The sequence below is a fragment of the Toxoplasma gondii genome, chromosome V (assembly GCF_000006565.2).
Source record: "Toxoplasma gondii ME49 chromosome V, whole genome shotgun sequence".
Lineage (NCBI taxonomy): Eukaryota > Apicomplexa > Conoidasida > Eucoccidiorida > Sarcocystidae > Toxoplasma > Toxoplasma gondii.
Genome location: NC_031472.1, coordinates 300,720 through 435,048, shown reverse-complemented (window position 1 = coordinate 435,048; position 134,329 = coordinate 300,720). Strand labels below are relative to the sequence as shown.

At 53.2% G+C, this 134,329-nt stretch overlaps 18 protein-coding genes and 1 non-coding gene across 19 annotated transcripts in view; 8 read left to right on the top strand and 11 right to left on the bottom strand.

The window, feature by feature from the left end:
* The window catches only part of TGME49_220520 (hypothetical protein), a gene marked incomplete at both ends in the record, with an annotated part of 7,665 nt that extends 5,431 nt beyond the window's left edge, over window positions 1-2,234 (bottom strand). The window contains one exon of the mRNA XM_018779890.1: window positions 1-2,234. This exon is cut by the window's left edge and continues 2,032 nt beyond it. Coding sequence (XP_018637842.1) covers window positions 1-2,234 — 2,234 coding nt within the window.
* A 2,519-nt stretch (window positions 2,235-4,753) lies between these two features.
* On the bottom strand, window positions 4,754-9,363 carry TGME49_220510 (hypothetical protein). Its single transcript, XM_002371534.2, has one exon. It carries the CDS (start codon window positions 8,333-8,335, stop codon window positions 6,452-6,454), a length of 1,884 nt encoding a protein of 627 aa, XP_002371575.2. The 5' UTR covers window positions 8,336-9,363; the 3' UTR covers window positions 4,754-6,451.
* Window positions 9,364-10,819: 1,456 nt separating this feature from the next.
* Window positions 10,820-15,984, bottom strand: TGME49_220500 (UBX domain-containing protein). The gene is made up of 6 exons (XM_002371533.2): window positions 15,316-15,984; window positions 14,162-14,299; window positions 13,502-13,630; window positions 12,877-12,973; window positions 12,339-12,562; window positions 10,820-11,708 (listed from the first exon to the last, which is right to left on the bottom strand). The coding sequence occupies exons 1-6, from the start codon at window positions 15,759-15,761 to the stop codon at window positions 11,579-11,581; spliced, it is 1,164 nt and encodes a 387-aa protein (XP_002371574.1). The 5' UTR covers window positions 15,762-15,984; the 3' UTR covers window positions 10,820-11,578.
* Window positions 15,985-16,161: 177 nt separating this feature from the next.
* TGME49_220490 (pre-rRNA-processing protein PNO1, putative) lies at window positions 16,162-21,171 on the bottom strand. The gene has a single exon (XM_018779889.1). The coding sequence runs from the start codon at window positions 20,201-20,203 to the stop codon at window positions 19,316-19,318; it is 888 nt and encodes a 295-aa protein (XP_018637841.1). The 5' UTR covers window positions 20,204-21,171; the 3' UTR covers window positions 16,162-19,315.
* Window positions 21,172-22,025: 854 nt separating this feature from the next.
* TGME49_220480 (hypothetical protein) lies at window positions 22,026-27,257 on the top strand (the record flags this gene model as incomplete). The annotated part of the gene is made up of 4 exons (XM_018779888.1): window positions 22,026-22,088; window positions 22,818-24,620; window positions 25,053-25,122; window positions 26,359-27,257. The coding sequence occupies 4 exons, from the start codon at window positions 22,026-22,028 to the stop codon at window positions 26,859-26,861; spliced, it is 2,439 nt and encodes an 812-aa protein (XP_018637840.1). The 3' UTR covers window positions 26,862-27,257.
* A 1,605-nt stretch (window positions 27,258-28,862) lies between these two features.
* Window positions 28,863-35,997, top strand: TGME49_220470 (hypothetical protein). The gene is made up of 2 exons (XM_002371530.2): window positions 28,863-33,399; window positions 34,034-35,997. Exons 1-2 carry the CDS (start codon window positions 29,667-29,669, stop codon window positions 34,333-34,335), a joined length of 4,035 nt encoding a protein of 1,344 aa, XP_002371571.1. The 5' UTR covers window positions 28,863-29,666; the 3' UTR covers window positions 34,336-35,997.
* A 412-nt stretch (window positions 35,998-36,409) lies between these two features.
* Window positions 36,410-44,042, top strand: TGME49_220460 (SNF7 family protein). The gene is made up of 9 exons (XM_018779887.1): window positions 36,410-37,409; window positions 37,907-38,048; window positions 38,455-38,585; window positions 39,235-39,390; window positions 40,046-40,138; window positions 40,532-40,576; window positions 41,078-41,149; window positions 41,715-41,922; window positions 42,686-44,042. The coding sequence occupies exons 2-9, from the start codon at window positions 38,015-38,017 to the stop codon at window positions 42,742-42,744; spliced, it is 798 nt and encodes a 265-aa protein (XP_018637839.1). The 5' UTR covers window positions 36,410-37,409; window positions 37,907-38,014; the 3' UTR covers window positions 42,745-44,042.
* Window positions 44,043-46,533: 2,491 nt separating this feature from the next.
* On the top strand, window positions 46,534-48,711 carry TGME49_220450 (ribonuclease HI protein; the record flags this gene model as incomplete). The annotated part of the gene is made up of 2 exons (XM_002371528.1): window positions 46,534-46,792; window positions 46,997-48,711. 2 exons carry the CDS (start codon window positions 46,534-46,536, stop codon window positions 48,709-48,711), a joined length of 1,974 nt encoding a protein of 657 aa, XP_002371569.1.
* A 2,699-nt stretch (window positions 48,712-51,410) lies between these two features.
* TGME49_220440 (cyclin-dependent kinase regulatory subunit protein) lies at window positions 51,411-58,679 on the top strand. The gene is made up of 4 exons (XM_002371527.2): window positions 51,411-54,154; window positions 55,065-55,148; window positions 55,969-56,051; window positions 56,678-58,679. Exons 1-4 carry the CDS (start codon window positions 52,765-52,767, stop codon window positions 57,665-57,667), a joined length of 2,547 nt encoding a protein of 848 aa, XP_002371568.1. The 5' UTR covers window positions 51,411-52,764; the 3' UTR covers window positions 57,668-58,679.
* A 1,270-nt stretch (window positions 58,680-59,949) lies between these two features.
* Window positions 59,950-66,393, top strand: TGME49_220430 (hypothetical protein). The gene is made up of 2 exons (XM_018779886.1): window positions 59,950-66,175; window positions 66,259-66,393. Exon 1 carries the CDS (start codon window positions 60,800-60,802, stop codon window positions 65,654-65,656), a length of 4,857 nt encoding a protein of 1,618 aa, XP_018637838.1. The 5' UTR covers window positions 59,950-60,799; the 3' UTR covers window positions 65,657-66,175; window positions 66,259-66,393.
* A 405-nt stretch (window positions 66,394-66,798) lies between these two features.
* TGME49_220420 (3'5'-cyclic nucleotide phosphodiesterase domain-containing protein) lies at window positions 66,799-78,908 on the bottom strand. Its single transcript, XM_018779885.1, has 18 exons — window positions 77,619-78,908; window positions 77,372-77,489; window positions 77,033-77,096; window positions 76,345-76,536; window positions 75,732-75,935; window positions 74,849-74,958; window positions 74,263-74,358; window positions 73,559-73,829; window positions 72,970-73,192; window positions 71,956-72,279; window positions 71,525-71,605; window positions 71,101-71,193; window positions 70,595-70,721; window positions 69,985-70,089; window positions 69,197-69,465; window positions 68,287-68,356; window positions 67,801-67,956; window positions 66,799-67,408 (listed from the first exon to the last, which is right to left on the bottom strand). Exons 1-18 carry the CDS (start codon window positions 78,125-78,127, stop codon window positions 67,298-67,300), a joined length of 3,123 nt encoding a protein of 1,040 aa, XP_018637837.1. The 5' UTR covers window positions 78,128-78,908; the 3' UTR covers window positions 66,799-67,297.
* On the bottom strand, window positions 75,364-75,436 carry TGME49_220425. The gene has a single exon. It is a non-coding gene; the product is annotated as a tRNA-Arg (tRNA).
* Window positions 78,909-81,003: 2,095 nt separating the features above from the next.
* ADF (actin depolymerizing factor ADF) lies at window positions 81,004-82,317 on the top strand (the record flags this gene model as incomplete). Its single annotated transcript, XM_002371524.2, has 2 exons — window positions 81,004-81,199; window positions 82,157-82,317. 2 exons carry the CDS (start codon window positions 81,004-81,006, stop codon window positions 82,315-82,317), a joined length of 357 nt encoding a protein of 118 aa, XP_002371565.1.
* A 2,501-nt stretch (window positions 82,318-84,818) lies between these two features.
* Window positions 84,819-89,596, bottom strand: TGME49_220390 (hypothetical protein). Its single transcript, XM_002371523.2, has 4 exons — window positions 88,227-89,596; window positions 87,121-87,178; window positions 86,466-86,627; window positions 84,819-85,836 (listed from the first exon to the last, which is right to left on the bottom strand). Exons 1-4 carry the CDS (start codon window positions 88,382-88,384, stop codon window positions 85,390-85,392), a joined length of 825 nt encoding a protein of 274 aa, XP_002371564.2. The 5' UTR covers window positions 88,385-89,596; the 3' UTR covers window positions 84,819-85,389.
* A 201-nt stretch (window positions 89,597-89,797) lies between these two features.
* On the top strand, window positions 89,798-95,934 carry TGME49_220380 (hypothetical protein). Its single transcript, XM_002371522.2, has 2 exons — window positions 89,798-94,057; window positions 94,697-95,934. The coding sequence occupies exons 1-2, from the start codon at window positions 91,236-91,238 to the stop codon at window positions 95,031-95,033; spliced, it is 3,159 nt and encodes a 1,052-aa protein (XP_002371563.2). The 5' UTR covers window positions 89,798-91,235; the 3' UTR covers window positions 95,034-95,934.
* TGME49_220370 (hypothetical protein) lies at window positions 95,286-102,780 on the bottom strand. The gene has a single exon (XM_002371521.2). It carries the CDS (start codon window positions 100,291-100,293, stop codon window positions 96,670-96,672), a length of 3,624 nt encoding a protein of 1,207 aa, XP_002371562.1. The 5' UTR covers window positions 100,294-102,780; the 3' UTR covers window positions 95,286-96,669.
* Window positions 102,781-103,715: 935 nt separating this feature from the next.
* Window positions 103,716-115,748, bottom strand: TGME49_220360 (FAD binding domain-containing protein). Its single transcript, XM_018779884.1, has 11 exons — window positions 113,660-115,748; window positions 112,698-113,015; window positions 111,395-112,089; window positions 111,034-111,098; window positions 109,882-110,558; window positions 109,169-109,330; window positions 108,449-108,611; window positions 107,788-107,905; window positions 107,302-107,389; window positions 106,312-106,477; window positions 103,716-105,645 (listed from the first exon to the last, which is right to left on the bottom strand). The coding sequence occupies exons 1-11, from the start codon at window positions 114,233-114,235 to the stop codon at window positions 104,501-104,503; spliced, it is 4,173 nt and encodes a 1,390-aa protein (XP_018637836.1). The 5' UTR covers window positions 114,236-115,748; the 3' UTR covers window positions 103,716-104,500.
* A 1,089-nt stretch (window positions 115,749-116,837) lies between these two features.
* On the bottom strand, window positions 116,838-124,334 carry TGME49_220350 (tRNA ligases class II (D, K and N) domain-containing protein). The gene is made up of 5 exons (XM_002371519.2): window positions 121,186-124,334; window positions 120,603-120,680; window positions 119,413-119,901; window positions 118,105-118,653; window positions 116,838-117,697 (listed from the first exon to the last, which is right to left on the bottom strand). Exons 1-5 carry the CDS (start codon window positions 123,439-123,441, stop codon window positions 117,557-117,559), a joined length of 3,513 nt encoding a protein of 1,170 aa, XP_002371560.1. The 5' UTR covers window positions 123,442-124,334; the 3' UTR covers window positions 116,838-117,556.
* Window positions 124,335-125,159: 825 nt separating this feature from the next.
* TGME49_220340 (hypothetical protein) lies at window positions 125,160-132,858 on the bottom strand (the record flags this gene model as incomplete). Its single annotated transcript, XM_002371518.2, has 5 exons — window positions 131,448-132,858; window positions 129,970-130,787; window positions 129,273-129,427; window positions 126,294-128,608; window positions 125,160-126,121 (listed from the first exon to the last, which is right to left on the bottom strand). Exons 1-5 carry the CDS (start codon window positions 132,400-132,402, stop codon window positions 125,160-125,162), a joined length of 5,205 nt encoding a protein of 1,734 aa, XP_002371559.1. The 5' UTR covers window positions 132,403-132,858.
* Window positions 132,859-134,329: the final 1,471 nt, after the last annotated feature.

Here is a 134,329-nt window from a genome sequence, read left to right as displayed (position 1 = left end):
GACACAACTGACGCACCCAAACAAGACGGAAGCACTCTTTGTGAGGCCGTGTGTCCCTCTCCAGTTTGATCGAGCCCCGTGTGGGGTGCCGTAGGACACAGTGCAGACGAAAAATCCACAGACGGCGACAGCTGGAACGAAGCTGGAAAGGACAGCAGCGAGGAACCCAGAGCCGACGATAGAAGCTGCTGAGCCTGCTGCTGTTTCAGCTGCATCTGAAGACGCATCTCCGCTAAAAAAGAACCCGCAAGAGGATGGGAAGCTATCGGCGAAGGCCCACCGGTTCCACGCAGCAGAGGAAGATCCACTATCCTCGATTTCAGGTCTCCGCTGCCTGCCCTCTCAGACCAAGGGCCTCCAGGTATATCTCTTCTTTCCGAAAGGGACTCAGGGCCATGAAGTGTCTGGTGAGCAGCCAGCGAAGCCGACTCCCATCCCGCACTGGGCATCTGCGGCTGTGGAGACGGCACTGCCTGCACGGGTTTGCGAACCACTGGCAAGACACCTTTGCTGTCTGCTTGAAAAGATGCAGTGAGGCTTCTGCCCGTCGTAACTCCAGCATCGAGAGTGATAAACGTGTCTGATCGGTTTCCGAGCGCCTGGGTCCTAGCCCCGGGCGACGCAGCCCTTCGCTCAGTCTCCGAGACGCCGACGGCAGGCGGAAGGGAGACAGTTTGGGACGCCACGGACGCAGCGGCAAGTGCAGTGAGGCTGGGAAGGACAGAGGGGAAAGTCGGATCCCGTGTGGAAATGGGAGTTGGATTTTCGTGCTTGGTATCATGGCTGCGTAACTGACGCTGGGGACGACCGTCCCGCCGTGGGGCTTGCGGCTGACGATGACCTGAAGGCAAACGAGGACTCAGGATCTCGCCTCCCTCCCGAGGGTTCTTGCGTTTGCTTTCCTTTTCTTTCTCTCCGTTCTGACTACAGCCTGGCTTCGCACCCAGCTCGGCTTTTCCACGCTTCTCCCTCTTCCCCTTGCTCTCTTCGTCGGCTCGCGAAACTCCAGTAGATTGCCGCCGGGGTCGGGCCGACGCTGAACAAGACGAGTACGACGAGGAACCAGCCAGTGTGTGTCGACCGTTTCGAGAGGCATTTGAGTCATGTAAATGTGGTACTTTGCATGTGTTGCCTTTTCTGTTTTGTGCACGTTCCGCAGAAGAAGACTGTTCTGTGGTAATCGAAGAAGGTCTCGTTCTCAACTTCCGCGGAAGCGCTTCAAGCGACCTCGCTCCTGCGCCGTCCTTCTTCTCAGTCGTAGCAAGGGGTCTCGGACAAATCGTGGAGCCGGGAAGAGACTTCTTCCTGTCCTTCGCCTTCTTTCTCGCTTGGTCCTGCAACCGGGAGACAGACGAGCGGAGAGAAGAACGACGGGGAGCGCTGGGAGACGCCTCGCCACTAGGTGCCACCTTTGCCGCGCGACTCCCCTGGTCGCTAGCTCGAGGCGAGAGCGAGATGAGACGGCGAGCACGAAAGAGCTTATGCGGACTCGGTTTGTCTCCGCAGCTCGATCGCGACTGGGCCCTCGGCGTGCACAGGGCGGGAAGCAGCGGGTAGGAGAACGAGAGAGCCGGAGATACCCCAGCGGAGACACAAGACAGCGACACAGAGGCAGACGCGCGCAACAGGCGACCCGACGCAGAGCGGCGAATTGGTTCTCCAGGCGTATTCTCCCTTCCTCCTATTTTGGTAGTTTTCATCGAAGCGGTTGACTTTCCATCCGAGGTTCTCGCCTGCAGACGGCTGGCAGACAGCCGAGTCACCGCTGACAGAGACCCCGAAGGAAGTGAGTGACTGCGAAATTCTGATTCCTCGGTCTCTTGCTTTCCTCCGCTCTCGTCGGTATTTGCCCGTTGCCCTCGTGTTCGCCGAACCTCCCTTGCAAGTCTGTGAAGATTCCTCCGAGGAACGTCTGCCTCCACGTTTTCTCCTTGCCTCGCCTCCGCGACTCCCTGACAACCCGGTCTCCCACGCGACTCTTCCCTGCCCTCGCTGCCTGCGTCTCGCTGCCCTTCTACTGTCCGTGCGAGTTTCGAAAGTCGACGAGAACGAATCGTCTCTTCGCCCCAACCCGCAGAGAAGCAGCGAGTTCCTCGTCGAGGGGGTTCGCGGGAGGCAAAGGTTTGGCGACCAGTTTCGCGGCTTCCATATTCCCGTGCACGACACTTCTTCGGCTTCTTGTCAGGGGGAGCAAGAGGCAGTCGACTATGCGTTGCGCATGCGTCGTCCTTCATCCTCTTCTGAAACAGACATCGAACCCAGCGGAACCCAGGACTTGTCTCGGTTGCCAAGCACCTGGTACGAAACAATAGAGAAAGACAGTGAGGTGAGACAGTTGAACGTGGAGAAAAAACGGTGAAAGTCTTAAACGAAGACAGACGGCGCAGAAGGCTAAGGTGCCTTCAACCTGCTACGACTGTATATTATGTACGTCAGGAATCAGGGAGAGAGGAGCTTCGTAATAACTGTAGAACCCCGAAGCTGGGAACACCTGTGCCGCAATAATACAGTCGGTACCAGGTCGAAAATAGGTAGTTGATGGTGAACTACTGGCTGAACAGACCGTTCAATTGATTATGTTGGCCTTAGTCCCGAAAAACTACAGTTCTGTGCAAATCGGTCCCTCTCCTCAGACACTACATACAGAGCGCCACACCCTCCTCTCCAGATGGAAGAGTTCGTCACGAGCTTGGTAGTCCAAGCGAGAAGCTTGCCAGGTGGAGAGGCCCAGAAAAAGGGGATGAAGGGAAAAGTAGGCGGTAAGTGAGAATGGGAAAACACCGACGGAAATGCGTCGCCAAGCACAGGCGCCAATGAAAAAAATCGATGGAGAAGGAAGGACATGGCACACATGCGTCGCTGCGAGCCGAGTAAAGGCAAAGGCTGTCGAAGAGAGATACGCGCTGAGAAAAAAAAGTTGAGGGTCACTCTCCAATCTTTGCCGGCGAGGATCTCGTGCCGCTAGTTGCGTAAAAACGGCTTTAGACTACTCCACAACTGCTCTCACCCTCGAGGTAGAAAGTTAGAAAGACGACAGCCGAATTCTAAAAGAGGCTCTCCCCTTTGCTCTGCAAAATTCCCAACAAAACCACTACCCTGAGACAACGTCTCTCTTTAGTCCCGGTTTGCTGAGCACGGATGCACAGTCGACCTCGGTCCCGTAGAAGGTGTAGATATCGTTGGGTTTTTCCCCAGCGACGTGGGAGCAGTTCTCAGGAAACGCACTCGAAGAATCAAAGTGGAGTTGCCGCGCTGGACACGCCTAGGAACGCACGTGACGAAAAAAGTGTCGCACTGGAACTGTGACAGAGACGGAGTGAGCGGCCGGCTGTGGAGTAGCATGAAGTGTCAATTTCTAGGAAGGGTTCAGAAAGTCCGCACCTTTTTTCAAGTGTGTCAGTTCCTCATGCGTCTACGAGTTGCCATCTAAAGCCAGGAAGCGAGGAAATCACCGTTCACAAGTGACAACGTGTGCCGGGCAACCTGCCTGCGAGCGAAGAAATAGGGGGCCATTTGGCAGCAGCGGCATTCAACCCCAATCGCAGCTTCGATATCGAGACATTTTTGGGATCCAGCTTCCCAGCTGACGCAGCAACTTCCACGCGAGATAGATCTGCGAGAAGAGTCTCGAATCTCGGCAGTATGCAATTTCCTTGTCGGTAACGCCGCTCCGTGCGTGGACGGACTATGCAACAACGTGGGGAGTGGGCTGTTGAGGATTCGGGTTCGGCTACTATCTAGCCTGCTGTCGCGAAAAATCAAGCTCCCTGTCAGTAACACGGGAAGAAAGGTTTGAGATCCGTGAAAATAACCTTATAGCACCTCGAGCTACTCAAATGACTCTATTCAAACCAGTGGAACAGGCATTTCTCAGTAAAATCTGGTGCAGCGGGGAATGCGAGGTGTGTCGAATCGAACGTGTGTTCGACCGAGTCCAGCGCTAGCGGCTCGGTCCACTTGCGGGAGGCAACACAGGGGGCCTCTAAAGAGAGGCAGCGAAAGTCAGAAATGACAAAGTAGTGAAGGGATTTCCAGGAGACACATGGGGAAAATGGAGATATGTGGAACTGGACGATGCGGAAGAAGAGGCACGAAAGAATACCTGCTTAACAAAACATTCAGACTCAAAAAGGCCACACTCTTTAACCAAAACAGGGGACCCGATATTGGGCAGCCACCACAAGATGCCGCCGTGAGAACAAAGTCGCGTTCCTAGTGCGTGTATGAGACAGGAAGGGTTTCGTACTTTTAGATTTGGACTTAGGAGAAAATTCAAGAACAGAGAGACACAACGCCCACGAGCGCCATGTTTGTTGGATTGTCTGACTGGGGAAGCCAGAGGGTGTCGAATAGTCGTTCTACTTTCCTGTTACACGGATCTAAAAACGTGTAACCCTGTATGTGGCAAGCTAGTTGTATCTGGGTTGAGTTGCAAAAGGAACAAAACGAACGGCCCATCCAAATGGGTTACCGACGAAAAACGCCAGACAGAAGGGCGAGGAACGGAGTTGAAAACAGCGTGAAATGTTTCATTCGTCCCGTTTCAGTGTTTCGGGAACCGTGTCGCAAGTTGTGCGGACCGCGCGGCCGGTGCTTCATCCACCTGCTACTTGTTCCACGAAAGCATGAAGGTCTCCGGGTCGGGAGAAACGCTGGGGCCACTGAAAAAGAAAAAAACAGTCAAGATGACAACGTGAGGTCTGGAACAGAACTAACGCATACAAGTCATGAAAATATAGATACATGTGGTGTGTCAGTGCGCCCAGCGTAAGCCGAGGAACTCAGCAAGCAACTACGGGAAAGTATATGGAGGACAAACGCCCGACATTCCTCCCTCGTACTTTTATTAAAAACAGGAAACAAGAGGGAAGGTTCCGCTTCATCCGTGCTCGTCGTTATTTATGAGGTACCGACTCCGCTTCTTCGTTGAGCTGTCTCTTCCCCTCGATGTGTCCAGCGAGTAAAGCTAGCACGTATATCGTATTTTCTCACTCGTGTATGTGCATGTTCGTCTCAAAACGGTTTCGTGAGGACTATCCGTGGAAGCCTCCTGGCGCCGTAGGATGCGATGTAGGTGATTTCCCTTAAAAAGAATAGGGGAATGTACGTTTGAAAGGCGGTAAAGGTGCCAAACTGGTGATACAAAGGGGTAAGGCGGCGAGATGTCCCTTTCAACGTCAACATATGGACGGTAATAAACTGCAAAATACGTTTTGTTTCGAAGCCTCAATGCAATGAGACAGAAGAGCGAAATGCATGCGACGGAAAGCAAGAAATGGTACACACACGAAGTCACAGTCCCGCAACGCTCCCAAAGCACTTCCCGCGTCTACCTTTTTCTTTTGTTTGCCCACCCCGTTATTGACTGCATAGAATAGAAAAACACTCTTGTCCAGCCTGAACTCGCTCGGAATCGTAAAGCGAAACTTAATCCACTGGCACAAAAGATGCCAGGCAAACAGCTTTCCTCAGAAAATGAGGAATACAAAATTTCGCTTCACACTCTCGCCGCAGCAGGTCGATACCGTGCCACGCAACCTACCTATCTTTGCATATATATGTAAATCCAGAAACCTTCGTACATATATATATATATATATATATATGCAGCCAAGGTCATAGATAGATACATGTCTACACGCTGAGGTTCGCGTGCACATGGCCTATGTGATCCTGGCAAGATGCGATCTCTATCATTGCCCAGGGTGTGGGTCCGAGATTTAACGGCATAACAGACACTAACATGCAGAGATACGTATGGAAAGTGCGCCTCGCAGCCAACAGGTAAGTACCCTGAGGAAGGGCGTTGCGAACACCGCATGCAACCGCTACCGGAATAAAAAACAGTGAATGACACACTCCACAGACGAGGATTAACAGGCATTTGGCGGGGGGCAAGCGGTCCATAAAGCACTGACAAACAGAGATTTGGAGATGGCAGAGACAAACGGCCACAACGCGACAGGCGTTACCACGTGTCCGACGAGACGCCCTCTTCCACTCTATGCCTTGTTTCTCAACTCGAAGCCCAAAAGAAGACAACCGCCGCCCCTACGATCTCGGAAGCAGTGCCGTCGGCGAGAGACAAAAAAGAGGAAGTCGATCCACCGAGTGCACAAAAAACACGTTTGTCTGTCGTTGTGGAGACCACCTTAACGCTTTGTTTAGTGACAGACATTCCGAACACAAAATACGTTGTCCGTTCTGCATTATGTCTCAAGCGATTGCTCAACAGGCGGCGAAACTGTTAAGAAAAAGAATGCAATACACAGTGTTGAATCTTCCGCACGGATGCTAATGGACTCGGAAACAACTGAAATAATCTCACCAGAAATCGTGTGGTCTCGTTTTTGAATGTGAAGCCTACGGAACGATCCGTTCTCGACTAGGTGACGAGTCGGCGTGTCGGTAGCTGCATCGTTCTCGCATTCGGCCTTCGCTATTCTGTCTGTCACCAAAACCAACTACTCGATACCTCTTCTTTCGGTGCCTCCTCGTTCGACGTCTCCTTCGGTGTCTCTTCTTCCGGTGTGTCTTCTTTCGGTGTCTCTTCTTTCGGTGTCTCGTCATTCTGTGTGTCTTCTTTCTTTCCATCTTCTGCGTTTTCTGATTTTTTAGATTCTGCTTGTATCGATTCACCTTCAACCTGCGGCGCTTCTCCCTGCTGTGCCATTTCATCAATGTTTTCAGACGAGGGTACTTGACGGAACACACCTTCGATTGTTGCTTTAATGCCAGATCTCGCTGGCTCTTCTTGGCCTTCCTGTTTTCCGTTATCTTTCTTCCCTGCTCCCTCCGCCACCCCACCGGGCTTCACCGTCTCCTCAATCTCCTTCTCTGCCTCGTTCTTCTCTATCTTTTCCTTCACTTCTTTCTCTTGCTCCATCCTTTCTGTCGCGTCCCTCTCCTTTTCGTCCTTCTCTGCGTTCTCTCTCTCCTCGCTTCCTTTCCCTGATTTTCCTTTCTCTGCCGGGTTGAGATCTCCGTCCGACGTTGTTTCTTGTGCCTCTCCATGATTTCCAGGGTGGGAGCTCGCTGGCTTGGAGCTGCTACTGGCCGCCCGGCTGGCGCCGTTGCTGCTTGCGCTAAAATCCTTCGCACTGCCGCTTTCCGGGATTCCTTTGTCACTGCCTTGAAATCTGCCTTTCCCTCCAAAGTCTCCTTTTTTGTCGCCCTCACCTTCTCTCCCCTTTCCGTCTCCTTTGCCCTTTGTGGCGTCAGCAGCCGGCACCACGCCTTCGTTAGCAAGAAGCGATTTAACCTCTTCCTGCACCTCGGAGAGCCTCGCCATGAGAGACTGCGACTGTTCCTGTGCATGCAAAGCTTCGTTTGCCTCTGCGGGCCTCTGGGCTCCCGACGCCGTCGCGACTGCAGCTCGGGCTCGAGCAGCTCGGACTTCTGTCGCCGAAGGTAGCACGGCTGAGGACGAGGGTGGAGGCCCAGAGGGAAGACGCCGAGCGGGGACCGAGGCCAGTGAGGTTGCGGGCCTTAAGGCTCCAGCGATAGGGGCGCGCGGGCCCCTGGCCGCGACTTGTGGCGCCCGACTTCCGAGGTTTCTTCGTCCTTCCACGACTCCTCGGAGAACGACGTTGGTTCTCAGGGAAGCGGAACGCGAGGTCCCAGCTGTCTCTCTCGTCCGCCCCAGAGCATGCGACTCATCTTGTTCTCTCTGGAGAGCCCGGAGGTGCTCGCGCAAGTCAGGGATTGCGGCGCCGAGGCCCGCGACTTGGTTCGGGCCGACGCGGAGTTCCACGTCTTGCAGTTGGAGCGAAAAGGGCGAGTTCTCATCTTCAAGCAAAGCCAGCACCTCCTCGACACTCGAGACATTCTGCACAACTAGGTTCCCCCGGACTTCAATCGAGTGCGGTGCAGGGGGCGCATGCACCCGACTGAAGACGCCTGGCCTCATAGTGCGAGAGCCCGCGGAGCTGTTCGCTCGAGAGAGCTCCGAGTCTTGCCTAAGGCCCCCTACCCCAACGGCCCTCTCTGCAGATGTTGGAGCGGGTGTGCCTCTCCCGCCGAAAGCCGACAAGCCTTGACGCGTAGAGCCTGGTGGCGAGCGTGTCGAGGAGGCGGTTTGAGAATTCAACGGCCTCCCAGCTTTCGCCACTGAAAGCGAAGATTTTGGCGTCGGAGACGACCCTTCACCCTCTTGCCGAGGCCTCGTCATGTACTCTGAACGCGCTGAGGAGTTCGCGGTGTGAGGCGGCGAAGCGTCACGGGCAGAGGGCACAGAACCCGACGAAGGCTTCTCTTCAGAACCTGCGAGGCTCCTTTGAGGCGAAGCCGCCGCCGAGCTGCTCTCGACCTCCATTGACCGCGGAGTCGTCATCATGCAGACGGGGGGGGGGCGGGCGAGAGGTTGGATTCTGCGTGCGGGATCACGAGATCTGGTAACGCGAGGGGAAAACGAATAGTAGGTCAATGGGGAGGAAAGGCTGAAAATGGTGTAGCACGGAAGAAGGCAAGCAAGATGGCGTTTTTGGACAGATTGGCAAACGACCCGGAGGAAACGCGAGAAGAAGTGGCACTCACGTACAGCTAGGAAGGCTGCGAGAAGCTATCCGGAAAAGGCCGGGTTGAAAGGCCGGAGAACGGCGAAAAAGCCAACAGGGTGGGCGGAAGGAAAACGCTCCTCATACTTGCAGTCACCAAGGACTGCAACAAAGTTAGTCGCTTTGAGAGCGAAAATCGAATTCAGCCGAAAATTTCAGAGAGACGGAGACGGAGAGAAACGCGGGGGTGTGCTCCTCGGTTTCCAGCCTGCGCATCCGGGTCCAGGGGAAGCCTGGCTAGGCCCGTAAGAAGGTCTTGGACTCAACACGACATGAAAACAACATTTCGTTCCCAGCCCAGCTAGTGATTCAAGAAGATCCGAGAAAAAGGTAGGCTAAGGGAAAACAGATCTAAAAATGTGAAGGCTACCTCCACCAACAAACGAAGAACGCGGAGTCCGCGGATTTGCCTAGGCAGTTCCTGGTAGACGATCGAGGTGGAGAGACGACAAAATCTCTTTAGGTAACCACATTCTAGAGCTTGAGGGTTAGTTGTGGCTCTCAACTCGACTCAAAATGGCAGAGAGAAGCGCTGTAAAACCGCAGCAAGGAAGCATTGCAGAAGCACCCGGGCAGGAGCACACGTTCCGCGAGTTGCCGGTCGCGCGTTTGGCGGGTTGACGTCGCTGCATAGACAGATTTAGAGAGTACGGATTTCGGGCAAGCGCCCTTGCACCAGAGGAAAACGAAGCGAACAAAAAAGAGAAATGATACCCAGACGCAAACGATTGTACAGCTGTATAAACTTGGAATTTCGCCGTTTCGACAATGGGTTCTTGCCTCTTCACAGTACCGCTGGACACAGATTTGTGAGGGCTGCCTGAACAGACAGCCTCACACTGTCGCTGATCTCTAGAATAGAGAGATTTCTGACGGAGGCATGCCACAGCCAAGTCTCTAGAAGGCTTTGCTATCCCATTATTCAACCGGAGGAGGGGTTCTCTAGAAAACTCTTGTAGAAATAGAAGGACTGAACTCCGTTGGGGTTAGGGAACGCCGAATGGACGCCATTCTAGTTCGCAACCGCCTGTCACTTGGCCGCAGTTGAGTACACGACGGAACGCGAGCGACTCGCGCTTCTCTCCCTTATATCATCACCAAAGAAAATAACAAGGTTGGAGACCACAGGCACGGTGTTGCCTTCGTAGACAGCTTTCTTGGCGTGTATGAAACGTCTCTTAGGCGACACACGGCTAGGCACCCAGAGATTGCGAGAAAGAACGAAGAAATAAGAATGAAACATCGACGAGGGCTGTCTCCAACGAGAGCTGTCTCAGTTGTCCGCACCACAATGAAAACAGCAGGGAGGACGTGAATTCGAAAGTTACCTCAACTGGGACGGTAGGCGCTACCGTTCCAGAGGAGATACAGTCGGCGATGAACAGCTTTCTCAGCACTCAATGCAGCTGCCTCGTTCTCATGTGTCGCTACGTTCTTCTGAAAAAAAGATCGGTGATGCCTGCACATCTTAGCTCTGGCTCGGCCTCAACAGCGCCACGGCCCGGAACCCGTTTGCTGGAGAAAAGCAAACATAAATGTAGGTGCAACTGCTCCAACCGTGGTGAGGACTGACTTTCATTTCGCTTTGCCAAGTTCCTGTGAGAAAGGGAAGCCTTCATGGAGACATAGACTCCTGAAAGCAACTTTCTACGCATCTACAGACGAACTAGATTCAGGGGTGCATTTAGAAAAAGAGGATTCAGGAATCAGAGAAGTGCGTTGAGTGCTGTAGTAACGTAACAAGCGCGATATTTCCTCCTGTCGCCCGCATAGCCCGTTGCTCTGAAACGACTAAAACTCCCAGAGTTCCAATTTTTCCTTTTCAGCATCTTACTCGTGGGTACCACCGCCCTTTTCTCGCGTTGGCCGCTGGTAGTGTCGTGTCACTTCTCGGGTCCCCGTCGCAGCTCCTTGTGTCAGCCTAGAACCTCAGATCTCCACAGTTCCATCCACCGACGCTAACTGGTGAGTGCTCACCTAACTGGGTTCTTTCTGCGTTGGACGGGTCTATATGCGGTGCATCAGAAATCGCCTCTAAACTTGCTCCCCCGCATAAAGAAACATGCGATGGATTCTCTTCTCTGGCCTTCTCGTGTCGCTCACGGACAGCCTGCGTGTTTCGTCCACTCTAGCGACCGAGGCCTTCTGCCTCTAAGAAGCCCACAAATGGTGGAAGGAGCATCTACGTGATTCGCAGAGACAACAAGGAGACACCTCTCTAACGAGCTGGGCGTTTCATGCCGGTTCCGTATCAACTGGAGGAGAAAGGAACACCTGCGATTTCCTTTGCTCAACGTCAGCCATTCTGTTCTCCTCTTGGCGAGCCAAGAGCGATGAAAGAAGAACTTCTAAAATGCCGCGAGTGTTCTCATGTCCTCGTAGGCCGTCAACCCCCCAACCTGGTTCTAGGCTCCTATCGAAGAGAGAGAACCTCTTCTTGGTCTCGCCATTTGCTTCTTGAAAACGACAGACTCATTGGACACAAGAGATTCCGACGCACAGAAAAAGAGCACGAGCGCGAGCGGTCCAACCTCTCCATACTGGCTCTGCTAAATCTGTGCAAATCTGCGAAAGACAGGAATGTCAACTCAAAAAAACAGGGGACAGAGACGCACCTGTACCCCGTTCTGACAACAGCCACCAGTCTTCTCTCTTTGTCTCAGTCGGTTGGGGAAAGAGGGGGTCACGACCAACAGCAAAGATCAATAGTCAGCTTCCCTCCTTCTTTTCCTCGTCTTCTCTCTTCCTGTCCTTGCGCTGTTCTCCTCTGCATCCGCCTCCTCTTCGATCGCCCCTTTCGTCTTTTCTCTCTCGTGGTCCCCGCGTCGTCGCTTCACTCTCCGGCTCACGTATCAAATTCACCGTTCTCTCCTGCTCCAGCTCCGCTTTGCTTCTCACATCCTCCTTCTCCCTGTTGCAATCGTCATTCCCTCTCAGTTCTGCTCTTCTAGCGGCGCTCTTTCCTCTCTCTGAGTTTGGCGTCTGCGCGGGGAACTCGCCAGTCCTTGTCCGTTCCTTGTCGTCTAGCATATCTTCTGAACAATGGCTGCATTGAGAAGGCCCGCTTCTTTGATGGTCGCCGACGGCGCTGCAGTGATTTCTTTCGGGGGGAAACCCTCAAGAAGACGGACTTCTCCATTTACTGGTGCCACCCTGAGAAAAAGGAAACATTGGTGCCACACATGCGTAGACCTATGAACCCTCTTAGCAGCAGAACAGTCGAAACCACACTGGTCAGACAGCAATGTCTACATGTATCCTTACTCAGTTTACCGACCAACGACTCCACGACAGTCGCATAAAGATCTATCTAACCGCCTAAAACATACTCCGTTGTTGCATATTCTTCGCGGACACTGTGTACATGCATATATATATATATATATATATACAGACGCCTTTGTCATTGTGAAGACAGCATGTTGGCATTTGTGCCTATATATATATATATATATATATATATGTATATATACATAATAATAAACGAAAGTCTGTATACAGATACAAGCATAATAACGCTTCCGTCTTCCAGCTTGCAAGTAAACTACATATTACAGTGGGTGCGCTTAAATTAGTCTTAAACAACCGCTCGTCTCATAGCACAAAGACATCACCATTTTAGATTGGTAGTGTTCATAGGCATGGACAGAAGCCCTTATACAGGCGTCGACATGTAGATGTTGACACGCGTCTTTATATGGTGTAGTTTTGAACAGGAATCTCCTGTTGGTCTTTTTTCTCAGGATACTTGGCCCCGAAAAACAAGCTATCTTTATCGCTTACTGGGAAACGAATTCGCGTAGGTCGGCAATGGTGTGAGTTTCGTTGAATCTCTGAGTTCGTCTCTGCCCATCGTGGAGACGGAACTGGAGCATGGTCGTGGGCTGACTCTCATCGACCGCCACCGCGCCGCGGCTGACATCCACATCGCCCCGCGGTGCTGAAGTGCCTCTCGCCACACCTTCGTCTGCAGACAACCGCTGGCCGTCTCCACTGAACAACACGTACTGAGAATAAAGCAGAAGCAACGGGCGAAGAAAACCCGCGCGCGAGGAGAAGAAATACAGACTCCACGACACAAAAAAGAGGACAGACACTCGGAGGCGGCCTTCGAAGGGGTCGCCGCCCCGCGCCCCGATCCGAACAGCTAGTTGGGCTCCAAAAAGGCAGCGGAGCTAACTGGAGATATAGAGGAGAGCACGGAGGAAAGAATCACTTCGGGGTACAGAACCTGCTCCAGGTGAAAAACCGACAGACGAACACGAACGAAAGAAGGGATCTCTCCCTGCAACGCCCAAGACCCTTCGCGCTCTCTGCTTACCGCCGGAGGAGGCGGCGGATGATAGACTTCCGACTGCTTATTCACCAATTCCACGTGGACGCGCCGGCCGCCCTCCTGCAGCTCCCGAGGAGCAAAGCTGAAGAAACAGCGAGACTCGAAAAAGAAAAGACACTCGAATGCACGCATTCACCACGACACCGAGGAGGAGGGCGCGGAGACGGACCCCAAACTCTAAGAGGTGATGAGGCGACGCGAGATGCGTTGGGAGAGGAACCTGGGGAGTGCACCAGGCGAGTCGACAGCGAAGCAGACGTCGTCTAAGAGGTAGTTCCCAGAGCTTTCCGGACAAAAGGAAACTCCTCTTCCTCAGAACACACTGCTGTTCGGCGGGTCCTTTTTACAGCACAGAGGCCGAGACCGCAGCCGACGTGGACTCCGCTGGATGTCGTAGGACACTGAACTCCAGAACGCTCGCCGAAAGAGAAGAGCAGAAAAAACCTTGAGGTGAAGGGAATCGCGGCTTGTGTGCGCTGACTCCATCCCCGAGAAACGGTAGCTCTCCCAAACAAAGGCCAGGGCGGAACAACCCGTGAAAGGAAACAATTCTCCAGGCTCTTTTGTGCACCTGAGAGGAGCCTCGAGTTGCGAAAAAGGCTGCTCTTACCCCGCCTTCAATTCATCAAGAAATCGAACATTGTCTGGATCCTCCAGCGAGCGAAACTCGCCGTCGTCCACTATGAAACCGTTTCTGTACACCGTGACGCGCCGCGCCCCTGGAGGTGCAGCTCCTCTTCTGTCGAGAAAAAGCAAACGAAACGGAGAAGACGGCCCAGTAGCCAGCGAGAGCGGCAGCGATATCGAAGGAAACCTCCCTCAGAAATGCATTGCACAAAGAGCGAACGCCGGCGGTTCCATACAGGTGGAGATGGCACAAGTTTGTCCTGCGCATGTGCTGCAGAAGAAAATTCAGAACAAGTGACACACCAACAAGGAACCAAGAAAACAGACACAGCAACGAAAACGAAAAAGACACAAAGAACTGCACATGAATATATCCACGCATATAGGGATGCAAACAGATACATATATATATATATATATATATACAAATACATATGTATTTATATGTTAATATATACATGCATATCTGTATGAATACAAAAGTAGAGAGAAACGCGCATGAGCACACCTATATACAGAGATGGAAAAAGAGATATAGGAAGGAAAGAAGTAGGGAGAAAGACACAGATTGGCAGATCGATTTCCGCCCGCACTGGTAACCTAGTCATCGCACTCGCAACATGGTTTTTCTTTCTTGGTTTACACTGCATGCGCAAAGTCTCCAATTGGGGATTCCTCGTCAGAGGGGTTTTCGACCGCGAGGCCGGAGCGTTCTCCTCCTGTGAAACTCGAGGTGTTTTTCTTTTCTCCGTCCTCCCGCCGCTGCAAGTCGCTCAAGGATCTGTCGAGAGAAGAAACGAGAGACGGAAGAGACGCCTGGAAGTGGAGACAGGAGACAGAGACAGCGCGCGAGAGGAGGAGGATCCCCTCCTCTCCAGAGAAGAATGTTTCTCCTCCTTGCAGAGGGGAGGGAGAGAGAAAGATCACCAGTGAAGGAGGAAAACGCGCGGCACGCTCGAAAGAATGGACAGTCCTCCAAAGTGCATTCATCTATACCAGGTTCTGGTGGATGCCCCGTTATCCTGTGTAGCCCCCATGGCTTCTGTTGCCTCACGAGGACAAATAAAAAAAACATAAAAGAAAGGAGCATGCAGCAAGAAGGCAAAGCTACATGAAGCAACGGCAGAAGCAGACTCGTGGATGTCGCTGTGCCGCAGGTCGAGTATGGAGAAGCGTCGGGCATTGGCGCTGTGCTGAGTCAGTTGTGTCGTCGGGAGAAACCGCGACCAAGCTGGAAGGCTTTGCTAGGCCAGAAAAGCGAGGCGTCCTCTCCAGACAAGAAGATGGAAAAAACTCACCTCTGCTGTAGTCAAAGCGAAAAGTACCCTCGGCCAATTGCAACAGACACAGTGAGAGAGAAGAAGAAACGGTTGGAGGGAAAGAAGAGACAGAGAGAAAGAGATGAGAGAAGGGCGGGAGGGGATCGGGCAGGGAGGAGAAGAGCGGAGAGAAGGGGCAGAAGACAGAAGAGATAACAGAGAGAGGAATTCCGAAGAAGCCGAATAACTTTGAAAAAGACGAAAGACAGCGCACAGGGGCAAGCGAACGAGTATCGGCCGAGGGGAAAAGCAGGAACCAGAGACTAACGTAAGACGAGAAGAGGGGAAAGCGAGAGCACGAAACCGAGAGATTCGGAGACGAGAAGAGCGACAAAGAGAGAAAAGGAAAGATGAAAGAGTCTCAAAAGGAATCCTTCTTCTGGTCATCTGCGAAAGCTTGAAGCGTGTCTGTGTTTAAAGAGCTAGACGCTTTTCTCGTTGGACTCCTTCCGCGCGTTAGTCTCCCACGGAAACCTACCGGATCGACATTTTTTCGTTTCTGAAAAAGGATTGTTGTTCCACAGAGCCGTGTGCATACACACTTTGTGCGTACACCGGGGAGGCCAGAAAAGCAACGAAAGAGACGGAAGGAAACGGGAGTTCCAAAATACGGAGAAGGTGGAGACCAGGCGCGCCCCGTCTAAAAAACGAAGCAGACAAACAAACGAAAAAGGAAGAAAATGTGACCGGAGACGCCGTCGGCGTCGACGCGAAGAAAGAAGGGCGAACGTTGAGACACAGATAAAAAAAATAGGGAAAGCGTATGGAGAGAAACCGACTAAACCGAACGGCGGGGAAAAGGCGAGATTTCTGGTCTTCCAAAGTTCGCGAAACAGAAAAGCCGCGAGACAAACACAAAGACTGGAATTTTCTGTGGCGGAAATCAGCGCACCTCTCGAAAGCGGGTGAGAAAAGCGGTCGCATCAAGCGAAAACAGCCCGTCCGTCGCGTTTGTTACAACGAGAAACAGTTGGCTAGACAACTGAAGTGCCGAGAAAAAAAATCCAATTCAGGTCACTCTGCTGAGAAAGCACTCTTCGCAAAACTCAAGAAGACACCCGCTGAACGCGGCCAGGAAAAGAAGAGAACACCTCAACAGCCGACGACGAGACTCAAAAAAGGGCAGCGACCAGAAAGGAAAATTGTCGTAGTGGTGTTTTAGAATGCTAGAAGCCGGTTTTCGTTGGAAAAACAGCGTTTACAGGTGCGAAAAGTAGTTCCACATAAGGAGACGGACGCTCTTTCCTGAACAGGCAAAGCGACGAGAAACCACGACCTTCATGCCCTACACGCATGAAAAGAACGGTAGAATCCATCTTTTTGAGATGAAACCTTCTCTTTGAATCTGCAAACACCACATCATTACAGATATGAGTAGGTCTAGATAGGTAAGTAAACGCGTTTATGTGTCATTTTTCGGGCTTGCTCGACTGTTCGCCTTTAACTCGAGCCGCATCCATGTGTCAGCATTTCGGCCGAACTATACGCTTCCTGTCTGCTGTGGTTTCCACCCTTCTGAACGAGAAAGAACCTTTCACTTTCAGGGAAACGATAGCACTCCTGGAGTCTGTGTGCATCACTTCACACAGCACACCGCTGTCCCCATCGTCGGAAGAGCAGACCGTTTCGCTTCTTCGTCGATTTTGTCTTTCGCGTTCAGAAGCCGCAGTCCACCCGTTTCCCCGTCGGGAATCAGAAACTGTGCTAGTCCTTTTGAACCAGTTGTCTTCCCTTGCGCTGCGCTCAAGAAATCTTCTGAAAGAGACAAAGTAGCATCGATGTCGCCTCTCACCGTCGGCGCTGCCGTCGGACTAGTCAGGCACCCCCCCCCCAAAAAAAAAGAATTTAGTTTCACGCCTTTTGTACCGCTTGCCTGAAAGAAACGGATTGAGGTGACTCCTGCCGCTGTGCCTTGACTGTGTTACCACGGGGAATCAAAACAGAAAATCGATCTATCTGCCTACAGATTGGCTGTGTTCTCAGCGCTTGCCGGTGGTCGGCGCCGCACGAGTCAGAACAGCCTCAAGGTTGAGCTGTGCTCTGCAGCTTGAAGCACATCGCGCGATAAGTCTTCAACATCTGCATTCGCGCTCACAAAGAGTCTCGAAAGTCTTGTCAAACAGGTTTATTTCTTCTCATGCATACGTTTTAGCGGCCACAAAGACTGTGTTTCTTGAACAAGCTCCTATTGTCACCTTTTCTGCCCACCGCAGAACTCTCGCAGTAACTTCTGCCGGCAAGCTGTCGCTTTCGCGGCGCCACAATGCGGGAGCTTAGTTGTTTCTTCAGAGGGATGTTTTAGGAAAAACACAAGCCGAAAACGGAGCTGTTTCAGGGGACGAACACGGTTTCCTTCGCATCCAGCGATTCGCGTTCACTGGATCGGCGTTCCGAGGGATGTTCAGTGCTTCTTCCCGTGTTTCTCACAAGGGGAAACATACTGAACCTCGACCGCTTTGGCCACACACAGACTGTAACTGAAGCTTCGAAAGTTTGCGCGAAATAAGAGTGCATCTCACGCCACCTGGCAAAGCGCTGTTTTCCCCGTTCGTCCCTTGCAGGCGCCGTATTTCCTGATCTCGGATTTCGTTCTAACGTGGAACGTATGATCCGTTGATTTGTTTTTCGCGGAAACATATGAGGCTCCACTTTTTGGGTAACGGATTCTAGAAACTGGGAACTCGGTTCGCGAAGGTGCTCCAACAGCTAAAGGGAGACTTTGCCGAACTTGCTTCTCAGCCGCATGTTCACATCAACCACCGCGCTTTCTGGATATCGGCACCAAGTCCAAGGCTGCGGGTGCTGCATACTAGGGATCCGGGCAAGTCTTTTTTCAACAAGAATTCATGCAAACTCTGAGTGAGGCCTATGTATTCTCCGAAGAAGGGAGTTGCGTTTCCAGTGAAAGGGATATTCCCCTGAAAACTTCGCGACGCTGGACGCCAGTGAGCATCACGGACCTGACGGAGTTACGAACGCTGAGAGCAGTCTTCTGTCCGGCACATCAACTCCACTGCTGAAAAATGTGCGACAGTTCTTCGTTGCCCCAACAGATAGGATACATTCAAGGAGCTGTAGCCGAACGCCTGGCAGTGCCTGCCTCCTCAGTTCAAGTTGAGGACCTTTGCTTTGCACACTGACACTCCGGAGCGCAGGGGGCGCTGACCAAGGTCGAGCGAGAACGTTCGAGGACTTTCCAGATCGATTTAACGGCTAGAGACAAAAGGCGAGACACAGCGGGGAAGCATTGCCCGACCTTCCTTCTCGTCACGCCTCACGTTCCTTTGCAAAAGACACCGAGACACCCGCTCGAGGGAGACATGGCCAAAAGGAAGCCAACAGACAAACGACGTAGCAGAGGGACGCGCATCTGCGTTCAGAACAACGCCAGGCACGGCAGGGGCGCAAGTTACAGTTCCGAGCGAGCGCTTTTTTTCGCAGGATGAAACGATTTCTCACGAGATCGCACTCCGACGGGGAATGCCCTTCACGGCCTGGCCTCGTGCAGTCCACTCGTCACGGAAGGCAGTGGTGAACGTTTTATAAACGCATGAACATCAATCGTTGAAACTCGGAGGTCAGGGACGCTCAGTCTTCTTTGTCAGCACCAACACAAAGAGTGACAGCCGTCGGACAGGAAACCTATTTCACATGTCACCTGAATCTCGGAAACAGTTTCTTTCGATCGGCGGTTCATCCACTTGACAGACAGGGAGGTCATTCACTCTTCTTCCTCTTCTGCCTCCTCTTCTGCCTCCTCTTCTGCCTCCTCTTCGTTCTCTCCTTCTCCAGACTCTTCCGCGCCTCTGTCGTGTCTTCCAGTGCGTGACTCTTCTTCTTCTTGTGCTGCGGATCACCTCTCATCTCCCGTCTGCTTCCTGCTGTCCCTCTTGCTCCGCCTCAGACACAAGCGCTCCTTGCTCTCAGTCGCCGTTTCTACATCTGTGCGCTCCACGCGTTTCGTCTGTCCCTCTCTCTTCCCTTTTCTCGAACTTGCAATGCGAGTGCTCACGCCTCTCCTCTCTGAGTTCCCTCATCTCCTCGTCTTGTCCTTGCAAGTCTCTCTCTTTCTCCGGCACCAGCCTCCCGCAACTCGCCGCAATTTACCTTCATTGACGCATGCAGCGACAACTTCTTCATTTGCCTCTTCGTCCTGCGAACTTCCCCGGAGCCGCTTTTGCCTGTGGAGTCGAACGCATACACGCAGTGCCCGACATCGCATTTCCCCCTACTCGCATGCCCCCCTTCCCCGTCTCTCCGTCCATGTTCTTCTCCGTTTTCTCTTTTCTTCGCTGCTTGTCCTGCTCTCAGGCCTTCTGCGCAGACGTCGCGTCCATCTCTCTCCCCTCACGCGAGGCCCCTCTCTTCGCTCCTCTTCTCCGCGGCTGTTCTCGCTGCGCTCTTCGGCCTGCTTCTTCTCCCCGTCCGTTCCCTCGTCATATGCTTTCTGCGCCGGTCGCGCTCGGCGGGAGAGAGGCTCAGAGTCTCTCTGCGAGGCGTCGCGTGACTGTCCGCAGGTGGTTGTACACTTTCCCTGGGGGCGCGCCCAAGACGAGAGAGCAGATCGAGTGTCTCGCGAGCTTGATGTTCTCGAAGGACCCTAAGATATGTATGCGGCTGTCTGCGAAGACGAGGCGCGTGCGAGTAGCGTTTTCGATCGCGTACTTGGTCTTCCCTTCGCGTCCATTCAGCCGCGCAATGCACCGGCTGAGGTGATCGCCGTTCAAGCGCTTCACATCTTTGATTTCGAACGACTCGATGAACAAGTCGTCCAGCCGCAGCAGCGCAATCGCGTCCCTCACCTCGAAGCCGAGGAGAAACGCCCGGACGAAGTCGCTGCCTTTCTGAAGCAGCGAGCTGTTCGCCTGCACGCTGTCTCTCACCGACGCCTCGGCCTTCTGCGCCGCGACGCCGACGCGCGTCCGGAGCTCAACGCAGCGACGCCTCAAGTTCATCCGGACTTGCAGCTTCAGATGCGTCACCAGCGGCTCCAGGATCTCTGTCCACTGCTTCCGCAGGGGCGACATGCGGTGCGGCGGCACCAAGAGTCTTCGCACCTCGAACCGAACTGTCGGGGACTGCTTCTTCGCAGCCGCGGACGACGTCGTCCGCGGCTGCGAAGAAGAGGGGAGCGAACGGTCAGAAGCCGCACTGGCCGCCGGCGGAGACTCCTCCTCCTCGACGCCGGCGCCCAGAGTCAGGTCGTCAGCGGCAGGCTGCAAAACGTCCAGAGAAGGCGCAGCGACGCTGTCACCTCTCGAGTCGTACGGCGCCGAACCTGTCTCTTGGAAGTCTTTCCGGCTGCGCCCCCGACGCCGGACTGGGACGAAGCCTTGGTCTTCGTCGCCCATGCAAGAATCCATCATCGGAGACTTGGAGAGGAAAAAGGTGGAACAAAGGGGAGACGAGACGGTGAAAAGAGGCAGTGAGTCTGCCGAGAGGGAAAAGGAGACCTGGGAACCAGCAAGCGAGAGAGACGAGGCGAGGGGAAGATCTCCAGAAATCACGGCGCGAGCGAGAAGCGGGAAGCAGACCGGAGACAAGAACGGAACAAGGAACACACGAAAAAGAAGGGCAGCCAAACACCGAGGTCCAGAAAAGAACAGGTCCGACAGCCCCTTTGAACTGCTGGATTCTTTTCGTGTGAAACCTGCTCAAAGAGGAACGGCTCTTGGATCACAGAGAATATAAGCGAATATACGCATATGTATCTACGGATGTGTATGGATCGCGTGCGACGAGAAACAACAGAATCAACGGGAGCGACGAATCTGCTTTGAGGGCTCTTGTGGTCTCGAAAAAAAAACAGAAAGGCGAGGGGAGAGGAAAGAAGTTGTTCAGCTCCGCCACCCCACCGGACTTTGTCCAGTCGATCCTCGCAGTGTAGGTGGTGAACGCGAGATCGTTTTGGTCTATATTCTCCTCTAACGAGCAAACACAGTGGACGCAGTGGACGTATGTAGTCGCGAATATACATAAATGTATAAGTAAATATATAAGACTTAATGCAAGCTTTCGTAGAACAGGATGGTCAGGGTCGAGTTCGAGAGGAGTCGACTCGAGTGGCGTCGAGAGGGGGCGTGGAAGCGGCTCTCAGAGGCGAGAGGGATTCCTGCGGAGGAAAAGAGAGATCCTTCAGAGGCTGCAGAAGAGGGGAAGACGAAAACGATACTGCAATGCAGAAAAAGATGCAAATCGCTCGTGTTTTTCCGCGCGACTCCGTGGGGCAACGGGACTCACAGCTCGACTGAAAGAAACTGCGCATGCGTGTGAGACTGTTCGCAAGAGCGCCCCGCGTTTCCGCGAGACTGCGAAACGAAGAGACAGAACGGCGACCGAAGACACGCAAAAACGCTGAAAAAGTGTCTTGTTCGTGTCTCTTTCAACTGGGCGCTCCTTTTCTTCTCCCTCCGTCTTCTCTTGCGCGTTAACTTGACCCTCTGTTTTTCACTCGCCTTCTCGCCGCTCCGCAGGTGACTCGCGCCTCTCTCGACGGGAGCGAAACCGGCGCTTTTCAAAGAAGAAGCGCCGCCTACGCCCACTCCGCGAGGTTCTTCTGTCCTGTTCGCGGGAAATCTTAGCGTGTGGACGTTGAGAAGCAGCAGGAGAGACAGGTGACAAGGACTGAGGCTCATGGTTCCCTCGGTGTCGCGTCTCCGCTTCTCTGGAGATGCAAGAAGACCACCATCGAAAAAGGGGCGATCCGAGAACTCGAAACATTTCGTGGAGCGCATTGTTGACGACTCAAAAACAAACGACTTGCTGTCGGATCTGAATCTTCTTTTCTCGCGTTTTATGCGGCGAGAAACGGAATCCCTTCCGAACCTGCGGTGTACACTTCGACCCGTTTCTCTGCTCGACATGGTTTCTCTGGACGGACTCCAATGTCGGTCGCAGCGATCAAGCGCCGCCAACTGACAGGGGCTGTGACGGAGAGATCTTCGGATACACTCGAACTCCATCTGTGCATGTTTTTCTCGCTTCGTGTGCCTCAATCATTTCCTCGCTCCTCCAGCTGCTTTGCTCAGGGGATGGCGCCAGGGACTCGCGCTCTCGCTTGTTCCGCGACTGGAGACAGAGTCAGAAAGGTCTTTGAGGGAGGACAAGCGGATGCGCAACTCCTTCGAGTGTCCACACTGACGGGAGTCCCGATAAATTGCGGACAGCTGATAAACGAGGACAGCCAGCATGTATCCGCGCGTCTCCTTTCGAGCTTGCCGTGCTCAGGCGGGCGCCATCGTCACAACCACGGTGAGAAGGGAGATTCACTGTTTCCCGCGTGAGTATTGTCTCTCTTATTTACCACCCACTGGAGCGCCTTTTACGTCTGCTTCGCCTCCGTCTTCGTTTCCGTCTCCCTTTCTCTCGACATCTTCGACGTCGCTGCCCTCGCGGCCTCGACCTTCGTCTGTTTCCTCGTCTCCATCTTCTCGCTCCGCCTCCTCTTCGTCTGGTTCTTCTCCCTCTTCGTTCCCTTCATCTCCGTGTGTCGTTCCGTCGCCGTCCGCGTTGTCTCCATGTCCCCTCTGTGACGCGCATTTCAGTTATCCTTTCCGCACATCGTTCCTCTCCCCCCCTGGTTCCTCTGCGTCTTCTCCTGCCCTGCTTGCCGGACGCCCGTTGTCTGCTCTCGGCAACTCGCCTTCCTCCTCTGTTCGTCCTCGTCTCAACCTCTTCTCTCCCTCGCTCTCCTCCTCCGCGCGCTGCGCCTCCCAAGGACTTCCCCGGTGCTCGACGAAGTCTGCTGCGCTGGCAGTGAGGGCAGTCGACCGTCTCGCTTTTCTCTCAGCTTCCGGGCGCCCGCTGTCTGCTCTGCCTTGGCGTCACGCTACGCTGCATTTACGAGACCATTTAGAAGGTCTGGAGCTGCCGCTGCATGCACCCGTAATTGGCAAGGCCTTTCTGCTTCTCGGCCGTCACCGGCCTCTCCGGCACAGTTCTGTTCTTCTTCGTCTTGCCCTGCATCACGTCCTCCAACAGCCTCATGCAGCAGCTGAGATTTACGCTGCACCCAGTGAGGAAGCTGTCGAACGCATTGTCCACGCCACAGCCTCTCAGCTTCTCCTGTGCTTTTCTTCCTCTTCTTCCTCTTCTTCCTCTTCTTCCTCTTCTTCCTCTCCTCCGTTGGCCTCTTCTGAGCCAGCAGAGTGTTTCCGTGACTCGGCTTGCCGTCTCTCTGCTCGTGCTGTCGGAGTTGCCGGAGCGGCGGGTGAGCCGACTGAAAGAGCGACGGAGGCCAGCGAGAGAGGCGCGCCGCTGGCCGGCGGTGGCCGCTCAATCTTCTTCGACGCGTCGGCGAGGGAGTTCTTTTCGGACGAGGACCAGCTCTGCATTCTTCTCGGCTACCACCACGCAGCTTCGTTGCGTCCGATTCTCGACTCTCTCTCGCCTTTTCTGTTTCGGCTGCTTCTCTTCTCCGGTCCACGCGAGCCTCTTCTCCCTGCTGGCCATCCGTCCGCATGCAGCCGCTCGGCCCTGTCGCTCTCGCCGTGGGTTGTGGAGCTGTGCAGGCAGCCGGGGACTCTCCAGAGAGTCCTGCAGGGTCTCTCAAGAGACGCCCACGTGGACCAAGCGAGAAGTTTGTTGGAGGAAGAAACGCGCCTTCTCGACATGCTCGCCTCTGCTCTGTCGACCGCGGAACTCCACCAGTCACAGGCGCCTCGCCGCGCCCCTGTCTCTGAGGCGCCGGCGCGCCCGAGGCGACAGAGGCAGTGTCCAGGAGACACTTCGGGAGGGTGTGCGGAGGCGGGGAGGACGCGAGAGAGAAGCCGAGCATCCGAAGGAGACATTGAGGAGCAAGCGACGGGGAGAGGCCCCTGTGAAAGGCGGACAAGCGAAGCCTCTGGGAGCTACACGCGAGTTGAAAAGGGTGAAGATGCATCTCTCTCGGCTCTGGATCAGGTCGCGTGGCGTCTGCTCGATCACTGCTGCGAGCGGTTCCTGCTTCTCGAGAGAGGCCAGGGAGGACAAGGGAGAAGCCACCGGCAAAGTTCTTGTCTGCCTCTGCTTTCGACAGCAGGCATGCGGATTTTACTGCACTTGGTGAGGGCGGCTGAAGCGCGACCCCTTCGTGTCAGAGTGAGAAACGAAGAGCCCGTCGAAGACGACCTCGTCGATGAGTTGAACCGGGTCCCGACGCAACGAAGAACAGACAGCGACAGAGGTCACCTGCGCGGCGACTGTGTCTCTGTTTCCTCGTCTCCAGGGAACCCCGTAGCGTCTGTCGAAGGCTGGCAACGTTCCTCCGACGTCCGAGGAGTTGCGAAACGAGGCGAAGAGAAGCCACGAGAACAGAGTTTTCGTGAAGCTCCGGCCGAGATGTGGACTGTTGCGTCACTCTGTCGACTTCGGCAAACGGCGTCGCGCCTCCAGAGGATGCTTCTTCGATCTCCGCTCTCTGAATTTTCGCACGCAGACGCGCTGGTTGCCCTCCCCGCCGCGGCAGTCTTCCTGGACCAAGTTCAGGACTCCGTCGCGTCTCTTCTTCAGCGGGCACAAAGCGCGGAAGGAGGGACTCTCCAGGGCGAGACCGCGTCCGAACAGCAGGTGGAGCCTGAGGCTGCAGAGTGCCGGCGAGGCCTCACGCAGAGTGGAGACAGTTTGTCGGGAGCCGCGGCGCCTTCGTGGGGTGAGGGCGAGCCGCGATCCGAGGACCTCGGAGAGCAAACGAAGGAACGGCGGGCGCTTGGACGCGCTCTCAAGGCTCGTGTCTTCCAAGAGGTCGATCGCCGAGAGGCAGAAGCCACCCTATTGGCCGACGACGTCGTAGATTGCTTGAATGCGGTGAGCCTTGTGGGAGGGAGAAAAGCAGCACAAGGCTTTCAGAGGACGTCTGCAAAAGAGAGAAACAGGTGCGACGGCGTTTGAGCAGAGAGAATGCGAGAGAGAAACCTTCAGAGAGTGTATAACGAAGGGCGGGAGGCAGCACACTGGAGACAGAGAGAGCAAATGGAGGATGATCTGTGACTGAGATGACAAGGGCCGAAGAGGAGCACACTCAGCCGAGGAAGGCGGGTGAAAGAAGAAGAGAAAAGGAAAGTGGAAGAGGTTCATAGAAAGGCCAGGGGGAGCTGGCAGCAAAGATGGTTGAAACAGGATTTCTCCGACAACGTCCGGTCTCATTTTCAGTCTGAGAAGACAGTCGAAAAAGAAGATATCGGGAACAGCATTTTCGCGTTTCGATTTGTTGTTGCCCTCGCTCTCACCATCTTTCAGATCGTCAGAGTTCGCTCGGCGCGGCTCTCAACGGTGGCGCTGCTGCTGCGAACGCTCTGCAATCGAACAGGTAAACGTTTCTTTCAACACTGTATTGATCGTCTGCTCTCTGTCTCGACTGCTTTCCAGACTCTCCCTCTGTCTCTGTGTTTTTCTCTTTTATCTCTAGCGTGGTCGTCTGTTTCTCTCTCCCTTGATCTCCCTTTTCTGTGTGTCTCTCTGTGTCTGTGTATCTCTGTCTCCCGCGATTTCAACATTTTCTGTCTGGCGCTCTTGTTCGCGTCTTGGGAGTCACCCCTCAAAGCTTTCGCGCACGACGATGATTGCCTGACTTGGACACACCGACCTCTGGGCCGTCCCAACACCCACACCCGTCTTCAGAGGTCCTAAGCCCAGGGGACGTATGGCCTCTGTTTTGTCGACGGCGCATTACCGTTCCCAACTGAATACTGTTCAGTAAAGGGTCTGTGAGACGACACAGAGGGGATGGTGCACTCGCAGAGTCAAAGTGAAACTCCCACTGCTGCCTGCCCTGATGTCCCCCGCGGGCGACCTCCGGGAGTAGCGAGGAGTTTAAAGGAGAGAGAGCAGGACTAACTAGTGGCCCAAAAAAGATCTCGTGACGGACGAAACGAGTGACAAAAACAAGAAGTAGAGAGAGAGCTCTAGATGGCAAACTAGACGAGGAAGCGGAGAGGCGAGAGAGAGCGGTAGCGGGATTGAGTGGAAGAGAGGGAGGGACGGAGAGGTAGACGAAGGAACTATGAGATGGAGAGGTAATGCGAAAGCAGAGCAAGAAATGGATTGCCACTGCTGCGCGCTCTCTCGTGATCATGTCTGTTTGGGTTGCTGTCCAGAGATCCGCTCCTTCTGTTGCCACAGTGTCGTGTTGTCGTTTCTTCCTGCCCTGTCGGGCTGAAAGAAGTCGATCCTTTGTTTGTTTGGTCATCTGTTGGGCAGGCGAGAGGGAAGCGAGAGAAACCTCTCGGTTTTCAGCGCTTCTCGAGGCGTCTTGTCATTTTTTTCTCACTCTGTTTCCAAAACATTCAATCCGAAGGGGTGCCATGCGCCGCGTGAAACGCGAAGACGTCATTCGCAAACCAGGGGCGCTTCTGTGGTCTCGAACACTGCTGGGTTGTGCGCGATGCTCAGTGGAAGCGACACAGGAAGTTTAGCCGGTTCCCGTGTCAAATAAAACGTGATTTGTCTCCTCCAGTGGGCAGGACTCTCTCTCTCTCTCGGCTGTTTCTGCGTCGTCTTGCGCCTTTACAACATGTGTGTTTAATACTCCTGTGCTTCTCTTCAGACGACTTTTCCCCGGAGCAAAGGGAAGATCTTTCCGTGGGTCTGCGGCTTCTGCACGCCTCCCTGCAGCGCCAGTCGCCGTCCCCGCGAGCGCGACCCCGAGGGTCCTCGGCACCCTCGTCGCTCGTGAGGCTCCAGAGCCGAGAGGTCCGCATCCGCGAGGAAGGTGCTCAGAGGCAGAGTGGCGGTGGGGGCGAGATGCAAGACAGAGGCAAGCGCGCAGAAACGACGCACAAGGCGAGCAAATTGGTGCTGTCTGGCCAGCAGGAAGATTCACAAGAAATTGTTTTTTTCTCTTGCAGGGATGCACGCAACATGCGTGCGCAGGTTTCCGGGGCAGAATGGGGAAACGGAAGTGGGATCGAGGTGCGGGCAGGAGACGCAGCGACGGAAAGAGAAGATGATTACAAGCAAGTGATTGCATTTCTTGAAAGGATACAGGAACACAAAATCTTGGAGAGGAAACATCGTTCCCTCATTTCCTGGAGTAATCGCAGGTGGTAGTCGAGCTGGTGGCGCAACCGGTCGCGAGACATGCAAAAACCCTAGAGTAACCGTTTATGGGCAAAGCATTTGCACACGCCTGCTCGCCGATATCCTTGCTAAAGGTTCAAGCGCCTGTGAAAAAGAACGCGACTGCCAGTGACGAAATCGCTCGTTTGCATTAGAAAAAGACGCGATTCACCCCATCTATCGACGTACACGTTCCCGCCCGCCCCCCCGCCGGTTTAGCGTACCCTCGGCGTTTGTTGTGGCGGAAAGTTGGGTCACTTTTCAATAGTAGCGTTGGCATTCCGCGAACGTGTGGTTGTAACTTCTCTACAGCTTCTTGGTCCCGGCAGACGACACTAACAATCGCATCTCTGTGTTTTGCATGTGTCTTTTCAAATGGTTGCTTCCTTCATCCTTCAAACGGAAAAGCAGAATACAACCGCGTCGCTGGTGAATGCGTTTTTTCCAATCTGTCACACAGGTGGTCGCAAAGGCTGGAACACTCACTTAAATGATAGACATAGGGCGAAACGGGGAGTTCAGTGCAGAAAAAACGAGAAGTCCCAAGTCGCTGGAAGCGATCCGTCAGTCCTTCGTATAATATCAGAGTACTAGAGGCCCTACCATCTGTATCGCATAACGGGGTATCAGACCGAACCTGCGATAGATCAATATAGTTTGGATGACTGTAGATTGGAGATCAGAATCGTTGAAGACGCCTCGATCTTTTTGAGTTTTCGCGCGCGAGCCATCCATTAGATCATAAGAAAATGAGGAGTAGGTCGTGTTGTGGGTACCAAGAGCTGTCAAGAATGCCGACAGACTCAAAACATGCGATAGAAAGCAGGCAAAGCTGGAGGAGCAGAAGCTGCACACAAGGCTGCTAGAAGTCAGCTTCATTTTTTTCGCTGCTTTAATGCCACAGTCATCTGATTCATCTAAAGCTTGTCTATACAGCAAGCGCAAACGGGACGTAACGCCCGCAGTTTTATCTCCCGCTGTGGCCTTTTGAAAATTCTGACATGGTCTTGAAACCTGTGTTGCCGCAGTACCCAGGAAAACTGAACGGAAATCACAGTCGAGTGCCACTGAGTAATGGAAATGTTTTCGGTTTCCACAGTCGAAGTTAGCACAAGACTTCCTCTCCACGTATCCGTAACTTCTTCATTAATTCCACGTAACTAGGTGTCATCCCTGCTTTAGAGAAACTGGTTTGATTACCTGTAGCGTGCGTACACGAGACCCTACGGCGGGTGCAAGTCACTTCCTAAGTTACGCGCCCTCTCTCACTGTTTCATCCGATATACAGCCGAAAAAAGAGAACAGCTGACTTGCGTGTGTCGTTGCTTGCTGTGTACTCTTTTCTTTGATCTCTGCAAAGACAATCAAACCCGCTTTTCAACTCGCACCCAGTATCCGCGAGTGTCCGCCCTGTCATGCCTTTTTCATTTTCTTAAAAAACGCTACAGTCTTTTCTATCGATGCCTTTCGAGTGTCATTCCCCCTCCCTCCCGTTCCCCTGCCTAATGTCTCACTCCGTACCATTTCTGTTTTCGTTGTCTGATAAAGGTATCTTCCAATTCATCCGTTCAACTCTCTGTCCTTTGGCAGGGGCTCGTCCTAACTGTGAGTCCAATGAATCGTAAGAAACGGATTTCGAGGATAAAAAAGGAGAACTACACTGCGCGTATCCTGGATTACTCGTAGTAAACACAAACTTTTAGACATAACTGAAGGTGTGAACGGAAGCAGTTAACTTTTGCAACACAATCGTGTGCAGCAACGTAGAGTAACCTTGCCTCACTGAGGCTGCCAGTACGATCAAGCGACACGCACGCCGGAGGAGGGGTTGTTTCTTTTTTTGATGTTCTCCGCGTATTACCCGGCCATGAACTCGCATGTGTTTTGTCGCTCTGCAACTGCGACTCGGTATCCAGCTGTGCAATTCACGAACGGCCTCGCTTAGCGTTTTCTTCCGACGCGCCTTTCGAGCAGACCGCGTCGAGATCCTAAGCGACCTCCGGATTTGCTTCTCACGTCAAGCGGCTATACAGTGATCTAGCCGTTGCGGAAAAGAGTTTTTTCAGATCCTCTGCAGCCTGTTCAGTGTACTAAACAAGGGAGTTCCCTTCGGAAGTGTAGCTCGTTTCTTGAATTGGAGACGCAGCAGGACTTGCACGGAGCTCTCTGGGTTTCTCGGGTCTAGTCTCGTTTTTTTCTTCGCTAAAAACAAAGCCGTTGCTTGCGAGTTTTGCAAGATTTTCCAGGAGGCTTCGAGAACCAGGGAAACTCGGGATCTTTGTCGCTGCGCTTGGATCCGGTGTGCCTTGTTCGCCAACTCCGTCCGTCGTGGCGCTACCGTGTACACATGCAAGAAGTCGAAAGTCTCTCTTTCACTTCCGGCTTCTTGCTTCCTGAGACACCGCTTTTCTGCTGTTCGTTTTCTCCCGTGAACTTCGCACCTGCTGGCGTGTCTCTGCCGCTTCTTTTTCGAGTACCATGGGCATCTCGCTCTTCTCGGGACGTGGCTGGCCGTGGCGCGCCTCCGCGCAGTGGCTTTTCTCGTGAGTGTCAGGCCGAAAAAAAACGTCCTCCCCGTCCAATTTGGAGTTTTTCTCACCTGCACAAAATGCCGCTGCGCCATAGAGAGGAACCGCTCGCGGGAAAGTTATTCGAACCCACATGTCCCTCACCTGTCGATCCACCTCCGACTACGTCGGTGCTCCAGACCCTGAAACTCGTAGAAGGTCCTCGTCCTGCTGGACTCGTCCTTTTCATGTCTAAGTCTTCAAGTTCCACTTGTTCGTTTCTCGCAGAATGATCAGTCCGCCTCTCCACCAGGAACAGCCGCTAGGCTTTGGCCCGCTTGCGCGCGCGACAGACGCTGTGAGTCCTCGCGCGGGCATGTCGACTAACGCTCCGTCTCTCTCCACTTCATCTCTCCCTGCTGTGTCTTCTGACTTCTTCGCGTTCCCTCCCTTGCCCTGCGCCCTCTCCATGACACGTTCTTCCGTCTCCACTCCTTGCCTCATCACAGCCTCGCCCTCTCGATCTTCGGCGCCCCGGTCCTCCTCAGCCATTCCAGCGATGGGCCCCGCAGGAGACTTTGTCAGGATGCAGAAAACCCAGAAGGACCTCGAGTATTCTGGGAGTCGAAAGCCTCGCAGCTCTCTCGAGTCTCGGAGCACCCTCACTTTGCTGCTGCAACCTAGGGACTCCATGGACGGGCGTCAGTTATCTCGTTCAGATGATGAGAAACGAGCTTTTCCGGAGGCGAATTGTCCTCCACCTCTCCTTTCTGTGGCGGTTTCTGAGCGTCTGAGTGGTGTCCGTCGTGGCGACATGTCGCCCGTAGATACCGAAAGAGATCTCGGCCTGTCCCCCGAGATTTGTGAAGCCCCCCTCTTCGGTGCTCTGAGTCACCCTCACTCGAATCCGACTCACTTCTCCAGCGTGCATTCGTCGGCAGTTGGAGCCGGTGCTCCGCAGCAGCAGCCGCTGCACCCAGAAATGTCTCCGTGCATGCCATCCAGGACTTCACAGACGCCCTTGCACCCTTCAGGGTCGAGAGACGCGCTGGGGGTCAACGATGTAGCCTCGAGGCCTTCAAAGGCGGGTCTGGTCTGGAGCTCTACCGAGGGCCGTTCCAGCCGTGTCTCCAGTGGTGCTGTCTTGTCCTGCACTGCTGTCCCTCCAGGCTCACTCAAATCGGAGTCTTGGCTGAGAACTTTATCTCCGGGGGGTTTGGACGAACAGGCAAGTCTCGAGACGTCTGCGTCTTCAGCAAGGGTCGAGAAAGAGTTTCGGGGACTCTGGGACGTCCCAGAAGCGGGCCAGGTGACCCCAGGGGCCACAGGGATGAGTCCCTCGCGGGCCTCTCCAGGCAAAGCAGAGAACTCTCCAGGGGGTCGGCGCGCTACGCCTGGGCCGACGTTTGAGGCGGAACAGGAGTCGCCCTGGGCGCACCTTGTCCGCGACTCGAACCAGCCGTTTGCCCCTGTGATCGGCCACTATGTCGAGGGTTTCACCAGTAGCAGCTCTGGGAGCAGCACGTCGATCTCGCCCTCGCCTTCGCGGAGCCCGGTGCGCCGCAGAGTCGGCCGCAGGGCCCCAGGAGACCCCGTCGTCGGCGACGATCCCGAGGTCTCCTGGTACCCGGCGCGGGCCAGGAAGCCCCGGAGGCCCAGCTCGGGGACTGAGAGCAGCTCGACGGGTGAGGAGCTGGCGCCTGAAAGCGGACCGTTCGGAGTCGACGCCGGGAACCAGTTCGTGCAGCTTTCGCGGGCGTTGTTGGGCGGAGACGGCAGATCCACTTCAGAAAGTTCAGACGCCGACAGCGAAGTCGAGTCTCAGAGGCTGGAGCAGCAGCAGCTGCTCCAAGAGCTGCGTCTCAGGACCCTCGGCGTCGGCGCCGAACGGAGAACCCGAGGGCGGGCGTCGGCCAATAGACGGGCAACGGGGACGGCTGGGACCGACGACGAAGCTTCTGCGACAGGCCCAATTTGGAGATCTGCCAGGATGGCTGAAACGAATTTGGGAGACAAGGAGTGGGGGAGCCGAGGCGACGGCAGAGACGCGAGTTCGCTAGAACGGGAAGGAAGGAGAACAGGGTCCTTAGCTGTCTCCGATGCTTCCTCGATGTCTCCTCGAAGCGCAGGCGCCTGCAGACGCCTCAGAGATGCGTCAGGTGCCGAGTACGAGGGGCCAGCGGCGGCGTCGCGCATTCGCCGCGGTCGGAGCATGCACCGCAAATCGCGAGGCAGGCAGGCGAAGGAGGGGGCTCCCGTGGGGCCGCAGAGTTCTCTTGGACTCCAGTTCTTCACAGAGGGCTCGCTGTTCCACGCGCTGCTCTTTGGAGACCCGATGTTCAATGCCGAGGGCCTCCGAACCGATGACAGCGATGTCTCCTCAGGCCCGGAGCCCAGTCCGTCCCCGGTGGTGGTCCCTGTGGAGAGACCCAGGGCAAACAAGCAGGCGCCACAGAGGACTCGCACCCTATGCAATGGGGCGCCTCCCGATCTGTTGGAGGGCGTGAACAGACGTCGCCAAGACAGCTCGCGGGGCGAGGCCTGTGCCGACGAAGGAGAGACAGGTGTATCCGAGGGAGTGGAAGGCGGTCCCTGGGCTCCGCCTCGCCGTTCTGCACATGCCCACCGAGTCTGGAATGGAATCACTTCCACTTCTCCGGTGACTGTGGGGTCGGGGACAGAGACCCCGGATGCCCCCGATCCTCGCCCTTCTCGGCGGGGCGGTGGCGCCCCGGCGCCCCGAGGGCAGAGACAGCTCGTTCGAGTTCCAGGACGAGTTCTGGGGCCCGGCCTCAGGGCGTCGAGGTCCGTTACGGAGACAGAAGACGACGACCCAGATGGGGTGCATGCGGCAGGACGAAAAGGGAAGCGCGAGGGGTTAAATGTCTTTGCGTTAGGTAGCAGCCCATCTTCTGGAGGTGAGAATTCCAGAGGGGACAACATGAAGTTCATGACATTTTTCAGTCAGTTCACGGGCCAGGGGAATGTCTCTGCGGATGACCAAAGTCCGAAGTCCGAGTGGAGCAGCAGCCGAGAGAGCAGCGTGAGCGCCAGAGCGCGTGGCGGCAGCGAGGACAGCTTCAAGCTGTCTCCGAAGGCCCTCATCGTCTCCGAAGAGCTCGACGGAGAACTGTCAAGGGGTGTCGGAGTCAACAGGTCCCAGACACACCTGTGGGGTCAGGGGCCTCGGCATGCGGGCAAATCCGGATCTGCGAGTGTCGCGGAGTCCACCAGGACAGCCGAAGCGGCGTGGATTGGACGCGGGTATTCGGCGCATTGCAAGCAGGCGTCCACTTGTGCGACAAAAGGGAGACAAGACTTGCTCGACGGAGCGGTCGTGTCTCTCAGTCCGCGGGCACGCGGGGCTTGCCTTGAGCCGGGGCTTCTCGCATATCCAAGGAAAGAGGAAAGTAGTGCCTTGCCAAGCCAGAGACCGTCACTGGCGGGGACGACGGCGTCAGGTGTCTCCTCGAAGCGGCGCCTTTCCGACGGACTCGACTGGGAACTTACCAACCTGTCTCGTCGCTCGTCGCAGACCTTTGAACACTCCACAGGTGGGACAACTCCGATTCAGAATCTGCAGAGGCCTCAAGCAGGGAAGCACGGCTGTCTCCCCTCGGGAAACGACTGCGGCGCCGCACTCCCCGTGGGCGCATGCGACGCGACTCATGCGGATGGGGTTCGATGTGTCTCGGATGCAAAGGCGACGGCAGACCCGCGGGGCGGGGCGCGAACTGCAGAGGGGAAGGAAGTTAATGGAGTGGGAGGCGTTGGTTTGTCCCGACTCAGGGAAGCAGCGCAGCACCCGCTGGGTGTTCGAGAAGAGCGACGAGACACGTTCCCTAGGTTTGCAGCGACAAATGCGGAGTCTACGAAAAGCCGAACGGGAGAAGTTTGCGAGGAGGGGCGACACACGCGGCCAGAGACGGGAAGCCCCTCTCATGGCTCATTGATAGGTTCCTGGGGTGGAGGAGGCACACGAAGGTCGCCAGGAACGTCTTCTGAAAACGCGGGTCAAACAGGTAAGGGAGGTGGACAGTGAACGGCGGTGCGCTCTGAGTGGATGCCGAGAAACTGAGAAAGAGAAGTTGCAATTGCTTGTTATAGTGTTTTCGCTCGCGTGATCTGTAGCAAGTTCACATTAGAAATTGCCCAGTGTGAAGACTGAAAGTAGTGCAGCTCCTGTGTTTTCATGTCAATCAAGTAGCAGGCATACTTGGCGTAGATGGTGAGTATGTTCGTGTATCTGCTTCCAGACTAACAAACATTGCGTGATGTGCCTGAACTTGACAGGTCGATTCGAGGGCTGTCCCGCTGATAAAGGGGCAGTATTTTCAGGGTATGAAGTACAAAGAGATACCAAGATTACTCGTGGCAGTATTAGGATTTCTACCCCGTCCACTGTTGCAGTGCGTGGAAACGTCATCAAAATTCAGATTCACCGAGAGCTGACGGAATCGCTTTCTGGTACTTGTGTTCCGGGCAGGGTCTGGAAGACGGAGCAGATTGCTGGCACGATTCGCAACCGCCACAGAGTCTGCACATTTTGCGTACTCTCCTCTCGATTCCAGGACTTTGTTTCCAGGACTCTCGATTCCCTGCATACTTTTGTGGAGACGATTTCTCGGTTTCTTTTTGTCGCTTTGCATTTTGCAGAAACTTCCGTTTCGGTGGTGCCTTTCTCGGATTTTCCCTCTGAGGCAAGTGGTACCTCTCAGGTTGGATCGCGACACCTTGTTGGCAACAGTCGAGGTCACGACGAGGTGCAGCAGAGGACTCTGAGAAAAGCGAATGATGTGACTTTAGGACAGGAGCTCTGCGATCCTGGAGACTTCCAAGGGAAGCCAAAAGAAAGGAGTGTCCGTGAAGAGCGTGGCGGACTCGTGGACAGGGCGGAGTCTTCAGGATCGTTCATCTCGCCTCTGTCTAGTCTCTACAGCGCGTGGGGATTCTCTTGAAGAAGCGGTTGCCGAGTCGGCATAGAAACGCGGTTTACGTGATAGGCCATCATGGGCTAGTGAGACCACTGAATATGTGTCAGCAGGACGGGTACGGGTTTTTTCGAGGCGCAGAAAGGCCGGTTCGTTTTCCAGAAATTTCGATGGCTGGCCTGCGGTTCCCCGGTGTACGTCCAGGGTGTTGCGTGGAACTGATTTTGCAGCGAAACCTTCGATCTGGCGGGGGAACTCGCCACGTTTTTCTGCATGTAGGCCGATCCATGTCAGGGAGGAGCCCAAACTCGGCTTTCAAAGTGGCGTTTTGTCGACTTTTTTCGTCGATTTTCACGAGAGATGTGATGGTAGCAGGCACAAACACAGGTTGTCAGAAGCGAAGGCCGTTTCTAATCGAGAGGCAACAGGTTGAGTTTTGGAAAGAAGTCGTTCCGGGAACACGATAAGTGAGTATCGTTTCGGAAGCAATCTCGAATACAGGCGTGGTTTTCGTTCACGCGGCAGAAACAAAAGTGTCAGTTTTGCGTGCTGTGTCATCACAGAGGTACTGTAGTTATGTGGAGCGCTTGCGCGCAGCCGTTGCTGCGACAGTGTCTCGTTTGTGGGTGCACCGTTTTTTTTGTTTCCAAATAAGCATTTTTGAGGTTGCGTGTGCCCAGGAAGTTGCGCTAGCTTGCAACGAGGTGTGACAGCAAACAAGAAGTTTTTCTGGTGGTGGAATAGCCACTTGAGTCTCTCTGAGGGTACAATTGTGAGCGACGAAACGCAACTGTAGGCGCTGCGCCCTGTGCACGTCGACTCAGCAGCCTGAAAAGAGAGAGGCTGGAGCAGCGGGACAGCAGGTCGAATGCCCTATTTCATGGCAACCTTGCATACGTGTATCAAAGTCTTTCCTTTTAGAGGCCAGGCAAACGGTTCCACCGCAGGAAAACTGTTCATTATTGGAGCAGGTGTGCGTCGTTGGTGGCTGAAACCGAGCTTTGGAGCTTCTTTGTGAAGTAATTCTTGCGTTGATTGAAAATAGAGTTCAAGAGACGTGTGTGAACAGGATCTCATGGCAGTGACGCAGACACCACTGACGTATGGGCAGGGAGGCGTTCTGCAGGAATTCGACGCGAGCGAAAAGTAGGCATGCCGTGAATTCTGTCTCGCGTGATGAACCGCGCTGAGATGGCGGTTGCTGGTTCGAATCGAGAGTCGCTTCCCACTTGTTTCTCCAGCCACACCGGCATTCGTAGATTCGGAGAGCAATGCGCAGACTCGATTGTGTCGCTCCAGTGATGGCCCGGCATATGACGCGTGTATTAACATGAGAAACCGAAACACACGAAAACGTGCTTGCGAAGGTCGCCGTTGCACGCGAATGGCATCCAGTTACTAGGCAGGTGCCAAGCCAACAAGAGTCCCATCAGTCGAGTATGGATGAATCTGCAAATGGGGGCAGAAAGTAGAGAGGAACACGAAAAGCAGGTCCGTGAATATCAGCGTGTCACGCAACTGCAGACGTGTACCAGCAGCCACTTCTTCAAGAAACCGGAAAACTGGGAAGTGATGAAGCAAGAGCTCTACCCGAGGTGAAGTGGCCACCGGTTGGGGGGGAAGGTGTAACCGGACAAAACAAAGCTGTAGCTTAAACAAAAGAAAGTCTCTGACCTAATCATTTAACGGTAAGTCCTGTCGTGTTTTTTTTTCCAGGGAGCTTGTTTTCCGCGCTGCGAAACACGGTCAAGAGATACCAGTTAGCGTAATGAAACTGGGGGAAAGTGGCCAAAGTAACGGGCTTGCATGACCGGTTGCACAGTTGGTTTTAGACGTATTTTTTCTGCAAACATGCTAATAGAATTGTGAGCTCTGTTTTACAATGGGCTCGTTACACTTCATAGTTTATCCCCCGGACCCTGGATACAACTTCAGGGATAATACACAATCAACTTCTGTATGGCTGCAGTCCACCACAGCCACAGTGTAATGATAACCATCTAATACCTCTTTGCGAGTGTTTAAAGCACAGGCTGTTCTAGTGCCAATACTAAGACGTCTTCCTAACATGATTCAAACGACTTTTTTTTCCTGGGTTTTCCTCTGTATGATCGGCTCTGTGTAACGCCCTACACGGGCTGCACACTACGCTGTCCAGGAAAGAGCTGTTTCGTAGGCTCGAGTTTTCTCCCATTTGTCTCAATTCGTCTTTGAAACGCAGAACCGTTTCTTCTATTTCTTCGTGGAAATGTACTTCAGCTGACTTTTTATGCCGGGTTTTCGCACTTTCTTCCTCATTGTCCATTCCCAGGCTTGTCTTCACAGTCTGTGCCGTACTGTCGCGCTCTTCTGTTTGTTTCCTGTTGTTCACCTTCGACACAACAGCGAGTGAGTTTTTTGGACACAGAAAGGTGTGCTCTGTACCACACAGTTTCAGAATGTACCCAGGGGTTTGATGGATTCTGATGTTTTTTACCCTTACTGTTGATTTCATGTCTGCGAGGTGCAATCCAGCATTTGACTTTGCTTTTTCGAGTTACCAAAATCGCGCTTTTGTTGTTGTCGTTTCGCCGCTGCTGCGCGTCGACCCTTAACCGGGTGACTGCTCCGGCGTCTTCCCATAATTCGTTTGTTTCTCATCACCCAGAGTCCTGGCTAAACGGTCTGACACTGTCTGCCTCATGAACCCATAGTTTTTAAACGGCTACAGCGTTCGCGCCGACGTTTACACTTTTCTCCTTCTTACAAGTGGCTACCCCCAGGCCATACCCTCGGCGCTCAAATCTGTTTCGGAATCTGTCCTTTGGAAGAAAGTCTCTGAGACGTTGTCTGTCGATCCTGTGGGGATTTCGCTAGCGGAGTGTTCTTCTGACCCCATATCTCTGGAGAAAGGCCATCGATGATTTGAATACGTTCTCATCGACTCGCAGCGAAATCTGCTTTTCACTCCATTCTATGATTGGAAAGTACGAAAATAGACAACCGTGTGGTTAGTCGGTTTTCTGGTTTTCTTCATTTACAACCCTAAATCCCTGAGAGGATCATACCTGCACAATCATCGCTGATGCACTTGCTTCTTTACCCAGCTCCATCCTGCATAAGTAGGTCGTCGCTACCTTCTCAAGCCCGGCATCTATCTCAGTTTTGATGACTCCACCTCATAACTGGAGTCATATTCAGTATACTAAGTACTGTAATGTCTCTGTTTATTCGATCCTAGTTTTTGATGTAAAGATCAGAGGACGTTTTTCATGACACGTGTGAGCAGAGCCTTCAAATGTCTCTGTCCTGTCTCATCTTCCTACCTGTTCCGCTTCTTTTGCTTCTGTTGTCACCCTCTCGTCTTCAGTAAATCTGGATTTGCAGCCTATTTGTATGTACCTCTGCACGCTTAGAAAAACCACGAATCGACGGTCGTGCGCATTGCCTGCAAAAGGTATGGTGTGTGCGTGTCTACGCGCTCGACTCTGTTTTTCTGCGTGCATCAAGATTCTTCGGTAGCTTCTTTCCCCCTTCTTTCTTTAACGATCGCCTAAGCCCTGAGGACAAACCATGTTATTTCTGAACTTCCGTTTTGCTCGTTTTTATGTTCTTCCAGAAGGGGAGAGGAGGCAGATCGGGTGGAACAACAGGCTCGCGTTTCCAGTTTGTCGGGGAGTCTCGATTTCTCGTTTGAATAAGCGATTCCCCTTTCCTTAGGTACAGCATGGGAGCTGCGGATTCGAAAGGAAAACTCGATGGTGAGTTTCTCCCCCTTATTGTCACTCGACTTTCTTCGCTTTTCCCCTAGCTCTGTTCTTGTCGATTTCAAAACAGCCAATGCAAGAATGCAGCTTTTCTCCTTTCACTGCTTCCTCTTGAGTCATAGACTTTTCTGCTCGCATGTGCTGAGTGATATGTGTCTCACTAAACAAGCAAATATTCACATGAAATAAAAGAGATGCAAACAAATGTAGACTCCCGTGTTGTGCTGCACATACACCTGGATAGGTGATGCGATGTGGTGGCCGGAAACCCCTGACAAGATGCACGTGGAAACCTCTTGGCCTCTGCGTCTCTCCTCTCAAGTTATCTGATATTCTAATGTCTCGATCTTCTTCTCCTTCTGCGTCCTTTCCGTGTCTTTCGTTTTTTAATGCATGGCAGAGGCTGTGCGAGAGAACAGAAGGTCCATCAGTAGATCTGTACGCGAGCTCGATCGAGAGGCCCTTGCGTTGGATCGTCTCGAGCAGCAGCTGCTCTCTCAAATTCGTAGTCAAGCCATTGCGGACACTGCAGTAAGTCGAGCTGTCCAACGGAAAACAGACAACAAAGCGTTCTACAAGTTGCAAGAATTCAGACACACCATTCACGCACAACAACATATACATTTACTATATATATATATATATATATATATATATATGAGTATGTGTACACAAGAAACCAGGCAGTCTAAACAGACGGACATAACAAACACACCAATGTATCTATGCCTATATGTGTACGGAAAACCGCTGATAGTTTTTAGAGTTGCAAGAACTCCAGCAAACGAACAAATAATCAACACAGCAAAATATGTATAAATAAGCTTAGGGTAGAGTCGTTTTCGGAAAAGGCTTTGCGGGGAAAAGAATTCCTTAAGAGAAAAACGAGAACAGAAAACTAGTCCATCCTGGCACAGATGAAAGCGGCCCTCTTTTTCTTGCCGTGCACCTCATACGATGGCCACAAAAAGCGTAATGGAACGTCGACCCGGTCAATAAACACCTCGAAGATCTAAACCAGCAGTCCGGCTGGAGTCTCCGCTCGCAACAAGAAGCTTAAAAACAATCCTGTCTCGAAGAAATGATCCTGACTGGATGCACAGAAGCTGAGACCAGGAGAAACGTCCAGCGTCCGGCTGAGAAATGCCGACGGCAATTGTTTTTCTGTTACTGTTTGCAGACTCTCCAGCGCGTGCATGCACGTCAAATCGTCCGCGTTCGAAAGCGACGGACGGCCCTTCTCGCGTGTAGGGCTCAGCTGCTTGGAGCGAAGCTTCAGTTGCAGCAAATGCAAAGCATGCAACAGCTTCAACAGCATCTCCAGTCCAGTGCTCAGGTTCGTCGTTTTATCCTGTTGCTCAACTACAGCTCTGAGGAGACGTGGAGCATTTTCACACAGTCTGAAATATATGCATACCTGTATATATATATATATATATATATATATATTGCGTATGTGTATGGATGCGTATATGCAACGTTAATGCATATGATGGTTTGACTCGTGCACCAACTTCAGCAGCATCTTCAGTCCAGTGCGCGGCTTTACAGATACAAATAACAGACCTTGATACACTTTTCCATAAAACAATGCGTACATATACTTGTGTGTGTATATATATATATATATATATATGCCATGTGATGAGTATGAAATGTCGTTTCTGCGAGCTGGTTTGCTACAGCTCGGTCGGAGCGCTGGAGTTGTCGAAACAACTATCCATGTATACATATCCACGTAAATGTATGAAGATTACGCATGCATATATATATATATATACATACATATCTGTAAAGGCTATACATGTATAAATATAATAGCTCCGCATGTATACATACACATATGTGCATATATATATATATATATATATATAATCTGACGTGCACATGTGTTTTTGCATGCATCTGCTCCTGGACGTGTTTGTGTATTTCTTATCTTGGCGGAACGCGTGTGGGGTGGTGTTTCGGTGTGTGTTTTCCTTGGTCCTCAGGTGCTGATGAAAGTGAATAAAACTCTGAATTTGCCGCAGCTGGAGAGCGTGATGAATGATTTCATGCACGAGTCACACCGCCTTGGTCTCCTTGTAAGTTTTGTTTGTTTTTATATCACACTCTTCTTGCTCTGTTTTCCTCTCTTCGATCTGCCTTCTCTCAGTAAACTGACGGTTCGTCTCTACGTCGGTGGTTCAGAGACAAGGTAGTCCTGACCATGCAGGCGTCTGAAGAGTGTGTTCGCTGTCGGTTTGCTCAAAGTTTCACCATGCAGAACTTGACTGTCTGTGTCCCAAATACCTGGAGATCCCTTGCGCAGTCCTCGGTCCTTTAGTGGCTCCGCTTACTTCTTATCGACAGTTCCGCGGTTTCTCGCTGTCTTCGTATCCGGGTCGCATGTCTCGTTGGTCTCAGTGCAGCGCCTTCATCTGTCTGAATTCGGCGTCTCCTCCTTCCGTCCTTTCGTTTCTTCTTTCCGTGTGCAGGAAGAAATGATGACCGATGTGATCGATAACGCGACCGCAGACACGGTGAGCACGGCGCCTTCCGGCTGAGGGGAAAAGAGGCGAAACCTCGACGAGTCCGCCAGAGAATCCAGGCAGTCTGTAACTGAAACAGCATCCAGCGATCTGCATGCGATCGAGGTGCCTGCGCCCAGTCGTGTCATCAGGACATGCCCACAAGCGCAGCCCTCGTTCCTCTCTAAATACGGACAGGCGAATCACAAAGCACAAAGCTTGACTCACAGAGGCGTTTGTATCCCCGTCTCTGAACATACGCATATGTATATATATAGATATATACATTTTTCTCATATTCATTTGATTATTTGTTTAGTCATTTACTGATACATACATGCACACGCGCGGATTTAGCTCGAGAAGTCTGTTTTTCCATTTCCAAACTTCGCGCGTTAAGCGTACTTGGCGTATTGCAATCCAGGAACTTTTCAATTTCTTTTAAACAGTGAGAGTCGATCCAAAATCTCTGCGGACGCTTCCATTTGCTCCAGATGTCAGATTTCTTTGCAGGAGGAAGAAGAAGCGGAAGAAGCAATCGTGAACCAAGTGCTGCAGTGTGCGTCTGCTAATCTCTCTCACAGGGTTCGTCTCTTTTCGAATTCGTGTCCCACTAAAATGGAAAAAGCCGCAGAAGAATCCGAAAATGTATTTCTGAGACGCTTTATCTAAAAGCTCAAAAACTATGGTCGCCTGAGATACTGAGAACTTCCAATGAATCCGTGACATATATACAGCATAAGCGTGTACCTATATATATATATATATATATATACATGTGCGTCGATCGCCATGAGTCGCTTTCCATCAAGAATTCGCGTCACACTTGAATGTGCTTCTTGACCAACAGGACGATCTTCCTCGTGCGTCTGAGCGACCTATAAAACGATGTCTGCTAACGTTTTTTCCTTCGTTTCCGACAGGGTTCATGGCTCGTAATATACTCACATTTTTCTTCCCTGTTTTGAATCTCTCTTCCTCTTTTTAAGTAGCTGCCCGCTTCTCTTTCGTCTTTGATTCACTTTGGTTTGACTTAGTGTTCTGATTTTCAGTCTCTTGGTCGACGCTCGAGGGATTCTCGGTTTTCGGAGTTGGTCTTTTCGCACCTCTGTTTGCTTCGTTGTCTCCCTGTCTCCTTGCTGCTTCGCAGCTGGCTGCAGCGCCCCCGCCCTGTCGCCTGGATGTCCCTGTATCGGTTGGAAGTGTCTCCGGCGCCTGTGAAGCCCAAAGTTTGGAGCCCGAGAGGGTCGCGCCGGAAGCATCAGGCCTGCTCCAAAGACCGCGCTGCGAGCAGCGTGTGGGACTCCCCACTCTCCTCGTTTCTGGCGGCTTTGGAGGCGACACCCGACTGAATCAAGGTATTGTTTGAGCAAGAGGAGGTTTCGCTTTTTCTGCCCTCTTTTGTGTCCTCGATCTTCTCGTTTGTCTCGTCTCCCTGTTCGTCCTTCTTTCCCTCTCTCTCCGTTCTCTTCGTCCGAAGAAGGAAAAGCAGAGGAAGAACGAGAAGACGCCCCTGGATCTATAAAACACTCTAAAGGGTGCAGAAACGTCCTGAACATAAAACGCTTCTGCAGATGATTATGTGCGACGACTGTAGATGAGGACGGTAAACTTTAGGAAGTCGATAGGCGCGCGAAACTTCAGATATGTCGACTCGCTACGAATCCGCGAGAATAGTGTGTTGCCGGAGAGAGGAAGCAGAAGTAATTTGTATCGCTCCGAGCGTTTCACATGCACGTTTAAGCTGCGTCAGTCTCTCGATTTGCATCTGCTTCTTGACGCGCGTCTCTTCGTGTCCAGGCGTGGTACGCTTGAAGGTCGGGGTATCACCTGTCTCCGTCTCTCCATTTATTCACTGATGGTTGTCTCTTCTTCTCTCCCTTCTCCTTTGCGAAGAGGATTGCCAGAAACAGACAACCTGCATGCGCGGTCGGTGGTAGTTTTCCCACGGTAAAGTTTGTGTTCTTCGTCGAAAGAGCCTCTGGTTGCAGGTCTCGAAGCGATGAGCTACAGCTGGCGAAGGTTCGTTTCTACATGTAAACGATCCGTGTTTTCTGCTTCGGAGTGTTTCCTCCAGCTTTTTTCTTCTCGTCGCCATCCTTGTTTTTCTCTTCTCTTCAGGTGCCGTCTGTGAGATGGAGCGCGAGATGGAGAAGCGTCTCTTGTACTTGAGACGCTAGCCGAGAATCTCGTTCGCAGTTGTGCTGCCTGTCTCTTTCTCCACTTTCCCCTGCTGATGTTTCTCCCTTTCTCTTTCTTCCTCTTCCTCGTTCTCTCGCTTCTTCCGTCTTCCCCTCTCTCTGTCTCCTCTTTCTCTGTCTCCCCTGTCTCTGTCACCCCTGTCTCTGTCTCGCTCCTTTGTCGGGTTTCTCCGGGTCGGTATCTCCTGGTGTCTTCTTCATTCTTGTTTCTGCGGACTGTGAAGGTGAGGGCTTGCGCACCAAGAGTCTCATAACTCCTGCGGCGGGAGAAAGGCTCTCGCCATTCGGTGCCGGTGGAAAACACAAACGCGACAGAAGCTGGTTATCACCGGCGAGGCGCGACCTCCTGTCTCAACGAGCTACGCCTTCAGAACGAACGCACCGGTCACCTTGGCAGAAAGTCGCGAATCGTTTTGTCTTGGCGTGGAGACACACGAGGTGGAGGCCCCTGTGCACTTTGCAGCATGCAGGTGCTTCCACTCTACGCAACAAAGAGATGGGTGATATACAGACTTGAATACATACACGTACAGATGTGTGTCTGTGGACATATACATATGTAGAGAAGCGTGGAGAGTGCGAAGGAAGAAGAAAATAGGGATTCTGGAATATTTTTGGTAGGTGTCTTATATCAACATGAGTGCATCCATATACATATATATATATATATATATATATATATCCAGATGAGCGTATACATCAATAGGAATATATATATATATATATACATATATATGGACGTATACACCAGTAGAATTATATGTATACATATATGTGTATATACATACAAATATATATAAATGTAGATGGACATATACATCAAGAGGAATATATATATATATATATATATATGTATATATATACATATATATATATATATATGCCTGTGTACAGATTAGGGAGTTGTCCTTGTAGGAATTTTGTTTGTTTCAGAGGCAATTGGTCTGGGGGATTCCTGGGAATTCTGTTGCCTTCCGATCCACTTGACTTGTCAGGAAAAACGGCCTTTCTAGGTTTTTAATTCGTTTGAACACGCGGCCATGTCTCAGGGATTCGCCAAACCGCTGCACACGCGGGGGAAACGCTGACGAAAACGTTTGCTTCATTCACGTCGCATCAAATTAAGAAGGGACAAGAAACCACCATCAGGCGCGGGGCAAATAGACAGCTGAGATGTTTTTCTGCGTCGGAAATGCTGCACATGTTAGGGAGTGTAAGGCAGGTTACACACCGGAAAGAAGAGCTTAAATCAGCGACACTGATAGAAACGAGGAACGCGCTGAAAAGATTTGCTAGAGAAGAGAGAGCGAAAGACGCTGCAGGGGTCGTCCAGAATGGACCACAAAAACGCAGAAAGGTGAGGACCCCGTTGTTCTCAGGTCCTGAGACACTTGTTCCCTCGTGACAGTACTTTTTTTCACTCGTCCATTTTATCCAGTTCACACCTAAAATGCCGATTGTTTTCTTTAAGAGAAAAGATGAAACAAAGACAAAGGCCGTACACCTCATCACAGGGAGCCTGCTCCATAGGTCCACAAGCGTATTTCCCTGCACACATATGCATACACATAAATACATATATATATATATATATATATATATCTTATTTATATATATATTTCATAAATTGTGTATACATACTAAATACATTAACGGTTTGTCTCAGTGATGAAAATTTACATCCATATCGATACATTATTAGCACATACATACACTGTTTGTAGATGTGTATTATTGATAAATTACTTATTAGGTATCTATTATATATATATCAATAATACATATCTAATGCTATGTCTTTAAATTGATTAGGTACGTAGTATCGATTAGATGAAAAATGTCTGCAGGAACTGTCCCCGGTCGAACGGTAGAAGAAATATACTAAGAGAGGCGAGGGGATGGCGTTACCATTTTGATCGTTTTCCGTTTCTGTTCAGCAAGTGTCTTTTTAAGAACCAGGCAGGAGCCGTTTTGACAGTGCACTCGTTGTGTGCTGTTGCGACTCTGTCCATGTGGAGACTCTGTTTGATACTTCGCACTTTCGAGCTTTCCGTGTTTTAGTTCGATTTGGAGCGACACTCGAGGCTCCTTCGCAGAACTCCGTGGGAGAGAGAAAACTTCGATTTCAACTCGGTCATCCCATCCCCGCCTGAAGCGCAAACAGCCTCCAGGGATGTTTTTTCTTTTTTTCGAGTACAGAGAGCCGGGGAACGTCCTTTCCCACGGAACTCGAAGTGGTTGGTGATCTCTCCGTCGAAGACGAGAAACGTTTTAGGTCTCGTGAAACCTGTGCATGACTTCCCTTTGTTTCGTTTCTATTTTACAAAAGTTTAAGCGACTCTTGAAGGAAGAATTTCATTCACTGAACTGGTTTCTTTCTACGCATGTTTCACGAAGCTTCGATTCTTCACTCCAAAGTTCATCCCGAGCGCGTCCTGACCAGCGCGACCGCGCCGCGTCCTCTGTCTCCCCGCCTGTTTCTTCACTGGCCTGTGAATCGAAAGACTCTCCACACATGCGTTTGACCTGCCTCTCCTTGTGGTCGCTTTTTCTTTCTTTCCATAAGTCTCATATGGGTCGAACGGAAATGTTGGAAACGACGGCTTCTCTTGTCGTCCTGGCGAGGAGTCTCTCGTCTCTGTGTCTCCGCAGTCTCTGTCTCTGTCTCTGTCTCTCCAGGTTCTTGCGTTGTTTGCGTCCGCGTGTGCTGCCGTTCTCCTGAGCTCATGCGCCGTTTCTGCGTCCATCCGTGTTTCTTTTGCTTGAAGAGTTGATTTCAAGAGGCCGTCACAACTCGAGAGTGGAGAAAGCACAGGTTCTGTCTTCGGCAAGCCGTCCACGGCTGCTGTCTCGGTGTGTGTGTGTGTCTTGTTCTCTACACTGTTACGGTTTAGTAAACGCTAAACCCTCTACTTCTTCTCTCTAGTTGATTTCTCTCTCCTCAGCGACATTTCTCTCACGTAATTCGTTTTTCTTTGTGGTTTTTCTCGACACAACCAGGTCCCCGGAAAACACGCATGCATGTGACCTTCTGCCTTCTTTTCTTCTCGCTTCGTTTACTGTCTCGTTTTCTCCTGTTGTTTCTCACCTGTCGGGTTCTCGTCGTCCTTCCTCCTCGTTTCTTTTTTCTCTCTTTTCCTCTCCCCTTCGTTGTCTGGGTGTTTGATTCGCCTTTCCTTCGCAAATAGCATGGTCTGTTTCGGAGGTATCGACGCTCCGGCTTTCGTCTCCCTCCTCTTTTTCGTCGCAGTTCTTCTCTCGCATCTCTCTCTGGCCCTGCGTGTCACTCCAGCAGCGTCAGGGATCTCCAGAGAACCGACTGCTCCTCTCTGCCGCGTTTGCGTTTGCGCTTCTCTTCTCCCCGCCTCGGCTATCGCTGTCTCTCTGTCTCCACCGCTGCGGCGCGCGCGGCTTGTCTCTTCCGTGCTCGAAGAAACCTGCTACGTCCTCGATTTTGGAAAAAGCTCCTGGACCCTCCGGTCAGGCAAGAACGATCTCGTGTCTCTCCCCTTCCTGTCCGGCGCAGTGTCTCGTCTCTCCGCACCCTTGCAAGAGGCAGTCGCAAGTCGTTCTCCTTCTTCTCGTCACTCTTCTTTTCGTCCTTCTTTCTCCTCAGAGACAACAGGGCAGACTGCTTTTCTCAGCTCTTCCGTCTGCTCTGTCTGTCCACGACTGTGCGTACTCCGGGCGCCCTTTGTCTCCTTCCCTCTGTGCGTCCCCACCTCGCTAGGAAGGCCGGACAGAGAGGAAAGAAGAAGAGTGAAGAGAATGCGGGAACGAGGCGAAGGAGACGTGAGAAAAGAGGCAGGTTCCTCGCCTGTTTCCACTTGTTTCTTTGGAATCAGATCCGGACCCACACGCGTCATCACCACCTCGAGAGAAGACGCCCAGAAGTTGTTTTCTTTGTTTCTGAAGGGTGCGCAAGCAGAGGGAAACGAGGACCTCTCGAACCGCACGAGAGGGAACTTCCAAGCCGACCACGACGAAAATGCAAAACGCGCCCGACGCACTGCCGTTCAGTTTAAAAGTGAAACGGCAAGGCATTTCCCACAAGAGGGGCAAAACCTTCTGAATGAGGACGGACGGACGCCTTTGTCTCCGCGAGCGTCTTCTGAGCCTTCGTGGTCCTCCATCTGTTCGGCCTCGTCTCATCCCTCGTCTGCTGCGCCTTGTGGTTCCTCTGCTTCTTCTCGGACCCCGTCGCCTGTCTTTCTGTCTTTCTCGATTTCAGATTCTCGAGTAGAAAACGCGAAGCACGGCGAAGCGCGTCTCTCTGAAAACTCCATAGATTTGTGCCTCTCCTTCCCAGACACAGACGAAAGGGGTGTGAAGAGAACGAGGCGAGAGAGCGAGGCCGCCGCGGGTGCCGAGGCGGGAGACACCCGGAGAGGGAAGGCAGCGCCTGTCGAGGAAGAACGGAGCGCGGAGGCAGAGACATGCCTCGGCGGTAAAAGAGTTCTTTCTCACTCCACAGAAGAAGAGAAAACGGAGACAGAGCCATGCGTTGCCTGTGGAGATTCCTCTTGGGAGATCGTGAGAAAGGCAACACTTCGTGAGGCACTCTCGTGGGTGGAGGCGTCCTTCTCGTCTGAAACTGAGGTGGACGGCGGAGACAAACGGCGGAGAAGAAACGAGAGAGAGGAACGAAGAGCAAGAACGACGCGAGAAAGCTATGCGTGTCTCTCTGAAGAAGGCGGGAAGGCAGGTTCGAGTCGGGGAGAGAGCGGAGACACGTTGCTGAGCAAGGCCGAGGTGGTGAACTCCAGGAACGAAGTCTCAGCCGCTCCAGGAGCAAGTCCTTCCTCCTCGGAGGCAGGCGAAGGTGTGGGGCGTCTGCCGTCTGGGTCTCTGTCGCGGAGAAGGCGGAAAACCCGTGGACCTGAAGATCTCTTGGAGACTTCATCCTCGCCCTCGGACGGACCGAGCAGCGCGGGAGTGCGAGTGGAGACCAAGGAGACGCCCAGGCACGAGGGTGGAAGCAGTTTCTGGAAGACGGAGGACGCCGCCAGCGCCCCAGCTCGCATGCGCGATGACGCGCGAATTCTGTACATCTACACAGACGGGGCGTGTCGCTCGAACGGCCGCGGAAAAGAAGCGAAAGCAGGCGTCGGAGTCTTTTTCGGAGATGGAGACCCCAGGAACGTCTCCCGACGCCTGACGGGTCAGCCGCAAACGAATCAACGCGCCGAACTGCAGGCGATTCTTGACGCCCTTGTGCTGCTGAAGGCTTGGGAGGAGGCGGGCAGGGGGTTCTGGGGGCCAGCTTCGGATGGCTCTCGAGAGACGATGTCGACTGAGGCAGCGGAACTGCCTCCCTGTCGTCCAAGTCCTCTTGCCTCCGACTCCCCGCAGACACTAGCGGCTTCTGAGGACAGAGACACGCCCGCCATGGGACTGTCGAAAACGCAGACGTTTCTTCCCGCGACCCGGGGAACGGGTCGAGGCTCTCTGCACGCAACGAGCGCTTGCGAGGGAGATCGAGGGGGAAGCAGCTCGCGTCCGGGTCTTGGTGGAACAGGGGGCTTGTTTTTTTCTGAAAACGACCCGCTCGAAATGCGCATCTGCAGCGACAGCGTGTACGCAGTCCGCTGCGTGACAGAGTGGGTGACCGCGTGGAAGGCGAACGGATGGCGCACGTCTGCAGGGACTGAAGTTCGAAATCGAGATCTAATTGCAAAGATTCACGAGCTTCTGCAAAGCAGGAAACTCGGGGACGCGCGATTCTCCAGCGAAACCCCGGAGCTGAAGGTAGAAAGAGAGCGCGACTCTGGAATGTCAAGAAAAGAACACAAAGCGCCCATCCAGGGTGGCTGGGGAGGCAGAGGAACCATCGAGTTTGTGTTGATCAAAGGCCACAGTGGAAATTACGGAAATGAAAAAGCCGATCAACTCGCCTGTCTCGGCGCCACGCTACCCTCTGAAGGTGAAGAGGAAATCCGAGGATAGGTCTTTGTCGGGCGTGAGGCATACGCGACAGGAAATCCTGGTCGTAAGATTTTCAACTCCAACGCTTTTACGTGACTTGAGCAGTTCCTTCGGACGGCGGCTTTCCAGACTAGTGGAAAGTCGACAACAAGGCGAAAGAAGTTGGCGGGGACGCGCTCCAAACGGCGTGGTCTAAAGTGGGTCTAGAATGGAGGCTTTGGGGCGTCCATCGGGACTGAGTTGCGAGGATTCTTCTTTGGTTGGAAGAAAGACACAAGAATTTCCAAGTTCGTTGAGGAGTGTGGACACACTAAAACCGGGGTTTTCTCGCAGAGAACGTTTTGATAAATGAGGTCGACCCTCGTGTTTAAGGGGCACTTTGTTCTGGGTTCCGTTCAGCGTTTTCTGGTTTTAAAAGCCATAAAAAAGGCATGGAAAAAGAAAGTCCTTCGTCCGGCTGTAAGAGAACACATCCGCGGGTGTTTGCAGCGTCGGGCAGGCCGTGCCTTTGGAAAGAGGCGCCGTTTAGTTTTTAACAACCAAGGCGAAATGAGTTGTAGCAAGTTCAGTTTCGCTCCTTCGTGCAGTTTCAGATGGAACCGGATTTCGTAGAAAATCGAAATAGCACGGATCACTTCCGCTTTCCCAGAGTTCTCAGCAACAGTCTGGCTTTTCGTCAAGAAGTTCACCGGCACGTCTCGCACCGCTTACTGTTTTTCGTTTGTGAGGAAAGAAATTCTATCGGTTGATCGCAACAAAAGCAACTCTACCGAATCCAGCTTTCACTGCCAGATGCACTGCGGTGAAATGTTTTCCAGCACACGTCCTGAAGCCACAAAAAAAAAGATCCGATCCATAAATCCTGTTTTCGGTGGTGGACGCGGGGCACCCGTACCCAATACACAGAGGTGCCCAAGTCACCTCAGCAACATCAGCAACTCGCTTCTCAGGAAGTACGGGAACATTTTTGTGCAAACAACGTCGTAGATATCTGCGTTCGCGTCTAGAATCTTCTTTGCAAAACCCTCTCCATCTCGATTCGATCCGAGGCATTGATATCAGTTAAGGGGAAGCAGGTTTGATGTTCTTTACCAGCTGATATGGAATCGTTATCCTCTTTGACACATTGAGGAACATCAGAAAAATGGAGGTTGCAGCTAGACCGTGTACTGTAATTTATACCTATATATCCAGCTTCACACGCCTGCGGAAAACGCCTCTGTAGGGCGTGTTACGGCGTTTAGGGCAAAGGCAGCTGTAGAAAAAGTGTAGTTTGTAATCTTGGCAGCAGCAGGTAAACTGCTACATTGTGACGGTCGGAAGGCAGAAGAATGCCCGTGGGTGGTTTCGATTTCCTGTACACACCAAAGTGAAATCATAATGTCGTTTCGGTACACGGCAAGGGGTGTGTTATGACTAGTTTTTGTATGCACTCCCTTCCCCCCTCTTATCTAGTTTATTAAAAAGCTGGGAAACGAAATCGTTTTTAAGAAACACCTAGCCCTGGAGGGTTGTTGGGAAAGTACTCCAACCGTCGCACAAAAGCTAGATCGCCAGGTTTCCCCTTCGGCTCAGGCGTGTCTTTTTGGATCTCGATGGGATCTGTCGTCCAACAGTGCGAACTCTTCTGGTCTGATCCTAAGAACGCCGAGAGCTCAAGGGATACAAGGAACTTGACCAACATTACTAGACTTCTAAAAACGACGAAAGTGCGTCACGAATTTAAATTAGCCGGTTCAGAAAATCAAACCTGATAATAATAATGTTGGTCAGAAATATAGGGTTGAGCTGTAGATGCGCAGGTCGATATAACATCCTTGTGCGGTTTGTACCTACTTGACCGCTCAGTTTAAGTTAAGGACTCCTTGGTTTACACTTTGTACGGGTGCATTCAGAGCATACCGTTATAGTCGATGATCTCGAAGAAAAGAGAGAGAAGATGTTTCACACGAAGTCCATGTCTACACGTGCAGGGATAAAAAGCCATTTCATGATCATCATGCTGAGTTCATTAAGCATACACACTGAGACAGTTTTCAACTGGTTCTTCCTTTTTCCTTTTTTTCCAGTTGACAGGCTTCTCCGCTCTGCCCGGGTTCTCCCGAAAGTTTTCCCTCCCTTTCTTGGCTTTTCCTGAGTGCGACAGTTGCTCTGTCTCTTGCAGAAAACCGAGCCTTACTTGAGTCGACGCTCGAGAGTTGTTTCTCAGATTCTGAATTCATTAGGGCACTGTTTCCTCGCGGTGGATCTAGGTGTGCTGCACTTCACTCTTTCTCAAGCATTCACACTTTCTCGCTGAAGGATGCACTAATCCTACCTTTTCAAACGAAATGCTTTATAAATGAAATGTTCTGTGAAGTGCAGTTGAAAGCATGTGAACTCGCAGGAGCGAATACAAGCGGACGCCGGGGATGGAATTAAAGCGTGAGTTTGTTGCATGAAATGAAAAAGAATCTGAGGGAGTGTTGCTGTATTATTCCTCTATTATTCCTCCTAAAACCATCTTGTTGGCCCTTTTGTTTTTCGTGGAGAAACTCGGTAGCACTTGCAGCTTCTTTTTCCCCAGGAAATTCGATTTACCTGAGACAAAAGCAGCCCTGAAGGCCTCCCGCTGACGAGATGTGTGGGTCTTGTCTTTTTCATGCACATACCCCAGCTGTCCCCCGCCGGGTATTTTGTCTCGCCTCCTCTGTCTTGTTTTTCGCATTTCCTCGCGTCTTCTCGGTATTATGGTGTGTGTGCACCCGAGTGGGATGTGGTGGCGACCTGGTGCGTGTGCATCTGCAAATGTAAAAGGAATTTAGCCGGCTGGCTTCTGTGAAAAAGCCAAGAAGTCGGCAGCGCTTGCACACGCTGTGACCCCCGACTTGATGTTGCGGATCCATGAACAATCCACTGTTTCCTACGTACGGAAAGTCCATTCTATCACGAGACTTTCGGGAGAAACTGAACGTGACTGGCGTTTGCTCCGCCGTTTCTCCGCGAACACAGACGCCTCAGCCCTGTTAGGGAAACCCTCCTACCTTGTCAAGACACAGGCGAATGTGCACGACAGTATTGGGGCAAGCTTCTAGTGCACCGCCCAATGCACCACTTCGTTTCGCGTTTTTCCATTTTCAAAGTCCTCTGTACAGACGACCATTAGGAAGGAAACTTCCAAGTTCTTCGTCTCTCTCCACGAATTCCAGCCGACACGCCAGCTGGAGTATCTCTGTTATAACCCGGCATGGTTGCCGCTTGGAGGGGTTATGTGTCTTCGGTCGTTTTCTACCCGACAAATTCGAGATGTACGTCGAGAAACGCCAACGGAAAGGCCTTTTCGTGTTTCCAGACGAAAAAAGAGACTAAGAGAAACAACTCGAAAGGAAGCGAAGGGGCGGGCGGGCCTTCTTTGCCCCGAATCTGCCGCCGAATTTTCGACTCCAGCCGCATTTTCCGTCTCCGCTCGTGGCTTCCTGGCTGAGCCACGAGGTGTACATACACCTCAACACCAAGCCACGGAACTCCATGAGTTCTGTCAGCACGAACCATGACTTCTGTGGAACACATCTGGAATCTGCGGCGCCACCGATTTTTCTCGGAGGTTTCCGAGACAAGACACGATTCTTCGAGTCCAGCGCACACTATGAAAAAGTCCAGAGTTCCGCGTTTGCGACAAGTCGGCGAAGCGCTTCTTGTCTGACGATTCCGGCACCAGGGGAGACTCCAACACGGCGTCAACAGGAGAGTGGAAGCCTTGAAGGCGGGAACGGGGGAGAACCCGCGACCGAACGCGAGAGCTGCGTAGCTGCGACGGTCCGAAGGCATCATCAAACTGTTAATCTCTTCTTTCCACGATTTATAGTGTACCGGAAGTGATCTATTGTAAGATCTAGGCGAGGTCGAGTCCTTCCCCGCCTCTGTTGGAGTCTTCTCCACCGGACGAGACCAGATCCATGACCCACCAGGCCGCGTAGTCTTCCTGTCAAGGAGACGCATACTTTTTCTCCGTACCCGAGACTCGGATCCGATCAGCACAGGCCTTTAAGATCTGAACAGCAGGTTCGTCTTGCCGGGCCTTCCCGACCAGCGAAGATGGATGTGTCTCTCCGCGATCAAGCGGCGCCGGACGCCCTCGAAGAAGCAGGTCCCGAGCTTTCTTCCCAGTCTCTCTTTCCATCTCCGCAGTCGTCGCTAGCGTGTCTCCTCACCACAGTGCCTCGGTACGCAGCTGCTTCTCTGCTGAAGGAGAATGCGCTGATCTGGGGAAAGGACTCACTCCCCAGAGAGTCACTCCCTACCGTAGAGTCGAGAAACCCTTCCCACCCAGCATGCAACGTTCAGCGGGGGGTGGCTGCCGAGTGGAAGCTTCAGAGAGAAACTGGCACAAGTCTCTGGGCCGCCGACTGCGACGGAGCGACTTCCGCGGCCTGCTCCTCCGACTGGGGGGACGCCAGGTGTACGTACACCGGAGATAAGGCTCGCGCTACGAGTGAAGTCCGGAGGCAGGAAGACACTCACTCCTCGTTTTGTGGACTGCCGGACGAGCGAGATTCCTCGCGAGATGTCGAGGAAGACGAGAAGACACATCCGAAGAGCGATAAAGATCGTGGACGAGCGGCAACACGCAGCGCGATTCACTCTGGGCAGGCGTCTGGGTCGTGTAAAAAAACTGGGGAAGGCGATTTGGTTCCAAAGGTCGCTGCTCAGAGACAGCAGGGGTGGGAGGCTCGGGGGGTCGAGGCCTTGTGTGAGGGGGAGGCTCCGAGACAAATCCATTTTTTTTCGTCAGCAGGCAATCCAGAGTTGTTGCGCGTCCCAGCAGACTCGCGTAGGCTTCCCCATACAGACGGAGGGTGCGACCGAAGCGGGTCTTTCTCCCGAACTGCACTTGGTCCAGAAAAGTGCTCTTTCGCACCCGCATCAGCTCATGAGGGGGAAACAGACACCATGCGACGGTACCTCAAAGCACGGTTGCACGCCGAGCGAAGCCAAGAAGACCCGGGAGCTGTCTCCATTCTGGAGCGCGGCACACAGGAGGAAGAGGCAGTGAACGAACGAATGGGGTGTGTGCGGAACGAGCGCGCAACAGAGACCCACGGAGCCGTCTCCGAGTGTCTAGAGACTGGAGACCCAGCAGCGACAGTGAATGGGGAGTCTGCCAAAGCGGCAGGCTGTGGAGAGACGGAGGACGCGAGTCCCCAGGAAGAAGAGTGCGACAGTGAGGCGGAAGAACAAGAGAGAGAGCGGCGAGTGGCAGCAAACTACAAGCCGCTCTTCGTGCCGGTTGACGAGCGACTGGGGAAGAAAATCAACTGTTCCTTCGTTCGAGGCGATCTGCGCATGTACCCGAAGAAACTGACTCAATTTGGAGAAGTCCATTACTCCCCGCGATACGAAGATGATCGATACGTTTACCGCCACGTTCTCCTCTCCAGCGGGGTTCGAAAGGCAGCCGAGGAAATGGCAAAGCACCACTCAAAAAGTGAGGCTCTTTTCTCGTAGCGCAAGCGAGTCTTCTGGAGAAGTCGACAAGCCTGCCAAAGAACCGGTTGTGTACAGGCAGGTGCACAGCGTTTGGGCGAGGTCTCACGTATGTGCGAAGTCCCGTTTTTTTCTGGATACAGGTGTGCACCGTCTTCTGCGTGAATTGCTGCGTGTGTATGTGCATGCGAAAGCCACTTCACTTCGCCTCTAGGCATGTGTCTGTCGGTGGATATGCGCGTGGAAGAAGGTGAAAGAAGGCGCGAACAAATCGATGTGGGTGGAGCTTTGTGTTCTCGTCTGACACTGAAACGAGTGGCTTCGAAACCCAAGAGAAACGAAGCTACACTAGGAGTCCAGGTCGTTGTCTGCACTCTGAGAAAAAGCTGATAAAAGGCATCGCGTCTCAAAGGTGATGGCCCCCGTGTGACTGTAAGGTTGCAGAGAGAGCCGTCGAAGTCAGCGAGGCAAATGGGGAAACGAGATTCGCTGTCCCCTGTGTTGAGTTGGCACAAATCGAATCGGGACGCATTCAGTGTTCCAGACCCCTCAACTGAGTCCGAATCCCGTGTATCGCCCCTTGTGGCGAGTGCGCGAAATTCATACAGCCACGAGAAACAACCCCGTGTACATAAAAACAGAGACACGGTTATGCTCGCGCTAAGTATATGCATGTATAAGCATATATATATAGATATATTATATTTGATATTTATATATATTTTTATGTTTATTTGTACAGAAGTAGAAATGGATGTGCGTATCTCTGGATGTAACACGGTGGTCAGAAAAAGGGTCTGTGTCGAGAGCGATGCTTTTATAGAAGACCCGAAGTCTGTTGTGAAGAAAGTTCTTGTGGGACTTTGGAACACTTTCTTGAGATGCCGCTCATGTTTGTTGTCTGGCTTCAGCTGGCTTTCTGAGTGAGGAGCAATTCATTTACCAGCTAGGCATCGACCTGTCTCCGGGGTGGCAGCACTTCATGCGCTTCAAAGGTACGGAGGCGGTCTGGAAGAGGAGGGGAACGCGAAAAAGAGATCAAGAAACTCCTTTTCTCGAAAAAAGAAAATCAGTTTCTCGAAGAAAAAGCTTTTCCTCGCTGCTTCGACTGCTTCAGCTGTGGTGTGGAGCCCGTCAAACTGTGCTGAAAAAAGAGTCTTGAGATACAAGCAGGTTCATCCAGCTGTGCATCTATGTTGGCGCGTGATTGGATATCCAAGACACGACCTTCCCGGCTCTGTGGCCCCACTCTGAAACACCATTCTCTTCTTCCCGTCAGGGGGATCTCAAATCACTTTTGAGATTCCTGGCGAGACCTCCGTGCAGTGGGGAAGAGGGAGGAAAGTGCTGGATTTCAAGACCGTGCATTTACCTTTGATGACAAGCTCAAAGAACCTCACGAATGTGAGAGTTTCAGACGGTGTCTTCGGCAGAGCGTTTATTCTGTTCGTGCCTTGTAACAGACCGAGAATCGACCTAGTAAGATGCTTTCGTTGTTTATCTCGCTTCTCCTCGCACTTAACACCTCGTACTTTCACTCATCTGAAAACGGTTTCCTTCTTCTCCGTAAGTTGTCTCAATACCCTTTTGGCAGCAGCAAGTTAATCCATCTTCTCGCCTGATTTCCGTGCTAGGCTGGTGTGCGGGTCTTCTTCAAATGGAGCCTGAGGAAGTGGAGAAGAAAAAAAATAAGTTTCGGGGGGCAGTCGCCTTCGGCGCTTTACAGAGTGCCATTTTAGGAAGGCTCCTCTCCAGTCTCGGAGAATCGCTGCGCTTCCTGCCCGTGTCTTCGTTTTTCTTTTTTCGGTTGTTCAGGCCGTCTCAGAGAACTCATTCTGCGCAGGCCTCCAACGGTCGAGGATGAGAAGCGAGATGGCGCGCCTGGAGAGGGTGACGAAGTAGGCTGACGATGAGAAACAGGAGAAATGGTGAAGGCACTTCAAGGTTCTCAGTGCATCGTTATTTCTTGAAATCGCGGTCTCACGTTCATACACATCAGTTGTCCGCCCGAGTGCACTGCGCGGAGCACGCGGCAGCTGACCTTTTTGCCGGCCTCATCGCATTTCTCTGCGTAGATCTGTAATAAAATAGATTCCGAATGCACAGTCTGTTTTTCACATGCCGAGATACGATCTCCTCGGAGAATCCCGAGGACACTTGTTCGTGTACATACGTAGAAATAAGAAACAAAGGGAGATAGAGTGCTATGTAAACTGACATGTAGATGGATAGCTAGCTAGCTAAAATAAGAAGAAAGAGTGAAGGATAGATGGGCAGATATCTATAGGAAGAAAGAGAGATCGATACATACCTATAGGTAGAAAGAGAGATAGATAGAGATAAAGATAGAGGTGGATGGCTCATGACTATAGACTGGTTTGTGTGCATGTATTCGAATGGGTTTATCAAACATTTTACTTTTTTACGAAACTGCGAAGAGATTCTGGGACCTGACCTAGAGGTACTCTGTTTGACTTTGTTCTGTACCTACTGTATGTCTCTCGTGTTGCGTTTCCATGCACAGATTTCGGTGGACTCCGATGACTCGGACTTCGACGAATCTTCTCGCCTTGTCAAGACTTCCAGGAGTTCGCGGCGCTCTGCAGACGTCGCAGATACCGCAGCACCGCCTACGAGACTGGACGACGAAGAGCAGAAATCGGGGATTGCTCTCTCTGAAGCATCCGCCCGCGAGGCATCATGCCTAGGTCCTGTGTTATCTGTCGAACGTTGCGACTCTGCGGAAGAGCAGCAGCGTCGCGTCCCGGAAAGGCCAACAGAAGATACGCAGGAAAAGCCGTTTCGACAGAGAGCCGGGAAGGCGGTTCTCGAGGCTGCGGCTGGCCCTGGGGGGGTCTCCCGGCTGCAAGAGGAAGCAGACAAAGTGGCGGTCGTGTCTCAGTTGGGAGTCGCGAATTCTGCAAGCGAAGGAAGCAGCAGCGACGGCGCTCAGGTATCTTCTGTACACTCGAGGCGTCAGCCTTCCGCGGAAATTCGGTCGCAGGCCGTCCGAAAAGACGGTCCATGTCCATCTGTTGAAAGCGCACAGGAGGCACCCACTCGCGAAAGGGAGAGCGCGTGCGGCGCATCAGATCCGGGAGAGTGTTGTCGCTCTGAAAGTGAAGACGAGAAAGGAAAACCTCCAGAACAGGTATCCGAAGAAGTTGCGCGACAGAGGTCCTGCGTCCAGAGTCGCGGGAGTGCCGGGCCGCGCGCATGTCGAAAAAGGAAAGGTGCGCCGCAGGTGTGTGGCGTGGAGAAGGTCCCAGCGAAGGCAGGCTCGGGTGTCTGTAAAGCTCAGAGGTGCGAGACCGCCTGCAGCAGACGCAGCTGCGTAGCTGGGAAGCAAGTTTTCGCGGAAAAGGAGGGAGAAAGGAACTCGGGGCAGAGCAGCTGTGCGCGCGGTCGAAGGCGAGTTTATGAACAGAAGAAATCTGGGATTTCGGGGCACGAGAAACATCCCAAGAGACCTCGACGGGCTCGAGTTGCAGGGGAGGGGACCAGTCCGTCGTGAGGGCGTCCCAGCGATAAGAAATGTATCCAGAATCGGTGGCGCGTTGCTTTTGTCGTCACGCCTTTTCAATCCAGGGTCCGCTTCTGAGATTGAGCTGTGACTAGGAGCTTCGCCGTCAAGTCTCTCGACGTTGGATCGGCTGTGCTCGCGAACTCAAACACTGCATTGGTCCCATCTCGGGCTGCGAGATTCGACGAGCACCGGGGACAAAAACAACGGGAAGGGAAGCACGGCTTTTCACTAAGTGGCGTCTGTCTGTATTTGAAACCAATAGACGCAGATAAAGAGCTCACTCGCTGTCGGTTAAGAAGGTTTCAACTGTACTTTGCTAGCACGCGAGAAGCCTGCGTGTCGAGGGCGTCTGAGCCTCGAAAAAGTGTGTCTGGGGTCAGCGTCGCGGGTAACGAAAGGACCGTGTGGAGGGGTCAATCGCAGATCACTGAAACTACAAAGATGTGGATCTCAGATCCTTTGTCTCTTTCTGGGTGCTGCGCGTTGTGTACACTTTCTTTTGAATTTGCGGTCTGAAGCAAAAGAGAGACAAGGGGTGAGTCGCCTTCTTCTCTTGGGGACGCGGGAGTGAGACGCGTTTGTTCTCGGGTGCGGCGCACCCGACGACTCTTACGAAAGTTTTCGGTGAGGAATTGCGTTTTTGTGGGAATCGTTTCGATACTTGTGCATGCGAAAGGACGAGTGAGCAGTCTGTGGAAGAGACCCGGATTTCTCAGGCGCTGCTCTCGGTTGCGAAAGGAACGCACAAATCCCGAGTTGGGAGGTCGAACGGTTGCAAGTGGAATTTTTCCCTAGGGTGATAGAAGTGTCCATGTATGGGTAGAAGTAAAGGCGATCTGCTCTTCTTAAAAATACTGAATTGGTGCCGTTGCTACGGTTACTGTCAGTGTCTGCAATCAAGACATCCAGATGTTTCGATTTCATGTCCTTGTCACTTCGGGGAGAGGACGTTTTCAATGTGATTCCCGCGACAGGCGGACTGCTCGTTTATGCCTTCCTGTCAGAAGAGAGGACAGCCTGACCTTTTTTTGGTAGCGATACCCACGATTCTCTCCTTTGAAGAAACATTGTATCTTGTAAAAGGCAACTGCTTTTGGAAGGTCCTTGCCGCTGTCAATCCAAAGAGGAAACGTGAATTGTGACCTCCTAAAAAGCAAACAGCCGGCTAATTTAGCATTCGAAACCTCAACACTGCAGTGACATCTAGATCTGTCGATGTGCAGCCCTCTCGTTTACGGGGCTCCCTGGACGCGGCGTGGTTTTCTCCGCTGAAACAACTGTCTCATTTCCCGTGAAAATCCGCACAAACGTCGCATTCGTGACACTCTTGTTTCAAGGACCATGTTTCCTCCTTTCACGCTTTTTGCCAGCACTCTTTCAAATGCAGAGAACTACGCGAGAAATGCGCTGTCGACTGCAGTGTGCTCCTCCGAAAGCTGCACAGCGCTGCAAACAGCGTTACCCTGCTTCAGTTGAATCTGTAGCTTTACCTCCGACCAGAATGTCGAGGATTGTTTCACGGAAAGCGTGCAGAAACTAAGCCGGGGAAGAAAAAAAGGCTGTTTGTTGGGAGGCGCGTACTCAACTGTTGTCAGGCGAGGCTTCCTCAGCAGTTATCTTCTGTGACACACCAGGAAGCCTCAAGGTCGAGTTGCCCAAAATATCTGACACTGTTTGCTTCGTGGTGGTATTTGTGACGTACTCCTTCGCACTTCTCGATCAGGTGCCCCCGTTTCGTCTGCAGAATGAAAAGGTCATCTCCTCATTTATTCCCTACGTTGCCTACACAGAGACGTTGTGTACAGGCCTTACTTCTTAGAACATCAGATCGGAAAAGCTACATTCAAACTAGTCACTGAATATGCCTTCCTGGTAGCTTACTACACAGCATGGGAGCGAAGATAAAAACGGTAAGGTTTAACACACAGAATAAACGGAAACTGAAAGGGCGTTGTTTTTCCTGGAATGTTGCTCGCACCTTCTAAATGAAGCACAGGATTTGCAAGAAACGTCCCCATGTTTGCTTGCGTCACTGCCTCTCTTCTGTCTGCCTTGCAACTTTAGTTCGAGCGAGGCGTTTGTCTTTTTTCTGTCGGGTAAAAAGTCGAACAGCCGAGAATGCCCTGCGAGACAAGGTCGGCGTGTGTGTTGGCGTCCAGCTTGTCTGCATGTGCCACGGAACTCACGTCGGCGATTTTTTGACGAAAAAGCCGACGAGCGAATTGAAACATCTCCTCGTATTGGCACAGATCCCCATTCCTGTTTTCTTTCCGTCTTTTAGGTGGTTTTTTCATGGAGAAAATCCCTCTCCTTTGCACATTTTTCGGTCGAAATGTGGTGAGGACCACCTGCGCTCGCCAGGCCATCTTTCCTGCTGCAGGGACGAGGTTCCTCCTATCTGTGTCGTTTCTTTTTGGAGGGACCTCGATACCCCTCTTTACTTTGTTTTTCTTCTTCCCAGCGAAGGGGAGTCTGGTGTCTCCTTATCTGCCCTCTCTGCGCCCACATTCGCCTCCATTCCACCACCAGGTACGCGCTACCCTCTGCGTGAGCTTCGCGGTTATACACCTGTCACACGCATGTGCAGCGGTAAAGAATGAGGTTCTCTCTGAGGAGGATGTTCCGGTTTTCAGCGAACGTTGAAGGCGCTCAAAAAGCCAGCACCCACCGTTCTGCCTGTGGAAGGCGTAGGGTACCGAGCGTTGAGCGGCCAGTGTTCTGTTGAGACACCCGATGTCGAGGACTTCGTTTTCCGGATCCAAGTTCGAGTCTGCTTTCGCGACCGCGTCGTGCTTCCAGTCGAGTTTGTTCTGCTCTGTGAGAAACATCGGGGTGCCCCCAGAAAGTTGCCTCTACTTCGCCGAGAGTTCCGTGGTCCAGCCGTCTCGCATATGCGCGCTGCTGAGCACGCAGCTGTCTACTGGAATCGATTTGGGTGGTCTCTCGTTGGCACCGATGAAGACACATGCAGTCATCGGAAAATACACAGGACTTCGGAACATGCAACGGGACAAGTTACAGACAAATGGTTCCTCACCTGGGCCTGTGGACTCAAGTAGGTGCCACTGGTCGCCACAGTTGTTTGACTGAAATTTACTGTGCATTCTGCTTTCCACCAAAATGGAGGTCGACCATCGACCCTGGTCTCCGCCTCGCAACAGAGACTCTGCGGCGGGGCATGCTTCTCCCCCGTTAGAAGCAACCTCGGCGCGAGGAAACACCTTTCTCCTTCCTGCCTCGGAGCCGAACTTTTCTCCCGCCAAAGATTTGTCCTTCTCTGGCGCGGGTGTGGGCCTCGTTTTCGAGGACAACTCTGTAAGGAACGAGACCGCGCTTCCTGAATCTCCTCCTGGTATGGCGTCTCTCACAGCCTCCAACAGCCCACCATTCTCCTCAGTATCTTCTCATCCTCACAGTGCTTCTGCCTCTCCACCTCCCTCTTCTTCTGCCTCTCCACCTCCCTCTTCATCTTCCTCCTCTCCACATCCGTCGTCTTCTGCCGCAGGTTCTCGCGCTTCTCACGGCGAAAGAAGCGAGTCTGAACCTGCGAGCGGCGTCGACCTTGTCCGTCATCCGGAGAGTATGGATGAGTTGTTGGCGGCAACGCGTATGGCCGCGGACCGAATCGCCTCTGCGCGTCAGACCTCTCCGTTTGCGCCGAGTCTTCCAGGTTTCTCTCTTCGCTTCTTCTCCTTCCTCGTAGCGTTCCTCTCCGTCTTTGCCGTCCATCTCCACATCGCATCTCTCTCTCTCCTCGTCCGCAGAGACGCCGCAGAGCTTACAACGGGGCAGCCGTTTGCTGGAGAGGTCGAACGCGCCGCTGCGCCCGAGGGCTCCGGCGGCGCCACGCACAGCGAGGCGCGAGGGAGTCTCTCTGTGGGTCCCTCTCTGGCATCCGCTTTTGCCGGTCTCGATCTCTCCACTGTGGGGTCAAGCGTCGGAGACATCAGAGGGAACACACCGCGGGTGTCGAGTGGAGATCGCTTCACTCCGGTCGTGCGTCCTGGGGAGTACGGGGAAGCGAGCGTTTCTTCTTTCCAAAACGCCAAAGAAACGCATGCAGATCCACGGATCCTGGAGGAGAAGAAGAAGACGGAACCAGGGTCGCTGGCGTCGCTCTTTTTTTCTCGAGGACAAACGCCCGGGCTTTCGCGTCCTGAAGAGTCCACTTCGTCTTCCTTGAAAGAGGCTGCGTCTGCGCTCTCTGCGTCGCTACAAGAGTCGCCGTCTTCCGAGTTCTTCGTGACTTCGCTCCTCGATATGTCCGCGCTTCTGACGTCTGCCTCGCCCCTCCCCGCCTCATGGCCTGTCGCAGAGGACATCCTCATCGCCTGGCACCTCGTCTGTCAGGCCCTCGGGTGTCTCTTCTTCGGCTGCGCTGCGGACTCCAAGGGGCGACGCTGGGTGCTGTCCAGAGCTCTCAAACTGCTTGCTTTCTCCTCTCTCGCATTCACTGTCTCTGCTCTTCTCACGGCGCGCATCTTTCACAAGGAACCTGCAGGACATCTCTCAAATCCCCCACAGCCTTCTTCCTCTTCTCCTCTCTCGGCTTCTCTCTTGAGTGCTAGAAGTGCAATCCCTCTTGAGAATTCCGGGCCGCAGGCGCCGGCAGTTGCAGGGTCTCTGGCGCGGGCGAGGAGGGCAGGCCTTATGAGGCTCGTCGACCTTCAAGCAGAGACAGACTCGCAGACAGGCGAAGCGGGCAAAGAGAGAGCAGACACGAGTCGGGAAACAGACGCGTCTCGCTCTGAGGTCTCGGCGTCAATTCTTCGAGCAACTCGGGGACAGGCTGGGGCCTTCAACAAAGTCGCGCGAGAGACGCCGAAACAAGTAGAGAGTCTCCCTCAGTCGACGAAGGCGCAAGATGGAAACCTGACAAAACAAAGCAGTTTTCCGCTCGATGTAGTGGAGAGCTTGCGATGGGACTCGCGAAAAGATGTCCGAGAGGCAGGCGGGGAAATGGGAGACGCTGGAGAAGGCGAGGCTGCTGTTTCTGCGTCGGCAAACAGCTCACCCGCCAGCAGTTCTTGGATGTCAATCCTAGAGGAGGATGGAGAAGAAAATCCCTTTTCTTCAGATGCATCTGGTGCGCGAGGCGTGAGGGTTCCAGCAAACTTTTCATCTCTCCTTTCGCCACCTCTCCTTGTCCATTCCCTCACGAGTCTGGCCCCTGGAGAGCTGAGAAGAAGAGAGACATTTCAGAAGCCGGACTCTTCACTGTCGCCTTCCTTTTCGTGGGAGACCTTGCGCGGCCTTGGTGTCTCTCTGATGCATGCAGTTCTCGTGTTCTTCGCGCGAGCTTTCCATGTCTTAAAGTCCTTCTCGCTCTCCGCCTCTGTCTGGCTGCCCACTGTCGCTGCCCCGTTGTTCGCTCTCTTCTTCTTCTCCATGGCTGCTGCCGCCTGCGGGGGAGTCTTCGTCGCTGCCCACTGCATCTGCTTCGAGGCCGCGGCAGCCTTCCGGCTGTCTATACACTCGAAGCAGTCTGAGGGAAGCGCCGCGGCGGAGTCGTCTTCACCTGCTGAGGCAGCGTCTCCTGGGAGTCCCCTTTGCTCGCCGAGGACAAGAGACGAGGACGGAGCGTTGGCAAGTCGGGTGTCTAGGGACCCTGAGGCGCTCGATTCTTCTCTTCTCTCGGCTGCTTCCCCCGTGCGAGAAGGGAGGCTTCCTTCTGGGGTCTGGCGGCCAGCGAAAAAGTTTTTCTCTCGGCTGTTCACGCCTCTTTCCCGAGCGCTTCGGCGCCAGCAGTCGCCCCGCGCTGGCAGTCGGTTTGCCTTCTCCTCTTCGCCGTACATCCCGATTGCGTATCTGGTGGCGGTGCAGATGGCTGCTCACTTTTTTCTGCCAGTTGTTCTCTCTGCAGCTCTCTCGAAACTGGCGCCGTCAGCTCCCGCAGTCTCCATTGCGCCCTTCCCCTTGTTCTGTCTGGGCGCCTCGTTTCCTCTGCCTCTGTGCCTTCTTCTCGTCCTTGTCACCGACTGCGTGCTCACGGAAAATCCGTACTTCCTCTCGCAACGCGCTTCTCTGCTGAAGGCTCTGCGATCTGGACAGCATGAAGAAGCGGAGCTGCACACCAGCGGCCCGTCTAGCAGGGTACACCCCACTCCGAGCGACGACTCTCGCTTCTCTTCCGCCACCTACTTGGTGGTCAACATCCAGAGTTCTCCGGAGTCGGGAGCGAACCCCAAACCGCTCTCTCTGAGAAGTTCGTCCAAACATGGACAAACTTCTTTTCCAGAGGCGTGCATTCGGTCGCCCGGGTCTTCTTCGCCTTCAGAGTTGAACTCCGACTCGCAGGAACCTCACGTTCAGAGACGAATTCGTCTGGAGACTTCGCGAGCCTCCCGACGGAGCTCGTCGTCGCCTGCCAACGAGCTGTTAGCGCCTCTTCTCGCGGGGTCCGGAGAAGACGAAGGCGAGGCTGTCTCGGCGTCGGTTGAGGACCCGCAACCTCCAGAAAGAAGCGATAGAAGGTTCCTGACTTCTTGCCTCCGTGCTCCTTTCTTTTGGTTCTGTTCCTGGCGTGCGAGACGGTCTTGCATGCAGTTTTCGTGCCTCTGCGCGGTGGCGTCAGCAGCGCAGAAGTCGCTTCCGGTGTACAGACAGTACCTGGGGACAAAGCGCGTGACGTCGCTCTGGGGTGTCACTGCACCTGCGGCCTTTATCGGCGCGGCCTTGTGTCTTCGCGGTTTTTTCCGGTTTCTTTTGCTGGACTGTGTCGTCCTCCGAGACGGGGAAAAGGCCGTCGTTCAGCCGACCGGAGGAAGTTTGGGGTTTTCCTCTCGACAGACTCAGATGGCAACTCTCGGTCCGCTGACGACGTTGGATCTCCCGTGGTATGGGATCCCTGTCGCGCCCGTGGCGGGCGTCGCTGCGGATCCTGCGATTCGTCTCGAGCCGAGCATTGAGCCGCAGCTGCGTCTGTTCCATTTGAGCATTCCCGTGATGTTGGTGCGCGTCCTCACTGCGATTCTCCCCGTCTTCCTGCTCTCTCTTTTGCCCCCGAAGCCGCTGCAGATGGTGGGCGGCATCATCTGTGGCTTCATGAGTTTCGGGATTGCCTTGACACTCACCACACTCAGCCAGCGCTTCCCGTCGATTCCTCCCATCTCGGCGTCGAAGACCGCGTCGCTTCTCTACGAAGTTGTCTTCTCCTGGTGCAGCTTCGCTCCGGCCTTCACCGTCGCCCTTCTCCCCCTCCAGGGGTTCCACACGGGTGTTCGCGGAGGCGCGGCAGGGGCGGCCTCTGCGTGCGTCCGAGCGGGGGCTGGTCTGGCCATTCTCGCCGTTCAGCTGCTGTTCCGGCTCCCTTCTTGGTGGGACTTTCCCGACATTTTCTCGACTGACGATACGTCCTCCGCTCCCTCACTCGACTCCGTGCTCGGCGCTGACGGCTCGGCTGCTGGCCCGAGTGTGCGTACACCGGAGCAACCGGTGGGCGCCGGGCTACCTGCTGTGACAAGCGGTGACGACGCGTGCTCGGCAGAGGCAGTGGCTGCGGCCATGTTCGCGTGCGGGTACTATGTGATAGCGGCGGCGCTGACGCTGATGCTCACGACGCATGTTCGCTTGCCCAAGTTCTTCGGGGACCAGATCGTCGAGGAAGAGGAAGAAGGCCTCCAGGACTTGACTGCAGAGGCGCGACGAAGAAGACGGAAAAACTCGGCTCGACCGGAACTCTGCCGCCTCGTGTCTCAGCGTTGGGGAGCCCAGTGGGTCGAGGGCGAAGAGGAAGGCGTTGGGGTCATTCTCGACCGGCTGTACATACACCTCGTGACACACCCTGTCGACAGCAGCGGCGGGGAGCTGGAGGACGACGACGATTTGGAAGAAGTCGGGGACGACGTGCGCTTGCCAGGACCCGAGAGTGAACAGCCGAAGGAGGGGGGTGTCGAGGAGCGAGCGGACGGAGGGAGTGGACGATGTAGCCCGCGTCGAGCGCTGAGGAACAGGAAGAGTTCTGTGTATCCCAAGTGAAATCCGACCAGGGTCTTTGTAGCGTTTCCAAGAGCGCGAGGTCACGTAGAGCTCCGTCTCGCGTACACGCGTCTGGGCACAGGTGCACATGCATATTTGCACCTGGTGACAGCGTGCGTGCGTATACGGTGTAGAGACACTCGTACATCGAGTGAGTCCTGGAAGCGAGGCGAGTCTAAAGGGAGCGCTTTTCGTGTAAGAGAGTTTCTCCAGGGTTGTTTTTAAACGATGCGTGGATTTCGTGGGATGGAGAAGACTTTTTCAATTCGGAACAGTAGTGTAGGGTGTTGCAGAAGACGGGCCTTCATCGATTTGAAGAATTCTTGTGCTGGATGGAAGATCGTGTACGAACAGTTCGAAAACAGGTATTGTCACCCTAAAATTCGCCTTGAGGCTCTCGCGCACGACGTGCACTCGACTTTCTTTTTTCGACTGTATCTTCGGAAAAACTGCCCTCCACTGACAAGTGCCACTGTCCAAATCACAACCAGTCGCAAACACAGCACCGACACTTGAAGGGTATGTTGAAACTTGTGCACTGGTAAGGAGCAGAATCTTTTTTCTAAAAAAAGAGATCAGTGGGGGCAGAGTGCTTGTCGCAGCAGTGCCTGGCGTCCGTTCCCTTCACGGAGCTTTACATCTTGCTATTTGTCAAAATCTCAGCGTTTCGTCAGAGTCCGTAGACTAGGGAAGACTGCAGATAGACTGACGAATAAGCTGTCGTTGACAGAAGTTTAGACAAGCATTTCGCGATGCTAAGCATGCAGGTGAAACTAGAGACGAGGTTTTTTATAGGGAACTAGAAAATTCGGCATGGAGTTCAGGGCGAAGTGAAGGCTCTGTCGCACTTCGTATAGACCACACGAAGCACTCTTGAGCTCTTGGTGCGGTAACTTCCAGTCGAGTGTTTTTGATCCACCATTTCCGGCACTATGTAAAATAAGCAGCTGTGTTAGCAAAGCATCGCCAGAGTAGCGGATCTCGTAACTATGTGAAGTGGAAAACTACTGAAAATATTTCGTCGTTGCTCCATCGAGCACTGCATCTCATTGGAAACAGCGCCAGCTTCTGTGTCTCGTGTGCAGCGAATCCTCTTGATTGACTGACATCGAACAGCAAGGCGAGTGTAGGGTCAACGAGTGTGAGGTGCAGAGCGAGTTGAAACGGTTCCAGTTTTTATTGTCTTCAAGCTCACCGATAACATCCTCTAAACATGTTTTACTCACTGCCAGATGGCGTTGTCAGCTTTCAGTCTCCAGGTAAGAATGATCTACCACGCAATCTGAATAACGCGGCATTCGAGAACGCGTTCCGGCGCAACCCAGAACTCATTATACTTTCGTAGGAAATCATTCTTCATGCAGGTTGATTCAGGTGCGAAGCGTTAGTGTAAAGAGCAAGCGAAGTCTCTGCGTTGACTCGCAGATGTGCTCGCAAAGTCGCGGGTTACTTTTACCCGGACGAATGCAGTCTATGTAACTCAGGAGAAAGCGTACCCTGGTGGCGAAGTGCTTGGACACGGGTTCGGGTTCGAGCAGCTTTTTCTTGGAAGTGCTGTCAGCGAACGCAAATCCGGCGAGCAAAAATACAAAAGCATTCTCGGAGGGCGCAAGGGACACCACAGGCGTTGAAGCCTTCGCGTCAGACCGTTTTAAATCCTTCCTGCAGGGCCTCAGCAGAGTTCCACTCGATTCCTTTCGTCTTTATTCGGTTCCAGGTTGCTTGGTTTGCCTTTAGCAATGGGACACATTTCTGCATCACAAGGAATGAAGAACGGAGGGCAGAGCAAAAGAGAAGACCTCGAACTGAGAGGCCGCACTGTTTCAACAATTTCCACCAGACGACTGTAGCGAAGATATCGCCAAAAGAGAAAATGTGGGTACATGGCTCTAACAAAACAAGCATAGTCTATCAATGACCACGCTTACAGGGATTACTCACGTTCTGTGTTCATTGTCTCATATGGTTTGCGAGCACATCGGCGAGTCAACGTAGAGACTTCGCTTGCTCTTTACACTGACGCTTCGCACCTGAATCAATCTGCATGAAGAATACTTTCCTACGAAACTATAGTGAGTTCTGGGTTGCAGATACGTGACTGAGGAGACTGTGTCGACGTTTTACTTTCGCTTCTCTAGACATACTTGCATTATCGCGCCGTTCGTGTTGATAAGGGCAAGCTCTTCAAACAGTGGGCGGCTGATGTACGAAATAAAGCCATCTTGGCACTTGGGAACATCGGTCGAGACCGGATCACAGCATGGGGAGATTCGTAACCGCAGTCGTTTCTCGGCCTTCCCCTGAGCACAGACAAACGCAGCAGTGACGGGGGAAAGACAGCACTTCGTGAACCTTCACGAGAGAGTGACTGTAAGGATTTTGCGACTAACCACAGCATAATTTGATAATGAGTCATGCTTAACACCTGTGCAATAGGATGAGAAACTTCCACCAAGAGGAAAAGAAGGAGGAAAAGTCGCGGTGGAAGGCGCTTCTCTGTGTACAGACAAAAAACTGTTCCACGCGTGGTGACGGGTACGTTATTGAGGCAACAGGTATCCGTATTTCCAAGTCTCATGGGCATTTTTCAAACAGCCCTGGATTCAAGGTGCCCCACCTCTCCGGCCTACCTGGTTGAAAAACTCGGTTTGTACAGCCTTTGAATAGAAGTAATGTTGACGCCATTCCACCGCTGCGTGCCTTCGCAAAACAGCACAAGTATGCATACCCGCAATTCAGGAACTTTTCGGTGGTATTTGCCGACATAACTAACCACCACAGGCCTGTGGGCGCATGCCATAAATATATGTATTTATGTAAACAATAATCGTTTGTGTCTACTTGTCTAGAAGGATGCGATGGAAGTCAGGACGGACACACAGATCCCTGGAAAAAAGGAATGGGGTCATTCTTGTTCGGTATCAGGCACAGAGTTCCACACATATGCATCCGGTTCAAATCACGGTTTCCCTCCCTCTCCGACCGACTGAACTTGTGTAGAGGGCCTCTGATCAGAATTAGTTGATTTCTCGGTTGTTGTCATCTCTCAAATATGCATCAAATCGGCGGAATCAGAACCCCGACTTCCATCACTTCCTTTTACAATCGTCGTTTGGGAACAGTAGAGTGTAATTCTGGGCCTCCTGAAATATGCTGCATCAGTTTTCGACAGCTAAGAGTTTATCGCAGTTCTGCCATCGTTGTATAGATGACCCGAAGCGGTCTTCAACAGGAATGCTTAATCTCCGATGAATTCCTCGGTACAAACGTGTGTAAATTCTAGCCTGCGGCATGCAGGGTGTACTACAGAACCGAGCTGTATCCCACGGATGGTTCATCTACTTGTTAACTCGTTGACAAGCACCAAGACCTAAAGCAAGTAAGCTGTTGTAAAGATAGTCTGACTTTCCTAAAGAGCGTGAAGGAGTACGGTAACGCAAATCACAGTCAACTGTACTCATCCTGCTTTAGGAAATCGTATAATGCCTGAGCTTAAAGTGATGCAGAAACATTATCCAGACAAAACAGTGGCCCACTCACCCTACGTCGGCGCTTCGGATGCATGCTTTTGCCAATAAAGTGAGGTCCTGAGCTTCTTCCTTCGATGTCGCCTCGACATCAGTTGCCGTTCTGGAGGGCGAACTCAAGAGGGAAACCGGATTCTGACCGAAGCTTGGATTAGCACCTCTCTCTCCCAAGAGCTTGAAAAAAGGCGACATCGGCCGCCGTAGACGGAAGCGACCAATGAAGTCAAAGTGGAAGAGAATGTCTGTCTCCAAAACGAGCTCGATGATTAATTTCCGGAAGTCCTGAATCATTGAACAGAGTCCTAGACCAGAGGCAACCTTGATGTCTTGCGAGAACCTATGTTCCTCAATTTCCCGCAGAGACAAAACAGGGCCCAAAGCCTGCAGCTGTAAACATCAGTGCCCTTCTGAGAGCCGGAGAGCCTCTCCGCGAACCAGATTGTGCATTTTGTGTTGTCACGTAAGAACTGGCAGTCCGTCCGTCTTCGTTGAGCAAGCTGCCGATCTGAACAAGTGTCGCTCATCCGAGTAGACAAACTGGTTGTAGAATCAGTGTCTAGAAGGTTCATCTTAATGTTGGTCGATCAATTGACCATGTGTCTATTCACAGACAGCAGACCTAACCACTCAAATGATGAAGAACTCTATACAAAAGGACATGGGTTTGTCCGTCTAAAGGAAAGTAGTGGGATTACGTTGTCATGATGCTGGGATCTGCTCCCGTTTCTCACTAACTAGTCTTATTTCCAGGGTTAGCAGTGCTTCAACATGTGGCGTGAAGTATGATAAGGCGAGGCTCACTCGTTTGTCCTCCGCTGAAAATGTTTCCGTAATGTTGAAATTTTCATTACCGTTCGTGCCCATTATTCGGAATGCCAGAGCTGAATGAAAGTTTTCCAAGACGGACTGCACGAAAAGAGAAGAGACCGCACCTCGCAAGTTTCAGGCAACGTAGTGCTCCCCCGCAGACGCAAATAAATACCGCGTACTCGCCAGACAGCCATTTAGTCGAATTTTACTCTGCTGCCCGTGTCGTTGTGTTCACTAAATTCTCTTAGTCGTATATCGCAAACGCACACGTGTTGGGTCTTCCGCAGCCAATCGATATCTATGAAGCTGGCCAAAACATCCCATTCAGGCAACTGGAAATGGTCCTGCAACAGTGGCGACGTATGAAACCTTGAAACAGACTGGATTGACACTCGATGTGCGCTCTCTATTAGTGACGACACGCAAAAGCGGCTGCTTCTAGCTTGCCACACTGTGCCGTACGCGTTCGATGTTGTTTCTCTATGAATCCTGTGTTCAGGTCCGATGCATTCAACATCCAACAGTAGTGAAATCGAACGGTATGTTCGCAGAGATTCTCAGCAATGATGCAGCCACCGGCATTTCTTCTCCACAGACTAACCCGGTCATTGTAGGTGATCGCAAGAGGATGGCCGCTGTTAACCACGTAATGGTTGTTCATGGCGAAGTGGCCGACGTCGTGCACGAGAGCAGCGACGATGATGGCTGTTTGATACAGAGGCTTGAACCTGGGTACCACGCAAACAGCACAACTTGTGCACGAGACGCGTGGATGCTGCCAAAAAAATTTTACTTATTCACCTAGGGCTGCCGAGCAGATCGCTCTTGTGGTGGTATGTCCTATAGGGTAGCTCGAGTAAAGCAGCTAGAATACTGTACACGTGGGGCACGAGGAGGTCTGGTCTCTGCAGCATTCATCGTGTAGAGAAAGTCCCGCTGATGAACGACCAGAAGAACAACTTTTCCGCGACGCCTTTCAGTTGTCCATCCTGTTACGTAATGGCAAACTGCAGAGTCACGGGACGCCTGAAAACGCTCGATTCCACTACATGTTGCAAGTCTACTCACAGTAACATGATGCTGACATGAAACTAGCGCGTGACTCACATGTGCCAAGCTTGGCAAGCGCGAAGAAGGAAAACCATCATGTGCGCCACCGCTGCACCATGCTGCTCGTTGTGGTAGGGGTTGTGTCTGTACCTGTGAAAAAGCATTTAAGCACACAGAAGGGTTTCTTCTTGCTTTGCGCACAGCGGCACAAGTGATACGCGGGTCGAAACCAACAGAAAATAGTGAAATATCGAAGGTACGAGCGTGCACTGTGTCGGAAACACCGCGGTTTTCGTGCTGCTCTACGAGCAGGCCACTTACAACCAACACAGAACCACTCTAGGTTTCTAAGCAAGTCGCATTGACCGAAAAGCAGTAGTTTTAAACAAAAGCTATGGATGACACTCCCACTGCTCGCTCAGGCAGAAACTCATGCGTGCGAGGTACTGTCGCAAGAGTGGCTGGAGCTAAGCTGCCGGACCTTTGAGAAACTTCTCTGAGGAAGTTACGCCATGTGCTAGTACATAGGTGGAAGGCAGGTTCATATTCAGCTAGAAATCGGCTGCAGGTTAACAACAGCACACAAGAAAGGACAGCTTCGTGTGTGTTGATCAGCAAGGCGAAAACAATGCTTTTGCCTGCACGATAGCCCTCAAATCACTATGCAAAGAAGTGAGTTACCCTTAAGAGTTGACAGGCCCTTCGGGAAAAACGATCGACGCAGACACCAGAGCGCTCGGGAGCCAGCGTGATACTCTACATCTTTTTTGTCACAACGGTTGCTGCGACTGGAAGCAGTTTGACCCAATGCTTGCTCAGTTATCACAGTCGAGATACGCGAAAATCGTTTCTATATATCAAAGGTAACGTACTCCATCAATTCCTTTAGGCCTACGCCGAAAGAAGACTCACTGCTGTAGACGAAACCCTGTTGCCATCAATGTCATCCTGTTGGTCTGCTTGCAGAGTTCAAACATATCGAGATCCCAGTCTTCCCCAACACGTTCAACCAACCCAAAGAGGTTATCGTCGATCGCCCCGAGGGTGACAAAAGAGTGACGTCGCGCCAGGGGTTTCGCTTCACTTGGTGGATCTTTTGCCCATGTCCGCGAGACGCTGATATCTTTGGATCTAGCCGCCTGCTTGAGGCCACGTAGAACCGGTTTTGCCCGAAGCGGAGGAGGAGGTTGAGGTGACGGAATTCCAAATGCACATGCGAGCGCATCCCCAAACTTGCTGAAACCAGACGCGTAAGTTCCGAACCAAACACATTTTTGATGGTTGCTTCTGTTTTCTCCCATCTCATTTTCTCGGGCACCGACAAGGCATTCAAAGCCTTCGCGTATGACTCTGTCTATCAGCATAATGGTTGCCCTAGCTCCTAGTGTTACAGGGCACTTGCGTCGCTAGCACAAGAGAATTTTGATCCAATAAAAGGAGACTATCAAACTAAAAACCAGTAGTGCAACTCGTATTACATACTCCTCGAAAAGAAGTAGCTTATAGACAGGCAAGAATCATATTTTACGTGCAGCAGGGATCTATTTGCAGTTATTATTCGATTAGTTTTGCATATGTGGATCACTAACCACAGTGTTTGGACACAATGTAGACATGACAATGCAGAAGGATCACAGATTTCTCAGCTTTCTGATTCAGTCAGGATTAAGGAGCTCATGGATAGAGTATAACAATGAATTGTTTTGACCGTGACTGAAGACTACCAAAATCGGACCACTGGTTTAGATCGTGAATGCCTTTGGTTACCGAAACCGGGTTGTGCATTGTTGACATAGTTCCAAGCACCCTCAGTGTTGAAAGGCGCCTATCGTGGACACATCGTGTACTGGAGCGTAAGAACTTGTGGACGTTCGCGAGCGTTTAATCAGACGAAAGGCTACGTAGAGTCTTCAACAGGCATCTTACTCAAAAGCTTCATTTCTTCTTTGATCTAGCATACGTCGTCCACTTGTGATATGGTGCTTCCGCTTGTAAGTCGGGACTCGTACAGGAGACGTCTCTCTTTCGATAACATCTGGTTCTGCAGTTGGAGAAATATCACCCGCGGCTTCTGGAGTCCGGTTCGATGTTCCTATGTCGATCTGCCTGGTTTTCGTTGCTGTGTTGTCTACATCTTCACCGCCGGATTCTGCATTCGACACACAGCAGACGACAACAACGTTTCGTCGTGGATCGGATGTTCCCTTGGTGTTGTGCATGCCTCCAAATGTGGCAGCGTGTGCTACAAAAAGTCTGGAAGGGGGGATTCCCCATTTGCGCAAAAAAGGGAGCATGGGCACTCTGGAGTTGTTCAGCTGCAACCAGTGCGAGGACTCCACACGCAATGTACACGGCTCCGGCTCAAATGCCCGCCATGTTCAACTCATCACAGCGATTTCAGCTGTCTTTCGCTTGCTGTCTCCCTTGATTGCGGCTGACTGCGTTAACCAAAACCTCAGGTTGTGTGTGCAAGTCAATCTAAAATGTCGACTGTGTGAGTTTTGCGTTACTTTACCCGATATGGCAACATGATATTCCCGTGGAGCTGCAAATCTTTCAGCCCCACTTGTCGGCCTTTCTCCGACGGCTCCATCATTGGCGTGATGACCGTCAGGTGACGAGAAAGGATAGTCCGCCCGATAGAAGAAAAATGGATCCGTTGCAGGTTTCTCGTCGAAGAGAGACAACTTGATCTGGGCCCTTGTTAGATACAAGATGCATCTGTACAGTGTCTGAGTCGTCGTTTTGCCCTTTTCAGGTGCGTACAATTGCTCAGACAGGAGGCGCTACGAAGGTGCAGACGCACAAAACGTTCACTTCGGATGTTAAATGAGATGGTTATTCACCATCAGCTCCACAACTTTGTTGGCGGCAACAGAACAGCAGCTGAAACCCACCTGTGTGCAGACGGACCTTTGGATTTGAGTCTCCTGTAGTGTCTCTCTACCCTCAGACGAACTAATCAAATAGAATGGGACGAAAAGATACAATCTAGCTTTCCTATTGTGTTCCGAAAAAGCCCCTTGTATTCCTGTCTTGCAGGACGGAAGAATTCGGAACCAGTACACACTGATTCAGGGGTGACCGCCTCCACACGCGTAGACATTCACACCATTGCAAAATGAGATTGGAGGTGAGGCCTGGAATACGGTGGACCATTGAGGTGCTCATCGAATCTACTTTTGACATGACTGACTGTAATTGACACTGGACACGGACCTCTGATTCTTTGATGCAGTAGAAGGCATCTTCCACTGGCGACGCCTTGATGAACCGTGCCGCCTCGTCCTCGAAGCATCGGAGTTGCCCAGCAGCCTAAAAAAGCGGTTGAGATAAATAATTGGAGGCATCTTTTTTCAGTTGAGGTGAGGTTGGTGCTCGATTACGAGGGCGCAACTACCGAGCACAAACATTGGATATCGTTGTATTATCGAGCGCTTCCATCTACCGGAATTTCGTCGCTGCCGGTACCATCCTTTTTCCCCTAGCAATTCAGAGATAAACAAGGTGGGCACACATGACACTTCACAAAAGCTTTATCCTATCCACTTGATAGCATGTTTGTTTCCAGATGGGCCCTGCCGAAAAAAATGTAGCGCCGTCAACTCACTATCCTTGACACTTGCAGCACTTGTCATTCGAGGAAATCGCTCTAGCTATTTACTCTTGAGAAAGTGCGAATAAGACTCTACGGAGAACGGGTGTTTTCGAAGCAAAGTTTCCTATTAAGAGTGTGTGTTGCGAGAATGGCTCGCTATGAAGTCCAACAGACTGACGGTCTTGACTGGTTCGCGAGTCAGCTCACAAATCGGTATTCCAGATAACGCAGTCGTCTGTATATCTCGAGACGTCGCACCGTAAAGTTGGCGATAATCATGGTGACGGCATTGAAAACTTGTAGGGGGATTCGGCTGCCTGTGTAAACGAAAGAACATTCGAGAGACGTGGTTCCATGTCTTGTTCGCCCGCAGAGTAAGTAGTGTGCTTCGCCGCTGTCTGCGGTGCAACAAGGGGTTTCCCTGTTTCTTCGAATGCATTATTCAAGCTCTGATCCATCATCAATTTGAATAATTTTTTCTCAAAGTGTATGTGCCTCAAACTGTTTCAATTCCAACATAAGCCACCACCAGTTTGCTCGTGCCATCCACCGGCGAAAAGGGCCGTGAGGGATCCGAGGGCGATGTGTGACAAAATGCCCGAGAGTCGTGATTGCGACTATACGCCTGAAAAGAATAAACGTAGGTGTAAACTTCCTTTCTCAAAGGTACCAAACCGTCACCTTCGGGAAACTGAGACGTGGGAGGACAGACCAACCACATAAGAGCGAGACGGGACTCGAACCCGCAACCTCCGCCTCCGGAGGGCGACGCGCTATCCATTGCGCCACTCGCTCGACCCTCCTGTATTTTACGGCAGCAGGGACTGTGTCGTAGTGCAACCTCATTGTCGAGCACGCTGTAAAATCTGCAAAATGGGTTTTCTAGCTGCAGTACGCCAAGGTGGCTGCGACGCATGCAGAACTCTAAAATCGTCACCACTACTGTGTTCATTGCAATCCTTCAAGTTTGAGTGGTCACTGACGTCCGCATTCCAACAGCTAATCGTCAACTCGGGTGGTGGGACCAGATACATCGGCGTTTGTGTAGCATTGGGCCAGTCAACAAAGTTAACCGCAGAAGACGACTTACAGGCTTTCAGGGGCGTTGACAGAAAAGAAATGGCGACAATAACCGAGGTGGTCTCGACGAGCGTGATGAGCGCAAATTTGGGCCACTCGACGCCGCCAAGGATTGCAGAAAACAGAATGAGCGGCATGGTCGTCATCCATCCAGTCTCGCCAAGAGCAAACGATGTGTCTTCTGAGAGTCCCAGCAACTTTATCAAGCGCGAAGCTGCAATTATCAGCAGATACAGGCAATAGAGAAGCAAAGTTCCGCACACAAGGGTGGTGTGTGCTGTCAAAGGGATCCGATAGCGCGAAGAGTCAGTGGTGGATCCGTGAGGCGGTCTTTATTAGTGTGGAAGAAAGCATTTGTCAGTGACATACAAATGGGAGGTGATGGTAGATCTCAACGGCTCCCTAGAACGGACAAACCAAACCTTTGGTGGCTTAGCATCCTCGGTGAAATGAATGGATAATCTCAACGTTTACATTGTCGGAAACTGGTTACGTACGCTTCGCTTCTTCATCTCCGGACATCTCTAGTGAACTTGACCGAATTTATCCTACACACAAAATCTCGATTTCACTTCTTCTCTTGTATGGGTAGCCTTTCGCAGCAGGATGCCTGACGAGCTTACGTTCACAGAAAAAAACAGTTGCGACCGCTATCCAGCAGCACCAGAGTGTAAACACCCCTCGGAACCTTATTTGTAAAACGGGACAGCAATACGCAGCTGCAGCGATGATGCTAGAAGGCGAAATGGCTATCAACGGAAGCAAAAAGGTGGACTCGCAATTCCTGCAGATGAAGTTGCAGTAGAGCAGAAATACTGAGTTTGTTCAACGTGAGGTATAGCGAAACCCGGTTGTACGTCGGTCGTCACACCCGAGCAGATAAGTCCGTCGAGCAAGCGCCCAGCACCATGACATCGGAAGAGTTCAAGCAGTAGATTCATTGGATTGAACGGTGTATGCAAAAGCCCCGTGGAAGATTCGAGCGCAGTTGCGTCCACGGCGTAGAAGTGTAGGCGGCGGAGATCGAGGCGCGCCGAGGAGTCGAAAATGCGGAGAGGTAAAAAAAATCACACCAACCAGTTAGAGAAACAAACGGGATTTTTTTAGACGCCTCTCAGCTGCAGAGTGAGGGTACACAATTCCGTGAAGAAGACTTCCGTAATATCGATTCTTCGGGCCAAGGCTGCGGAGGTGGAGAAGACCGATGCCCCCAACTACTGTGTACCCCAGCAAAAGTTTGAATACGGCGTCTGAATCTCGTCTGCTACAGGGACCAAAGACTACCCAAGGGAGCCTACTGGAAAGACTTACGAGGCAATGCTAGCGCCAAGCATGCGAGGATCCGAACGACGAGGGCAGCAAAGTAATGCAGGTCCTGCATGTATATGTGCGGACAAAAGCAATTCCACTTGTGTTCATCCGTTTCGGTATGAATACAGAAGAGTTGTGAAAAGTAGTTGAAGGACAATGTGTGGAGTTCAAGCTGGGGAAAGGAAGAAAACTGACTCGGTGAGCCATGAAGAAGCGTGTACTCTCGTCACCGCAGTTTCAGGATCGCGATCGGCCCGCAATGGTAATCACTTCGCCAAGTACTAGCTGCAACCACCCTAGAGACAACCGTGAAAGAAGGGAGCTGCTGTAAAGTGATACCTGCATCTTCCACTGGTGCTCGAGATCCTTGTTTTCGAAAGTTAACCAAAACGGGTGAATGAAGGAAAGTGCTTCACCGTGTCTCCACTTTGTCGTGACGATGCCCTTGAGAGTAAATCTACGACACAAAACACGGCAGGACTGGGAAACTCCAAAAGTCTGGCTCTGAACACCGAGCATCCGTTCAGCTGCTAGGTCAACCTCAAGGGTCACAGCGGTGATTTGTATCTTGTTTTGGGGCACGCACCTTGACTTTTCGTCCGCCTCCGCTTTTCGTCGATTGTATAGAGTGGGAGTGGAGATGTCAGGGGACCGTCCTGTGCCACTAGACCCAGAATCTGTACGAGAGACAGAGGACATTCGTGACTGCGGGGCCCAGACACTTTTCAGACCTGCAGAGCTTGAGCTGATTCCACTAGTCAGTTGCCCTGAAGGGACCGACAACGAGGTCAAAGAAGAGGAACGCCTGCCAGGGGCCTGGTCGCTCTTTTTGCCCCCAGAGAATTTCGTCAGAATGAACCGTTTCCACATGTGTAAGGGCCCCAGGGGTTCCTCGCCTTCTTGTGGCGCAACTTCGGCAGTGACACCCGGCGAGTGACAAGGCAGAGGGGGGCCGGCTCCGGTCCCTGTACCACCAGTTTCTCCCAGACCTTCTCCCGCATCCTCTCGAATGGGAGCCAGAGAGGCAGAAGAAACAATAATCGGTCGCCGGTCTACAGTGGCCGAGGCACCTTCGCCTTGCTGAGAAGTCGGCATGATGCCCACAATAAAGGTCAGGTGCTTCGGCTCCAGGTCCACAAAACAGATTCATTAAAGAACATGCAGTTCTGCGCTTTGGAGCAGTGTTCAACTCAATAGTTTAGGCCGCCACACTGCATCGTTTGTTTATGTTCGCATGACGCAAGGGAGCCATCTTCCACTTAGCCCATAGATTACATAAGGGCTGAATTCCGGGCGGCTGCAGAGGTGCTCCTGCTTTACTGAAGGGCAACAGAAATCGTTCTTCTTTGACTAGGGTGAGGGGTCTGCGGGCATGGCACCAATTTCAGTCATGCTTGCTTGTTGGCTGCTAGACAGCGATACCGCGGCTAGCTGCTCAGCAGCATTAGTGTCACGAACGCTCGTGCCTCCGCCGGAGATTCAGTATGAATATACCACTTTTTTCAACAACACCACGACACCAACGATGGCGAATGAAGAAGCTTGGAGCCATCCAAGTTTAATTCATGTTGTGGTTTTTATGACGCATTGCTCTATTTTGCGACTTCACAGAAATGTTATCCTGCTCTAAATCGGTGGGTCACTGCGTGCCCATGAAGTTCCACAACTCTGTAAGGGTAGAACAGACCTGGTGAGAGGCAAATTCACAACTGAGGAGACTTGCTAAGCATGTCAGATACTCGTGGACACACTTTCACGACTCTGAAGCCCGTTGGATCTTTCTGTGGATCAGGTTATGCAGGTCCTTTTTGCAGCCCTCCGTCATTTACTGTGACGTCCTGTACCACCCAAGTGGTCATGATGCATTCTCCTTATAAAAGGAACAATGGCGTTCCAACAGAACTACAGTCTTTCAACTACAGGTTAAAACTGCTTTGGAAAATGCCGTAGGACAGATTGGTGTTGCACGACAGAGAGTTCGAGCAGCCACAGGTGCTGCCACTGCTGCGCATTGGAGATCAGCGCGCGCTATTTTTCTTCTCGCTATCCGGACACGAACCCCGGCTTGACGAGCAAGGGAGCTGTAACTCTCTGGCAGGGTGCTACAGAAAGGACGCTACACGCTACTGCGGAGAGTGAACAAGACTTTCCCAGTATCCTTCTATCTAAGAGAAAATCACTTGTTTCTCAATTGCGCAACAACGACTATGTGGGGATATGAAGTTCATTGACAACGGTTACTGAGCGTCAAGGCCACACAACAGCATCACTGAAGATTACACGACGCAAAAAACATGAAGCCTCGAAAAGATGGCTGCTGAAATCAGCAGTACAGGCAAACAAATACCTGAGAGTGTCCTCAGTGTGGTTTAGAACACACATTCCTCTTCTTTTAACGACAGAAGAAGCCTCGTCGCCTCATTTTAGCGTATATGACATGGTGTCCCTTTTGTTTCCAGCTAGCCGGTCTCCTGACTTCGATGCTGTCAGTAGGAAACTGTCCCTTAACAATCACGAGCTGGAATTGCCTAACTCACTGCAAGCGTAATTGCGAGACGTAGAAACCATCAGCTCCTAACATACAAAACCCTGTGCTTTTCAGTCCCTTATTACACCCACTGAAGAAGCTTAGCATGTATTGACGGACAGTAATCCCGACCACTGCACGCACTGCGGAGAGACTTCCGCTCGATGTCTGCACTGCTCTGTGACGCGACTCTGCGATGAAAACATATACTGTTAACACCAAGCCATCGGCCCGAAACGACAGAGTAGCACACAAAGGTACCACCCACACGTCGAGAACGGAAGACTACCCTTCGTTTTCTTCGCGCTGTTTCCTTGATGTCACAAGTCATCTAAAGGCACGATTCTCAGGTTTCTGAATCCCCCTCACACGTGCGGTCCTTCCCACCCACAAACTGATCTGCACTCGTGGCTGCGGTTCCAAACAAGAACTCGCACTGAAGGTCGGCAGGGCAGCGAAGAGGAGCGCTTTGGTCCCTATGTGGACGGCGAATGCACCTTCACAGAAACTACACACAAATCGCCTCTTGACACCGTTAACTCCTCGTACGGTGGACAACACACTATGACTAATACTACCGCAGCCCCCCGAAAACAGCATAGCGCGTCATAAAAAGCGTAGTACGCCACACCGGGCAATTATGAAGATATCCCGCTGCCAGTTCTGTCTAATTCTGTGCAGTTCGCGTGTACATGCTTGCTTGCAGCGTTTTTTAGTGCGTTTTTTTATTGACAGTCTGTATGATCGGTGTTGCATTCATCGAATGCCTTGCCTGTATTGCGACATATGGCTGCCTTTTCCAGCGAAGTTTCCCATGAAATGGCGTTTTTCCCCGAGCCGCGAGAAACCTTGCATAGGGGCAAAAACGGGACGCCGTGAAGTGAACCCGGGCGCTCCTTTCCAGCAGCCCGGTTGTTTCATCGTGGTCCTGCTGTCTGCAGCCCCTGATGATCGCAAAGCGTGTACCGCAGTTTTGTATGCTGGCGGCTGCACGCAGTTGTCAAAGAATTTTGGCCCAGGTGCCGCAGTGCTGGGCAAGCAGTTCTGTAGGGGGCGCGCGCATTCCGCTCTTCCGGGATTCCGCTCCAGGGTTCTGCGCACGCGAAAAAGTGTGGCCGCGCCGGTTTCTGGGGTGGTGAGTGTGTAAAAAGCGATGCACGGTGGAGCTGCTCCTGCTCGAGTCGCCTGTGTGCGGCAGAACCCCCCCACCCGGGCAGCTACGTCGGAGGTGTGAAAAGTTGGTTCGGCGGGGCGGCTTTCCAGGAGCGTTCCGGATGGTCAGGCAACTTGCAGCGCGCGGGAGGGGTAGGCAGGCTGGGTAGCGCAGCATTTCTATTCCGTAGTAGTTGGTGCCTGCTGACCGCCACCGTCCCCGCTCATTTGTTTTCTTTTTTGCCGGTATCGACTCACACTTGTTCTCTTTTTCCTCGAAACTCCAGTCAAGATGGCGTCCGGAATGGGTGTTGACGAGAACTGCGTCGCGCGTTTCAACGAATTGAAGATCCGCAAGACGGTGAAGTGGATCGTCTTCAAAATCGAGAACACCAAGATCGTTGTCGAGAAGGACGGAAAGGGTAATGCGGACGAATTCCGGGGTGCTCTCCCCGCCAACGACTGCCGATTCGGCGTGTACGACTGCGGTGAGTAATTGGCATGTCGATTCTTTCCTCGTTTTGTTCACGTCGTGTTGCGGTGTTCAGTCGAATTTCGTCCCGCCTACAGACCCACGGGGCTAGCTCCAGCGTGAACGTTGTGGATACCGGTTTTGTCGGTGAGCGCGTTGATACACTGACAGTTGCTGGATTATTCACCAGTCTGCAGCCGTGCAGGTTTTTCGCTACCAATCGTCAGGATTGATGCATCGGGTCGGTTGTGAAACACTTGTGGCCGCCGCGCCTCGTCCAGTTGAAAGTTCTGGTGGTTTTGCGTCTCCTCTGCGTCTGCGAATGTGTGCGTGCGTTGAACCACGGTACAGATGACCCCGTCTGTGATGTGGCTCGCAGAAACACAGTTCATTATGTAGCGTGGGGCAACTGTTTGTCCACTATAGACTGTTGCAGTGTATTTTCTCTGGTGCCGTTCTTCCGCGGGCCCTCCAGACCCTCTCCGTGTGCACGGAAAGTGCGACGGCAGCAACTGTCGTTTGACCGGTGCGGAGGACGCCTGTTTGCATCTTACTTTTTGTGCGGATTGCGTTTATGGGAAATAAGGCTAAACGCCGCACGCCCAAAGTGCTTTTCGGGTGCCAGGAGCATGCGCAGAAGTGTTTCGTGTTGGTACGGTTTTCACGTATCATAAAGAGACATGCCTTCCATACTGTTCAGATATGCACATCTGTGCCGGTTTTTGACTTTTCTACTTGTACGAAGGATCTAAGTCGATGCGAGGAGGCAAGCGTTCCCGGGCCATGTGTAGAGAACGGGGTGTATTGGTGGCACCGGCAAACATTGTTCCCTAGAGAAGTGGCATTCGCGCACGTGGTGCTGATTGGTGACGAACGAGCTATTCGCCGACAGGTGTCACTCAAGAAGCCTTCACCTTTGTGTCCAAAGCTTTTCATGTACTTCCTACGCATTTTCTTGTGCTCTTCTGTATAGGCAACAAGATCCAGTTCGTTCTTTGGTGCCCGGACAACGCGCCCGTCAAGCCGAGAATGACCTACGCCTCCTCGAAGGACGCTCTCCTGAAGAAACTGGACGGCGCCACCGCTGTTGCATTGGAAGCTCACGAAATGGGCGACCTCGCAGCCCTCGCGTAAAAACTTCGTGAAACGCGCGACGCAAGTGGACTCTAGAGTTTTCCTCCATTGAACTGGCGCGTCGATGCATCGCAGCCTGAACCACGGGAATGGCACAAATGCGGAGATCCACATTTTTGCCTCCGTGTGGACGAAATGGATGTTCGTTGTTCTTTGGATGTACATCATTCAAAGAGATACGCATTTTCGAAGTTTCTACATGGACCTTTTTGTACTGTGTTGGCCTGGTGACATGTTCATTTGCCTGAATCATATGACACTCGCCATTACCGCTTCTGTTCGTGGCAAGCAGGCGTACCCGGTGGGCAAGGATACGCGTAATCTTTCATTCATGGAAGAACGCCTGTTGAGTGTGGCGGAATTACCGTGTAAGAGGGCATCGTTCTTTGCGCGGCAACGAGTCATTGTGCTAGTGTCCCTCGTGGATGCAGAAAACTGTCGTGACTGAATTCTTGGAAATTCATAATTACCATTTTCGTGGGTCGTCTGCCTCCATAACTGTCACCGTCAAGTGCACATGATGATGCACTAGGTTCAGACCACCCCCAACCAGCACATTTTTTCTCGGATTGTCCTCTTCAGAGCTTCTGGACTAGGAAATTTCACTCGCTTGTAGTAACACGTTGCGTGCACAGTCGGTAGGGTAGCGTCCCCACGGGATATACTCGTCAGCAGATCAACGCATGCAGTTCTTTCTCTGCCGGTTGATTGTCCTTGGAACATTCTCGCACATGAAGCAGGGACGGCATACTCAATGTTTCGGGCTGCCACATCCCCGCATAATTTACGCGAAGTGGGGCGTTCTTATTTGGAGTGTGACGCGTTAAGCAACAGCTTGTTCCTTGAAGTTATGCGGGATGCTCGCAGTCACGTGAGGGGAAATTCTCTGCATCGCCCTGGCGCGTACAGGTATCTCTTTCGAACCATAGACCATCCCGGTAGAAAGACGTGTAGTTGAAAAGGGTGGCTGACGCGCGTAGTGGATTTGTAAGATACATGTCGAGGCAGAAAGGTTCACGGGCACAGCACTGGGTCACGTAGCCTGCCCTTTCAGTCCACTGCTAATTGTAAAAAGCATGAGGCTAGCATCCTCGCTTTGCCAGCACATATTTTATTTCTTTTACCAACGTCAGCCTTAGAACGGTACAAGGGTGGCGGCCAATGCATCTGTTACTCGACGACGGCGTATAAAATTGACATCCATAATTCTCTCAGGGTCAACACTCATTGTTTGATTACTGGACTGGCGAGACTTGTTTCCGTCGCACCGACGACCGTAGTCTGCGTAGCTTCCTGTTTACATCACTACAGTCAGGCCGAACTGCTTTGAAGCTCGCACTCAGTGACCGGCTTTGTGTCGCAAAAGAGCTGTGACTTGTTTCATGTATAACCCCGTTGAAGGGGATGGTGACGGAACTAACGGATCGAAACTGATTGAGACCGCTGATTCTGCGCTTTCAGAGGCCGATGACGCTTAGAAAAAACCAAAAATTCTTTACGCTGTCATTAGTATGCTGAGCACCAGTTTAGAGTTAAACATGGTTAAGGAGTATCAGTACTCTTTTTTAACATGAGGGAAGAAATAAGAAACGTCCTCCTGTTCTTTTAGCCAGGGGTAGCCCTAAGAAGGCGCGTTTCGCAACAAAAACAACGCGTCACAGACTCTGGAGCAGGAACGACTACGGCAAGACTGTGCACGCTCTATCGCTACAGCGACACGTAAAAACCAGAAGTGAGGAACGCGCTTTTTCAACTCATTCATCGCGACGCTTCTACTCCACTTCCCTGACAAAGCGAGTTACCAGATGCAGACCTCGACGCCCTCACGACTATCTGCCTCACCCACGCCCTTGTCGGAACTCACTCGATCGTGTCTCAGTCCCATTCGCGCTCGCCCACCTTCCGCGGAGTCAAAAGAAAATTCAAGAGGGGATGAAACACCACATTGCGTTTAAGCCTAGTTTTCCTTTCTGCGGCAGAAAACAAAAATTCTAAGCGCACGGACGTGTCCATCTTCGCTCAATTGACAACATCCGAAGCCGACTGATGCACGTTCTATCTCGCAGTATGCAACGGTCACTACTGTTCTTGCCGCGTCTACTAAATGGAGCTCTCCCACTGCACGACGGAACTCTCGAAATGGAAGAACACCAGCGTGTAGAGTGGTGCAGCGGGTTTTCATAGTCTCTATCACCACAGACAGACCACGCAAAACGATCGCCTAACACTCTCACCACTTAGAAGAAGACCGTCTCATGAGATATCAACGCATTCTACTTCTCTCGACGAAATCGTTTTCTTTTGCCAGTGCCCTCAAAAACAAATGCCTACACAAGGCACTGTCTCTGCGCCGGACAGAATTCACGTTTCGCCAATTCCTCCGTGTTCCGTTTTGAAGTATTGCTACCCTATTCACACCCAGACACAGCCAGAAACCTCAAACGACGGAAACTATCGACCGTGCAAGAACTAGGCACGAAAGAACCTGACAGCCACCCTGGCTCCAAGTGCTTCCACTGCGCCTGAAAAACGTCACTAGGAAGAGTGCTGTTCCCGAGACTATGAATTTTTCTCCCAGGGGTACGCAGCCACGAACACAGACTCCATCAGTGCCACGCTGTCTAGTTAGTTCCCTGTCCGACTACACAAAACCACTGGGTAATTTAGCTAGACCGTCCAGCTTCGTTTTCGTCGGCAACACATATACTACCGTCTCTCACTCGGTCGCGTCTGTGTGCAACGACTGCAGTGTCAGTCGTCCTCCGGTCCGCTCCTCCGCTTTCACCACAAGGTGACTTTTCCCCCCGCGACTGAACATGAAGGCCACCCGCCAGAGTGACATCCTTGTCGATTTATTTGAAAAAATCGAAAACCGTCGTTACTGGCCGCCAAATTTCCTGCCTTTCTGCGTGCCCTGCGGACGACCTTCGCCTTCCTCCCCGCGCAGTCCACAACCTCTGTCTCAGAGCAGGGCCTGCGTTTCCAATCTGATTCCGCCCCCTCTCCCCCCTGCTTGTGTCTTTTGAACTTTCGCACGCCTTTCTTGTCGCATCCTCGCTGTGTCTCTCCCACTCAGCTGCCACCCTTTCCCTCTTCCAGCTTGCCACTTTCTGCCTTCGAAGAGACCTTGCCGGTGACGACTTGCCCCGGAGATGCACCCGCAGCCGCCCGGATGTAGTCGTCTTCGGCAGGGTGTCCGGAGGCCCCGAGCGTGCGAGCGCCGCGAGCTGGGTAGCCCGCTGCAACCGTGTATGCTCCGTTGCCAGAACCTGCTGGACCTCCGGGATGAGACCCGACAGCGCCCCAGGAGACCGGACGGAGCGAGGGAGGCCCATCAGGAGATGCGCAAGTTACGGTGGGTGTCATGCCGCCTTGCTGCTGGAACGTCTCGTACCGGAAGATCAACTTCGAGAAGTGACGCGCGGTAGGAGTCGTGCAGGCCATCACCACCATCCAGACGAGAGAGATCCCACACCAAATCACATTCTCCTTGTAGCTCTCATTGTTGCACAGGCGACACTGAAGTCGCAAACATGTCACAGAGGACAGAACAGAAAGGAAATTCAGACGACGTAGACAAAATACCCCGAGCGTTGAGACAGAAAAGATCTGGAATCTATGGGACCCCTCAATTCGGCCGGAGCGCAGCCTTTCAACGAAAACCCAAAACTGCTTTCTGCACGCAACGCTGCGGATATACTCCGTGTACACTGCGAGGGATGCCCATGGAATCGCAGAATGCTTGCAGCAGTACACATCAAAACTCCAGTGCCTTTGCTCGACATTCATGACACACTGCCCCAGCGGCGGTAATATTCACTGTCACACCCCCCAAGTCCGTATTCAGCAAGCAAAGACTGTTAGTCCTGTGCCTATCAGCTGCAGGACACTAAATGCGCCGACACATCTCACAAAAACCCCAACTGATGTTATCCCTCAATACACGACCACATTCAACTATTCGTTTCTCACGTCTAGACGAACGAACCACACCGGAGACACGCGCTCTCTGCTGCACCTGCTAGAAGGCCCCGTCCTCACCACAACGTTAGGAAGCGAAATAACAGCTTTGTCTGGCAGTGTGTACAAAGTTGAGAGCAAGGAAAAATGCGCATTGCAACTCGAAGATCTGACACTACGGAACTTACTTGCGCAAGCTGCACGGCACTTGCCACGGCGAGAGTGATGAAGGTGAAGACACCGACGACGGAAATCAGTCGCACAACTTGCGTCAACTCAGCAAGCGCCACCCGAGAGAGACCAGACTGGATGACGGCATCTCGATGGAAAATGAAGATGTTGAGTGCAGTCTGCAGAGCAACCCCGATAAGACAAGCATGATCCACAAGTACGTCTTGCGGCAAACAGGAAGAATTCAGACGAAAAACCATGAAAATTCACCCAGACACGCTAACTCGACGGATTTTCACCGTTATTTTGAGCTCAAAACCCCGTTACCTCCAAAAAGAAACCACGTCTGAGAAAACTTGTTTCAAAAAACTGTTTTGACACCATGTCCTCATCCTGCACAGCTGCGAAGGACGCGGACACATGCTTCCCTGTCGCTAAACGCGGAGACACAGACTTTGCACATTTGGCGAGACCGCTGAGAGGCCGGGTGTTGCCACTACTTGACCTTATCGATGTCACTTGAAATGACGAGTCAACAAATAAAAAGTTACCGCCGGCATATGCCTCCACACAGAACCATATCGACCGAAGACTACATTCAGCGAAGATTCAAGAGTGTCACACCATGAGAAGAACACATCCATCTCGCCGAACATTCACCCTTTTACTTACCATGAAGGCGGGGAACGCGGATATCAGGCTCCAGTACATGGGAACGGTCTTGGGGAAGCTGAAAACATGTCACAGTTCCTCACGGAAGGTACCCTGAATACGACTCTCTGGGGGACGTTGAGCGTGGCGCCACACGCTCTCGTTCTACATGCAGCATAACAATAGCTCGAGGAAAAATAATCGGTGTCTTACGGAGCAGCCATGAGATGCGAGTGGGCATGCAATCCCCAAACTGGAAGAATGCGCAAGTAGATTCGAAGACCGGAGACCTACGTTCACTGAAATGGTTCTAGCAACCGTGCAGGCGTTGATACTGCTCCTGATGTAGCCTTTGATCCGTACATGCTAATGACGGATTCTAAAACTGGAGTCGTCTTCAGAAATCCAAGCGCTACACGCATCTGAAGAGAGAAGTTTAGTGACACCGTCTACATTTTTACAGTTCGGCCTCACAAATGCTGCTCGGATAGAACATCAATGGAACGCCCTTGAATGTGTTCTTCTATTCACTTTTACAGGTACAACATGCGTAATTACAGATAGTGCGAGTTTACCCGGATCCACCTTAGCAACACAGGTACCAACAGCAGTCTTAAATCAATTCTATGTTTGCATTTGGCAGCAGCCCGTTCCTCACTACGGTATTTTGTATGAACACCCGACCAACCCCTTCGTCAAACGACGGCCCGTATCCTGTCTGAGATGACACATCTCCCAGTTCCAGGGCACAGAGCCTGGTAGTACGTGAGAAAGACGCCTAAAACCAATGTGGAACAGTCTCGATCAAGAACGTTTTAGACTGAAATACAGCACTTCTATCCGTCTTCAGCAGTCGAAACATGCGGTGGTAGACAGCAATCATAAAGCACTTGAGGCAGTTGGATGCCCGGAACCCGTAGCCGTTTCAAGATCAGCGACATCAGAGTCATCCCACCTTCATAGTCTCTAACTCGCAGCCCCAGTCACATTCAGTAATTTTCAAAAACAGACCAACTACTTGTCTGCACCCCAACGGTGGAGCCATAATACATTCCGTAACAATGAAAACCTCCACCCGAACGTCACAGAGCAAAGAGGCACCCGATCACATTCCGCATACGTCTCACCGATTGTTCGAGATGGGTTCAATGCTGTAGTACGCGAAGAGGCAGCACGCCGCAATGGACCATACGAACGGTACAGTGAGTTTGAAGATATCTCGGTAGGTCAGGTCCATCCCCCTGGAGGGCCCCCGACAGAGTCTTTTGCTCAGACAGTCACACATTTTACAGAAAATGAAGGCAACTGTTCCTGAAAACAGACTGAATATTGCAGTCTTGACGAAAAAAGGTACCCAACAACTACGGAGCTGAACGGAGTCGAAAATCGAAACCACAGCGAAGCCAAAGTGGTACAAAGGCCGAACTTATTTGATGCGCGCACACGCCCACGACAGACTCCAGGACTGGAGATCCACGCGCATAATTGCAAAAAGCGATTTCGTACTCGCGTGGTTCGGTGTGAATACGAACTAGAATGGGATACGAGCAACTTGCTGCAGCTAGGCTTCTGCACAGGACGGCGCGAGGACCGATGCCGGAGAGGCCCAAGAGATACTGAGACTCAAAAGAAAAACAACTGGGGTGACCGAGGTGAACGCCTGGTTTAACATGAGGAAAAGAAACATACCTCAGACGGAAAAAACAAGGAAAACATAATCGAAGAACTGCACGAGAAGCTATATCGTGACTGTCGCAAAAACGGAGGCGCTACGTTGGAGCGGAGCCACGTATGCTCCTCGAGTTCGAACAGGTCCGTCGAAATTTCCCGAGACAACTACGGAATCCATTTAACCGGAAAGACAACTTCACAGTTTCGGATGAGGAATGCCGCATAAAGACCACGGAACAGAAAAAGCACAGCTTCACTGGCTCTCACGAAGCCCGTCGAGTTGTCCGCGCAACTCGGAAAGCAGCTCGCCTGTGAAGTGCGGCGCAGCAAGTCCGAGGGAGTCCCGGCAGAAAAAAGTCGAAGGACGAACACGAAAATACCCCTTTCCCCGTTAGGAGAATAGACACGGACGGGCACGTGCGAAAAGACCGGCGACGCTGAACTTTGTGTGCCTCAAGGAAAACGTGTGTCCACGATGCCCCTACGAGATTTTGGGCCACCGCACTCCGGACGAAACCGAGTGAAGCGACGCAGAAAACGAGAACTTTCCCCGTTTCTGTACGTTAACGCGACTAGAAACGCGTCGTCCACCTGAGATGACGAAAGAAAGGACAAACGCTCCGGTCGGTCTTGTCGACAGAGTCAACTATACAGGGGACTGTTCGCTCTAAACAGGCGCGAGGATCAGCAGCTTTCTAAAGAACCGGTCGCTTCTCCAATTACCATACCACTCATCGTGGATCTCGTCACGTGCTTCTTCTCCTGAAGGGAACTTCGAGAAGCCCGCCAGAAAACCTCCGAAAAAGCCTTCGCGCACGCCGGCACACCACAAAGAGGTGGCTTCCTACTAACGACGAGAGTTGCAGCCCATTATTGACACCGTTGTTAAGACGCGTGTCTTTCGGCTTTTATACCGTTCGCTCCATTCGAAGTGGGTGACTTGGGCGGGAGCTATATCGGGCGGCTCGGAGCAGCATGCCACCCGTGATGTAAAGTGGTTCTTGCTGCCTCTGTTCACAGGGAATCACATTTTTGACCTTTCGGCATGTTCGTCAAACTTCCACAGGAAGATACCACAGTGCAGAACCCTGCGCCTCCCTCCTTTCACCCTCCCCCTTCCGCCCCCCAACAGACGTACGGCTAGCCAAGAGTGTTCATGGCACCCTGTCACGCCACCTGCTTTGTTCGTAGAAAAAAAAGCTGGTGGACCACACTTTCTTTCGATACTTGTGTATAGTATCAGGTCTCCTGCAGACTCTTTTAAGCAAAACGCCAGGGTGTCCTGTAACACCGATATGCAAAGCATGCCTCCACCCGAGACGGTGGACTTCTTACGGATCCAGTGTTTCGAGTGTCGATTGCCATCGGTGCGCGAGTTAGCGAGATACTGCGCGCTGAAAGCTGGCAGGTCTCCTAGAAACTTGCGTGTTCTGTGTCCAAGGATTCTTCAATCACACTGTAATTCCTCTGTGTGAGAACCCCGTTTTTTGTAAAGGGCGCTGCACCTGGAGCACTCGGCCGTGACCACCGCGATATCGAGAGGCATCCGCGTCTCAATGCTCGTGTGAACGGTCTTAGAGGACAGTCTTCGTTTTGTTGCAAACTTTCATTCAAGTCTTCAGTCCGTTTTGCCGGAGCTTGGATTTCTGGCGTCCGACGGCTTTGCAGCTGTCACCCGTGTCTCCCCAGTCTCTTCCCCGTAAGTCTTTCCGACGTTTCCCGCCAGCCACGTTAAGGAGAGCACCGGTGCCTGGGAGTTTTTAAAAAACGAGAACCCGTAACTTTCGCACAATGAACAGCAAGTGGCTCACGTAAAAGCGTCATTAGGTGGCGTTGCTTGGGCATTGTTTCGGCTTCTTTGCCCATTCTGCAGTGCGGATTCATCTGTTCCACCCGATTTAGTGGATAGACTCTAACAGATAGTAGGGGAGGGGGGACTGCCGTTGATTATCTCCTGTCAGCCTCTCCTCAGACAAGACATCTCGACAAGATTGAGATGCGCATAACCGGTAATTTTTTGGAGAGGCACTCTTCTTGGCATTCAGTTGTAAGTACACCCGGTGATCCGCACGCCGTTTTATCCGAACTGACACGACGTTATGGGTTCACGGGGCTGCCGCCACCGATTGTTTCAAATTATAGCCTTGCCTTTTCGTCAAAGTTATTTCTCATCCATTTCGCTATCTTGACTTAACTGATGTCTTTTTCAGCGCAGCGGGTCCCACGGACTGAAGCGTTAGTTCGTTTTTCTAGCGCACCGGCGATCTTCTGCGAGGGCCTCTTCACGAGCAGAATGAGTGATTTCTCCCGTCGTCAGCTCTACTGTGATCGGTCTTTCCCTCCGTGTGTCTCCATGCAAAAGACACAGATTACGGATAATATGCAACGAAGCCGGCGGTAGAAGCGTTTCTCCAACGTTAACTGCGAAGCGGTGCGACGTCAAGCGCGCGAGTGTGGATGCTCGCATGTGGCCGCCAGGGGACGCCAGGGAGGCTTGCAGGGCATCCGCCAGCGGAAGCGGGGAAGACATTCGCTCTGGAGCCGCTTGTCTCGCCTCTGGATCCGCGTCGTTTGTGAATTCACACGACAGGAATCCCCAGTTTGAGCAGCATGCCAGCGGCAGGCCCGAGTGGAGTAGGCAGATGGTCTCCCGCGAGCTCGAGACTTTGCGTCCCGCCGCCAATGGCCGTTGTAGGCCTCTATCGGCAGAACTCTGTGATCCTACATCTCAACTTGCGCCTTCCTCATTTTCGTCTGCTCATTCTCATCTAGACTTCGTGCCTTCCTTCGCTTCTCATCCGGGCCGGAGTTCGCACTCCACTTTCCCAACGTGTGTACCTTCCGCAATCGCCACTTTTCCACACCGTCCACGTCTTCCAATGACTCTAGCACCCGATAGATCTGCCTCTTCTACAGCCTCCCAAGACGCTGGCGCCGCTTCGCCGCTCCGTCTCAACGCCCCTGCGGCGTGCCAGTCAAACGTCCAGGCGCCTGCCGGCTCTTCAGATGGGGAACGGGAGGCCCTGTTGCCTCAATCCCATTTCCGCACCTCAAAACTCGGAACACCGACAGGGTTCTATCCGACAAACGGCGCAGCCGAGGATCTCCATTATACCAACTGTACACCGGCCACTGTCTTTGGAACAGTTAGCGTAAGCCACTCCAACGTCCAAGCAGCAGCTGCAGCGGCTGCAGCTGCCGCGGCAGCGAGTGCGGCCGCTGTCACCGCCTCTGCCGCAGTTAGACGGACCGCGGCGTTTGGACGAGAAGGGTTCGTACGTCGGGACGAGGGCTTCCACGGGAGTTGCTCTGCCTCAGGGTGTTTTGAACCAGAGGCCCAGCGGCAAGAGGCGAACAGAGCTGTCGACAGGAGTCTGGCAGACAGGTATCTGCCGTTCGAAAGTGGTGGATACCAAGGACAAATTTCACCCCGGGCTTTCAGAGAGTTCACAAGGTCGGAGAAAACGTGGTGCGGAGACTGCGAGAAGTGTGAAGAAGGCAAAGAAAGGCGGACAGCGACTGTCGTAAGTTCAGTTGCGGAACAGTTGACGTTGGATGAAGAGACGGACCTCGAGGCACAGTATGAAGGCGAAGCTGAGGGATCTGATATTTTGGGGGGAGGTGCGTTCTCTTTACGAAACGCATGCTCCTCGACCGCCCCTGGGGGGCAGAGTGCGCGCGACGAACGCGTTTGCGTGCAGCTAGAAGAAGTTGCGCACTCGGGTGCAAACGGATCCGTTTCTATCTCTCCGAACTTGGATGCTCACTACGGGGCGACTGCGTTTCCAGAATTGTCTGAACGAAAAACTGTCCAGGGTCCCTTTCAACACGAGAAATCAGGTGATGCTGCTTGTATCTTACAACTAGGGAGCGGAACTTCGGCCTTTTGCGAGGTGGGCGTACGTAAAGACGGCTGTGGTTCACCGCATGCACCGGTTGGCTTTTCCCTAGACTCTTCACCGGAGCCGTCTGTCCCTGGGTTGGCTTCACCGAATTCCGGGAATTGGGTAGACGCGCCCCACACGCGGTACCCCGGTTCTCCCGAGTGGCTGCGCGACGAAGTGTCTCGACACCCCAAAGACGCAGCCGGGCTCCTGTCGGCCTTGGCGTCTGTGTCAGAACAGACGGAGAGTTATGAACAGGTTCAGGCGACTTACTTACACGAACAATGCGACCAAAACCCGTTAACGGGGAAGCGTGACGCACTGTCACACCTAGGCCTTTCACTCCTCGAGATGCCAGCACCAAGCAGACGGGACGACGCGGACACTTCAGTCGGCGGATCCGATGACACCGCCTCCTGCTCCTCACCAGCTTCTCTGGCGGATGCGGCTGGATCCGATCTTCAAGGCCCTAGATCCCCCCAGGATCAGGAATGTAGAGAAGTGCCAACAGTTGTTTCCCTAACCACCTTACAGCAAGCGAGGGTGTCACTAAGCGAGCAGAACTCGAGCCTCTCTTTCGTCGGAGGAGGATCCACGGGAGAAGCGACGGTCAAGGCTGTGTGTTTTGGACCTCCGGTGTCTCTGACGGCCTTCTCCGCCACTGAGAGGAGCGAGGCAGAACCCGGTTTCTCGACCGTCCCGCCAATCGAGGCGGAGGCGCCGAAAACGTCGAGGCTTCTCAGGAACTCCGGGCAGTTGTTTCACACTTTCCAGAAAGGGCATTTGCCTGATGATGGAGACGCGTTTGAAGACAAACAGGTCGACGAAGTCGTGGCTGTCAATGTGTACCCCAGGCGACCGAAACAGGGAACCAGACAGAAAAAGTATTCTGAACGACGGCATGCTTCTCATGCGGACAGGGATGAGGGCAGCTGCAGGCCTGGTAGTGTTGAGGATTTCTTGAGGGTGTTTAACACCCATGGCTCTAAAACAAAGGGATCTTCCCAGGAAAGATATTTCCGCGAATTGCAAGCCCGGTGTCGCGTGCGCTCTCTTCGTCTTTCTCCTCACAGACTCAGCTCTCTGTCGGTCGCGGTAGACAGACGAAGGACTGACGAGAGTGATACGCCACTTCCTGCTCGGCAAGGCTCGAAGGGGAGTGAGGTGAGCGTGTTTGGGCGCGAAAACGAGCTGTTTATCCAGGCAGCGAAGGCAAAGCAAACGTGGGCTGTCAACGCAGCCGCGAGGAAACGCCTGCTGCAACAATACACCGCGCTGTTGAGGCAGGCAGAGACTCACAAGGAAGCAGCGAGAAAACATCGAAACGAGAGTGAACCTCTTCGGCGAAGCCTCGTCAGTCTTGTCGCCGTCGGTTCCAAGATCCGGGCGCTACAGAGATCGGAGTAAGTTCAGCGACTCAATTTGAAGAAAGAGAGAAAGGAGGACCTACGATACTGAAGATAACTTCAGATTGAGACACACACAGCCAGCAGTAAACAGAGACATGATAGCCGCTAGGATATCGAGTACCACTCCATTTATGAGATACTGACAACCAAGTTGTCTGTGGTCGCTGTACACCACCACGCCACTGGCCTGCTTAAAACAGTTGAGTCCTGAAACGAGTGGAAACTTGCGTTGAGCGGATAGAAGTTTTGGACGCTTCAAGTGAGGGAGCCGTTTCTTGCTTATGAACTCGATAACGTGAAGTTAACATCAAGAGTAGCTGAAGCTGTACTTTCCATGCTTACGTCGCCCATCCCACACATGATTCACTTTTTGATCACATGCTTCTCACCGCCAGTTTCACCCCTCTAACTTCGTGGTGTGTTTCCACAAGTGCGTGTTCCAGCCGTGGTGTCTAGGGGCAACTGGCGGATGGCATTAGTGGTTGCGGCATTTCCGCTTTCTGGCTCCTGAATTTAATCGCAGAACTGTTCTTTTTCGGGAGAACACTTACTTCAATTATCAGGTTTGTTCAGCTTCCACGCAGTCACCACACACTGCCTTGTTTTTCCGTTTTCCGCCTACTTTCTCCACAGGAGTTGGAAACAGCACATTGGTGCCGCTATCCACGATCCGGACGAGGACCTGGTTTCTTTCATGGCAGATTTCGATGCAGACGTGACCGAATGTGCAGCGTTTGATTTCTCAGAGCAGACTCTGGAGATCACACGTCGTTCCGGGGGCTCCACCTTCTGTGCTACCGGCAAAAACCGGTCTGTGAGATCTGGAATTTTTCTGCTTTTCGTCCGCTCTCTCTGCTGCTGCTCGGATGGAGACGGCAGGCGGTCGAGAGCCATCGTGCGGTCACTCATTTGCTACATCCTCATTTGCGCCAGTCTTGTTCTCTGGCTGCGAAGAGCCGTACACGACTAGGTTCTGAGTCGCGTTCCCTGGCTGGTGTCTTGCAGCTTTCAAATGAAACACATCGTAAAGGGAGAACATGTGAACGTGTCGTGAACACACAACGCCTCGTAGGTTCGCAGTCGCCGTGACTGCGAAGAAAGAAAGGGCTGTACACGACGCACTTGAGAGGGCGCTGTAGACATCAAATGCATTTGTCGGGGAATTGGTGCGTTCACGCTGACTCAAACTCTCGGGTGTGTTTCTTCTCAACTGTTAGTGGAAAAAGTTGTGAGGGAGTTTCGTTCTCCGATGTGGGACACCGCCAGGGTACACCGTGGAGAGTCTCCAGCGGTCGGGCGTGTGTTTTCCGGGCATTTCCATTTCGTGGTGGTGTTGTGTTTTTGCTGCTTTGCGTCGCTGACGCCGTTTCCGCCAGGAAGAAACTGCAGGGATAGTAGCGAAAGGGCGACGAAATCTGCGAATGATGCGCGGCTGGAGTGCCACTCGGCGCCTTGTTGAGCATCTGATCTGGATTCTCTGTCACGTTCATCGAGTGTCGTTGTAGAAAATGAGCTTTGGTCACGGTTCAGACATTGTGCACCGTCAAATGCGTTTGAAACGTAGCGCCGAATTCCTCTCTGTCTACACGAGTAGTAGACGTTCCAGGACACTCTGTATATCTACGAGCTCAGCCGTATGTACACGGCCCACAGGCGGGTCTCATGCAGATGTCGCTACCATATACTTGAACAGTTTTCCTGATTTCCCTGTGCAAATAAAGGGGATCTGCTGCCGCATAGGGTTACGGGTCTCTTTCCCCGCCTGCTGGTAGACTACCGCGAAAGAAAAGCACGTGTAATAGGGTGTCGAAAAACATTAGACTTTTCTGGAAGTACTCGGCTCTATACAGTTCAATCTTGTGCGTTTTTCTGAAGTTCACGGGAACTCAGAACGCTTGCAGACTGGCACGAAAGGCGTCAACTAGCGGCGCTTTCAAGAAACCACGCCTCCCTATTCTTCAACGAAAAGTGAACAGAAATGTCGAAAAAGCCTACACGAAAACAAATGGGTCCTCTTGAGCCTGTACAGTTTCCTACATTTTTCTCTATCAACCTCGAATCTCGAGTCTATGCTCCAACCTTGGATATCTCAGAAGATCGCCTGCAGTCAGAGAAGGGCCTCCGTGCTCTGACGTCCTGCACGTGTTAGCAGCCGCAGAACGCCAAAGGACAGCAAAGCAGAAAAACAGGTTTCCCCTCATTTCTACAAAAACACAAACCCCTATTCCTCGGATACCTCCGCCTCGGAAACGCCAACTCTTGGAGAACCTTCGCGCCTCAGACCAATGTTTGTGATAACTCGTTTCATCTCTCCAAGCATATCGTATTCAAAGCACCTTTGCATTTCCTCAGTCACTTTCGTGATACCCGGTTCGACTTCCCCGCTTCTGTCCGGCTTTTCTCAGCACACATCAGAGACAGCGGAGCTCTTGACTCGCGTCGGGGCCTCTTGGTTGCTCGACATCGAACGGAGAAAGATGTCTTTCCATGCCTTCGTAAGCTAGAAGGCAGGTTTTTCAAATCGCGTTTTCATACGAATAATGCCAACGCCTCTCTCGCCTATTCGGACTGCGGCCCATCGGGTCTTCTAGTATTTGACTTGGTATTTATCTCGCCAGAAGATAGGCCCGATGACGCTCTGAAAGGGCATCTTTCTGTTTTTTGACTGTTGACTTGAGGGCCTCTAGGTCTGCCTGAGTTGCGGCGACACCGAGTTTCAGGTGAAGGAGCAGAGCTTCTGCTTTGGCTCTTCGCATTTGTTGCAGTTCTGTCAGCTCCTCGGTGTCTCCGTCCCCTTGGTCCCTGTGTCTCCCACGGGCGCTCTGGGCCTCGGGGCTCTGCTCTCCTGTCTCCGCTCTCCCCCTGGAAGGCGGCGTCGAGCGCGCGGCGGAGAACTGGTGCGGCATTGCGGCTTTTCCGAATGCTCTCTGAATGATTTCTTCTCTGGTGAGTTCTCTGTCCTTCATTTTTCCAACGTCGCGGTGGGCATCCCAATCTACAACGCCTGCTCTCCCCTCGCCCTTCTCTCGCTGCTCCCCGCGGCCCACGAAGAGCATTGAGGGGACGGTCCGGACGTCCTGGTCCGCCATTTGCGGACGCACGACCGCCTGTGGCGCCCGAGGAGACAGGAGGCGCCGGCCAGGTCCCACGCGATCCGAGGTCCTTCTTGAGAAGTCTCCGAACGCATATTTCGGGGTCTTTAGGACGTCCTCGGGAAGGTCAGGCACGAGACGCGGCAGTCGCTCCTTCGCATGCTTGTACGAGTTCAGATACGCCGCAGAAATTAACCGGCCCACTCCGGTTCCTTCGGGGGACTCCTCGGGCCCACCTAGCCAGGCGGCGGCCCGCCGCGCGGCCGCAGCCGCGGCGGGGGACGTCGGCCGGCTCGGCGCTTCGAGTTGCGACAGACTCACGCTTCGGTCGAGCAGCGGGTCATGGAGCAACTCTGCTAAATCGCGAGATTGCCTGTCGATGCGTGTCATCAGGGTTTGCTTCACTTTTCGACGCATGATATCCGACAGTGTCTCGTCGTCTGGATGAGCTTGTGCTTTCTGCTCCAGCCGATCCACCTCACGACTTCTCGCTCTTGCAGAAACCTCGGGTTTCGCTTTCACGCATTTCTTCTCCTCGAATGCCGAAGCGGCTCTCGTCCCTACCGGAGACGCAAGCGTCACAGTGCGACGCTCGGACAGCCGCGAACGATGTCGTGACTTATCTTCTGCCTTGACATACAACTCTCTCAGCTTCTCTATGGAATCCATCTCTTGCCGATGGCTTGATGACCTACGTTCCCTGTGAGTCGTAGCGCTAAAGACTCCATGTGCCGTCTCTGGTTCTCGCTTGTCTGTGGCTCGGTTTGCTTGGAAGTCGAACAGTCGCTTGCCAAGAGGAGTTCCTCGGCGGCCGTCTGCTTGTTCGGAGAGGGCTGAGATGAGGGCGGTTTGTTCTTTCGTGCGCGCGTCCTGCACTCTAAGACGTTCTTCTTGTTCTCGGAGTTTGAGTTCGAGGTCCTGTTTTTCTCCTAACAGACGCTCCTCGCTCTCAGTCCACTCCCAGGCCCTATCCCTTAGGGCGTCTTGTAGCTGGCGTATCCGTCCCTCTCGTTCTGGGAGGAGGGCGTGAAGGGATTCGTTTTCCTCCCTCGCCTCCTGCAGAAGCGCCTTGAGATGCGTCGCGCGCCGCTTCTCACTGTCGATCTCCTCTTCAATCAGGGCAAGTTTCTCGCGAGTTCGGGCCTCCAGAACCTCTCGCGTTCTCTCCAAACTCACCAGAGAATCGCGTTCCGCCTCTACAGTTTCCCGCCATTCCGTGAGTGCCGGGACGATCTTCTGTACCTCTCTCGACAGATTTCTCCGCTGATCTCGGAGCTGAATCAACTCATGTTGGGCTGCCTGTCCCTGACCTAACCCCCCGTAGATTGCGTGGTACCACGGCCAGCCCCAGAGACCCGGCAGCACAGACAGATCTTCGCTGGTCAACAAAACCTGGGGTTCGAGCAGACTCATCTCGGCTTCGTTTAAAGTTTTTCGTTCCTCCTGGCCTCTCGCCGCGCCGGCGCTCTGTCCCCGAGCTGTCCTTCCCGACCGCTGCTTGTCTGTCGAGAGCGACCGCCATCGTCGAGCCGCGCGCCTGTCCTTCTGCGCGTAGAAGGCTGAAACAATTTGCTGCCGCTTTATCAACGCGAGCGGCGGAGACGCGAGCCCGGACTGGCGCCGTGCGCGAGGAAAGAAAACTGAGGGGAACATGTACTTCTCTTTGTCATCCTCCAACCCCTCTGGGCTCCCTGCAGAAGGACCGATCCACCGGAAGAGCACCTTCGCCAGCTGTGCATCTCGACGCCTTCTTTCTTCGCGTTGTCTCGCCACGAGAGAAAAGGGGGCCACGGAACCAGCTATTGTTGTCTCTGAGAAACACACAGTTTTGCTGTGGCGACCTCTTCTTCCAGGAAGCGGCGTTGACGTCTGCGGCTGAACGACGGAGGGTGAGCCAGAGAAGGACGGAGAAGAACATGACCTGGGCAGTGACGAAAGACAAGGCTTTGGAGGAGAAAGCGACGGTTCGCCCAGCTGTTCAGACCAGGGAGAAACGACGAGAGTTTCCTCTTCTTTTCCATTCGCCGGCAACCCACGCGCGGCGACCACAGCGGGATCTGCACAGCACCGAGAACTCGAAAGAACACGACCTGGGTCGCGCCCCAGGTCGCAGACGCCGCTCGGCCGCGTCTTCGTTTCTCTACATTCCGCGTCCTCGCCGTAGCCTCCAGCGCGAGCGTCGGGGAGACCGCTCCCGGCGGGCTCTCTCTCCACCCCTCTTGCCTTCGTCTCCCGTGAAGCTGTGTCTCCAATTCTGTCTCCGTCCCTCTTGCGTCGTCCTTCAAGGTGGCGCTGCCCGGCACTCCGCATGCTCGAACGATTGACAAGAAACTCATTGTTTGGGAGGGGTTCAGCTCCTGCGCTCTCCCTTCTTCTCGTTTCAGCAAGTCGATCTCCCGACGAGAGACCCAGAGATCGAGAGAGAGTCTCGTCGAACAGCGGGGAAGCGCGGCCACGGTGAACGTCTCCTCCGCGTGGTTTGCCTCGGAGAGGAAGCAGTTGGTACGGGGGGACGATGTCTCTGCTGGAAACGGCTCTGCTGCACGGAGGGTAAGCCGAGTGGAGCCAAGGGCGCAGGATTCCAGGCGAAGGGGGCACAGCAGCGCATGTGGCGACAGACGAGAGACAAAGAGGCGGCGGTCGAGGCGCCTCCTCTTCGTCTGAATCTTCACCCGCAGAGCGACGAGGTGTCTCGTCCTCTACAGGACGTGAAACCGACGCGTTAGGTTCGGACGAACGAGTCTCGCTGTCCAGCGCTCGGTCAGCTTGGACTCTTGCCCCGCCACAGCCTTGTCTGTCCTCTCTGGATTCTGCTCCCTGACGGAACTCCTCTTCCGCATGGTCAAATTCCTGTGCTCCCCAAACTTCTTCTGCCTCTTTCGTGCGCCCTGTGGATTCCTCGATTGCACAGACGAGAAAACCCTCTTGCGCGTATGTTGGTGAGTCTGTCGGGGTACCAGAGGCAGTACCTCGGCTTCTGGGAAAGCGAAACGACAACATCGCATCCCCCGTGGCACTTGCCTCTTTCCTGTTCTCGCAGACACCTCGTCGGTGCTCGCTGAAGACCGCCGGAGGTGTGAAGGAGGCCTTTTTGTCCTCGTTGCTTCCTGGAAGTTTACCGCGACTCAGAGCCTCCATTTTCTCTGGAGAAGCACCTGAGCCTTCAGCGAAGAACCTTGATTCTCGACAAAGCCCGTTGAGTCTTTCTCCCCCCCACGTGCGATGTTTTCTTCGGTCTTGCGGCGAGACGCCGTGTCCATCTACCCCCCAAGAAAGAAGAAAACTGAACGAAGAAGGCACAGAAAAACAGGGTCTTTCTCTCGTATCGGCGACGACACACCGTGGAGAAAAATGTTCATTGTTGCGGGAAAATCCTGAGGAAACCTGGGAGAGCCGGTCCGAGTCTCCCGTGGAAGCAACAGACTTTTTGCCGCTTGTGAGAAAGTGAAGGGTTTCGTGGTCTTCTCTCCTCCTCCCCTGATCCAAGACGAAACGTCGAAGACACAACACTCGCGTTAGAGCAGTCTGCCGAGCTTTGCCAACCTTCACGTGTTGCAGTGTGTGTCAAGAACTTGAATTCACCATTGCTTTTCGATGTCCCCTTTCTCCCGATGCGCCCTGTTCTCCTCCTCGGTCTTCTCCGTTGTCATTTCTACCTGCTTCTGCAGCGCGGGTCGCCACCTCTGAGGTCTGCGACTGGTCTCCCTCTGTTAGGAGCGCTTTCTTCAACTGGGCAAGTGAAAGCGACAGACAAGGATAGACTGCGCGCGTTCTTCACCCTCACCGCCGAGTGACCGCCTCCGTTTCTCGGGGGCAAAAGTTGACACTCTGATCGTCTCGGCGACCTCCACGACTTGAACGATATGTGTGATTTCAAGAATCCGTCCCGGCGAGAGTCTTGCCCTTTGTATTTGTCGGCTGACGAAGACCGACTCCGGCCGGGCTCTGTCTTTGAGGAGTTCCTCTGACAACCGAGCGGTGTTCCTGCTCGACTCCAGGGGTATGAACCAGTTGTCTGGGTTTGACGAAAAGAAGTGGAAAAAAGTTTCAGAAACTGCTCGACAGAGCTAACGACTTACCGCCCTCGACCAGAGCAGCACACCGACACGCCGCTCTGAAAATGCAAGCGCCTCTGTTCAGAACCCACTTCAGAACGAGCGTCTCTGTGCTCTTGCAAAAAATGCGTTGCGCTGTCTTTCCAAGCCCCCCGTAAAGAACTGAGGAGGGAGAATGGTGGACTCTCTTACACTTGGCCTTCTTGCCGGTGCCTTCTGAAATATCATTTCCGCATACCAACACCTCAGTCCAGCGCTACACACTGCGGCGCGGCTGACGCGCTACGATGTCCCCCAGACAGCAGGAATCCCAGAAAAAATCGGAAGGAGAAAGCTGCAAGTGACGCCGAGGGGAAGAGAGGAGTTGCCGACGCCTGGAGATACGTCAGACAAGAAAGCCACGAGGAAGGAAAACAAACGACTCTGCCGAGGACCTTGTCGATGGTCTTCAGAGACTGGACGGATAGCATCGATCCATTCAGAGGTGTTGAAGGGCTTGTCAGACAGTCCAAAGGCTTCTTTCGTGAAAAACACGGCTTTCCGTGGCAAAACAGGTTCCCTAGAATCCCTTTTACTTGGCACATCATCAAAGGACACGAACACCAAAAAGAGATGTCCGACGCTCTAAAAAACGCTGAGGGGCTAGGAAGGAACAGCTCGATGTGGCGCGGGGGACGTCGGCTGGTGAGAGAAGGCCGAGGCAACTAGAATTTGTTGTTTTTCAACGAAGAGTGGATTCGCAAAAACAGTTTAACCAGATTTAAAAAAATTCCCCGCCACTCTATATTTAATACAAAAAGAAGGAGAAAACACACAGTTCGAAGCTGCTGAAAAAGCCACAGACGTCGTCCACTACGAACCCCAGCCAGCCCCGAGAGAAAGCAGCACGGATCTAGACACAGACACACAGCAATTGGTCACTCACTTTTCACATTTGTCTCTTCTTCATGATGGCATTTGAGAAGAAACGCGCGAAAATTTGTAGAGATCTCCGTGTTTCGGGTCTACAAAGTCACACAGGCTGCGAAAGGCGATGCCTAGCCACCCGAGGAAACTCCCCTGTACGGTACGATGGACCACAGGTGTGGATGCCTGGCATGAGTCGACCCTGTTGGAACACAAGGGCACTGTTCATTCTTTCGACCGCTACGGGTTCAGCTCTTGTGTATAAATCGCGAAAACCTGCAAGACTGAGCTCAGTTAGTAAGGAGTCGTCGGACAGAGTCTGTCTCATCCGATCGATACCGCACTTTCCCCCTCCTTTCCTCGCCTTTCTCCTTCTCCTCCCGCACTTTACTCGTCTCTGCTTCATCTTTCTTCTCCCTCGTCTTCCGTCCCTCGGTTCCTTCTTTTTCTTCTTCTTCGTTTTCTGATGTTCTTCCAGTCAGACTGCGGAGGACAGTCGCCCGGCGTTGCTGCCTTTCGCTGCTGAAACGGAGAGATGCCAGAGAGCTCAAAAGTCCGCTTTCCTCACGTTTTCCTTCTGAAACTCGCGGCTCACTTCAACTCCTCGAAGGTTTTACGCTCTCTTGCCCACTGGATATGAAGCACGAACCTGTTTTGAATCGAAGAAATGCCAACCAACGGATATATATATATATATATATATATATAAGTATATATATAAGTATATATATAAGTATATATATATATATATATTGTATAAAGGACACTCGTGTCGCGCGTGAGGACAGTGATGTGGTCCTCTCTCTTCTGGAACGACGCGGTAACCGAGAAAACCAAGAGTAGAGAGTTTGTGCACCACCTTGCCACATGCGACATTCGAGCAAACGGCCGAGAGCGCGAAAGGCACAGTCAACCATTTCAGACAGATCAGCAGATGCCCACACTACCTTCCACGATTCTTACGCTGTCGGGCGTTGCACGGCAATCTCCTGTGGTTTTTAGGTCTTTCTCTGGGGCGGAAACCCTCTGTTTTTCTTCAGTCCTTCTGGGCATAACATTGTGGAGGTAGATGCGTCGTACATTTTTTAGTACCTGGAACGTTTGTCTCGCGCTCGTCGCAAAAGTGAGGCATCCAGAACAAATCGTACAAGACGAATGTCAGTCCGTGTGCATGTATGATGAACGTCGGTTGTCTCTGCCAGACGCTGCTGTTAAAAAATCCTTAAACGTACCGAACCGCACCTGGTATCACACAAGCACTCGGATGGCACGGTAAGTCTTTTTTTTCCCCGTCGAATTGCCATTCATGGAAGTGTTTTCAGTCGGCGTTCTGCTGGGATAGGCGTCGTCCGGAACATAGGCAACAACGAAGTAGATGTTGGAACAGCGCTGTCTGACAGGTACTGTAAATCTATGGATCAGACAGCCGGCACTTCTGAGTGTTCTGTCACTGGTTGAGGGTCCCACCCGTAATTTCTTGTGCAAGCACGTGGACACACGTGTAGGGGGTTGTTTCTCAGAGAAGTACGACGCTGTCCCTGTTTTTTATACATTTCAGACGAAATTCCGCTGCCGCTTCGTGGTTATCAGATGACTGAGGTCTTCCAGTCTGGAAGAAGCGGTCGAATTCTCAGGACTGGACTGAATCAGCTGCAGCTCACGTTTGACTTTTACTCGGGGACCGTTGGAACGCTGGCTTATCGCAAAAATGCCACCGTTGTGAAGTCACCAATGTGTCGTAGAATAGTGAAGTCCAACACTGTCATGTGTCTTGAGCAGTCCTCGGAGTGCAGGGAACTGCGCGCCCTTTAATAAGGATCTCACCAAGGTGCCAGGCATGCGACGCCAGTCAGAGAAGCAGTGAAGCGAGACTCTTGCATCTTTGACAAAGACGGCATTCCTTCCCTCACTAAAAGGCTCGCGAATGAGTCACGTTCTCTACGTCCCCAGATTTCAGAAAGTGACAAGAAGTTCACCCGCAAGCGACAGACACATTTCCGTGTCCTGAAACTGGACTCGATACGCGACGAACCATTGAAACGCACGTTCTCACTTTTTTTGCGCCATCGAAAAACACTGCTTTTGAATCATGGAGGAGACCGTTCACTAAAGTTCCCTCGTAAAGACATTATTAAGCTTGACAACCGGCTTGCCGTCGCGAATCTGCCGCCGAAAAAATCCCCGGCCCCGGGGAATCCCCACAACTCTCTTTCCAGAGCCCTTCCCGGTTCCGCAGACTCTAGAAAAACGGCACCCCAGTTCCTCCGCCCACACAAAAGAACCTGATGTTTCTTCGCGCGTGGTGGCCACCCTTGCAGATCCCCTGGGAGAGAGTCTCACTGGACAACGCCCCTCCCATTTGCGATACGTCGGTCATGTGTTTTTCAAAAGTAATTCATGAAGTAGTCCAAGAGCCCCCTCGACGCGACTGCGTCTCCCACGTACCCCCCCTGGGCGACATGGCCGTCAGGTCGGATGAGGGTGAAAGCCCCGCTTCGAGTGTCTGCGTAGGCGGAGCCGGGTGCAGCGAGTTTTAGACCGAATTTCGTGGAAAGTTCGTCGACAAAGTCGACCAACAAAAGCGAAGGATGTGGCGACTGCGGTCCCTGCAGTTGAGAGAGAATGCCCGACGGCAAGAGGTCCAGCAAGCGTCTCCGCATCAAGAACGTGGAAGTCCCGCCGAGTTCCTCGTCGCTCGGTCTGTTTGAAAAAGGCAGCGAATCCCCGTACGTCGGCGCCATGCCTGGAGAAGCGTCGCGCCGCCTGTCGTCGAGTTGCCCGAGGACACCCTCCGAAAAAGATCCCAAGGAACCGGAAAACCTGCTCCCCTCACCGCTGCTGTCCAAGGACCTCGCCTGCGCTGCCGCGTCGTCCCCGTCCTCCGGAGACCCCACGTCCGAAGCCCCACCCCCGCTGTCTGCCTCTGTGGCTTCTTCTCGCGAAGACGCTGAATGCACGGAACTCGCCACAGAATGCGACTGTCCGTTCGTGTCCAGGGCGTCGCCACTCTCGAAGCCCGACGACGAGGGGTAGGCCGCCTTTGCCCTTTCCGAGGTGAGGAGAGAGAAGAAGCTCTGCTTGCCGTGCTCTCCTCCTGCGGCCGAAACCTCGCCGATTCCGAAGAGCGGCAGGAACGGCCTGTGGGGTGCCACGATGCTCGCTGAGCTGAATCGACGCAGAAAGGAGAAGGACCGCGACGAGGAAAACGAAGCGCCGCCCCTGGACAATCCGACGACCGTCTCGCGAGGTAACGCCGTCGTGATCGACGTCGCCGTAGCGACAGTGTGGGGAGGTGCGAGGGTCCCGTGGACACACCAAATGATTCGCAGACATCCTGAGGTCTTTCGCTCTCGACTTTTGTCTCTCTGCGAGGCTCTCAGATGCGAGGCTGCTGCTGCATACAACCAGTCCGTTCGTGGAAGAGCACGCAGAAATCCTTCGGAAGTGCCTCCTCGGCGCTCGGAACTCGCGAGCGTCGCCAGCCGAGCTAATCGCATCAAGGCGCTGAAACAGGTCGCATTGTACCGCGCTGAGAGAGAGAATACCCGACAGAAGATAGCGCAGATGGACACTGGAAACAACCAGCGAAGCAGCAGAACAAGCAAGAACGACTCGAGCAGCGACCCACGCAGAACACAAAGAAACACACACAAAACAGACACCCCCGAGACGCGCGATTGTTCTCCTATCCGTCTGACTCAAGTCTAGCCCCACAAAGGCGAAGCACAACACAAACACAACTATTTAGATAGGAGAATGGAGACGGTGTGTACGTCTTTTTAGTTGTCTGGAGTAGACAGGCCGGCTAGCCCGAGAGCTCCCGGGGCAGACGCACGCGTTCCTCGATTCGAGGAACGAGAGACAGACTCACTGCACTCGAGGAAGAAGATCAGAGCGGAACTTCCCCCGAATTCGGAGCAGCAGACCCTCTGTGTTTCTTGCCCATAACCGATTGAGTTAGAGAGACGTCGCCTTCGTGCGTCTGAAAAAGCTCCGAGCTCCTCACAGAGACTGGGTTTCACCGACACAGCCACTCAGAAGAAGAACACCGTGTTTGACAGACGCAGAGAGAAAGCTCACCCAGCACTGCAGCCGCACTCCACAGCCGCACAACTCCAGAGAGAGAGAGGAAGACAGACGCAGACGAGAAGAAACGAGGAAAGGCCAAGAAAAGTCGACAGATGACAAGACGTACCCGCGAGAGGCGCGCCTGGCATTTCACACCCGAAAACGTTCTTGACGCGAGAGCCGGCAGGCAAGAGAAGGAGATGAAGAAGGAGCACATGCTGGCTACTTCCTAGCAGTTCGTAGAGATAAGTCGGCGGAGCTGGAGGAGGCAGCGGAGTTCGTTCCGGGAATATCTGAAAGACAAAAAGGAGGAAAAACATAACCCGCAACTGTAAGGAGATCTGAAGAAAACAACACAGCTTCCTTCACCGAAAACGCGTTTGGAAGCAAGACCTCGCCTTCCCATCTCTCCCTCTAAGGCACTTGTTCACCTACAGGGAACTCAACCACGCGTCCCTCCCTCGAAAAAATAGCTACACGTATCATATACATTTCTATACACGCACATACATATAAATATACAAATATATATATATATATATATATATATATATATATATATATATATATGTAATGAGCACATTCATATGTAGACATACACATATGTATTATGTATACATACGCACATAGATGCACCACACGAGCTTAAAAAGTCCATGTACTTTGACATGTTGCATTCATTTATATATGCACACACATCGATGTAGTATATGTTGATATTTATATATAGGTATCCGTAGATGCACTATACAATATATACATGCAGTGTCGGTAAGGTATGTGTATCTATACAATATGGCTGTATTTTTATCAAATGGCGCTGTCCAAAACACCTATGTCTCCTCCCATCGCACTCGAAGCAGAGCTCCTTCTTGCTACTTTGCAATTTCGACATCTTCGTCCTTGAGGGTGCATCTCCGTCTGTCTAGACGCAGATGGCGGGCGCAAGGAACTTCCAAAAGCACCTGAAAACTCTGGTTTTGCTCTTTTCTCCACTGATCAAAGACGTCCGTAATTCTCAGACTCTCCGCCCCGCTCCCAGCTGACGTTGCGCATGGTCTGTTCGCTAAAAACAGATGCAGGACTGCAGAAGGCACTTCAGAAGAATTGACTTTACCTCAGTGACCTTGACGAGACAGTCCGGGACCTGCATGCCTGGTTCCAGAGAAGCGTAAGGTGTTGTTCCAGCTACACCAAGGACGTCGCTGCAGGAAAACAGGAGAAACGGAAAGGAGGAAAAACTGTTTTTGTCAAACCGACGAAACACTGAGACAAGCCGCTCAAAACCCCAACATTCTGAGAGAACAAAGAAAGGCAGACTCCCAGAAGCCTCCTTGTCCCCTTTGTTTACAAACCGTTTTTCGCTGATTTTTCGGAATATTTTCCGTCGTGTTTTTGAAATATTTTTCGCTTTTTCGAAGTATTTTCCGTCGTTTCTACGACGTCCTTTAAAGGGTTTTCAACGTGCTTGTGGTGTTTTACAGCTGCGTTTGGTGTTTTCACGCAGTTTTTTCATGGCGTTGACAACAACCGTTTTGTGCGAGATCCTTTCGAGTGGAGTACGCTTCGACACACAAAGGTTTTCTGTCACTTCGAAACCTACGTAGGCGCTTGGTAGGTCACATCGATGACAGAGAGATTCCGAGAGACGGCGTCAGCCAGAGCTGGAAGTCGAGAAAGCAGCGGACCCATGAACTTCAGGACGCAGCGAGAGAGAAATGCTGAGGACATCAGACACAGAGAACACGGAAGAACATTTCGAAGAAAGACGACACACTGCAGAACCGCATCTCGCGCAGGAGCTACGCGCTCCACTTCGCCTGGCTGGTCTGTCCCTTTTGCGGCTCTTAGAGACTCCCGCATGAAGTCGGTACTCTCTGTGCACAACAGGTAGTTTCGCATGTTGACGCTATGCACCACCAGACGTGATGCATGTGAGGATGTCTCTTTCTTGCTGCAGACAGAGGGTCCACGAGCGCACTAACGCCCGCCGAAAAGTAACGCTTCGTTTCGCTCCCCAGTTCCCAGCAGAAGAGGATCAAGAAGCTCATGGCCTGACTGGAGACAAGAGGCGGAATCTGGAAAGGACGAAAAATAACGAGCTAAACCTTTCATGCATGGTTCGCTTGGTCCCGCGCCTGTCAACAGAACAGCACTCGGATTCGGACCTTCAAATCCTTCGAGAAGAACCAGCCGAGGTTCTCCGTGGTCCACCCAGGACGGTGAGCACAGGCGCTTCCTGTACGAGAGACAGATCCGCTTACAAGGTTTTCCTGCGCTGCCGAAAATGAAATTGAGAGTCCGTCCAGCTCTCGCCATGACTTCCTGTGCAATTTGGTGCCTCTCGCGGTGGTAAGACTCCAGCAGTCTCGTGCTGGCGCCGCCCTTGAGGACGCTGCCGAGCTTCCAGCCTAAGTTGTAGACGTCCTGGAGAAAAACAAAATCGGAGTCTCACCTCTGCCTCCAAGATCGAGTCTGCCTCCTCAGATGAAAATTGAGGACTTCTCACCCTTAGGCACAACTGCCCTTCCGTTCTGTTCCTCTCGACCTCGAGCAGATCCTGAGACTTCTGCCTCTACACCGCATCCGCTTCTTGGGGCTTTGTGTCCCACACGGTTCCGCATGCAGAAAAACACGTCTTATTCATGGAAAAGAGACGTAGACCTCCCCGTTCACAAAGCGAAACGACAGGGAGTCTAGCTTCAGTTGCGTCTGATGGGTGGTGCATGCAGAAGGTCTCGACCTAAGCTCCTATTCCTAGGATCACAGCTCCCGGAAGTCGAGTTCAGTGTCAAGGAAACTTGCCGGTTTTGGCTGTTCCGTGGAGCAGGAAAGACGCGTCGACTGGACTTTTGGATTTTCCACTTCATTGGTGCACAGTGTGACTCGGTGGCATGCTTCTCTCTGTCAAGAGCCTACGGCGCGAAAGTTCGCATTCCCTCCATCTTTTTCTGCGTTGTGTTCCTTTCACACTGTCTTCGGACCTGAATTCCGAGGTTCAGACCCTCTGAGAAGAAAGGGGGGTGTGCATGTGCAGCGTCCCCCGCGAGAAAGCAGCGCCTTTGCTTGAAGCGAGTCGCCAGTCGGCTGCCGGAGGCGTAGGCACAGCTCCAGTGTATGCGCCGGACGCAGGTTCCCGGAATCATCTGAGCAGACAGAGAAAAAGCAGGCTGACTGTGATTTCCAGAGGAACTGGAAATGAACAGTTTACACACGACGATACTTCTCCAAAAAGCTCACCGAGTGCACGCTCGGACGCACAGAGTTGACGGTATTCTTCAATTCACCCTGCTTGTCTGGCCCTGCTGATCGACTCAAAGTGCGAGATGGAGAGTTCCGTGGTTTCGATCCTGGGAACCTCTGTTTACAGGCTCCAAACGCCTTCGACACCGAAAATTTTCAAGAGCTTCTTCTTTGAGTAACACCTTCGCTTTCGACAGTCCGAGGAGCCGAACGAACATAAGTTTCGACTCTCTACATCGTCGGTGCGTCCAGCGAAACGAAACGTCTGCAGGGACTGCCGCACTCCAACTCCCCGTGAGCGCGCCGCTCCCCGCCGACGCATGCCGACTTGCGCGAGATTGTCAATTGTCACAAAATTGGCCTTTCTCTGGACTGTTCATCCCTCCACAGATGCACGTGTGTCTCTGGTGCTCGCCGTGTCTCTTTCGCGGTCCTTCTGTCTCTCTCCTCTCACCTTTTCGATGAACTGGACGACCTCGTCGCTCGAGACCGCAGCACTTGTTCCCGTTGTACCTTTTCTCCTCTCGGAGCAGAGTCCGCGGTCGCTGTCTGCTGCATTGGCGTCAGCCCTGTCGGCGTCTCTGCTGTGTCCGCGCATCGCCGCGTTTCCGCTTGACGGTTGACAGCTCGACAGTCCCTCCGACGAGTCCCGGAGAGCGATGAGTCTCCACCGCAGATTCCCGGAAGCCTCGGTGTGAGCGAGCAAGGCACCAGCCCTCCCCAAGCCGCCTTCCTTCTCCCGGTCGCAGCCACTGCGGGCGCCGGTCTCCTCGTCGCTGCCCGTGTCTCCCCGACCGCCGTCGCTGTCTCCGTTGTCCGAGACCGCGAGCGTCGGGGACGAGGCGGAGCTTTCGGGACACCGGCGAGGCAGTTGGAAGAAAGGCGGAAGCAGGGGCGCCAGGAACATCGAGCCTTCTCCGGAGAGAAAGAGGTTGAGACAGTCGAGAGGTGAGTTCTGCAGCAGCTGGTGGAGAGAGGCAAGCGCGGCCTCCCTCTCCAGCGCAGCCGCGTCCGGAACTACCATAGACGGATCCGAGAGCGAAGAAGCTTCTTGGTGGTCGAGTCCTCCAGCCAGAGCAGACCAGTCCAGAGAGACGTCCGCCAAGAGAAACTCCGACGGGCGAGAGGCACCTGACGGCGGAACAAGACGAACAGAGAGAACATGAAAAGCAGAGACAGGACAGCGGATAGAAACACCGTTATGTTTTGTGGGTGCACCAGAAAGAAAATGGGTTTGGGGTGCGGAAGAAAGCTGGAAAAAAAAGAGAACGAGAGGCGACAGACACAGAGAAATGCATGCAGCGAAGACGTCAGAGGCCAGGACGGTCAGGGCTATCCTCCCGAGAACAACACCCTCTGCGACAGGCCTGGCTGCAGAAGCTCTTTTTGGAAAAAAATTCCACGACTTGTGGTCTACAGGTTTGCATGTGGAGTCTCTCTTGAACCAGAGCCGAGGTCTCTCGTGAAGGAGAAAACGGCGACGAAGGGAAGAAGAGGAAGACGACAGAGAAGAAGGGGGAACGGAACAAGAGAAGAGAAACCCGAGAAAAAGGAAAAGTTGCGATCTGAATAGTGTCGTTTCCCGACTCCAAGGCCCAGAACTCACCGTCGAATGAGATACTCGAAGCCTTCCGGATCATCGACTTGGCGCCATCACAGCCCACCACATATCTGAAGAAAACAAGGCCTTCACACAGTTCTGACCATCAGTGCAGTTTCTTCTCATCTCATCAGTGACTTCATACTCCATAGTATATATCCCAAAATACATGTATACACACACATGCACACATGTCTATGGATATGTATACACTTGCATACCAATGCAAACACAGATATATATATATATATATATATATATATATATATATATATGCAGGTGCATGAGGGAGCTCTGCAGTTCATCCGTCGCTTGCCCTCACTGTTGAGGATCCATTCATCCGCCCTCGCTGCTGCGTTGTTCGTACCGGCACCTGACGGAGATGAAAGCGGGGTCGTCCGACCCAAATGCGTCCGACAGTTTGGCCAGATGAACAATGACAGGGTATCCTTCGACGTCTTCTTCGTCTTCTCTTTCTTCATTGATCAAGAAGCCGGTGGCGACAGGCGCCGGCCCCTCCTGTGCGCTTCGCCAGCACTTGGGTTCTGCCGTGGTGGTGAATCTCCTGCGTTCGCCAGGTTTCACCTGCGCATCCCCCGGCGTCGCCTTTCCTCTGTGAAACTCGCCGTCCTGTCCACGTCCTTCTCTCGGCTGCTGCATGCTGGCGGAGTGTCGCACGAACATCTCGCGCGCCTCCTCTCCTCGCTCTCCAGCTGCTGGTTGTCCCTCGGGGTCCGCCTCCCGCGCTCCAGCGCGCGGCGCCTCGTTCTCTCCCGAGGCCGACTCGCGCGCTGGCTGTCTCTCCTTCTCCGCTGAAGAGGGATCCTCAGAGAGCGAGGAGAACGCCGCGTCAGCCGCATGTGGTTCGCGGTCGTCTGGCGAGGCACAGGCCTCCCTTGGGCTTCGCGAGGCTCGCTCGAGGCTTCGCCCTCGCGTCGGTTCCACGTAAGGCCTCCGTCGACGAGAATGATGTTTCCGTCGGCGATGAAGAGGAACTGGAAACGACGAAGGCTCCTCAGTGTCTTGGTGCTCCAAACGCCACACCGCCACAGGACGGTGAACCTGAAAAGCCAACAGAAGAGAAGAAGTGAGAGACAACGGCGGTCCAATGACAGTGGTGAGGGAAGATCGAAGCTGCGAAGAAGACACGGAAAAAGAAAGAAGATGAAAGGAAAACGAGTGAGAGGCGAAGCGAGATGAGAAGAGAAGGAACAAGGGTGGTACAGGCAGATGCAGAAGTGAAGCCAGCACAGCTCCTGAGACGCCACACTTTGTCCCTGCAACTACGTCTGACGACAGCGCTAGGTGAGTACGGAGATGCCCCTCTTGATACGAAAAAACTACACAGAAGCCGTTCTTAACAACTCGTTTTTCTCCTTTTGTCATTCGTCTTTTGGAAAGATGTCAATCCTGTTTCGCTTTTCAACTTGCGTCTTTGCATTTCTTCCCTCTGCCTCGTCGGCCCTGCTCATTTCGTCTGTCCTCTCTCCTTCACCTCTCTGCCTTGTGTTTCTTCTCACGCTTTCGCCCTCTCGTTCTCTTCTTTCTTTTCTCTCCTCACACGTTCTCTTCTTCTTTCTTCTCTCTCCCTATCCTTTCCGTTCGTGTTTCCTCCCTTTCTCTGCTCGCCGTCGCTCTCGGCTTTCGTCCGTTCTTCTTCTTGGTCCTACATGTCCGCCGAGTCGCCTGAGTTTGTCGCGCAGCACCGCCTCGACGACGCTCTGGTCTACGACGACGGCGTACGGGAAGGGTGTGGAGCTGCTGGAGAGAGAAGAGCCACCTGGAAAAGGGGAGAACGGATGTCTCGCCCCGGAAGCGGATCCGCACAACAAAGCGGAAGGCAGAGACGCCAGTGCCTGGCCGCTGGGCTGCGGCGGAACAACGAGAGGCCCGAGAGGAGTCTCCGACGCAAGAGCCCCGTTGAGAAACATGCGCAGGCCTCGCAGACGAATTCCCCGAAGAATCAAAGCCTCTGCGACGCCCAGATCCTGAGACACGAGGAAGGGATAAGTTAAACCAGATGACGGAAACAGGCAGAGCTTTTTAAACTGTCTTCTCTGCGTACCCTCTTTGTTCCTAACCAGTTCTCGCAGCCATCCCTCGCGTCGAAAAAGACGACGTGACCCAGACAGCTGCATCCAGCTTCCTATCTCTCTTCGTACCTAGAGCTATCTCTCCATCTCTTTATCTTTCTGTATATCTATATGAGTGTCTAGCCATCCATGTAGAACTCTGTTTTTCTGGGACAGATCGCTGTAGATCAGCCTGCTTATGAAGAAGACGCGCATGTGGATTTGTCTGTGTGTCTACACGAATGTAGTGGAGCCGATTCCAACCCACCCTTGGCTCCCCCTCTCGTGTCTGTGGCCTGCACCCCTACCTGCATGTACAGATTTATTTGTGGTATTACATTCACATAGATGCGTATCTTTAAATGTGCGTAAATCGTTGAGGTTTCAAGTGGATAACAGGTTCACAAGTTCCTCGTGTACGTTCCACACGCCTTTGCTGAGAGCGAAAAGGTCAGTTTCGTTTCGAAGGCCAGAAGTCGATTCGAATGGGTCGACGGCCCATCCGGGTGCAGCGCGACAGCCGGAGAACGTTGTTTCCTTTGCTTCTTTTGTCTGCGTACTTGCATGATTTCGAGAGTTCGAGGGTGGAGCAGAATGGATCGACTTTCCAGAGATACGTCTTGTCGGACGTCGACGCACAAGTACGAAAGTCCTTGCCTCTGACAGTCTATGGCGAGTGTGAGGCCTGCAGGTCCAGCCCCGACAATAACGACGTCGACTTGCGAAGGAATCGCTGAGCACATGTCGCCTTCCTCCGGCCTCGCGTAGAAGCTTTCGGCCTCGGTTTGCGGCTCGCCTGCACAGGAGCTCTGGAAGCTCGACTCGCTCGCGTTGCTGCTAAATCCGTAGGAGTCGTCTTCGTGGTCTAGAAACGAGGACGAAAACGAGTAGCGCGAGAGAGAGCGGTCTTCGCTGTCGTAGCTGCTAGAGAAGGACGACGCGCGACTGACCGCGGCGTCCTCGTGGGAATACCCCCTTTGAGAATCATTCGTTTGATAATTCCTCGTTCGATAATTCTCCGACTCCGTCTCCAACTTCTCTGCAGCGAGTTGGCGGGCGGCTGCCTCTTTCGCGAGGCCGACGGCCGCCCTCAGCCCAGCGTCGTCGGACATCGCGTCTGAATTTGACGTCCGCATTCTGGGACCCTCAGAGAAACTCTCCCCGGCAAGAGTCCGGAAGGAACACGCACAGAAACTCTTCGGGCATCAGAAGGCGCCGCAGACTCCCGAGGAAAAAAGCAAAGCGGGGCTGGTTCGGGGGCGAGTTCGCCCAGCAGCGAACTGCGGAGAAAAACAAGCCGCGGAGGGGATACCAGGGAAGCGCTCTTCAGTCGAGCTCTTTGGAGTGGTTTCGGAAGATCCTCACTTTTCTGACAGCGGACTAAAAGGTGAAGAAAAACGGTCGGACTTGATTTGACGAGGGTGCCGCGAACAGGAAAGCGGGGACAACCTCTCACAATGCGGCCGCTGACGGCAAGCCAGTGCGCAGCAAAAAAGAGGGGAAATCAGAGGGAAGCACGCGCTGGAAAAGAAACAGATGAGGCGGGCGAGAGCGAGGTAGAAGCGCTCTGGCGCCTGTTTGGCGAAAGAGAAGACCAAGACTCACGCTGCGGGTGTACCACGCTGACTTCCTCGCAGGCGACGGCGGCAGAAACGAACAATACGTCGAAGTTAAGTCATGTGCTTTTGCTTGGAAGCAAGGAGTGACGGCAAAAAGACCAGGCGTGAGACAAGGAACGAAACACGATCGTCAAAGAATAGCGACCGCTCAAGAAGGCAGAAAAAAATCGGAATTACTCGAGGGTGACATGCAGCTTTGCTCAAAGTAAAGACGGCAGTTCAGCGAAGCTTCTTCACATGCAACCATTGCGTCGTCACTGCAGACTGGCTACCCCGAAGTCTTCAATTGAAACTCCTTTCCAGTTTTCGTCAGTGCATTTGCCTCATGATGGGTTGAGGACCACTTTCAGTTCCTCGCGAGAGAGGAGCAACCGGAGCGCTGAGTCGGGCTCGGTCGATGGGTCAACGTTGAAAAACGGGGCAAACGACGCTGTCTGGGAAGAGTGAAAAGTCTCGCGAACAGCAGGGTACGGAGGAAACTCTTACATCTCCGTTTATGCTTCCCGGAAATGAAAAAAGCTGAGTGGGAGTGCAGATGCCCACCCCAACTAGTTCTGCAGGCTTACGAAAAGCTGCGCTGCGTAGCACAAGTCACTTTGACTTTTTGCGGGACGACGTTAAAGAGCGTTTTGGGGAAAAACGGGGATCGGCTTGCAACATCAGACCAACAAAAGTACGAAGAAAGGAGGTTCCAGGGAAACTCTTGCTTCGAATTGCCATCTATGGCAACGACACTGCTCTGTGCCGGCTAGCAAACTCGCCGACTCTAGCGCTGCCGCAACGCACGAACACCGTTGTGCAGAGTCTCCTGACCACAGCGGAGACGTGGAAACAGAGAAAAACGGAACGAATAACCCGAAAAACGAGCTTACTACTTTCTGACAGCACAGACTATCGCTTTTGCCGATTCTCCTACGAAAAAAGGAAAATTCGTTCACGATACTCCCACTTGTGCAATGAGCGTCATTGCCCACGGTCGACTGCGGACGATGGAAGGGAACGAAGAGGCACCACTCGATGTGCGTTTTTAGTCCTTCCTCAAGATTTCTTCCGTGAAAAGGGCGCAAGCGTGCCCTAAAGGATGGGAAATCTGGTGGCATCTGCCGAGCGGGAGTGCCCATTTCGTTCCTGGTAAAAATGTCGCAGCTTCCCTAGCTCGGCGATCCGAGCAAGCGGCAGGCAGAGAACCTTTGGGTATGCATCTGAAATGCCGCATTGCATTTCATCGTTGCTGGTGCAGAAACACACCACACGTAGATGTGCATAAATCGGATTAACGGAGAAACACAGTCGGAAGTTCCACGTGGTGACAACGGTAGAAGGTGATACACGAAAGGAATGTGCGTCCACACACAACGTTGGGGGGTACCACGGTACAACCAACAAAAGGCCATTATTCGGAACGTAGAGATTTCGTGAAAGCGACGCGAGCACCAGTGAAGGGTTAGGAAATGTAGCCGCGGCGCTGCAGAAAACAGTGGAACAAGCTTGACAGCCGGTAAACACTGGTCAGGACGACCAGGCGCCGCTGTCTGCTCAGAAGCACGCCGGCTCGCACAAAATTTGTGATCAGAATGTCTCTGCGTTTTGTAACCAGACGTTCACAGCGTGCGGCTGGTTGGAGATACCGAATCACACATCGATTAACTACGGAACAAGATCTGCAGACGAGCTCTGTACGAAAGTTTCATCACCAGCTGAGAAACGCCGAGTCGTCCTGTGCCCTCAGCGGGCAACTTCATGCAGACTTTCCTGAGCAGAGCACCTGTACCACGAGCATGATGCTCAAGATGGACAGACCTTGTGTAGCATTCCTTCCATGCGATACTGGGGAAAGGTAATTGCACCGAGCTCGTCACCCGACTTAGAAGTCTTTGTGATCCCCAGGAGACAGGCCGTTTCGCTTCTGGAAGAAACGAAGAAGCGTTCCTCCGTTTTTCGGAAACGCAGGTGGAGCAATGGATTCCTTTCCACAGAAATTCACTAACTTTCTCGTCAGATAACCACGTAGTGACAAGTGAGAATGGGCACAGCGACTCCGTGGGTTTCCTGAATTGCTGTGCGACAATGAGCAACTGCTACTGTAATTCGGATGCCGTTGTTTCAATCGAGACACCGGCACGAGGAGAGTCTTTGAAGACGAGTCTGCAATGAAGGAACAGTTTTTCGTTTTTTTTGCAGCGTGATTTCACCAAGTCGAGGGATATGTGAACGTAACCAGGTGTGGTGGCTTGCATCGTTCGATGCTCCTGCTCTGTCGCACTCAAGAACTATATCAATCTAGAAGAGCGCCTCCTGCCCCCTGTGTTGGTACGGGCACCCATTTTCCCTCTTGACAAGAAAGCTAATATGTTAACGGATAAGCCATTGCCTAGCAGACGGAGCAGAGAAGTTGGCTCTAATGCCCGTACACTCCTTCAGCCATATAGTAGCTCGAGACGATCTTCCGGTCTCGAGGTAGGTAAGTGGGACACCGCAGCGTTTTTGCCCTCCACAAAAAGGTGACGTTTTCAGCGAAACCACTGGAATTGACAAAGAACCGAGTTTGTCCTCGATTCAGTCTCTGCTTTTGATGCAGCGGCGGTCTACACCTCTTACTAAATCTTACACCTGCCGTGGAACTTGCCGACCGCGCAAATGCCCTAGACACCGGATGCAGATGTTCACATCAGCATGGGAGCTGTAGAAGCAAACAGGACCTAGACACGCGCCTACACGCGCATGTTCTCTACAGCGACTCCTAGATCGTCTGTAATCTCTACAACGAGATCTGCGAAAAACAACGGAGGGCCGGGACCAGCAAGAGGCGTCCTCTGCTCGCGAGGCAGGTGTTCGCTCTTAGAGCACGCTTTTCCGTAGCGGCATATGAACGACGTCCCGAATAAAAGCCGAATCCGTCAGCAGCATCACCAAGCGGTCGAGACCGATTCCCAGTCCAGCAGTCGGGGGGAGTCCGAGCATGAGTGCCGAGACAAATTCCTGAAGATAAACGCCGACAGAGACAGTGCGACCGCCACGGTGGAGACTCCCCAGGCCAGCAACCGACGCACACCAAGCAGACACAATCAAGCGGACGAACACCCGCAAGTTATCCTTCCACTTTTTTACGGGAAAACCACCGAGAGCACATGGGAAGAGCCACAGAAGCTTCACTAAAAAACCACATGGTAGAAAGGAACTTTTTATAGCGCTGGGGAACCGCGGACGTCAAGACACGAAGACAAAACTGCTTAAAATCCACGGACAGCAACCACGCAGAGCGGCTGGTCTACGACTAGAGTCACCGAACCCTGTACACGCATACTGCTCCATCAGTGGCGATCCCGCAGACAACCGAGTCGCCGCAAAAAGAACCTGACCGATGGTATTCTAGATGAAACCTGTACCTGATTTGGAACAGCTCCATCGGCTTTCGCTTCCTCTTGGCTTCTCGCCTCCGCTTGGTTGTTTGCCTCGAGCGTCTCTGGCGTCGTTCTCCCAGGACCCGTCGCGGGGGTGTCGGTGCCCTTTGCGATTCGTTGTTGGGAGTGAAAACGCCTTAGTTGCTCAAGAGGGTCCGTCAGTTCCGAGTATCCATCTGCCAGTTCCATGCCTGCGATATAAGTCTCAAATCTCTCTGCCACCGGAAACTTGCCTTCCTCGGGCAACTTTTCGGCAGCGAGAGGTGAGAGAGCGAGAGGAGTGTGGATGATGTGCGTCGGCTGTGTGAGTCGACTCTCCACCCACTCCTTGAAAGTGAAATCCATGAGTTCCTCGACAGACGTCAAACACGCTGGAGGCAACGCCTTACCGCAACTCTGCTTTGCCCTGGTCACTTTTCTCTTGTCCTCACCCTTCCCGTCAAGAGACAGAGGCGAGGGAGAGATCGAAGAACGGTGTTCCTGTCCTTCTTTCTCTGGGCACTCCTGCAGACGCCGCTCGACTTCCAAAAGGGCCTGAGACGCGGATACTGAGAAAGTGAAGACTAGTCAAAAGCGTATTCTCCTAGGCAAGTTATATAGGTCCACGGACGCTCGAATGAAGAACACCCAAGAACTCCGTTTTAGAAAATCAATTTGAAAATGTAAGAGCATGTATAAGCCTCCAGCCTATGGATCTCGGCACCCAAACCCACCCCCCTTTTGCCACCCGGGTGGTTTTTGCTGAGTACGGGCATGATGGAAAAGTTTTTTAAAACGTTTTTCTTTCACGGTAACTGACGGCAAGTTCGGAACAATGGCAAGTGCAGACGACGCGATGAATCCCCGGTACGGCGGTCACAATGAAGGAATCAGCACTTGGAATGAGATGAAACAAACAGTCCAGGGCAAACAACGCAGGACAGCCGCGTTCTAAACCGCAAATCCATGCGGCCGAGTCAACGAAAACAAACGAGACGCCTCTTCACTCTTGGAGAAAGTGAAACAGATCCCCCCCCTTCGCCAACACACAAGACTCTCCTCGCTTCCTTCACACCGAAAACAGTGAGTCGTTCGGTATCGCCCCGTAAAACAGAGAAAAGGACCTCGATGCTGTGACTCGCACATTTTTTAAAAGCCGTGCAGTTCTGCATGCACATCAGTTTCCGTACATCAATGCGCGCCTAGGTACGGAGCGCCTTTTGCGTGTATGCCGATGGAAGTCGAAGACTCTGTGGTATGCTGTTCACTCGTCTTTGCGCACTCAGAAACCTCCGCAGAAGCAGACAAGCTTACCTCTTGGTGCGAAAGACGTTCGAAATGGATTCCAGTGTACTCGTGGAGGGCCTCGACCATCGTCATTCTTCTCCAAGGACCCGACAAATTGATTTCATGTCCCTGCCAAGAAATGCGGCTTTCTCTGTCGTCGACTCCCTCTCGAGTTTTCGAAGCGTCGCCGGCTGTGCGTGGACCCCTGACATCAGCCTCGGCAGCCTTGCTTCTTCCCCACGGAGTGTACGATAACAGAGAGCTCAGGAACGAAAAGCGAGATGACGAGGGAGAAGAAACCGGCGAAGACGGCGGGAGAGCTCGTGACTCTGCGGCGCGTGACGCTTGGGTCCGCAGCGAAGCGATGCGACACGCACAGAGTCGAACGATTTCTTCTGTCAACGTCATCATGTCTTCGTACGTCCAAAACGTCGCGTAGGCCTCCATAGACAGAAATTCGGGTTGGTGTCTCCACGAGATGCCCTCGTTTCGGAAGCAGCGCCCAATCTCGAAGACCTGCGCTCTCGACAGAGCAGCAGCCAAGACTCCACAGAGCAAGACACATTGGAATGTAGAAACTGGTGCACTTCACTGAGGCAGGCACACAAGCGAGCACATATGAATATATATATATATATATATATGTACACAACTATACATACATATATAGTCATGTTTGGAAAGATACGCACATTTGTTTATCTATTTTTATATTTGTATGTCTGTGCGTAGGACAAATGGTGGGTGGGCAGAGGCTCCAGAGGGGGAAAGCTTCTCCCCGGTTTCTACCGTTCAGGACAAGCCGTGCAGAAGTCGTGTCATCACTTGGAAAACAACAGCGTTCGGTGAGAGAGAACTTTGAAGAAGAAACCCAGGTGAAAAAGACAGATTTTAACAGAGAGGAACGTCGTGTGAAGGAGAACTTATTCTCAGTCGGTGCAGGCGTTGCTCCTGAAGTCGGAGCCGCAAAACGCCCCCCCGAAAATCTGCATTTCCAGGATTTCCACGGCCATCTCTACGGAGAACCTTGCCAATTCATCCCGGCAAAATTCAGCAGTCGCGCGTGCTTTGTGACTTGTTTTTCCTGAACATGTTTCGAATTATGATGCTTGCTTTGTTGCCACTGAAGAGCAGGGGCACCGTCGCTCCGGCAATCCAGCGACGAATGTAAATACGAACGCAAGAAGAAAATAGAAAGATCTGCCGAAGACACTCACCTTGTCAGAGACGCCACTGACAACCAGACGCTTCAGTGCAAGTTCCGGGGCGATCCTCAGGTGTACTGGCAGGTCCAGCTGAAAGCGCCGAGACACAGAAATCGCAGCATCGAAGTGGAGACAAGTTCAGTGGAATAGGAACTGCAGAGACACAGGAGTTCCCTGTCTTGAAGCGTAGGAGGGCGTGAAGCCTCAGGCATTAGCTGAGTTTTGGAGGCCTTGTGATTCTTCCTGACAGCAACAACAGCTTTTCGAGACTGGCGACAAAGGCACAGACCACCTCAAAACACGGAGAGATGTTTCAGGGCGAAACGGAACATACCAGAAAAACTGAAACCCAATGGAGAAAAAGCGAAGGACGGAACATGGCGAGAGGGAACCCACTAAAGCACAAAGGAGAACGCAGAAGAAAGGTCGACACTCGGACAAAGAACGTCGACAGAAAACGAGAGAGAAGAGAAAGCGAGACGGGAGAAATGAGGAAGCGACGGTGTGGAGTGGAGATGAAGAGCAACCTGGAAGGAACGTTTGTGTCCTGTAGCTTGCATGCCTTTAAGCGCCTCGAATCCAATGAACGGCTTACCGCATGTAGGTGAGACTCAAAGAGCCGGGCGGTCGGTGTGTCTTTCTCTTCTTCATTCTCGCGTCGGCCTTCAACAGTCTGATCCTCTCGCTTCTCTTTCCATTTCTGCCCTGTAGAAGTCTGCTGTGTCTGCAAGGGATGTCCAGAACCGTCGAAACCGTCTTCCTCGCCTGCGCGTCCGGACGCCTTCTCTTCCTGCTCTGCGTTCTCGGCTTTCGCCTCCTTCTCGTTGGAGGCCCTGGCGTGAGGCGCGCCGTGCAGCACTGCAGTGTCGACTTCGAGAAAGGCTTCCGACAAGAGTTTTTCTCTCACGGTTTGAATAATAAACGAACGAAGTCGAAGGATCTCTCGGAGCCGCCCCGAGCAAAGAATCTGAGCATCTCGTTGGGGAGAAGGCAGCGAACGAAGCGCCGCAGAGACGCTGGCCGGCCCGTCGGCCCAGGCCGACCCTGCAGCCGCCGAGAACGGAGCCGCGTGAGCGCGCGCCGCGGCAGCGCGCAGAGACGCCGGACGAAGCTCACCTCCTTGGAGAACGTCTGTGGCCGAGAGAACAGCCGCGCCAGTGTCGAGAGGCGGCGCTCTCCCGCGTCTGCCTGCCCGCCGACCCTCCGAGAAAGAGACCGCGGAAGGCGACTTCGATCCCGGAGAGACTCGCGGCAAGGCGAGAGAGCGGGAGAGAGAGAGGGAGAGAGAGAGGGAGAGGTCGAGAGGCAACAGGCGCTTCGCGACGAGGTGGAGACCGCCTACGCGCGCGACGTCGAGGGTGAGTTCGTTTCTCTGCGTCCGTCGAATGTGACCGCGAGCAAGAAGAAAGTCGCCCAAGTCCAGGAAGGGAAGAATGGCGACGGCAGGGAGTGTGTGAGGAAGGGAGGATGTCGGCGATCCCAGTCTCGCCAGGTCGCCGCTGAGGGCGGAGGCAGACGGAGACAGGCCTTGCGCAGGCGCATGGTCAGCCGAGTCTGCGAGCGAATGCCGAAAAGCGGAAGGCGCCGCAGCACTGAGCGAAACAAATAGCTGAAGCTTGGATTCGTCGGAAGGACTGAAAAGGTCGATGAACATGCCTCCGTTGCGAATGCTCTGAATGCGGCCTGCGACTGCGACGAGGTCCGGCGCAGCAGCCTCACCTGCCGGGAGGTCCCGGAATTTCTCGTGAAGCACAGAGGGAGAGGACAGCACCGCCGGGAAGAGCGACAAAAGCCAAGACGTCGGAGGAAAGGGAGACAACGAAAGCTCCCGGACGAGACACGACGCCTTGGACAAACGCGAGACATACTCGGAAGAAGACGACGAAGACGGGGGAGAAGAGGAAGGAGACGAGGACGGAGACGAGGAGGGCGACAAGAGGGAAGGTAACGAAGAAGAGGAAGAAGAGGAAGACGGGAAGGCAGGTGAAGCTGTAGTGGAGGAAGGAAGCATGCGTGCTGGGTACGGAACCGCTCTCAGGGTGTGGAGAAAAGAAGCCTTCTCTCGAGAAAAGAACGGCAGAGGCGACGCAGGAGAGATTGCGTCAGCTTGTGGAAGCGGCCCTCTCAGGAGGTCGAAGGGTGTCTGTGTCTCTCCACTGGAGTCGCGCGCCATGCGTCGTTCTGTGTTTCCTCCAGCGAATACACTGTCTTTCCCCGTCCCCGCCAGCGGCCTCCTTCGTCTTCCCCACTCGGTCCTGGCTGCCCACACAGGCCTTGCTGCCCACGACCGTGCACATTTTTCTCCATCTTTCCGCCCATTTTCCTCTCCGTCTTCGTCTCGGTCTTTGCCTCTCCAGTACAGAGGCGTCCGAGAGACCAGTCGCGACGGTAGGAAGAGCAGACGCCGATCTCTTCTGCTCTCTTCGTCGCTTCTGTCTCGCACCCGGTCCGAGAGAGAGCGAGCCGCGGGCCACTGGAGACTGGTGAAAGCACGCAAGAAGACTTCCTCTCGGCCTCTGAGGTGTGACACCGCAGAGACAGGCGAGCGACGCAGCGAGGCGGCGAGCGAGAGGCCAAGCGTGGAGAGAGACGGCGGCGAGGGACGGTGGCGCGAAGAAAAGAGACAAGAGGAAGACACAGGTTCGGATGGAGCTGCGACGTTTCTCAACTGAAGGCGAGAGCGAAGGGTCTTCGAGGGAAGACTGAGGCCAGCACAGGCTGGAGGCCAGAGAAGAGAAGCGAGAAGAACGAGAGAGGTGGAAAACAGAGGTGACAAAAGGCGATACATCTTTCGATGACTCACCTTGCTGCAGTAGTTGATCTGTCGGGATCTTGAATAAGATGGCGACATCTTTTTACCTGTACGTCTGTACGGCGATTTCGCGCGACGACGCCCAGAAGGATCTTCGGTGATCCTCGCTCTCCTGCTTTTACGAAGACATGGTGTCCAGGGCGTTCTCCTTCCTTCTTCTCTTCGCCGCGAAACGCGAAGCAGCCTCAGTCGCCAGAGAGAGAAAAAACTGGAAAGCGATGGCAGACGAGAAGGAAAAAACGTTGATTGGCAGGCGACAACAGAGCGAGGCAGAAAGACACTCCGACTCTAGATGGAGACGCGGTGAAAGAAAACGTGACGCCTCGCGAGCGTTTCCCGGAGCCTTTGCTCCTTTGCTGTCAAGCAAGACGGAAAATCTCGTGAAACCGACGAGCCGTTTCTTCTTTTGTTCCGTCTTCAAAGAAGACTGGAGCACTCTGTCATCGCGGAGACACACGAGACATGCACACTTCATATTCAGGCGCGCATGCGGCTCGAAAGGCGACGGCGGAAAACTCTCGGAGATGTGGCTCACAAGTCAGTGTCTTTCCTGTTTCTTCCGGGTTTCGTTCCTTTCTCTGGGACGCAAGAAGAAAGGAAAAAGAGTTCATCGCAGGAAAGGTCGAATTCCGCCACAAAGCCTTCTCCCGGGGCAGGCGAAGCAACGCAGCCGCCGCGACAAGTTCCGCAGCCAGCACGGCCCTCGTCGAGGGAAAAACGCGCAGTTCTCGTCGGGGCTGAGGCGCGCGATTTACCCTACACTTTCTTCCTCGGAGGTGTCTGCTCGACTCTGCTGTCTGTCTCGAAACTCTGCTTCAGAACGGAAGACAAGCAGAGCCGTAACTCCCTCCCGCATCTAAATATGCAGCATACACGCTCTAGGTGTTTCTCTCAGTGATCCGGTGTTCGTAGCGAGGCGAGTAAAATCCCCGGAAAGCGAGGAGACTTTGAGAGGGAAAGAAAGTATCGTTTAGCGAAACCTTTCTGTCGCCGTGGTTTTCCACGGGCACTGCCCCTTTGCGCGTAGCACAGCCACTGGGCAAAAATTCAAACCCCTCAGATACGTTTTTTCTTTCTTTGTCTTTTTTAGCGAGGGTCCGCGTCAGGTTTAGAATCCGGCGCCTTTGCGGCAGTCGCGGAGGTTACGCCTACTTTCGTCGCCAAGTGACCACCTGTGAAAGGTTCGAAAGTCACCAGCAAATGCGGAGACGCAGCTACACGCCGAGAGGAATTCCAGCAGTAAACTAAGATATGCAGAGTGGAAGAGAAACGCTCAGTCTGGATCGGTCCTCTACTCCTGGCGAGCGCCACGGATTGGACGCGGTCTCCGAAAGTGTTTCGCTGAAACTGTCGAATGTCCAGAGCCCAGCGGTGTTCAGGTTTGCCTGGAACCTGTAGTTTTTTTCGGAAAATTTGCGGCGGCAGAAAACACGGAAACGAAGTGCATGAACGCAGTGGGTTCTCGCCCTCCGAGGAAGCTAGGCAGCACCTGACGCATCTGTTTTTTCTCAAAGAATGGGAGGCCTGACGTCACAGTTGTGCCTCGACATAGTTTTTCAGCGTTCGAGACGGCAGAACGGGGAGCTGTGCGCTTTCACAGACATTCAACAGGACGTTTATTATTGTATTTCCTTTCGGTTGAAAGCCTGAACTCGTAGGTTTCTTCTAAACAAGCCTCAGCGATGAAAGACCTCTTTTTTTTCTCTACTAGCTAGGTGTAGTTATCCGTATGTCCCCCTCACGAAGCTCCGTTTTTTTCAGTAGAATAGACCGTCGTCGTCTTCGTCGTCCCCAACTTCGCATGTCCAGCCGAGTCTCACGGGACTCTCGGTGGCGCGCATGCTCTGAGCATCAGCCCAGACTTCCTCATCCGAATCCTCCCCCTCGTTTCCAGGGATTTTTTCTGTTTCGTCTTCTCGCCCGCGGCTTTGAGTTCGTCCCGAGCGTTGACGATTCGCAGAGCTTTCGCGCGTCGCGGCTGCGGTTTGACTATCTTCAGTGAACTCTGCATCCGTAACGTCCTTCGCGCCTTTCCTTCCCCCTAGCTCTCTCGCGCCAGACAGCATTCGCGGGGTGTCTCCCACTGAGCTTCTTCCGGGCACCTGCCCGATGGAAAAAACGAGGTGGCCTTCGCTCATGGGCATGCGTTCTCGGGAATCGTTTGCCCGGTCGTTTTTCGTTTTCGTTTGTCGCGAATCTAGAACTTTCGACGCGCATTGCCTGTCCGTCCTATAACTCTGTGGCATGAAAGTCCTGCCCCTCCACTGATTGGCGACTTCGTCCTTCCTCGAGTGTCGCGCATCTCGCGCCTCGCGTTTCCCTTCCAGAGAGCTTCTCGAGTCTCCTACAGTTTGAGGTGCTTCCTCCGCTTCAGCAGACGTTTCGTCGACCCTGCTGGCGGGCGACAGGAGGTGTCGAGACGCCTCGCTCAGTGCGACTTGCCTCGGCACTGTCTCCTGGGGGTTTCTTTGTTTTCGATGTTCCTCGCGATGCTCCTCGACCTCTCTTTCTTCTTCCCTTGGCCAGGTGCCTTGGTCTGCTTCTTCCTCGCCTTTCACGCAGGCAGAACGGACTGAGCGCTGGAGGCTTCTGAGGTCCGCCCCGAATTCTGGGCCAGCGCGAACCCAGGTCCGGCTGCTCTTCAGCGTGGCTGCGGAGTGCGCGTTTTCTGATTCGTCTGCGAACGCCTCTTGTTCGAAAAGTCTCAGGCGAGCCGTTCCTGCAGCACACCACCCAGCGAACGTGACAGTCCACTCAAAACGGCAGATCAGTGAGGGATGTGGACAGCCGAACAAACGGTAGGTCCTGGATCGCTTCATGCTTCACACGACAAAGTCAGGTCGATGCTCCTATCCAGGCTCCGCCACCAGACACACCTTTTCCACTCTCACCTGGCTTCTCTTTGCGTGGAGTGCCCGCCGTTGAGTAGCGCGGCGAGTCTGTGTCCGCGCGTTTCCTTCTTCGAGCATGCATTCCCATTTTCTCTTTCGCCGCTTGCGGGAGCTGCAGGGGGGCGCCTTCCTCATGTTGTGGGAGGCACTCCGGCGTCTCTGCCGAATCGCGGAACTCGAACGCCTCCGCACAAAAACGCGCAGCCACGTCTGTCGAACTGCTTCGCTCGGAACAGGAAAAACATTCTGCCTCGCCATTCAACTCATTCGGTGCAAGCGACGGTGAGGGGTGCGGGCGCCGCGGCGCGGCAGCCTCCCAACGCTGGTTTCTGGAGCTCGGGAAAGCGGGTGCGTCTTGCGCTTCCGAATGGCCCTCGGATGTCTGTACCTCTGCTGAACTCCCTGACTCTGCTTCCACCTTCTTTCCGGCATCCTGCCAGGAGTCTCGACTGCCGTGGTGCGCGCCGAGCCAGTTCGTGGAAGAAGGTCGTCGTTCCGGCTCGCCGAAAGCGGCGTCCTCACGCCTGCAGCTGCTTCTCTCCGCGTTCTCAAGTGTAGCCTCGCTGTCCGAACTCCCTCGCTCTTCGTCTCGCCCAAGCCGCGCCGTGGCGTCTCCACTTTGACTGGCGCCCTCCGTCCGTGTGTTGTTCGCGCTGCCACAAGTGACTTGTGCGTTCTCTTCGTCGCCGCTTGGCACCTCGGGAATCTCCTCCAGAAAGCAGGAAGAAGTGGAGATTTCTGTGCCGAGAGCGACGGCCAGCGCCGCCGCTGGGCACCGGTGGAACGGCGACGTCGGACTGGAGGCTACGCGGAAGCGAGCTGCGACGGCGGCTCTTCCTGTCGCGCTCCGAGGATATGGAACGGCGCCTGGAACCGTGGCGGCGACAGAGGCAGCGAGGGGAGAGTAAGGGGAGACGGACGTTTCTACGCGCGACATGGCTCCGAAAAGGTTCATCCGCCCTGCGGAGGCAAGGAGCAGAGACGCGTAGCGCGACGCGGGCGAGAAAAATGGCGTCTGGACTGCTTCTGAAGGTTGACGCTGCCCCTGGAGACTCGCCTGGCTCTGCGGAGAAGCACCTGCCTCCACGCATGAAAGGGAGGCACCTCTCGGGGAAAGCGAAAACTCAACACACGCCGGGACTCCAGAGGGCCTCGGGTCGGCGTTTCCCCTGGGGCTTTGAGGTTCTTGGCCGGGCGCACTTGCTTCCACAGAAAGTAAGGAGCTGCTCAAACGGGGCAGAGACAAATAGGGAGACAGACGCGGAGACGGCAAACCGGACACAGGCGAACTCGGAGGCGGCGGTGGGCAAGCGCCCTCGTCCGAATCGTTGTCTGCGAAAACCTCTCGGTGCTGTTGGAGATGCGGCAATAGACGGTCGAGCCCAGAGGGTGAACAAGGGAGCAAGTGACAGGAAGGAGAAGACCGAGAGGCTGCGACAGACCGAAGTTGAGGTCGGGGCGAATCCGAAACAAAGTGGACCCCTCGGTGAACTGCAGTGTCGGGAGCGGCGCCCATCCCAGGCTCGCTGGCATGCAAGCTACGCCCACTGAGAAGGCCCCCCATGTTCGTCTCGCCTGTCTCTTTTCCTCCATTCTCTTCGTCTCCTCGGTCTCGCACTGTCGTTCTGGACGCCAGCGCTGGCTCTTCCGAGGTTGGCATCAGTCGATAAGCTGTCGCAGCGTCCTCAGAAGACTGAGTGCCGAGACAGACATGATGGCGCGTCTCAGGCGGGAGGCGCTCGAATCCAAGGGCCAGCACAGCGGGGTTCGCTTTCCAGGAATTTGACGAGAAAGAACGGTGAACTCCTAGGTTCTCCGACCCCAGCAGCAGGGCTGTTTGCAGGCGACCTTCACTACGAGACCTTTTCCGAAGCTGGTGGATCCTGTCGAGGTGCTTGCGAGTCCCAGAAACGCTTTGCCTCACTTCTGCGTTGTCTTGGTCACTGCAGGCGCCTTCTCCGGCGTCATGTTCCGAACTCTCCAGGAAGCGAAACGCGTCACCCGCAGGAGATCGAGAAAGCGGCGTCGCCCTTCGGACCCCAGCGGCGGTCGCGGGGCCGCCGCCCGCGGGAGTCCCCACGAGGGCAAAAGCTGGCGTCCGGGCCTCTCCTGTGTCGTGGCGCACATACGGCGAAGAAAACAGTTGGTCGGGGTCAGTCTTCGCATCCAGGGATAGCAGATGCTGGAACTCGCTGTCCGCCTGCATGCACTGTTCGCGGAGAATCGAGCAGGCGCGATCGAGGGACCGGTGAGGCAGCAGAGCAATTTCGCGAGCGTCCTGAAGCACATCGACGGCGAGAAGAACTTCGAGTAACCTGCAAAGACCGCAGAGACCTAGAAACCATTGTGGGAAGTGGAGTCAAAGGCTGACTGGTGTCGAGCAGAGGTACTTCGGAAAGAGCAACTTGCCTGCACACGACGTCGGCATTCATATGTGCCTTCGCATGGACGCGTCAGTCTATTACTGTAAGGAAATGAAGACCTATGGGAGCCTCTGTGTCGAGCATAGGGGGGCACCATTGTCTTCTGTGTTTTCTGCTGACAGTGGCGCGTCCGGATCTTTCGTGTGAAAGCTACATGTATCGAGGGGTGTAAACATCTCGTAGTCCGACAGTTCCGGTGTCAAGCGCGTGAGGGCACACTGTAGATCGGAGAAACAGAGACATCACAGTTCTGAAGAGGACTCCAGTTACAACATGCAGAGAGCAAGTCCTTCATGATGACTGCTGCACACCACGACGCTAATGAACGGATTTTATAGGCGAGTCACCCTGTTTGGAGTTCATCCGCCTACAAGCGTAAGATTACTCCGCATCGTGTGAGTACCCAGGATGCAGGAACTCCAGCTATGCGACAGAGACAACCGAGTTCTTTGTTGGTGAGATCCACAGCCATGTCCTTTGACGCGAGCACAGCGACTCAGGGTGTCTGGGACTTCAGCGTTCGACAGAACTGAGCTTATGCCACAACAGTGCGTACCCTTGGAAAAAGGATGCGCTGGGGGGGTCCACTTCGCACAAAGCCCCAGTGCCGCCGACAATTTCTGGGAGATGGTCACTGACGGGGAAGCACAGAACGTGGCTGATGGAGATGAAGACCATCCAAACACTCATGAGGATGTTGTGGTACAAGTCCTGCAAGCGGCAGCGTACACCCAGGAGAACCGCGCGAGATGACCGAGACGCGAACGCATTTTCTCGAACAGCGGCAAAAGCGACGACACGGCACAGCTTTGGACGTGAACGCAGGTTCGACCTCGAGTGTGGCAGGCCGCCAACTGGAGCGAGAAGGGATGTGGAGCTTCCAGGTGCTTTTGCTGAAGAGCAACGCACTGTTTCGGCGCTTCAGTGTCTTTCTCGACGGCTTGTGGCAGCAGCTTATGGCACAGACAGAGAGGCAAATCGTTTCAGCGACACTCCACGCCGAAGAAGGGAAGGACTGGCTTCTGTGGCAGTCCGAGGCAGCCACAACGCCCTTCGAGAGGCGTCGCAGGAAGAGTTGGGTGAGGAGCGGTGCTTCGAACTCGACACAGCGGAGTGTGTGATTTGTGGTGGCTCTGCACCCGATCCGAGCGTCCACGGCTTTGTCGGTGTTTCTCGAGTCCGCCTTTCGCTTGTCGGTGCGCGACCTGGACAGGGAGGCCGTTTGCTTCAGTCTGTGCGGGTGGAGAACCTACCGCCATTTGTTCGGCCGCGAAAATCGTGTTTCCTTCGATGAGGCCGACGCTGAGGAGCGTCCGGATGGCGAGGCGTTGCCAGACTTGGAAGAAGACGAGGACTTTGATGGACAGGAACTTCTGCAGGGGTTTGTAGGGCCGAAGAAGAGGTTCCGTGCAGAGGTAGAACTGGAGGAGTGAAAGCATGCAAGTGAAGACGGAGGCGAGAAGCGCGACAGAGGTCAGCCCAGGCATGCCGAGAAAGTGCGACCACTGGAGACTCGTCTCTCTCGGCTCTGAAGGGGACACCGCTGGGCTGGGAGAGGGCGAGCGGAGGACATCGCTTTCTGTTAAAAGGGGGAGAGAAACGGGCAGGGACAGGAAGGCGGGAGCTGAAGACAGAACGGTCCACACGGAAGAGACTCCCGCCACAGAGGAAGGAAAGGAACCTGACGCCTGGTCGAGGGAAGAGTCCAGTGCGGGAGAAGGCCCTGAAGACACAAGGGAGAAAAAGGAAGGCGGCCTCGTCGCCGGGAGGCTTTCTTCCGGTCGTAACCGAGGTGCCGCCGGCGTCGCGTTTGAGACCGGTGGGAAAACAGGTGGAGGAGAAACCGCCGAGGCAACGAAGAGCGCTGCACCAGGTTTCATCGCGAGAGCCTGGAGAAGAGAGACGATGCCGACAAGAGGGACGACGAGGACAAATTGCATGACCCCCACTTTGAGGTAACGGAGAATGTGCGGCCCAGGATGAAAAGAAGGAAAGAACAGATTGAATGGCGGCACCGGCTTCACCAGCTTCGGGTCGCAGGCGAGGGCCATGGAGATGCAGCGATCGTTTCCTGGCGCAAGACACAGACTGCCAAAAGAAGCGTGAAGCACACAAGCGGTCGTCGAGCGACTGAGAGCAATTCGACACTCGAGAAGAAGACAGTCGGCGAACTGGAGTTCGCGGTTCGCAGGGGAGCGAAAGGCGCTCTGGGCAGTCCGGAGATGCGGCGAATCTGTGGGTGAAAATTCGTAGCCTAAAACGTGGTAGGTGCGTGACTGAGGAGCACACAAAACACTACGCAGATGTTTGCAGATCCACGGACACACCGTGGACCTCGAAAGCAGTGGCGATTCACTGAGTCGAAGCTGAATGAGTTGAACTGTAGTTTCCTAAGACATGCAGAAGTTACTCCTTATCGAGTACGGTATAGGTGTCACGCATTAAATGGTGTTATAAATGGTGTTACCACGTGTACTAGCAGCGACAGAAGCGACCACAACATGCGATGAATGCGCTATTCACAAAGGCAGCAGCCTTCTTCTAAGGAAGCGTTTTCTGTCCTTGTCTCGGCCTTCCTTCCAGGTCTCGTCCGTCGCTCTTGAATGTTGGTACATTCACAGCTAATTGTCCTGCGAAAAGTGCGAAGTTCGTGCTTTCCATGGAAACGCGCTGACAACAAAAGCCTGGTAGTCCTCCCGGAAGCTCACAACCAAAACGCTCGTCTCCTCACCACAGCAGTTGATCATGAGAACAAGAAAGCTGTAGAGGGCGACTGCTTGCGCGAGGTCTCGGAGAAAGTCGATAAAAACCTCCTCCAGTCGAGCTCCAGAGGAAACTGGTTCATCAGTTCCGGCGATCAGGGTCGAAAGCGAGTCCTTGAAGGGCACCGCAGCATTCAGGGGGAGGCGTCTCGAGCGCGCAAAGGCTTCTCCGGCTTCCCCACCTACCGCGGCCAGACTTGAAGCAGCAGCCGGCGGCGCTGCTGACCAAAACGCGAAGTTCGAGGCGAGAGAGGCGGCCGACAAGGTGGGATCAGACTCGGGTGAAATGCTCAGGAGGGTGTGAGCAAAGTAAATGAGAGAGGCGAGGGCAAATGCAGGACCGACCAAGCAGATGCGGCAGACGTAGCGCTGGAGGTGCGGCTCGTAGTAGTTTGTCAGGTGCTTGTACACGAGAGTGGAAGAAATGGTGATACACGCAAGACAACAGCCTATCGAAACGAAGAGGAGAAAGAGGAAGATCGGGGGAAGCGAGAACAGCGAAGACAGCGCGAGAGGGAGGCGCGAGACAGACAGCGAATCGGCCAGGACACGACCGTCCGACCGCGGCGGACCTAAAGGGCTTGATGACTCGGTGGAATCCCTGGACTGCAGAGAAGTCGCCAGAACTGGCGAAGAAACGCCGTGTGCCATGTTGCCTTGGTCATCAGCAGAAGGCGACGTTGTCCGCGCAGAGTCCGTCGGATGTGGATTTGCAGAAACGGAAGGATCCTCCGAGGCTTCTCGGCGCCCGTCGACTTCGCCCCTGACGGGTGAGTCTCGCTGCGCCTTTTTTGTGTAGCTGCCGTCTAGCTTGATGCCCCCGACAGCCACAACGTGGCTGCTGCGCGTTTCCCCAGGTAGTGAGATTTTGTCGATGTCGACATTTCTGCTCAGAGCGCCAGTTCCCTTCCGACTCATGTGCATGACTTGCCTCAGTTGTTCAACTCGAGTGTGCGGCAGAAGAACTCCGAAAAAGAGAAACAGGCAGAAGAAAAAGACGAGGAACGCAAGAAAAGCTGATCGCCGCCTTTGCCTCCACGACGCAGGAGGCTGGACCAGGGCAGGCAGTGTGAAGAACCCCCTGGCAGAACTGGAAGCAGCGAGGAGCCGGAAGTGCGAGGGCGCACACGGTTTGGCCGAGAAAGGAGACGAAGAGAAAGCGGTAGGAAAGCCGTCACTGCTTGAGCTCGAAGGGCGGCACTCCCTTGCGTTGGCGAGCTGTGAGATGCGAGAAAACGATGCAAACTTTGGAGCGCGAAGAAGACGTGGTGTCACAGCACCCGAGACGACACTCGGCTTGTTTTCTGAGAGAAGAGCTCTGCAGTCAGGGGAACTGGAGGCCGCCAGCCGCGGAGGGCGAGATCGACGATGACACCGGCGCGGTTCGTTTGCCTTTCGCGGTTGAGATCTGCGAGTTTTTTCGAATCCAGCTGGGATGCCCGTGGACCCCGAGTGCGTTAAAGAATGCAGAGACTGAGTAGAAGATCTGCCGCCGGAAACGGGAGAAGAAGCAGTGGACGGCGGGGTTGAGGGAGCAACAACGCAACTCAACAGCGGCGTTGCAGACTTACACGGGGACGCTGGAGTGAGTGAGAACTCGACAGGTTCTCCGTTCCAGGTACTGCGCGTAGAAAGAGACGGAGGAGACGGAGACCAATGGGCAGAAAAAGAGGGAACATGATTGTCCAAAGTTGAACGGAGAAGCGGCAAAGTTAAGCCAGAAGCGCTCGACGCTTCACCTGCGGGAGAGTCACGAGCAGGGTCAAACGCAAGACTCCCCAAGGCAGAGTTCGGCATAGTCTTGAATTTCTCTGGAACTAGGCATGCAGAGAGGCCTCCCAAAAACTGAGCATGACTGTTGCTTACGCTCTCCTGAGACTTCGTCTCGTGGCCAGAACGACAGGAAAGCCGTGGGGACGAGTGTGGAGGCGAGAAGGACTGAGGAAATGGCGGGAACACCATCTTTCCGAAGTTCTCGTCGAAAAATCGACACGGCTCAGGAGACCAGTTTTTAGAGGTCTAACGCGTGCAACGTTCTTCTGCGCAAATGCCCTCGCGAGTCCCGAAGGAAAACGTGGAGGCCCACACGCGACGGGCAACGTACCAGCGCGTTCAACTGAGGTGATCTCGACACTCACAGACCCTCCGCAGAAAAAAGTCATGCACAACTCGACACACAGCGGAGAGAAAACTTCCACAAAACTTGACAGGCTCACGGACACTTGGCTAGCAACTGATCAGTCGCGCGGCAGGGGGCAGCAGAACGTCGGAGGAAACAACTGTGACGTGCGATAATCCCATTGACTCGTCACATTCAGGATTTACGCGGCATCATCTTGAGGGTGGGCTCGGTGGGTTAAATCAGAACGTAACCTAGCGAGGCGAGGAACTCTCGGGCGGAAAGCAATTGCCGATACGCATGGCGGTGATGTCAAACGGAAGACGGAAATCCACGAGAACTTCGGCGCCCACAAGCCTCAGACGTTCGTGGGGAGCAAGGCAGTGCAGAACATTTTTGTCTAATAAGGGCAGGACGCCGTATCTCGACTGAAAGGTCGAAGAACACGTTGCTTTGGGCTCATTTCACTTTCGCTCTTCGCGAGGCTGAACGTTCTGTCATCGAGAGTCCTCCTGTTCGTCGTCATCTGCAGTGCGTACTCCGTTCTGTCTCTCCACTCTCGACAGAGGGGAAAGAATACACTTCCTAGAGAAAACTTGGAAGTCAACTTTTTTGCGTGGAAACAAGACGGGGACTGTGAACCAGCTCCAGGGCGCAAAAGCCCGCAGGAAATCCGTGGAATCGTTCGCGGCCAGCAATTCGGCAGACGCTCTCTGCCGAGACGTGTGTCGG

Bases quoted from the DNA above. Each gene is read 5' to 3' on its own strand.
- TGME49_220510 (XM_002371534.2), bottom strand. From the start codon at position 8,335: ATGATGACGACTCCGCGGTCAATGGAGGTCGAGAGCAGCTCGGCGGCG.
- TGME49_220500 (XM_002371533.2), bottom strand. From the start codon at position 15,761: ATGCGACCGCTTTTCTCACCCGCTTTCGAGAGGTGCGCTGATTTCCGC. The intron at 12,974-13,501 runs GTAAGAGCAGCC...CTGTTTCTTCAG, and splicing joins CTTGATGAATTGAAGGCGGG to CTTTGCTCCTCGGGAGCTGC. The intron at 11,709-12,338 runs GTAAGCGATAAA...CCTTTTTCTCAG, and splicing joins CTACGCGAATTCGTTTCCCA to GGTGGCACCAGTAAATGGAG.
- TGME49_220490 (XM_018779889.1), bottom strand. From the start codon at position 20,203: ATGATGGATTCTTGCATGGGCGACGAAGACCAAGGCTTCGTCCCAGTC.
- TGME49_220470 (XM_002371530.2), top strand. From the start codon at position 29,667: ATGATCAGTCCGCCTCTCCACCAGGAACAGCCGCTAGGCTTTGGCCCG. The intron at 33,400-34,033 runs GTAAGGGAGGTG...TGCATTTTGCAG, and splicing joins TGAAAACGCGGGTCAAACAG to AAACTTCCGTTTCGGTGGTG.
- TGME49_220460 (XM_018779887.1), top strand. From the start codon at position 38,015: ATGGGAGCTGCGGATTCGAAAGGAAAACTCGATG. The intron at 40,577-41,077 runs GTGAGCACGGCG...ATTTCTTTGCAG, and splicing joins ATAACGCGACCGCAGACACG to GAGGAAGAAGAAGCGGAAGA. The intron at 41,923-42,685 runs GTATTGTTTGAG...TCTTCTCTTCAG, and splicing joins CGACACCCGACTGAATCAAG to GTGCCGTCTGTGAGATGGAG.
- TGME49_220440 (XM_002371527.2), top strand. From the start codon at position 52,765: ATGGATGTGTCTCTCCGCGATCAAGCGGCGCCGGACGCCCTCGAAGAA. The intron at 54,155-55,064 runs GTGAGGCTCTTT...GTCTGGCTTCAG, and splicing joins GGCAAAGCACCACTCAAAAA to CTGGCTTTCTGAGTGAGGAG. The intron at 55,149-55,968 runs GTACGGAGGCGG...TCGGTTGTTCAG, and splicing joins GCACTTCATGCGCTTCAAAG to GCCGTCTCAGAGAACTCATT.
- TGME49_220430 (XM_018779886.1), top strand. From the start codon at position 60,800: ATGGAGGTCGACCATCGACCCTGGTCTCCGCCTCGCAACAGAGACTCT.
- TGME49_220420 (XM_018779885.1), bottom strand. From the start codon at position 78,127: ATGCCGACTTCTCAGCAAGGCGAAGGTGCCTCGGCCACTGTAGACCGG. The intron at 71,606-71,955 runs GTGAGTCTTCTT...GTTAACCTGCAG, and splicing joins ACAGGGTTTCGTCTACAGCA to CCGATTTCTAGCTGAATATG. The intron at 67,957-68,286 runs GTAGGCCGGAGA...GTCTGTGCTCAG, and splicing joins AAACCGAGTTTTTCAACCAG to GGGAAGGCCGAGAAACGACT.
- TGME49_220390 (XM_002371523.2), bottom strand. From the start codon at position 88,384: ATGTGTGACTGTCTGAGCAAAAGACTCTGTCGGGGGCCCTCCAGGGGG. The intron at 87,179-88,226 runs GTGAGACGTATG...ACATGTTTTCAG, and splicing joins GAACCCATCTCGAACAATCG to CTTCCCCAAGACCGTTCCCA. The intron at 86,628-87,120 runs GTAAGTAAAAGG...GTTGCTCTGCAG, and splicing joins CCGCGTTCCCCGCCTTCATG to ACTGCACTCAACATCTTCAT.
- TGME49_220380 (XM_002371522.2), top strand. From the start codon at position 91,236: ATGTGGCCGCCAGGGGACGCCAGGGAGGCTTGCAGGGCATCCGCCAGC. The intron at 94,058-94,696 runs GTAAGTTCAGCG...CTTTCTCCACAG, and splicing joins CGGGCGCTACAGAGATCGGA to GAGTTGGAAACAGCACATTG.
- TGME49_220370 (XM_002371521.2), bottom strand. From the start codon at position 100,293: ATGGAGGCTCTGAGTCGCGGTAAACTTCCAGGAAGCAACGAGGACAAA.
- TGME49_220360 (XM_018779884.1), bottom strand. From the start codon at position 114,235: ATGCGGACGTCAAATTCAGACGCGATGTCCGACGACGCTGGGCTGAGG. The intron at 106,478-107,301 runs GTAAAGTCAATT...TTTGTCTTTCAG, and splicing joins GTCTCGTCAAGGTCACTGAG to ATATTCCCGGAACGAACTCC. The intron at 105,646-106,311 runs GTACGTCTTGTC...TCTCTCTCTCAG, and splicing joins GCCAGGCGCGCCTCTCGCGG to CGCGGTACAATGCGACCTGT.
- TGME49_220350 (XM_002371519.2), bottom strand. From the start codon at position 123,441: ATGTCGCCATCTTATTCAAGATCCCGACAGATCAACTACTGCAGCAAG. The intron at 118,654-119,412 runs GTAAGCTTGTCT...TCCGCGTCTCAG, and splicing joins AACGTCTTTCGCACCAAGAG to GCCCTTTTGGAAGTCGAGCG. The intron at 117,698-118,104 runs GTACAGGTTTCA...GTTTATCTTCAG, and splicing joins ATGGAGCTGTTCCAAATCAG to GAATTTGTCTCGGCACTCAT.